The sequence below is a fragment of the Jaculus jaculus genome, chromosome 19, assembly GCF_020740685.1.
Source record: "Jaculus jaculus isolate mJacJac1 chromosome 19, mJacJac1.mat.Y.cur, whole genome shotgun sequence".
Classification (NCBI taxonomy): domain Eukaryota; kingdom Metazoa; phylum Chordata; class Mammalia; order Rodentia; family Dipodidae; genus Jaculus; species Jaculus jaculus.
In genome coordinates, this window is record NC_059120.1 from 15,340,950 (window position 1) to 15,485,128 (window position 144,179).

The 144,179-nt window shown below is 41.7% G+C and overlaps 2 protein-coding genes across 4 annotated transcripts; both read left to right on the forward strand.

Moving 5' to 3' along the window:
• Window positions 1–21,762: 21,762 nt before the first annotated feature.
• Window positions 21,763–43,457, forward strand: LOC101608091 (calcium-activated chloride channel regulator 1-like). Its single transcript, XM_012947767.2, has 14 exons — window positions 21,763–21,921; window positions 24,325–24,465; window positions 25,137–25,284; window positions 25,892–26,000; window positions 28,332–28,509; window positions 31,776–32,003; window positions 32,890–33,114; window positions 35,493–35,670; window positions 37,558–37,658; window positions 38,010–38,237; window positions 39,321–39,591; window positions 40,101–40,271; window positions 40,789–41,028; window positions 43,111–43,457. Exons 1-14 carry the CDS (start codon window positions 21,763–21,765, stop codon window positions 43,455–43,457), a joined length of 2,724 nt encoding a protein of 907 aa, XP_012803221.1.
• Window positions 43,458–53,663: 10,206 nt separating this feature from the next.
• On the forward strand, window positions 53,664–94,587 carry Sh3glb1 (SH3 domain containing GRB2 like, endophilin B1). Of its 3 annotated transcripts, none has more exons than XM_045138146.1 (11): window positions 53,664–53,810; window positions 67,055–67,196; window positions 69,937–70,065; window positions 71,721–71,854; window positions 73,145–73,237; window positions 77,196–77,282; window positions 78,766–78,789; window positions 83,812–83,901; window positions 84,311–84,411; window positions 89,259–89,487; window positions 90,171–94,587. In XM_045138146.1, exons 1-11 carry the CDS (start codon window positions 53,739–53,741, stop codon window positions 90,276–90,278), a joined length of 1,209 nt encoding a protein of 402 aa, XP_044994081.1. In that variant the 5' UTR covers window positions 53,664–53,738; the 3' UTR covers window positions 90,279–94,587. The 3 variants fall into 3 exon arrangements, with proteins under 3 accessions (XP_044994081.1, XP_044994082.1, XP_044994083.1); XM_045138147.1 differs by having other exon boundaries at window positions 77,196–77,234; XM_045138148.1 differs by lacking the exons at window positions 77,196–77,282; window positions 78,766–78,789.
• Window positions 94,588–144,179: the final 49,592 nt, after the last annotated feature.

Consider the following 144,179-nt stretch of genomic DNA (forward strand, 5'->3'; position numbering starts at 1 on the left):
GAATTCTATTTAGAGAAAAACAAAACAATACAAAATATGTTAAAGATTTGTTACAATCCTCTTCTCAGAGCCCACAGTATAGGGATCGCACACTTACGGATGTGTAAGACCAATAAAGGAAAGAAAATAGGTTGAGAATAACAGGTTCACGGGAGGGAACATATTCACAACCAACTCATGAGTCAGTATGCAAGAATATGGTTTGCTTCAGACAGTGACAAGTGCTGGTAGCTGTGTGAGGAAAGAGGAATGCTTACACACTGCTGGGGGAGTGTACACTGGTACAGTGGTGTTAATTACCACAGTGGTAATTAATATGAAGTTTCCTTTAAAAAAAATCTAAAAGTATGGGCTGGAGACATGGCTTAGCGGTTATGCACTTGCCTATGAAGCCTAAGGGCCCCGGTTCAAGGCTCGATTCCCCAGGACCCATGTTAGCCAGATGATCAAGGGGATGCATGCATCTGGAGTTTGTTTGCAGTGGCTTGAAGCCCTGGCGTGCCCATTCTCTCTCTCTTTCTCTCTGCCTCTTTCTCTCTGTGTCACTCTCAAATAAATAAAGAAAAAAAAATTTTTTAAAAATCTAAAAGTAGCCGGGCATGGTGACGCACACCTTTGATCCCAACACTAGGGAGGCAGAGGTAGGACAATTGCTGTGAGTTTGAGGCCACCTTGAGACTACATAGTGAATTCCAGATCAGCCTGGGCTAGAGTGAGACCCTACCTCGAAAAAAAAGAAAAAAATTCTAAATGTAGGAGCTGTAGAGATGGTTCAGTGGCCAAGGCGTTTGCCTACAAAGCCTAACAACACAAGTTTGATTCCCCAGTACCCACATAAAACCAGATACATAGTGACACATGCATGAAGTTTGTTTCCAATAGCTGGAGGCCCTGGTGTGTCCATTCTATCTCCCTGTCTCTCTTCTATCTCTCTCTCTCTGCTTGCAAATAAATAAATAATCTAGCCGGGCGTGGTGGCGCACGACTTTAATCCCAGCACTCGGGAGGCAGAGGTAGGAGGATCGCCATGAGTTCAAGGCCACCCTGAGACTACAGAGTTAATTCCAGGTCAGCCTGGACCAGAGTGAGACCCTACCTCGAAAAACCAAAAAATAAAAATAAAATAAAAAAATAAAAAATCTAAAAGTAGAACTATGCTATGAGCCAGCTCTGCCACTGCTGGGTATATACCCAAAGGACTCTGTGTCCTGTCGGGGAGACACTTGCACATCAATGTTTACTGTTGCTCTTCCAAAGCTAAAAGCTAGAATGAGGGTCACATGTGCTGAGCCCAGGGGTCCCTCTCAGCCCCGCTCAGCCTATGCTAGCCTCTTGACCCCCCCGTCACCATTGTCCTCCGGTTAGCATCATTGACAAAAGCGTCCTGTGCTTCAAACTGGAAGTGATAAAAGATCAGAGGAGAAGGAAATAGGAGACTCCTAATTTCCAGAAGGTTTGACTTATCAGGCATTTCAATAAAAACGAGCTTCAGCTAGGGTATTTGGGGATGGTGCTATCGAGACATGTTAGTTCTTCCAATCTTAATGACTAGTGATATACATACCAATATGGAGAACATTTGGGAAGTGTTACACATTTGGCCTTTAATCAAGGAGGGAACTGAGGCAGGAGAGAAAGACAAGGAAAACTGAGGACATAATAAGTAAAATGAGGCCTCTTACTCTGGAGACTGGTGGAAACCTCTGGCCAGCTGAGCATCAGGGGCTACAGCACACTCAACAACTGCGTAAGGCCTGCATCCCTTCCCAGAGGTCTTCTGGTAATCTCACTGGAAACCCCATGTGCAACCCTAGTGGCTCCTGGCTTTAGTTTACTTTATCAGACTGTAATGCCATCCAAAGTATCTTAGGAACCATCCTAGGATCCCACTTAACAAAAAATAAGAAAAGAGAACTAGGTGTGGTGGCGCACACCTTTAATCCCAACACTCCAGAGGCAGAGAGGTAGGAGGATCACCATGAGTTCAAGGCCAGCTTGAGACCACATAGTGAATTCCAGGTCAGCCTGGGCTAGAGTGAGCCCCTACCTCAAACCAAAAAGAGAAAGAGATAAAAGGAAAAAGGGGGGGAGGGTTCTTGGAAACCTTTGAGAGCCACCAAAATGGTATATATGGCTAATGCTAAGCCAATTATAACTCTTCTTTAAGCCAATACTCACATTTGAGTATATCTTATTTGCTGTGACTCTCCAGCCAGGTAGTAGAAATCTAAGAAGCTTTAATAAACTCCTGAATCTATTAGGGAACATCTATTCAAACTACCACATTATACTCCTGGCCCCACAAGAGATTCAAAACCATCTCACTTTATAAATTGTACCTGGTTCAATTTCAAAGGTCCCAATAGTCCTTACCAACTTAAGATGCTCTAAGAGCCTTTCTTCCTTTTAACCCTTATGCTTAAAATTTCTATTAATGATACCTTTAATGGGGCTGAAGAAATTGCTAAGTGGTTAGAGGCACTTGCTTGTAAAACCTGATGGCCCAGGTTCAAGTCCCCAGAACCCAAGTAAAGCCTCATGTACAAAGTGGTGCATGCATCTGGAGTTCATTTGCAGTGGCTGGAGGCCCTGGTGTACCCACACTCTCTGTCTCTATCTCTCTCTGTTTCTGTCTCTCTCATAAAAAAATAGATAGATGATAGACAGGTATGGATGGATGGATAGATAGATAGATAGATAGATAGATAGATAGATAGATAGATAGGCAGACAGACAGACAGATAGAAAATGTCCTTAATAAAACCCCAACTTTACTTTATTCTATCTAGTCCTGAAAATATTTTCTTTGTGGAAGCCACAAATCCTAGACTGCTGAGGATGATAGTGTGGAGCTATGTCCTCACCAGTGACAAAATGAAGGTCTGAAATTGTGCTGGCCACAGAGACACCTTTCTCATATATTCTAGGCAAGTCTCTGACTACTACAGCTCCAGTCTGTCAGTTCAGATTATTCCAGTCTGACACCAAAGACTTTAACACTTAAAATTTTATTAATTTTTGTTACAATATTAACTATTTCTGTAATACCACTAATAAACTATTTCTATAATACTTCCTGTTTTGCAAACTAAACTTATCTCAACATGAATTACTTTCTATTTCTACGATATGCTTAGCCATCAAGACTGCTGGAACATGTTCACATAATCTCCACTGACTCTCCATTTTTGCTATACTAAAACCACTTACATTAAGGTAATTAATAAATGTGTTGATATATAGCCAGCTCTGTGTCATTGTGTTCTGCAGTCACTGCAGTCTCCCAGTGTGGGAGAAATGTCCACAAGGTCACAGGCACTCATAGCTTCCAGCTAGCTGCCTTTCTTCTTAGACTGGGAACAAGTTCCTTGCTGAACTTAGTAAGTCACACTTGCCTGCTTCCATTGTTGTACTGAACTTTCTAATGCAATTTGTATAAGTTGGCACTACATCCCCAGAAACAATATGATTTGGTGTTATGTGGCATTAATACTTTATTAGCTTGAATCTTTCTTTTCTTTTCTGTTTATTTTTTGTTTGTTTTTTCAAGGAAGTGTCTCACTCTAGCCCAGGCTGACCTGCAACGCACTCTGCAATCTCAAACTCATAGCAATCCTCGACCTCAGCCTCCTGAGTGCTTCAGTGCTGGGATCAAAGGCATATACCACCACACCCAACCTAGTTTGAAATGTAAAAAAATATATATATTTATTTATATATTTATTTATTTGCACAGAAAGAGAGAGAATGGGCATACCAGAGCCTCCTGCCACTGCAAATGAACTCCAGATGCAGGTGACACTGTGTGTATCTGGCTTTACATGGGTATAGTGGAATCAAATCCAGGGCATTAGGCTTTACAAGTGAGTTGGTTTAACTGTTAAGTCACCTCTCTAGCTCCCTAGCTTGACCTTTTGACCACAAGTTGATACATGGGTTTATAAGTATGGTATAGAGAGCTGTTTGAGTGCTTTTTGTTTTGATTTCATGGGAATTTGTTTTGGTGGGTTTTGAAGTCATTTTTGGTGAGAAAATGACATACTTTTAAAAAAACTGAGTTCACCTCATTCATAACTTTTAAATTTCTATCTCAGTTTTAAGGAAGGCATGTCACTACCCTGTCACTCAAACCAGAGACCAGGAGTCCATCCCTCGATGCTCTTATTTTCGTATGCTTTACCATGCATGTCGCATCTCCTTAAGAGGATCCCTGTGTCCCCTTAGGGTTACTACTTCATTCTCCGTTCATCATCTGTCACTAGAAAATATGTTCTCTGCTTGGTCCCTCTGCATACAGCCTATCCTCCCAAGCTAATTCCTCATTGGCCGCAATGCACAGTGGCTCACACATGACCTTGTAGATGCAACTAACTGCCTCAGCATGCCTCCATAGCAGAGATAATAATGCCTGTTTCGTTCTCAACTGTTTGTCAGGCACCAAGCACGGTGAGCACCCACATTATCAAATAAATGACTACTAGCTTCATCACCACTGGGCCACGCCTCTGCTAGATCATCTTCTACTATGCCATTCCCTCTGACACTGCTGCTGAATTCAAAGATGGAATTTTGCCTAAAGTCCACACTATTTCATACCTCTGCACCTTTGTTAGAAGAAACATCATTCTCCTCTTTCTTCCAGGATCCGAATCCTCTTCCCTTTCCCTCGTCTGGCTTCTGACCCCGTCTCCTTACTACTGTTTCACACATACCCACACAAAATGGGACACCCCTTGGTGTGCCTTCTCTCCATGCAGAATTCTAACCCCAAACACAATGATTTGTTCACTGTCTGAAAGGAGACTCCTTCAACTACTGCGTGAGTTCTCTGGAGGTCTGCGCTCCAAGGAGGGAGACCAAACCAGAGGAAGGGAAGGCAGAAAGCTGGACATGGAAAAAGAATTATAAGTGGAAGCTTCCATGAGTTTTCATTCTCCATGAATGCTGCTTCTCCATTATCCCACTCCCCTGTTCACATCCTATAGTCACCTAAGAAATTTATGCTCATCCTGAAGTCATCGAATAGCTGTCACCTTTCCTCAGAAGGTTCTCCTACCTCCTCCAACCTCCAGCCCCCATGGAGGTAAACACTTCTACCCTCATCTAATTCTCACCGTGAGGGTTCTGTATTATAAGGGCTATTTGCTTTTATTTACTTCCGTCCAGTTGGTGAGATTCTTCAAGGTAGGACATAATCTCTTATCTGTCATTAAAGCCGCAGTACCTATCACCATGCTCAATAAATATTTGTTCATTCTTCTCTCAAGTATCAGTTACAATGAACCATTCCCAGACAGAACTGACAAAACAATGACAGAGGAACCAACAACAACCTCATAGTCATAATAAAAGCTACAGGGAGGAAGTATTTTTTCTCTTGACCAAAATGTGGAATCACCCTATCTAAATGAGGAAAAATGACTGAACTATATCTTCATTGTTATTGTAATAACAAACTTTGGTTTAAACATTTCTGCTTAATTGCCCAACTAGACTTTACCTGGCATTTAGGTTGGCTCAAATATTTCATGAGTCTTCTTCCCCATAATATATTCCTTCATACCTATTTTTCCAATGACCCTTCTTACAGCTGCCTAAACAATGTCAAATCACATGATGACAAGAAGGCCAGACTGGCAATTCCATACTTGAGAAGTTGGTAGACCCTGCATGACCGCAGCATCAAGCCCCTCAAGGGCATGGAACCCGCTCTTCCATCTGCTTGTCCTTAATGATGCTTCCCCACCCTCAGGTCTCCTTCAGTCTCTTGAGAGAGGCCTGACACTTCTGCCTTAAACAACTCAATCATGTTTTCATTATAAAATTATCTATAAGAAATTGATTGAACACTAGCTGATCTTTTAGAATGTTTATAGTCTTTTCAACTAAATGTAAGTAAATTAGAAGAGTGATCAGTCTTGCTCAGTTCTTGAAGAATTATACCTAACTATAGGAAATTATCAATAAACAATCCCTGTGTACGAGGCATGGTGGTGCACGCTTTTAATCCCAGCACTCGGGGGACAGAGGGAGGAGGATCGCCACATGTTCGAGGCCACCCTGAGACTACATAGTTAATTCCAGGTCAGCCTGAGCTAGAGTGAGACCCTACCTCAAAAAACCAAAAATAAATAAATAAATAACCCCTGAATGAATGAGGAGATGAGAACTAACTGGATATTTTCATCTGTGGGGGCACAGAATCAGGTCAAGAAGGTTACTTAAAATTTTATGTTGCCAGGCATGGTGACGCACACCTTTTAATCCCAGCACTCAGGAGGCAGAGGTAAAAGGATCAGTCATGAGTTTGAGGCCACCCTGAGACTACATAGTTAATTCCAGGTCAGCCTGGACCAGAGTGAGACCCTACCTCAAAACAACAACAAAACAAAATTTATGTTATATATTATTTTATTTACTTATTGTTTTAGTCTTTTCTCTGGGGCTTACTACATGCAAATCTTGGCTTCAGATATGTATAAGACAAATTTTCCTTCCAAGCACACTCATGCAATCAAGACCCATATTAAGAAGAAAATAGCATTCCGGAAACTCTCTTTCTGGTATCATCTCCAAAAAAATTGCCCATCATCTTTATATCTAATAATATAGATTGTTTTACCTATTTATGTGCATTACTTAAGTATAATCATCTGGTGCATTTGCTTTTGTGACTGACTCCTTTCGTGTGTGTGTGTGTGTGTGTGTGTGTGTGTGTGTGTGTGTGTGTATGTGTGTGAAGCAGCATGGTCCATTCTCATTGCACTATATTAGAAAGGTTTTAAAATTAATACATCATTAACACTGAAACTGAAAATCATCTTTATCCTCATATATATGCATATACTAAATTTATTTAGAGGAAATTTAGATTCAGTTTTCACTCTAAAATAATGTTCTCAATAATGAACATTTTAATAGCAAACTTTTGTTCATATCTTTGGCTAGTTAGACTTTTTGAAAGTGAATTTTCAATGGCAAAAAGAACATTTCTTCAAAATTTTAAATTCACAAGCCAGGCATAATGGTGCATGCCTTTAATCCCAGAATTTGGGAGGCTGAAGTAGGAGGATGATCATGAGTTTGAGGCCAGACTGGGTTACACAGTGAATTCTAGGTTAGCCTAAGCTAGAGCAGCAATACCTTGCTTTAAAATAAAACCACAAACTATTTTTAAATATTTTATTTATTTATTTGTAAGCAGAAAGACAGACAGACAGAAAGAATGGGCATTCCAGGGCCTCAAACCACTGCAAATGAACTCCAGATTCATGCACCATTTTGTGCATCTGGCTTTAATGTGGGTATTTGGGAATCCAACGTGGGTCATTAGGCTTTATAGGCAAGCACTTTAATGGCTCAGCCATCACTCTAGCCTCCATATGTGTATGTGTGTGTGTGTGTGTGTGTGTATTGTTTAAATTAAGGAATGGAGAATGGCTTAGTGGTTCAGGTGCTTGCCTATAAAGCCAAAGGACCCAGGTTCGATTCCTCAGGACCCACGTAAGCCAGAGGCACAAGGGGGCACATGTATCTGGTGTTTGTTTGCAATAACTGAAGGCCCTGGCACATCCATTCTCTCTCTCTTTCTCTCTCTCTCTCTCTCACTCTCTCTCTCTCCCCACCTATTCCTCTCTCTATCAAATAAAGAAAAGAAATAAAATAACTTAAATTAAGATTGGCACTTTTTCCCCAAGAAAATGTTGGCAACTCATTTTATTATTAAATGTATATAACAATACTTTCTTCTCCAAATTCTCATTACATAAAATTGTCACCTGATAATTTTAAATGTGAAGATTTGTCGTTTTCAGCTTAGGTTCTTTATGTATGATCTTATTATTTTCCATATGTTTATTACTGTCTATATTTTACGAATGACCTTTATATTTGGTTAGCATTTCAAGAGGAATACTCTTCTTTCTCTTGTCTGTTCAGGTTTTCTATGACTGGCTCCATTTTGGCAATTTGTACTTGCCTAGAGAATTATCTGTTTTATTGAGATTTTTGATGAATGTGTATATGAGTTTTAATTTACATTTGCCTAATGATTTATTTCCATTTTAAAATAGATGAACATCACTTAAAATTTTTGCTCTGAGTCTGACATTAATTCCAGGGTTTACATATCTAGAATCCATTTTGTGATTGAAATTTACTTCTCGCCTTATTTAATTGGGAAGATTAAATGTTGATCAGAGAACAACCTGGCTGCACAAATGTCACTTTGGTTGCCCTGTGGACTCACTACTCTGGAGGACCAGGAAGAATTTGCGTTAACATCTTCCAAACCTGTGCGCGTCACGGAGGAGGAAGACCTCTGGCAGAGAGCTGTGAAAGGGAACCTTCTAACAGAAGGTTAAGTAAACAAGAAGCGAGCCATCAGCCCAGGAGGCTAGGAGGTGAACTGATTGAAAAACCATCAGGAATCAGGAAATTGAAAAGCAATGAGGAATCAGGAAATGAAAAGGTGTGGGATTCCAAAGAGTTAACCTATTAAACTACTCATGTAAAGCTAGGCAAGAAGAAACATATTACAAATGGGACTGTTGCTATGAAAATCGATCTTTAAAGGTCCAGCTTTATTTAGAGTCATGTTGGATATAGAAACAAACTTCTATATTGTAAATGAAAAAAAATTAAATATATTATCATTGCAATTTTTCTCCATTAAGAAAAGGTGATAATATGAGGGCTTTTATTTATTTATTTATTTATTTATTTATTTATTTTTGGTTTTTGGAGGTAGGGTTTCACTCTAGTCCTGGCTGAACTGGAATTCACTCTGTAGTCTCAGGGTGGCCCCGAACTGCGATCCTCCTACCTCTGCCTCCTGAGTGCTGGGATTAAAGGCATATGCCACCATCCCCAGTGATAATATAAATTTTAACGAGGATATGCTTACTAGAATTGAGGCTTCATAACTACTTATGGATGTGTCTTAAGAAAAAAATGAGACAAACATAATCCCTGCCCTCAGAATTTACAACCTTGAATTAAGGGGAAAATATTAATCAATTACTTGTAACTGAACTGTAATAGCAGGTATTAGGTATCTGGCTTTCAACTTTGCACTAAAAATATCAAAGTTTTATATACTTGTTTTAATTTGACTTTAGACCTTAACTGATTAGCCTATTTCAACATGTTCAAAGGTACCTCTGTGAATGACTGACCACAACTCAACCCTACTTGGTTTGTTTTCTATTGTTCCTATGTAGTTGTTTTTTTTTTTTTTCCTTCTGGTTTTCAAAAATAAATGAGTCTACCAAAAATGGTTTTGCTATAGCAAGACTAAAACTTCTAGACATTCATTCTGACCAATGTGTGGTTCCTTATTGTAATTTCAGTAAATATTAGAACTCTTGGCAACAAAAATTCATTGAAAGGGAAAGGTTAACACTCATATCATCAGGTTGCAATCAGAAAACAACTCACAGGTTCATACAGACATAAAGCATCCCTTGCAAGGATCTTTGGAACACTATTTCCAGATTCAGCTGTTGGCATAAAATTCCCTGTTCCTGATCTTGGGCTCTCCTCCTACTACTGTATCTGGCTTCTATCAGTAAAGTCATTTCTTCAGTTTTAATTCAACATGACAAATATTGACTGAGTACCTGTGATACACATGTCCCTCAGAAACGCAATGTTTAACGTTTCTTGCACAGCACTGAAGGTCCTTCCCTTTCGCATTAGTCTGTGAGAGCAGCGTTGACAAGTTTACCAGTATACTCTTCCTGGTGGGGGGCGGGGGGCTGTCTCTGGCTGGGCAGCTTCAATGACTGAAGAAGGAGAATGAGCACTCTTGTCTATGTCTGATGTCGGGGAGTGCAAAGAAGATAATGGCAGAGTAGTGGGGTATGCTCTTCCTGACAAAGGGAAGCCTATAAAAGATCTTAATAGAGGAAGAACCCCAGATGCCAACCACATCAACACTCTGGGCCAAGGACATTGCGTTGAACAGATGAGAAAGACCCAGGGTGAGCATAGCCAAATCCCAGGAAATGCACAGCAGGATAATGCTTTTTGGATTTTGTTTGTTCGTTTACTTGTTTTTGTTTTTTCGAGGGAGGGTCTCACTCTAGTCCAGGCAGACCTGGAATTCACTATGTAGTCTCTGGGTGGCCTTGAACTCACGGTGACCCTCCTACCTCTGACTCCCAAGTGCTGGGATTAAAGGCATGCACCATCACACCAGGCTGGACCTTTTATTTTTTTTTTAAAAAAGTGATAACATTTAATGCAATCCCCATCAAAATTCCAAAGGCATTCTTCATGGAAATAGAAAAAAACAATCCAAAAATTCATTTGGAATCACAAAAAAACCTTGAATATCTAAAATAATACTGAGCAACAAAAATAAGGCTGGTGGTATCACCATACCTGATTTTAACCTATACTACACAGCCATAGTAACAAAAACAGTGTGGTACTGGCACAAAAGCAGACATGTAGATCAATGGAACAGAATAGAGGACCCAGATGTAAGTCCAGGTAGCTATAGCCACCTGATATTCAATAAAAATGCCAAAAATACTCATTGGAGAAAAGACAGCCTCTTCAGCAAATGGTGTTGGGAAAACTGGATATGTATCTGTAAAACGACTACATAGTGAATTCCAGGTCAGCCTGGGCTAGAGCGAGACCCTATCTCAAAAAAACAAAAATAAATAAATAAATAAATAAAATAAGAAACTGAGATTCCTGCTCAGCCATGGTACCCTAAGTCCCTAAGTCCAACATTTCTAATACAACAATAAACTCGGCATGTTAAAGGAACTGAAACCAAGTGTGTAAGAAAGAATGAAACCATATAAAATAGCAGAGCTCAGCAACAGTGAAATCATACATAACTTAATGAATTTCAATACTAGCTAAATGGTAATACTACTTGGAAGGCTTATTTCTTTCAATTATAGTAATAATAGATTTGGTTATTCAAAATAACTTCTATTTAACAGCCTTCTAGAGACTAGGAATGTGAGACATCAAGAAAAATAAAAGTCATTCAGATTGAAAGGAAGTAAGATTGTCCTTACTTGTAGATGATATGGTTACCCTTGTAAATAAATCCAACTGATTCTACAAAACCACTATGAGTTTAGAACATTTTTAGTGCTCAAAAGTAATCTATAAAAACATCAGTCTTATTTCTACATATAAGCAAAAAACAATTGGAAATTAAATTTGTGAACACTATTTACAATAACATAAAACAGTGCCTAGGTATAACCTGACATCAATTGTGTAAAACATGGAGAGAAATTAAAGAGACCCTAACTAAATGAAGAAGAAATATGCCATGTTTATGGTTCAGAAGACTTGGCAATGTGGAGCTGGTTGTCTTCACAAAGTTGATCTGTGAATTTGACAAGAATTCTAGCAGGTCTGTTGGTAGGGAGCAATAAAATAAATAAATAAAATAATTTGTACGCAAATTCTGATTAGAGAAAGAACGAAAGAGAAGAAGGAAGGGGAAGCGAGGGAAAGAAAGAGGGAGGGAAGAAGGAAGGGAGAAGTAATTTGAAGGTTCACTTCAGGTGTTGGAAGCCAGAACCTCAAGGTAAGCCCAGCAGCCCCGGAGACAGCAGGTCAGAAGTGCTAGTACAAAGGAAGCCTGCGCTGAAAGCCTGAACTCGAGGGGCGCCTCCCGTGATCGCGATTCCTCCGTGGGTCAGGCTGGCACTGGCCAAGAGTCCACTGCGGCACTGGTCAGATGCTTGCCTGCGGCAGCCAGGCCCTATGTGGGGAGGGGGCTACTGCCTGACACTGAGACAATGACAGGCCTGTCCCTCGGTCTGCATGTGGAACCCATGAGTTTTTTATAATCTTTGTATTGAGAACTTCCATAATTATAGACAATAAACCGTAATTCTCTCCTCCCCCACTTTCGCCTTCGCAACTCCACTCTCCATCATATCCCCTCCCCCTCGCAATTACTCTCTCTTTTATTTTGATGTCATCACCTTTTCCTCCTGCTATGAGGGTCTGGCGTAGGTGGTGCCAGGCACTGTGAGGTCATGGATATCCAGGCCATTTTGTGTCTGGAGGAGCAGCACCAATCTTTAACATGGGAACAGAGAAGACTAATGTTCTTTCTAATGTAGATTCTAACTAATGTAGATTCAGCTACAATCATGGCAGATTCCTATGTTAGAAAACCCAGAAAGAAGCTTCTCCAATTATTTATCTTATTTATTTATTTATTTATTTATTTATTTATTTATTTATTTATTTGAGAGCGACAGACACAGAGAGAAAGACAGATAGAGGGAGAGAGAGAGAATGGGCGCCAGGGCTTCCAGCCTCTGCAAACGAACTCCAGACGTGTGCGCCCCCTTGTGCATCTGGCTAACGTGGGACCTGGGGAACCGAGCCTTGAACCAGGGTCCTTAGGCTTCACAGGCAAGCACTTAACTGCTAAGCCATCTCTCCAGCCCTTATTTATCTTTTTAAACGCTTCTTCACTCAAGATTTTAGTATTGGTTTCACTTTATTTAATTATTTATTAATTAGGGCTGGAGTACTCTTAAAGTGGTCAAATATGGACTGGAGAGATGGCTTAGCAGTTAAGCGCTTGCCTGTGAAGCCTAAGGACCCCCGGTTCGAGGCTCGGTTCCCCAAGTCCCACATTCCAGATGCACAAGGGAGCCCACGCATCTGGAGTTCGTTTGCAGAGGCTGGAAGCCCTGGCGCCCATTCTCTCTCTCTCCCTCTATCTGTCTTTCTCTCTGTGTCTGTCGCTCTCAAATAAATAAATAAATAAATAAATAAGTTTATTTAAAAATTTTATTTAATTTATTTAAATTTATTTAATTATTTAATTACTTCAAGTCTTTTAGGTGACAGGGAGAAGGTCCTTGGAAGTCTCAACAATGATTTTAGACTTTGTCATAAGGCAACTGGTAACAGCACAACAGAAACTCATTTTCAAAAGATCACTGTTTTAAAAGCTGTGGGGGTTTGATTCAGGGGTCCTCCATAGACTTAGGTGTTCTGAATGCTCGGTTCCCAGCTGATACAGATTTGGGAATTAACGTCTACTGAAGGGAGTGTATTGTTGAGGCCAGGCTTATGGGTGTATAGCCAGTTTCCCCATGCCAGCGTTTGGCACACTCTCCTGCTGCTATGGTCCACCTTATGTTGGACAGGGGGTGATGTCCATCTTCTGCTCATGCCATCATTTTCCCTGCCATCATGGAGTTTCCCCTCGAGGCTATAGGCCAAAATAAACCCCTTTTTCCCACAAACTGCTCTTGTTCAGGTGATTTCTACCAGCAACATGAACTTGACTGCAACATATGCATATAGAAAAGAGAAAGATCAACTGGCCAGGTGGGCTTCCCAGGGAAGGAACATTTGACTTAAGCTTTAAAGAAGGAGAGATTTCATATCAGGCAGCACAATTTGGTACAAGGAACATATTTCAAAAATATACAAATTGAGGCTGGAGAGATGGCGTAGCAGTTAAGGCATTTGCCTGCAAAGCCGAAGGACTCAGGTTCGACTCCCCAGGATCCATGTAAGCCAGATGCCCAAGGGGGAGCACGCATCTGGAGTTGGTTTGCAGTAGCTGGAGGTCTCGGCATGCCTATTCTTTCTCTTTCTCTTTCTCTCTCTTTTTACCTGCCTACTTCTATGTCTCTCTTTCAAATTAATAAATAAAAATTTTAAAATATACATATTCTAAACCATTCTAATAAAGATTGATCTCTTCTCTACCTATCTTCATACTCAAAACATGCTATCTGAGCCATATATAGTATAGGGAAATTTACTTTCATATTGGTATGTTTTTACACTTAACAGTCTAAGTATACCTACATGTTCATGGGCACTTGCCAAGCCACACAGCTCTAAATCAAAGTCCACAAGCCTATGACTAAGAGAGTTACATAAATCTAGCCAGATAATAATAAATAACAGTCAACTTCCAGGTTTATACTAGTTTTGTTTTTCTTTAGTTATTTCAAAAATCGTTGTATGACTGATACGAATAATTAGATGTGGGTATAACACATCTAATTGAAAATTGAAAAATTTCCAACTTCTCTATGAATTCTAAAAGTGCAAATTTGTCTTTGAGACGATCTTTACAGGGCCTTATATAGCACTCAACTTTTTTACTCCGTAAATTTGCTTATTAAATGGTTTTTATACCAAAGTTAACTGTTCTTATTGCTGTTGTGCTATTTTTATATTTTTAGACAGAGTCTTAATATGTAGCCCAAGCTAGCTCCAAGCTCGTAACGCTTCTGCCTTGGCTTCTCAGCTGCCTCATGTGCCTCTTGTCTGGTTCTAACTTTTCAGTTTACACGTGACTGATCACAAGCACTTCTCAGACGATGTTCCTTCCACATCTATACTGGAGTTCTCTCCCAGAACACCATCTACCACATGTCACCTCTGCTTGAGCATTTTCCTATAGGGTAAATTCAAGCTTCTCCCTTTGACACTGAAGTCCTTGCCTTCCTGCATCCATCCAGTTTACCTCTACTCCTTCCCTGTGTTAGTTTCTGTTGTATACAATTCAGTACCCTTCTTTCGGGTCTTAACTGTAATATCTTCCTAACTCTTCTCCAAGTCCAATTTATTTCTCTCTCTTCTTTGAACACCACTGAAACATACTGTACACATGCATGTATGTTAGAACTTAGAATTGTCAATACAAATAAATAGTTTTGAAAAAAAAATGTGAATACCAGAGATGGAAAAAAAAAAAACTCTTCTAGAGAGACACGGACAAGAAAGTCTGTAGCCAGGCATGGTGGCACATGCCTTTAATCCCAGCACTTGGGAGGCAGAGGTAGGTGGATCGCTGTGAGTTCGAGGCCACCCTGAGACTACATAGTGAGTTCCAGGTCAGCCTGGACTAGAGTGAGACCCTACCTCAAAAAAACAAAAAGAAAGAGAGGGAGGGAGGGAGGGGAGGGGAGGGGAGGGGAGGGGAGGGAAGGGAAGGGAAAGGAGGGAAGGGAAGGAAAGGAGAAAGGAAAGGAAAGGAGAAAGGAAGGAGAAGGGGTAAGAGAGAATGGAAGCAAGAAAGGAATAGCCTTGTGAGAAAAATTGGACAAGGCCTTTTTTTGCATATCTGTAATCTCAGCACTCATTGGACAAGACCTCATTATGCATATCTGTAATTTCAGCACTCATTGGACAAGACCTCATTATGAGTATCTGTAATCTCAGCACTCATTGGACAAGACCTCATTATGCATATCTGTAATCTGGGCACCCAGGACACTGAGGCAGAGGGAAGGTTAGCTTGGACTACATAGCAAGGCCCAGACTTAAAATAAAAAGCAAAAATCAAAACATGGACAAATGTCCAGAATAGACATTTCTCCAAAGAAGACATAGAAATAGTCAAAAGGTGTAAGAAGAAATAAAAAGTAAAGTTTACAAGGAGCATAGGATACCATCAAGTGAGCCGATATGCACATTATGAGCGCTCTGCAAGAAGCAAAGAGAAAGGGCGGGAAGCTTTTTTAAAAAGTGAAGGTTGTGGTGTCATAAACTGGTAAGAAATTGCTGAAGAGATGGAAGCTAGAGGATCGGGAGTTTTAAAAACCACAACTATCAGTAGGTTTTTCAGCAAACCTTGTGTACCATGAGGCAGTAGGATGATAAATTTGAAGTACTTAAAGAAATCTTGTTAATCATACATTATAGTAAAGTTGTCCTTCAGAAGTGAAGTAGAAAAAGTTTCCCAAGCAAAGAAAGGCTAAGGAAGTTGATCACCACTGGACTTGACTTTACAAAAAAAAAAAAAAAAAAAATTATAGGTAGCTCTTTTGAATTGAAATGAAAGAAAGCTAGCAACAGCAAACACTGAAATATAAAACTTGTCACTTAATGTTAGTATTCAGTCAAATTCAGAATACGCTAATATTGCAATTGTGATGTGTAAATAATTTTAAACTCTAACATAAAAGTTAAGACACAAGCCAGGGCATAGTATGACTCACACCTATTATCCCAGCACTTGGGAGGCTGAGGTAGAAGGTTCACTGAGTTTGAGGCCAGCCTGGGTTACAGAGTAAATTCCAAGTTACCCTGCCTCCAGAAGAAGAAGAAGGAAGAGGAGGAGGAAGAGAAGGGGGAGAGTGAAGACACAAAAGTACTAAAAATTACTACAGCAATAACTATTTCTTAATATATTCACAGTGTAAATGTAAGTTGTGGTGTCAGTAACAAAATTTGGGGGAGAGAAGAAATGGAAGTGTTTGAGTCTATATGAGATTGAAACAGTTGAAATTGTTTTTACCTTAAAACTAATTTTTAATGTAATTCGTACAATAATTACAAAGGAAAATTTGGGCTAGAGAGATGGGTCAACAGTTTAAGGCACTTGCCTATGAAGCCTAACGACCTGGGTTCACTTTCCCAGTTACTGTGTAAAGCTGGATGCACAATGTGGCACAGTTCATTTGCAACAGCTAGAGGCCCTGGCGCACATGTTCATATTCTCTCTCTCTCTCTCCTTGCAAATAAATAAATTTTTAAAAAATTAAGGAAAATTCAGGCTTAGCAGTTAAGGCCTATGCCTGTGAAGCCTAAGGACCCACCCATGTTCGACTCCCCAGGTCCCACATAAGCCAGATGCACCATGTGACCCAAAGTGCACAACGTGGCCCATATGTCTGGAATTCGATTGCAGTGACTGGAAGCCCCAGTGCACCAATTTTCTCTCTCTCACTCTCTGTCATAAAAAAAGAAAGAAAAAAAGAAAAATTTCACTGCTGTATAAAAAATATTGTCAAATCACAAAGGAGGATAGCAAGAGAGGAAAAGAAACAGAGGAACTATGATCCAGCCATGAAACAACAACATGGAAATAATAAGCCCTTGCCTAAGAATAATTATTTTAAATGGATGGATAAGAAACCAAGATCCAACTGCATGCTGCCTGCAAATCTCAATTTGCTCTCAGGGCACACATCAACTGAAAGTTGATTAATAGAACAAGGAGTTCCACAGAAATGATAACTAAAGGAAAGCAAGGATGGACATAATATATCAGATAAGATGGATTTCAAATCAAAAACTGATAAAAGAGACAAAAGATGGTTGCTAAATATTTTTAAAGTTCCATTAATTTAAAAATATAGCAATTACAAATATATGTATATCCAACATCACAGCACCAAAATAGATAAAGCAAATATTGATATAATTGTAAATATATGAATATAATTGAAGGGAGCAATAAATAGCAAAGCAAAACAGGTGACTTCAGTATGCCCCCACTCAACAATACATAGATATCACGACAGAAGAACAATAAGGAAAATTGGATTTGATCAGGAATTTATTTTTTATATTTTTATTTTTGTTTAAGAGTGTGTGTGTGTGTGTGTGTGTGTGTGTGTGTGTGTGATGTCTATGGGCACACCAGGGCCTCTTGCCACTGGAAACAAATACCACATGCTTGTGCCACCTTTTGTCTCTGGCTTACATGTGTGACTTGTGGACTGAACCTGGACCAGCAGGCTTTGCAAGCTAAACTTTTAACCACTTGGCTATTTTCCCAGCCCCCATGTTTGTTTGTTTTTGAGACAGGGTCTGACCTGAAAGTCACTATGTTAACTGGATGGTCCTCAAATTTATGATCCTCCTGCCTCAGCCTCCCAAGTGATGAAATTACAAGCACGTACCACCTGCCCAGCTAGATCAACATTTTAGACCAAATGGACTCAACAGACCATCCAACAACAAGGAAATACTTTTTTTTGAAGTGCTCAGGGAGTATTCTTCAATACAGATCATATGTTGGGCTACAAAGGAAGTATAAACTAAGTTTTAAAGATTGAAATTGGGGCTGGAGAGATGCCTTACTGGTTTAGATGCTTGCCTGCAAAGCCTAAGAACTCATGTTCAAATCTCCAGGTCCCACATAGCCAGACACACAGTGATGCAAGCGCACAATGTCGCACATGTGCACGAGGGGACACGTGTGTCTGGAGTTTGTTCACAGCAGATGAGGGAACTGTCATGTCCATTCTCCCTCCCTCTCTCTCTCTCTCTCAAAAATAAATAATAAAAAGATTGAAATTATATTTAGTATGCTTTCTGACCAAAACACTTTGAAACCAGAAAATCTATAACTGGAGAACTAGAAAGTTCTCAGGTACATGAAGGTCAAATGTTCGTTATTGAGGAACAAGCATCATAGAAGAAATCAAATGACTTTGTATTGTATAACTTTACTGAATTCATTTCCTAGCTCCAATAGGTTTTTGGTGCATTTGGGTGGCAGTTCCACATACAGGACCATGTCATCCATGCACATCAACAATAGGATTTCCAACGTGGACACCCTTTCCAAAGGGGCATGCCCGTCCCTTGTCTGATCCCTCAACCCAGGACTTCTACAACTACACTGAATAAAAGTGGTGAATGCCAGCATCCTTATCTGTTTCCAGATCTTAGAGAAGAATCTTTTAACTCTTCCTTACTCAGCTACTCGCTACTGGCTTATTATGTTGAGGTAATGAAAATATTGTTAAATTTCTCTTTAATGCCAATTTATTGCATATTGCATCTAAAGCTTATAATGCTGTAAGGAGTGCTCAGGGTCCAGAAAAGTCCTTGAATCGCAAACCCTAGGTTTGTTTCTAATTTTAATCAAAAAATTGAATTAAAAAAGACTGAAAAGGGTGATTATTAAATTAGTATATTTATTGAGGACTTACAGAGCCAAGGAAAGGTACCCACATGGCCAGAGATCCCACGTGGTAAAGGCCAGGGGACCCTCCCCGTGGCTCAACCTGGTCAGGGACCAGTTCCAGCTGAAGGAAAAACTCACCGACAGCTGGAAACTCCCTAGGTCAGAGAGTCTATCCTCCCCTTGCAAAGGTATTGTAGCAGACAGCTTCGGGTTCACTGAGATGAACTTTCAGACCAGGCACAGTTATGGAGGAAGGGATTTATTGAAGCTTACAGATCCAGGGAATGTCCCATAATGGCAGAAGAAGCTGGCCTGCCTTCACAGGTCCAGACACAGAGAGAGAAGCACAAGCCTAAAAGCCACACAGCACAGCACACTTCAGGAACTCCAGCTAGGCACACTTTGCATAGCTTTAGATTGAAATCTCAAACCCACCACCACATCTTGAGATCCGCCCAGTGACACCGCCTCCAGCTAGGTGGCTGCAGATGCAAACTACAAACTAATAAAACAATGAATATATTGGGGGCCATCTATTCAAACTACCACAGTTATTTATAACCTTACAGTGGTAGGCTGTCTTCTGTCTCAGGTGAGCTGGAGAGACAGCTGGTCGGTTAGGCTAGGGGCTGCCTCAGGAAGAAGTTGACACCAAGTTCTGGGGGTGAACTTCATCAACCACAATGTTTAAATCCTTTGAAAGACCTCTCTCCCAGGAGGGGACCTGGTTGTTTATGGAAAAACAGGTCTAGGGAACAAGGTAAGAGATAAGAAATCAGATCATCTTTGACTTCTAGCAAATACAGACTTTCCTGCCTTTTTCTTGTACCCTACCCCCAATCCTAATGTAAGTTTTATAAAATTTTAAAACCAGAAATATACTGATGTTTTGCATTTGGTACTATGGAAATAAAACTTAATAAGATTTTATTTTATTTATTTATTTTTTTATTTTTTTGGTTTTTTTTGAGGTAGGGTCTCACTCTAGCCCAGGCTGACCTGGAATTCACTATGTAGTCTCAGGGTGGCCTCGAACTCACGGCGATCCTCCTACCTCTGCCTCCCAAGTGTTGGGATTAAAGGCGTGCGCCACCACACCCGGCAATAAGATTTTATTTTTTGAAACAAAGTCTCATGGAGCCTAGGCTGGCCTTGAACCCAATAATGCCCTTGAATTTCACATCCTCTTGCTTGTGCCAACTGGGCCATATTCATAGCATTTGGTAGTTTTAAAGGGGGACAAATAATTTACAATAAATCAAGAATTGGGGCTGGGGAGGTAAAACAGATAAAGGCACTTTCTTGAAAAGCCTGCCAACCCAGATTTGATTTCCCAGTAAAGCCAAATGTACAACGTGATATATGCATCTGGAGTTCATTTGCAGCAGCAAAAGGCCCTGACATGCCCATACATGCATGTTCACTCACACGCATACAACACACATACACACACACTCCTCTGTCTTTGTCTCTGTCTCTCTCTCTCTCTCTCTCTTTCTTTGTATATCTTTCTCTTTCTCAAATAAATAAAAATCTTTTTTAAAAAGAATTGATTAAAATAATTAATTGTAACATATCTACTGTAATACCTTGCACACAGCAGGAATTCACAAACATCTATTAAGTGTGTATTTGGGTAGTTAATTTATTCATTGATTAAAGATGCAGCTCCTAAAGTCAGTAACAGTCTCATGTTGGGGATATTGAAGTTTTGCATGAAATGTTTTCCACTGGTTAACTCATTTAGTGCCTCCACCTTCCATAGCAACTAGGACATCACAGAAAAGACTAAGCTTGGGCTCTGGGTTCAGATCAGTTGGTAGCATACTTACCTAGCCTGGAGGAAGCCCTGATTTTTATTCCCCACACCACGTAAAGCTGGGCTGCTGGTGGTGTTTGCCTGCATTCCAGCACCAAGGAAGCAGAGAGAGGGAAATAAGAGACTCGAGATTATCCTTGGCCCCATACTGAGTCTCAGGCTAGCCTGGCTACATGAAACCTTGTTTCCAGAAAGAAATAAAAAGGAAAAAGAGGAGAAAACAAAGCAGAAAGGAAGGAGGGTGGGAGGAGAAAAGAAAAGAAAGAACCAAGTTTACAAAAGAGCTGCACACTGTAACAAAGAACATGTATTATGTGACCAAATCAAGAGTCAAAGTCAGGCTGGGGAGATGGCTTAGTGGTTAAGGCATTTGCCTGCGAAGTCTAAGGACCCAAGTTCAATTCTCTAGTACTACCCATGTAAGCCAGACGCACAAGGTGGCACATCCGGTGTTTGTTTGCAGTGACTAGATGCCCCGGTGTACCCTTCTCTCTCCCTCTCTCAAGTAAATAAAATATTTTAAAAATAAAGAGTCAAAGTAAGATTCATCTCATTCCACAGCCAGCTCACAATGCTACTGTAAGACTGTTTCAAGCTACAAAACATTTGTGTTCAATCAAAAAGAAATCTTAGCTAACATATTAACTTCTCAAGTTACAAAAGGATTGAGAGCATTGATGCCATTTGCAAACTGAACAAACAAGTAGCTATCACCAAAGGTAATATAAAAAAGAAAAACTTTCCGTTTGATTCACAGCTGTTGTGAGCCCTTGTCATTCCCATCTAAAGGAACAATAGCAACTTGTAATTTTCGGCCACTCCCACGTCAGTCCTTTTGGGTTTTGTTTTAATACAAGCCTTTTCATTTGTACTTTCCTGGTACATTTTTGCTCAGCTCCTCACCTCTCCCTGTAAACATATCTGAGGACTGTCCACTCTACTGCTATTGGCTGATAGCCTTGGTGATGGTGATGGTAACTCATCACCTCTATGGGAAGGAAGACACAATCAAAACAACAGCTCAACTCAATGAATAATTACTGCCTTAGCTGTCTTCAAACATGACAAATGTATTTACCATAATCCCCATTGCCATTTAATTAAGCCTTTAGAATGCATATAAAGGAAGCTCACCAAAAAAAATATTACCATTCCACTATATCAAATTTATGCAAATATTTTGGCCTTGATTCAAATTCTTGAACTAAGCAAGCACATAAATAGCCTCTCTAGATTGCCATAATGTTCACTGTATGCAGCATGTGCAACAATGATGCTCAGTCTGAAGGTTACTTTATTCTTAACCTTGTACCTCTTGCAGGGGGTGAAAAGCTCAATGATCAATTTGAACAACAATGGATATGATGGCATGGTCATTGCAATTAACCCCAGTGTGTCAGAAGATGAAAGACTCATCCAAAAAATAAAGGTAAGAAATTTTATTTCCTGCATATGTTTTTTCAATATTTTCACCTAGACACCTACACACACTCACAGTTAGAACTCCCCAATGCTGCTTTAATGTATATACCTAGTGTTTATCTAAACTGTCAAGATTAATATCTGCTTAGTTTTATATATGTATTATGCACTAATACTAGGGTCCAAAATCTCAATGAATTATTAACTAGCAAAGGTAGCAAAAACCCTTGAACAATGTGGAAATATTCTTTAAAATATTTTTTTGTCCATTTTTTATTTATTTATTTGAGAGCGACAGACACAGAGAAAGACAGATAGAGGGAGAGAGAGAGAATGGGCGCGCCAGGGCTTCCAGCCTCTGCAAACGAACTCCAGACGCGTGTGCCCCCTTGTGCATCTGGCTAATGTGGGACCTGGGGAACCGAGCCTCGAACCGGGGTCCATAGGCTTCATAGGTGAGCGCTTAACCACTAAGCTATCTCTCCAACCCAAAATATTCTTATATTTAATTTATTTTTTTAATTTGTTTTGTTTATTTTTATTTATTTATTTGAGAGTGACAGACAGAGAGAGAAAGAGGCAGAGAGAGACAGAGAGAAAGAGAATGGGTGTGCCAGGGCCTGCAGCCACTGTAAATGAACTCCAGATGTGTGCACCACCATATGCACCTGGCTTATGTGGGTCCTGGGGATTTGAGCCTCGAACCCAGATCCTTAGACTTCATAGGCAAGTGCTTAACCTCTAGCCATCTCTCCAGCCCCTTATATTTAATTTAGTAAAGTTATTTCAATTGTTTGGACCTTTTCATATATATAATCTATTTTGATCTTATTCCTCAATTACCCTCTCAAGGTCAATATCAAATCTATATTTAAGTCCCAGAAGTTAATTATCTTACATTTTTTCCAGTTGCTCATACTTGCTCTACTCTGGAAAACTTAAAAATCTAATATCTCTTATCTTAAATAAAACATACTTTTGAAGTTGATTTGTGTTTTTAGTTGGATTGATATTAGTATAATATGACATTTTATAAAGAACACTTTAATAAATACTATGTTCTCTCATCCTCCCAATATCCCTGTGAGGTCGTCAAAAGCAAAGACTTTTCCTCATATAAAACTGAGTTTTAGGGACTGGAGAGAGGGATTAGCAGTTAAAGTGCCTGCTTATGAAGCCTAAGAACCCAGGTTCAATTCCCCAGTGCCCATATAAGTCAGACACACAAGGGGACACACGCATCTGGAGTTTGTTTGCAGTGGCTGGAGGCCCTGGCATGGTCATTCTCTCTTGCACACGTGTGTTCTCTCTCCCTTTCTCTATCTCTCTCTCTCTCAAATGAATAAATAAAAGAAAAAAATGATTTTTAGTGTCAATGGCAACCTGAAACCAGTCAGTCCTATGTATTTTTTAACTGCTTTCTTTTTTAATTTTATTTGTTTGCTAGGAGAGAGAGACTGAGTAAGAGAGAGAGCAGGAGAGAGAATGGGCACACCAGGGCTTCTAACTCTGCTGCAAACAAACTCCAGATGCATGAGCCACTTAGTGCATCTGGCTTACATGGGCACTGAGAAATAGATCCTGGGTCCTTCGGCTTTGCAGGAGAGTACCTTAACCACTAAGCCATCTCTCCAGTCCCCAATTAAAAAAAAAACTGATTTCCTTTTTGTTTGTTTATTTTTGTTTGTGCTTTTGTTTTTCGACGTAGGGTCTCACCCTAGTCCAGGCTAACATGGAATTCACTTTGTATTCTCAGAGTGGCCCCAAACTCACAGTGATCCTCCTACCTCTGCTTCCCAAGCACTTCCCAAGTGATTAAAGGTGTGCGCCACCACGCCCGGCTTTTCTGATTTTCTTTCTTTCTTTACGTCTCTTTCTTTCTTTATTTCTTTCTTTCTTTCTTCCTCCCTTTCTTTCTTTTTCTATAAATTTGCAAGCAGAGGGAGCATTTTTTTATTATTCCACTTAGTAAAATCTTGCTTTTTTCATGACCACACTCCATATAAAAGGCAATAACTCAAACTAAATCTAGCAAAGACAAATCTAATAAACAACAAATATCATAACCTACCAAACTGGCATTCCCAACGTGTATAAACAACCCAATTATAAGAAAGCGGACGCGGCCACTTGCTCAGAGGCCCAGTCTCACGCGCTGGCATGTCTCACCCGGCGCCGTCACGCCTGTCTCCAGCCTGTACTGCTGACTGCAGGACGGTCAGAAGCGGGCTTGACTCGGTGGAAACGTGCTCACGGGCCAGAGACGTGGAAAACTCTCCCTCTTCCAATTAGTCTGTGCAAAAGCTGTTAGGGGACAAGGAGCTTTGGTTTACTTCTTGTCCTTTGTATACAGACTTTTATGCCGTTTAACTGTGAAACTGTTACCACAAGGTACTTTTCATTTCATCAGGAAATGATAACTGAAGCTTCCACTTACCTGTTTGAGGCCACCAAACGAACAGTTTATTTCAGGAAGGTCAGCATTTTAATCCCAATGACCTGGAAGTCAAAACCTGAGTACTCACTTCCAAAACAAGAATCCTATGACCAAGTAGGTATTTTATCCAGCTCCTAAGTGTTCCCTATGCCTTTTGTTTGTTTGTTTTGTTTTATTAATTCGTTTTGTACTCAGTGAATACAGTCAAGTTGGTACCATTGTTAGACTCATCCATGTCCTACCCCCTCCCCCTGGCCCCTCCTTGTTGAGGTATATGGGTCATGCATTGTGGAGTTAGTCCACAGTTATGGGTAGGATAAATGTCTCTGCATATCATGACCCAACGTGTGGCTCTGACATTCTTTGTGCCCCCTCTTCCGCAAAATTTCCCTGAGCCATGTTGGGTTCATTTTTGGTCTGCTCCAGTGATGAGGTGTTGGGAGCCTCTGGGTCTCTGAAAATCTGATTTGGTAGGAATTGATTTTTCTCTGTGTTGGTCTCCTTCCCCCTTGTGCTGGTATCCGGTTCATCAGGAAAACAGCACCCTTGCTTGTTTCGCCAATTGTTCTTAGTTTCAGCAGGGGCCCCTTTGAGGTATGATGGGGTGGCTCTCTCCTTAGGATCTATGTCTATCTGAATTTAAAAAGTACACTTGTAGCTTCGGGTAGTTAGTAATTTAACTTGTAATATAACTTTTCTTAATGTGCATGAAAAGTCCTTGTTTTAAAAACCCTTGTGTTTATTACTCCAGCATTTGACTGTGTGGTTGCTCTCCTGCTTTTTAGGCAGACGTCATAGTTGCTGAGCCTTATGTGAAGTATGGAGATGACCCCTATACACTGCAATATGGACAATGTGGAGAGAAAGGACAGTACATACATTTCACTCCAAACTTCCTACTGAGTAATAACTTACCTATCTATGGACCCCGAGGTACAGATACATATTTTATACTTCTTATTTCCGATAGGAAGAAAGCACAACCCTGATATTAATGTCATTTTAGACTTTTAAGAAAAGTAAGCATTAAGTCATACCTGTGTTTGGAAGTACACGAGTTACGGTCAACCACTGCTTTGTATATAGAAGCTTAATAGAAACATGAGTCGCTCATTGGCAATAGACCATTTCAACCTTTTGGTCTAATGAAAAGTGTCCATGTCTAGAGTTCCTCAACTCGGGCAGGGAGATGGGAAGAGATGTAAAATAGAAGGCTACTGTAGGGCTGGAGAGATAGATTAGCGGTTAAGTGCTTGCCTGTGAAGCCTAAGGACCCCGGTTGGAAGCTCGATTCCCCAGGACCCAAGTCAGCCAGATGCACAAGGGGGCACACATGTCTGGAGTTCGTTTGTAGAGGCTGGAAGCCCTGATGCTCCCATTCTCTCTCTCTCTCTCTTTCTTTCTCCTTCTCTCTCTCTCTCTCTCTCTCTGTCACTCTCAAATAAATAAACAAAAATGAACAAAAAAATTTTTTTAAAAAAGAAGGCTGCTGTGTTCAGATGCTGTAACTAACTTCCCAGGTGGCAATGTTCTCTCATAGGCAGAGTGTTTGCTCATGAGTGGGCCCATCTCCGGTGGGGGGTGTTTGATGAGTATAACTTGGACCAGCCCTTCTACATGTCCTCAAAGAACACCATAGAAGCAACAAGGTATGACTGTATGAAATACACCTGTTTCCAAAACCTCCAGTTATGACTCTTAAGATTTCTGTAGTAGGAAAACAATGGCTGTTTTGAGGGGCTGGAAGTTTATATAGTTAATTACAATACTCAAACTTCACTATTATATATGTATTTAATTAATTCTGGTAATCCCACCTGGGAATAAAAAATAATCATGAATTTGGAATCATTTTCATATTGTAGGATTTCTACTAGCATAGTTTAATAGCAGAAGAAAAATGAAATAACTAAACCCTGAGACATCAGAGAATTAGAATTCAGTTCTATTCACTTTTAAGATTTAATTTTATTTATTATGCTTTTATACCTTTGCTTTCATATATATGCATATATACATATATATATTTATATTCTGTATAGGAGATAAAATATATATCCTTTTTTCCCTTTTTACCCTTTCTTGTTACCACCTCCCATATGAACACGTTTTTGTTCACTTAGTTCATAACTTTTCAAGATGAAAACAATTGAGTTGTAACATGGTAAATATATTTTACTATTGAATTGAAGAAATGTTTCTCATAAGGGTGAGTAAATGGAATTTTTAAAACTATCCAGTCCTGATTCAGAAGTTAATAACCATCAATAAATTTTTAAGAGTAGATTGGAGTTATTTTGGATACATTACAAGAGTTTACATGTGGTTTTATTTAGCAAAAAAAAAAAAAAGATGCAGATATGTATAAAATATAAACACACTTAAAAGAAACATTTAACTGAAAGAAAAGACATTTCTGCAATGGACCTAGATAGGTGCTGTTTATAAAATGATAAATGCTTAAGTCTTTAAATTTATAATGTCACTTAGAATATTTAAAAGCATTTGAAATATTTACAAAGCACTTCCAATATTTAGAGTATTGAGCACAATGGACCCTTGTTATAAGAAAATAAGTCTGAAAGGAAAATGCATTAGATGGGAGAGGGTGCTAGAAAAGTGCCCATCCCTGTGCCCTGTATGATACGACCTGCTCTGCAGAGCTGCTTGGAGCCTCGTACAGACTGAGCTGTTCTCAGCCCAAAACTCTCATCCCAACCTCCCTCTTCTCACAAAACTGTGCTTTGCTCAAGCACTGCCTGCTCATCCTTCAAATATTTCTTCTTCAAGTGGCCTTCTTTCCCTGCCAGTTGTATCTAGACGCCTGGGGAGAGAGCCCACAGCAACGTGCCAGGCTTCCTCCTCACTTCTATTGCCCAGCAATAACTGATAGCATGATTTCCCCCCCCCACACACACACAAGACTTTAAGATCCTTGAAGACTATGATTTGTTTTTCAATCTCCTGGCATGAGTCAGGAATATAGTCAAAGCTAAAGAAAGAATTATTGAACAACAAATATGCGATAAATTAATGAAAAAATGGATGAATTTCCTTATAATCTGTAATTAAAAGATCTATTAGTAAAAACTTTATTTGAAACAATATTCATTGATCTCCTATTGTATACAAGCCACTTTGGTCATGTGTAAGTTCAACTTTGGGGCTAATTCTACAATTAACTCTCTTGGAAGACGTTATTTACCATTTCCTTTATCCTTGCAAAACAAATCTTTGCAATAAACTAATGGTATGAAAGTTCCGAGTGAGAGGTTCTATATATAAACAGGTACTCCTCAGATTTCCTCACCCATATCTGTCCTCGCTCCCATTCCCTGCCAAAGACTTGACAATTGTCTTAACCAGAAGATCACATGGTTTGAGTGTACAAACATTTCCACGTATGGTTCATTGTTATTTCTTCCTTTGGTCTAGTTTACTGACTCTCAAAATATAAACTGCAACAAATTTAAAACCAGTTATATCACACATGGAAACTAAAAAAGATTTTAAGAGGATTTTAAGCCTAACTTTGACTCTTCCCTACTTACTAAAAAACAATTTCCTTGAAATTCTTAGCTCATTTAATCTTTACAATATCCCTATGCATTAGGATTTCCCATCCTTATCTCAAAATCACAAAAGCAATAGATTCATTGATTATATTAGTAAGTGATGAATGTTCAGTGAGTTGAGAACCCTGTTTTTATTAAAATCAATAGTAACTAGGGGTAGAACATTGTGCCTACCTACTCTTGCCAAAAAGTTTGATATATGACCAAGAGCAGTTGTCACTTAGGAAAGATTCTAGAATGTCAGTCTTTATTCTTGTCTTGATAATACTCAACCACAGTGCTGGAAAAAAAGTGGATTTGGGGCTGAAGTTGTAGCTCTGTGGTCGGTTGCTAGCCTGGCATGCACAATCCCATTGATCCAATACCCACCACCATACAAGAAGTAATATAATTTCTTTATCACAGATGTTCCACGAATATTACTGGCAGAAATGTGGTCAATGAATGCCAAGGAGGCAGCTGTATAACACGGTCATGCAGACATGATTCCAAAACAGGACTTTTTGAAGCCAAGTGTACATTTATCCCAGACAAATCCCAGATTGCCAAAGACTCCATAATGTTCATGCAAAGTTTTGATTCTGTAAGTACTTCATTTTTTAAAAAATTATATTTATTTATTTGCAACTAATAAAAATAGACAAAAGAAAGAGAAAGAGAGAGAATGGGCATGCCCAGGCCTCCAGACTCTGCAAACAAACTCCAGATGCATGTGTCACTGTGCATTTGGCTTTACATGGGGGCTGGACACTCGAACTCAGGTCATTAGGCTTTGCAGGCAAGCACCTTAACCCCTGAGTCTCCTCTCCAGCCCCTATGATTCTAACAAGTACTTTCAATTTCTTGTTTTATGAGGGAATTCCTGGGAAAATTCGGTCAGGGAAGCTGGATTTTTCTCCTATATTGTGTGTATCAACAGAAAGGAAAGATTCATACAACGAACGAGAGGTCATTTCTGCAGCCCGTGTGGGGATGTTCTGTAAATGACCCACCCTGTCTTGCTAGACTGGTGCTTCTGGCCTGTAGCAGGCTCCCCTGCTCAGCCTAGTCACAATAAGTTCTAACAGTACACTTCCCCTCATTTATGGCACTGAACTTATCTCCAGGGCAATAATGGTGCTTTTAGGTGCGTGTGTGTGTGTGTGTGTGTGTGTGTGTGTGCGTGTGTGTGCGTGTACATGCACAGGTGGAAGCCAGAGGCTGACTGTAGGTGTTTTTCTTTCCTTAATCATTCTCTATTTGGTCTACTGTGGCAAGGTCTCTCACTTGAACCCAGAGCACAACCATCAACCATTAAGCTAGTTTAGCTAATTCCCTTGTGACCTGGGGACCCCCTCACCCCAAGCAGTAGGATTACAGGTTGGTTGCCATACCTGCCTGGCATTTATGTGGGTGCTGAGAATACAAACTCAGGGCCTCCCTCATACACGCACAGCAAGAACTACTGAGCCATATCCCCAGCGCATTTTTACGTAAGGTACAATGGAGTGTAATTATTTGCATGATAGTTGTTGAAGATTTTAATGCTATCAAACGATTTTCAGGCAGACAGCAGTAAAGAACTAGAAGAAAAGATTTCTTTTCTCCGATTTTTAGTTGATATGTGGGTGAGGGAATACAGTGATGAAAGTTTCTGGCATATTCTAGAAACAGAGAGAAGCACTGTGGTAGACACAAAGGATATGTAATGAGCGTGAGGCAGGAGATGAGACAGGAGCCTCCAAAGCCAAGGTGCTTGGGTTTAATCCCCTCCACTTCAGACTAGTGATGAGGCGTCTGCTCAGTGCTTTCAGGAAGGTAATGAAAGGTGAGGCTGGAAGATTCCAGGAGATGAGAGCGCGCAGAGTTGGAGCAGGAGACCCGCTAAAAAGGTGCAGCAAGGGCACCTGGGAAACTTGACCAAAAAATAAATAAAAAGACAATGACAGTAGCAGGGGAGAGAGGGACACGTTTTGTTGGGCATTTCATAAGAGCTAGACATGCTTATGAAGCCTTGCTTGCAAACTGTATTCTGGAAAATGTAAACAGAGTCATGTCAGACTCTGAGATACAATGAGCTTAGGTCTGGAGACTTTATGTTGGGAAGGCATTAGAATGATAAACTATCGCCATTAAAAAGTAATAAGCTCGAGGAATGTTGTGGAAAAGCGGGGAGAATCTAAGAGCCACAGGGTGGGAGGGGATATCCAGAGGCATTACCTACCCCCGCCCCAGCAATAACTGACTGCTGCTCTCCCAGCTCATACCCCACAACTCCATGGTGAATAACTGCAATCCCACCAAGGGGGCCTCTCAGTGGAGTGGGGGCAGGGAGGAGAGGAATGAAGGTACCAACCCTTGATATATCCATACAAAGGTTCCACTTAAAAAGTAAATGTAAGGGCCGGACGTGGTGGCACGTGCCTTTAATCCCAGCACTCAGGAGGCAGAGGTAGGAGGATCACCCTGAGTTCGAGGCCACCCTGAGAATATATAGTGAATTCCAGGTCATCCTAGGCTAGAGCAAAACCCTACCTGGAAAAAAAACAAAAAAAAAAGTAAATTTAATTTAAAAATTTTATCACAGAAAAAAATTCTTATAACTTGAAGCTTACTGTTTCATGAATGCTGCAGTAATTTATAAGAACACTTCCAATTTACTAACTTTTCAAAGTCTGGAGGATTTTAACAGATTCTATACTAATGAGACACCCACTGGCAGAATTATTAGCTATTATTCACATTCAGCATTCATATTTTTATTGATTTCTTATTTGTGTCAGAATTCATCAGAACTTGAGCAGAGCATGGCAGCTTATGCCTATATTCCCAGAAGTCAGGAGGCTGCGGTAGGTGTATCACTGTGAATTCAAAACTAGCTGGGGCTACAGAGTAAGATCCAGGTCAACCTGTCTAGAGTGAGATAATGCCAATAAAAAAAAAAGGAAACAAGGCCAGGCGTGGTGGCGCACGCCTTTAATCCCAGCACTTGGGAGGCAGAGGTAGGAAGATTGCCATGAGTTCAAGGCCACCCTGAGATGACATAGTGAATTCCAGGTCAGCTTGAACTAGAGTGAGACCCTACCTCGAAAAACCAAAAAAAAAAAAAAGAAAAGGAAAGAAGAAAAGGAAAAGATGGAAGGAAGGAAGGAGGGAGGGAGGGAGGAAAGGAGAAAGGAAATTTAAAAGGGGGAACTAGAGAGATTTCTTAGTGGTTAAGGTTTTTGCCTGTGAAGCCTAAGGACCTCGTTGTTTCCCCAGGACCCATATAAGGCAGATGCCCATGGGGATGCACGCATCTGGAGTTCATTTGCAGTGGCTAGAGGCCCTGGTGTGCCCATTCTCTCTCTCTGTATCTCTAATAAATAAATAAAAATAAGATATTTTTTTAAAGAAAATTCATTAAAATGAGTAACAATCCAGACTGCTAGATTATCTGTCCTCAAGCTTTTGGTTCAACAATGAAGATGTGGAACACAGGTAATTAAAGAGAGGACATTCTCTACGCCACTTGTGGGAAACAGATAGAAATTACCACACTCTCTCTTTTCCTTAAACTTAATCTAAGATCTGAGCTTCCCAAAAGTCCAGAAGGGACAGTAAACAGCCAAGTCAAGTAGCTAAGCTGTCTGCCACCATCCCTCACTGGCAATATGTGCCTGCACATCAAGAACCTCCAGAGATCATTAGCCACCTGTACTGGTAGATCCCCCTTGCTTCCTCGCTAAGCATGTAGAATGAATATTTGATTATGAGGTGGCTTTTAATGGTCAGGAAATGAAGCCTGTGGAGGATGTACGTGCAGCTAACTGTATGTCCACAAAGGAAGGCAACGCCTCACTGGTTACTATGGTGTTGTGACTCCTTCAGGTGACTGAATTCTGCACAAAGGAAACACACAACACGGAAGCTCCAAACCTGCAAAACAAAATGTGCAACCACAGAAGCACGTGGGACGTGATCGTGGAGTCTGCGGATTTTCAGGGTGCCTCTCCCATGGCAGGGGCCAAAGCGCCGCCCCCTCCGACGTTTTCACTGCTCAGGTCCCGGCCACGAGTAGTCTGCCTGGTACTAGATAAATCTGGAAGCATGGGCTCAGTAAGACAGTTTTTTTTTCTCTCTCTCTCTCTTAAATTAAGTATTTTGTAGAAATATAATTTAATCTTACTTACGTTCAGTTCTAATAAACTTTAGCACAGTTATTTTGCATTAATAACTACTGGAAGAAAATGTGCTCAAAGGAAAACAATGCTTATGTTGAGGTTATAAGATGATGGATAATTTTTATTCCTTAATGTTTAGTTCTAACTAACTACAAAAAGTACATAATTGAACAACAAAAGTAAGAAAGTCAGGTGTAGTCATACGTGCTTGTAGTCTCTACTCTTGGGAGGCTGAGGCAGGAAGATCACTTGTGCCCATGAGTTCGAGGCCAGCCTAGGCAACATAGCAAAATCTCATTTCAAAAAAGTAAGAAAAATAAAAATTATCCATAATTCTACAATTGAGCATGTCATTTTATTTCATTCTTTTATTCTTCTTAATGTGCTTATTTTTATTTTCAGAAGTGTAATGATTTTTACATAATATACTTTAAATTTTATCTTATAAAAATGACATTTTACAATAATTGTGTCCTATGTACATACCATAATTCAGTCAATCCTCTATTGCTGAACATTTTTCAACTTGTTATTAAAAATACATTTTAAAACTATTTCTGCCAGAGAAATGCCTGTATATATAACTGTTAAATAAAAAGTTTACAACATAAAGACTGATTTTTGAAGACCTTTTTAAACATTTTATTAACAATATCCATACCTATACATAATGAAGATTTTCTTTTCGTTAAAATGAAGGACCAAAATCTTAAAGTACATCAACCAATTATCATCATGACCTATGACCTGTGAATGTCTTTCAGTAACCTGTCAAGGTTTAGGAACTCCAAAATTGTTCTCTCTCTCTCTCTTGCTTACAGGATCAACGTCTCATTCGAATGAACCAAGCAGCAGAACTGTACTTAATTCAAATCATTGAAATGGGATCTTTGGTTGGGATGGTCACATTTGATAGTACCGCTACCATCAAAGCTAATCTAGTAAGAATAATTGATGACAGTGCCTACCTAAAGATCACTGCAAATCTGCCTCAACAAGCTGATGGTGGGACTTCAATTTGCAGCGGACTCAAAACAGGATTCCAGGTTGTTTTTTAAAAATTAGTATCACTGGCCAACTACTTTTGCTTTTAACTTTTGTCATTTTCTTTTGAACAGGGGTCATGAGTTCATGGGTTCCTCATTTAATAATATTCTGACCTAATCCGGATAAATCATGAATAGGAAAACAAAAACCAGCAGCCTCTGCTACTGATATTTACAGCTAGCACATCTCCGTGTCTTGCTGTTCCACTGATACAATGCCGAGGTGCTAAGTGGTATTGGGGAGGGAGCAGGTTAGTAAGGTAAGCAAACAGGCATCGTGGTCTTCATGAAGAGCTCCTCTCTGTATGTCCAAGTAGAAAATACTGCCATTGCAGGAACTGTGAAGACGTCACTGGTGAAGAAAGACCTGGTTCATTCAAACGGAATTGACATTCAAACACCATAGAGAGAGAGTTCGTGCCTTGAGCAATGTAGGACCAAATACGAGAGACAGAGCTGCAATTCCTCAAACAGCACATGACCAACACAATGAACATAGGGGAAAGTTCAACACTGCAAACTCAAAAGTGAGAGGCGCCTGTTGAGTACTGCATCCAAATGCCTATTAATACATCTTGATATTCATGTGAATTTCTTCCAGCCTAAGTTAGCCTCAATGTAAAGCTATTTGCTGTCATGTCTAAGCCATAAAAACAGGAAAAGAACTCCTTTCACTGATCCTCTCCTTCCTCATGTAAAGTAGTCACTGCCGTAGGCCACTGATTAGCACCGTCACTTAACTTTTCTTTGTGGGCCTGTTTGTCATAAAGTCCTGGCTGTATTACTTATTGACCTCACGATCCTAGATAACATGGAAATTAGTAGTGCCTGTTCTTAGTATATATGTCTACTCCCTTCTAAACTGTTACAGGTATTGAATATTAAGAACATGTTCAAATGATTGTATGTATTGGTTCCTATGTATTTTTAATGCAACAACACTATATATACATCCTGTGTTTTGACCACAAAGCCTACAAGAGTACATCAAACCACAGTTATAAATATCCTTTAATTACTTACATAATGAAACTACATTGATACGTAAGCATTTTACTTACAAAATCCCAACTATAATATTCGCTGATAATATACTACATGTCTATGATAAAAGTTTTATGCATGTGGTCTTCCATCCTTTCTACTACTCTGTGAGTTGGTAATACTTTTAAGCCCATACTGCACTAAAGAAAACTGAATTTTCAAATAAATAAGTCTTTCTCGGGTTCACAGAGTCAGTAATGCCAGAACTAGGAAACAAACCTGGACTTTCTAATTGTAGAGTCTGTAAATTTGAAACTCAATCATTACATGAAGCTCATGTTGACCTCAAGTAAAAAAGAGACTGAGACTAACAGCTGGCAAAGCTTCTTTACTACTGAGGTATCTAATGCCAAAGCTCTAGGCTAAAAGAAGATGAAAAGTTATAGTAATTAATGAATTTAGAAATTTCCTTCTTCATGGAGGTCAAAGAGGTTTTTTTTTTTCTGAAAAACACTAAGATTCTATACAATGGCCACATAAAGTGCATTAAAATAGCATAAACCACCGCATTTGATCTTGCTTTGATCCTAACTTTGTAAGTAATATTCAGGATTCAGACTTCCAGAGCTGCGTGGGTCACTTGCGTCTACTCCAGGTGTCCCTCATGGTAACAGCAGCTACTATTCACTTACTATGTGCCAGGTTGTACCTTAAGTACCTCAGTCTTCCACTCATGAGTGATGGAGTAAGTATACTTGAGAACATCTGAAGTATTAAGACTCTGGTTTTGAAACCATATAGATCACACTTCTTTTTTTTTTTTTATCAGGTTTAATCCTTCCAGGAATCTTTTTTTGTTTTGTTTTGTTTTATTTATTATATATTTATTTTTATTTTTTCTCAATTTTTATTAACATTTTCCACGATTATAAAAAATATCCCATGGTAATACCCTCCCTCTCCCCATTTTCCCCTTTGAAATTCCATTCTCCATCATATCCCCTGCCCATCTCAATCAGTCTTTTATTTTGATGTCATGATCTTTTCCTCCTCTTATGATGGTCTTGTGTAGGTAGTGTCAGGCACTATGAGGTCATGGATGTCCAGGCCTTTGTATGTCTGGGGGGAGCACGTTGTAAGGAGTCCTACCCTTCCTTTGGCTCTTACATTCTTTCCGCCACCTCTTCCTCATTAGACCCTAAGCCGTGGAAGGTGGATCACACTTATTTTCTTATGCTAACTCTGTCTGAAATTACTATACAAAAATTGGTTTTTGCTTACTCTGAGACATAAATCTATTGACTCTTCAAAGACTAAAAAACAGGTTTATTCTTCATTTTCGTTTATTCAGAAATGATATGCTTGTAATTAATGATGTGGCTTTTCACTACCAGGCAATTACTTCCAGTAACCAGAGTACGTCTGGTTCTGAAATCGTATTACTAACAGATGGGGAAGATAGTGGTATAAGGTCATGCTTTGAGATGGTTAAACAAAGTGGTGCCGTCATTCACACCATTGCTCTGGGACCTGATGCTGCCCAAGACCTGGAAGTCTTGTCAAACATGACAGGTAAAGCTTTGGGAGATAGTTTTATATAGAAAATGAACTTCTAGCCATTCCCATTCCAAATGCTCTTTCTCCGTGAACTGTAAAACTATTCAACAATTCCCTAGCTTAAAAGTAATCGTTGCCAGGCATGGTGGCACATGTCTTTAATCCCAGCACTCAAGAAGCAGAGGTAGGAGGATCGTCCTGAGATTGAGGCCACCCTGAGAAGACATAGTGAATTCCAGGTCAGCCTGGGCTAGAGTTAGACCCTACCTTGAAAACCACCAAAAAAAATAAATAAATAAAAAATGTTTAGCTTGCTGAGCATGCACTTCTTTAGTCCCAGCATTTAGTAGGCAAAGTTGAGACCACCCTGAGACTACATAGTGAATTCCAGGTCAGCCTGGGCTAAAGTGAAACCCTACCTTGAACCTCCCCACCCCAAAAGTAGTTGTTAACACTTCCTAACTTCCTAGTTCTTTAAGTTGAGTCCTCCATCCCTCACTACTTCTTTATATGCCTGCATCTTTTTTTTTTAATTTTTTTTAATTTATTTTATTTTATTTTATTTTTTTTATTTGAGAGTGACAGACACAGAGAGGGAGAGAGAGAGAATGGGCGCGCCAGGGCTTCCAGCCTCTGCAAACGAACTCCAGACGCGTGCGCCCCCTTGTGCATCTGGCTAACGTGGGACCTGGGAAACCGAGCCTCGAACCAGGGTCCTTAGGCTTCACAGGCAAGCGCTTAACCGCTAAGCCATCTCTCCAGCCCATATGCCTGCATCTTAAATCATCCAGTAGCTGCTATCACCATTCGTTTCTCACCTAGATCCTGACAATACCACTAATGAGAAATCTCTTTATGGCTAGTCGAGTGCAAGTCAAAAATTATTGCTCAGTTTCAAAAAACCATTCTGTCCCACAGAAAAGATTTACACATCCTTACTTTCAGAAGAGGAGATGGAAATCTAGAATCCACAGATCATTTGTCTAAGGCCATAGTTAGAGTTGTGATAATCATAATCCCACCAAATCTCACTGAATTCTGAGTTTGAAATATTACTATCAAGTCCTACTAATGATCCTAATCCTGCTTACCACCCATCTGGGCTGTTTTTTTTTTTAAATTATTTATTTATTTGAGAGTGACAGACACAGAGAGAAAGACAGATAGAGGGAGAGAGAGAGAATGGGTGTGCCAGGGCTTCCAGCCTCTGCAAACGAACTCCAGACGCGTGCGCCCCCTTGTGCATCTGGCTAACGTGGGACCTGGGGAACCGAGCCTCGAACCGGGGTCCTTAGGCTTCACAGGCAAGCGCTTAACCGCTAAGCCATCTCTCCAGCCCCCATCTGGGCTGTTTGATAATCTCCCAGCTAACCTTTCTGCTTTTCCTCATTCCGTAAATGTGCACAGTATGGTGTAGTTGTGGCAGCCGCTTGGACACTGTGGTCTAGTGTTTCCTAATTCTTCCCATCCAAGTAATCTCCTTCTTTCTTAACTCCTACATTATTGATTTCCTGCAACTGACCAATTTTTACTTCATTCTAAATTGTCATTCTCAATTGTCTTTGGTGTGTTTTAATCCAACTAGATTCTGTTTCATTAGAACTACCTACATTTTCATTTTTATAACATTCTTTAGTGTTTAATCAACTGCACTAATGTAGCATGCACTTACATGTGATGATTAATATAAAAACAATCACTTGCTCTATTCTTTAAGTTTTATTCCTCTGCTTAGTTTGAGCAAGATCTACTTGGTGTAGAAGTGTATGTGGAAAACAAATACACCCAGGGGCCTAGAAAGACATCGTATGTACATCTTAAAAACAAAAGTTAGATATACTTTAAAACATACAAATTAACAGTACAACAACTAGGATTTTCCCATTTAAAACCCTATTTTAGGAGGACATCGTTTCTCTGTTATTAAAGACATAAATGGCCTTACTGATGCTTTTAGCAGGATTTCATCTAGAAGTGGCAACATCTCTCAGCAGGCTCTTCAGGTTGGTAAAAATTCTTTGCTTTCTCACAGTCCCCATAAAATACTGTTATCCTAATTATTAACTGTTTCTAAGAAATAACTCTTTTCCCTAAAGAGTGCCAGGTATGCAGAAGTAAAACATCATTACTGAATCGTCTTTTCCATGATTCTTACGGCTGTCTACCTCTTCTCTTCAAATCTATTTCTTATAATTATATATGATTTTATTAGGAAAAATCTTTAATTTTCAGTTACTTTAATGGAGATCTTTAAAGTAAATCTGAAATTACTTAGAATTAACTAACTTTTGAGGTGTCATTACTCATGCTAGCAAATGAGTTTTAAATGTTTGTTTCCATTTATGTAACAATAGTTGGAGAGTAAAGCCTTGAATATCTCAGGGAAGGAATGGATAAATGGGACAGTGCCTGTGGACAGTACCATTGGCAATGACACTTTCTTTGTTGTTACCTGGACAACACCACCAAGCCCAGAAATTATTCTTCAAGATCCAAAAGGAAAAATTTATAAAACTTCAGATTTCAAAGTAGATCAGCTAAACATTCAGTCAGCTCGACTTCGAATACCAGGCATTGCAGAGGTATGTCTGTTCTTTTATTTCTATTTTGTTTTATTAGTCAATTTGTATATTAAAAACTAAAAACATCTCAGGGTCAGGGTGATGGCTCAATCAGTGAAGTGCTCACCACATTAAGTATGGAAACCTGAGTTTAGATTCCTGCCACCCACATAAAACGCCAGATGTGGCAGTGCACATCTGGAATCCCAGCACCCAGGATGTGGAGACAGGCAGGTCCCCAGGGCAAGCTACCTAGCCAGACTGGCTGAAATGGTGAGAGACCTTGTCTCAAGAAGTAAGGAGAAGAGTGATTGAGAAAGACACCCAATGTCAACCTCTGACTGCCACACATATGCACACACACATGCACCCACACACATATGAACTAACGTACACACATGCACAAAGACAAAAAAAAAAACATATCTCATACATTTTCAATATTAAAACAGTGACAGGCTGGGCGTGGTGGCGTACTCCTTTAATCCCACCACTCGGGAGGCAGAGGTAGGAGGATTGCCAAGAGTTTGAGGCCACCCTGAGACTATTACAAAATGAGTTCCAGGTCAGCTTGGGCTATAGCAAAACCCTACCTCGAAAGGAAAAAAAAAAAAACAGTGACAGATCATTTGTCATAATAAAAAAATAAGTTAGATAGAATGCATGAGTACCTATATTCATACTATTTGCTAGTCTATAAAATCAGATTTAAAAAATTATTATTTGGGCTGAAAGTAGCTCAGTAGTGACCGTTTGTCTAGCGTATATGAGGCTCGGAGCTCTATCCTCAGCATCACAAAAAATTATCATTCTGTTTACACTTTTTGAGTAACTCTTTAGACAGCTGCTCATGTATTCCAGGCTGGCCCCATAATTGCTGTCGCTGAGGATGGACTTGAACTTCTCGTCCTCCCGCCTCGCCCTCTGCGCGCTGAGATCACAGACATGCACCACCACACCCAGCCTAGAAGGTGCAGGGACTGAACCCCAAGGCTTCACGCATGCACGTTAGCACTGAGTTACAGCCAGTCCTCCAAGCCATTTTACACCCCAGACAAAAAGTAGGACAAAGCCCTTAAAGGGATTTTCTTTTTTTTCTTTCAGACAGGTACTTGGACTTACAGCATTGAAAACAAAGGTCTCAAACCTCAGTTGCTAACACTGACAGTGACCACTCGAGCAAGAAGTCCTTCCACCCTCCCTGTGATCACAACTGCACACATGAGTCAAAGTGCAGCACATTACCCCAGCAAAATGATTGTTTATGCACGAGTCAGCCAAGGGTTTTTGCCTGTCCTGGGAGTCAATGTAACAGCCATTATAGAAACCGAAGACGGTCATCAAGTCACCTTGGAGCTCTGGGACAACGGCGTAGGTAATGATGATCTGCACTGATTTCCTTTGAACTGGAAAGGACTGCAAGTCTTAGAAGTCATCATTTCTCTGAATATTTGTGAACCGTATTTTAAAGTGAATGAAATTTAGCTGCAATGCTTTTTAAACTGTTCATACAATCCTCCTGACAAACCACAGACATAAGCAGAGTTACTTTCTTTGAAGTTTATGAGAGATTTTACTTCCCCATAGACCAAGATGTTTCTCCATCTTCATAGTTGGTATTTCACATACACCTGTCCAGCTAATTATTGTTCCTTACTTTGATGCTTTCTATATGAACTAATAATAACTAATATTAACTGGATGTCTTCCATGGCTTATTCAAAAATCACAAAGTCATGTGCTCGACCAAGCTTTGAAGCAAAACCATGTGATTCTCAGGTTCCTGTAGTTTATTGTTTGACGCTGATATCACCAGAGCTTACCAACAAGCACAACTGTTATCTTTACCTCCTGGATAACTATTCCTTTCATTTCAATGTCAAGGTGCTGACACAGTCAAACACGACGGCATCTACTCAAGATATTTCACAGATTACCATGGGAATGGTAGATACAGCTTAAAAGTGCATGCCCAGGCAAGAAAAAGCTCAGCTAAACTAAGTGTAAGGCAACAACCAAACAAGTCGCTTTATATACCTGGCTATGTTGAAAATGGTAAGTAGCATTCAAATAAAAATGTACCACTTGTCTAGGTAAATTGAATATAGCAAACATTGAAATTGTAATGTATTACAAAAAGTACAATTATATAATTATATAATATACATGTTACAAAATTATATTCATGTTAGTGAATATAGCATACACTGTGTTTCTCAATGTTGTATTAACATCTCTCTTGATTCATTTCATTTATTAAAAAAAAAAAAATTAGTGGACACGTCCAATACTGGATATAGCACTAGATGCTAGCTGCAAAGCTGAAATCCCAGTCTCTATCCTCAAAGAATTTCCAGTCAAGCATTAGATGAGGTTGAAGATGGTCTTAACCTATCACTATGTCTCCTTATAAATTTCAAAATGATGTTAAAAGGTTTTCTTTCACTAAAAGCTGTAACCGTTTGATGTCTACTGCCAATCAACATTAACCCTGTATATTTGCAAGATCAACTTACAACATGAATAATAGTCATGTAAGATGAAAAATCACAAAACGTCTGACTTTTGGTAGGTGTAATTACGCTGAATCCACCCAGACCTGAAGCTCCCCAGGAAGAGGGGGAAGTGCAGCTGGAAGACTTCAGCCGCACCGCTTCCGGCGGGTCGTTCACCGTGTCTGGAGCGCCCCCTAATGTCCGTCCCGCTCATGACTTCCCACCCAGTAAAATCACAGACCTTGAGGCTGGGTTTAAAGGAGACTATATTCAACTAACGTGGACTGCCCCTGGCAGTGTCCTGGACAAAGGGAGAGGTACGTTTGATTTTTGATACTAAGTTTTAAATTGAGTTTTAATTGCGATATTAATTGCGATATTAATTGCGATAGTAAGTTTTTTAAATGGTCTAAAAGAAATTCTATAGGCTTTCAGTTGCTAAAACTTGTTCAAAGCCTCATTTATAAATAGAATTTATGGAAAGCTTACTACTGGCCATTTCCCGTTTGTTTTCAGATTTGAAAACTGAGACGCCAAGATATATGAATTTGCCTACTATTTCTATATTTAGTGACCTAAAATTACAACAGCTGTATCAGATCCTTTTGTACCAAACTGTCTCCTACAATTGGAACAGTCTTGAAAATATGTTGAAAAGACTGGATAATAGTGTTCTAGTACATTGTTTTGTCCACCCAGAGGGAAATTTTTATAGATATTTCTGTACTTGTACAATTTTATTCATTATTGTTGAGTTTTCAAACACTATCAGGTTTCCAGAAATGTCTATATTTTATTTCCCATTAAGTGCAGAAAACACAAGTAAACAGATAGCCTGAGCTAGAGGGGTAGAGAGAGGCAGCTAGCTGATCCACCTACATAGAAAACAAAAGTTTTTATGGAGAACAGTGCAATGGATTGATAGGGTGCTATCAATAGAGAACCCAAGTGTTAGCCAAAAGGCTTTAAGTGAGTGGAGGCGGGGGGAATCACAAAATCAAGGTTATTTCTCCACATATTTAAAACATTTTAAATTATCTGAAAACATACAAAATAGTTTTCACACCAAAAAAAGGATACTGATGTTACATTATCACATTTCAGAACATGGCAGATATTTCCATATCAATGACTCTGACAGATTTCTATAATCAGTGTGGATAAACATTCATGGAGACATCCCTCTTTTTATTTATTTTCCTTCCTTTTCTTCCTTGATAATAGTTTAATAGAGGGAATTTCAGACATTCATTAATTGAGTATTTATTAAACTGTGATAAGCATTTTACACATTATCATTTACAACTTTACCACTACGATAGACATTCAAAAAGTTTGTCAAGTATCAGATATAAGGACTAAATCCCTGTTTTACAGATTTACAACCTGAACAGTAGTAGAGTGGAGAATTATGCTCGCCAAGGCCTGCCTCCTTCGTGAGCACGTTAGCTCGCTCACAATCCAGCTCTGGCCTCCTTTTGCTCTGTTTCCTTCTTTGTCTTCTTTCTTATTCCCTCCCCCCCCACACAATGACTCCTTCTTTCAACTTAATATGAAATAATACAGATGTAAGAGACTGAATGTCTTTGTTCCTTGTTCTACATTAAAAATCACATTCATTTCCTTATGCATTGCTTTTTAAAAAGAAGTCTTGGGCTGGAGAGAAGGCTTAGCTGTAAAGACACTTGCCTGCAAAGTCTAACAACCTGTGCTCGACTCCCCAGTGCCCATGTAAAGCCAGATGCACAAAGCAGTGCATGTGTCTGGAGTTTGTTTGCAGCAGCTGGGAGTCCCTGGCATGTCCATTCATTCTCATTCATATTCTCTCTCTCTCTCTCTCTCTCTCTCTCTCTCTCTCTCTCTCTTTCTCTCTTTCTCTCTCTCCTTGCAAATAAATAAAATAAGATTTTTAAAAAAAGAAATCTAGGGCTGGAGAGATTGCTTAGTGGTTAAGGTTCTTGTCTGCAAAGCCAAAGGACCCAGGTTCAATTCCCCAGGACCCACGTAAGCCAGATACACAAGTGACGTGTGCATGTGGAGTTTGTTTACAGTGGCTGGAGGCTTTGGTGTGCCCATCCTCTCCCCCCTTCTCTCTCTCTCTCTCTTACAAATAAATAAATAATTTTTCTAAAAAAAAAATCTAGATTCTGAGTCTAAGAGTACTAATATGATATTGGATTAAATTTTTATTTAATTAGATAACTTGACATTTTAAAAAACTGTTCATATATTCATCCTTAAAATAAGCAAGATAGGATTACTGGGAAAAATTATGCCTGAGATTTCCACACATAAATTATAGTTTACATTTCTGGTAAACTTTTAAACATAGGGCTGTATAATGGTAGCACAGCCTCTTGGTGATTTGGAAATACCTGAAGTACCCATTTGTTTTCCAGCTGATAGCTACGTTATCAGAATAAGTAAGAATTTCCTGGCTCTCCAAAAAGATTTTCACAATGCTTCAGTAGTGAACACATCTAGTCTGATACCTAAAGAGTCTGGATCAAAAGAAAATTTTGAATTCAAACCAGAAATTTTCAAAACAGAAAATGGCACAAACGTCTACATCATAATTCAAGCCATCAATGAGGCCAATCTCACTTCAGAGGTCTCCAACATTGCACAGGCGACCAAGTTCATTCCTCCACCTCCACAAGAACCCAGCATTCCTGATCTGTGCACCCATGTCTCTGCAGTCAGTTTGACAATTTTGGGAGTACTTGTGGTTTTAGCCATATTTTAAACCAGAAATTGTATTAGAAACAAAATCCAATCTCATTTATACTTGGTAAACACTTCTTTAGAATTAATTTACTATAATGTCTGCTATATAGCTCTTTGCAATATAAAAGTGAGTGTTTATAGTAATATCTTTCCTAGTTGAGTTCATTAATAACAAGTTGCTATATAAGTAAAAATGATTATTTTCTCGATCCATTCTTCGATGATTTCACCTAATATGAAAACAAGCCATGCATTTATGAGTTTCTTAAGAAACATTTCAGAATATGCTACAATTTCAATTGGTATATCAACTGAATCAAAATTTATATACACCATTTAAGAGTATTGGTGCACATAAAATACCAAATAATTTTATAGTGGAATTATTCATAATTCATAACTGAATATGAATGAATGATATGTTTGTACACACTGATATCTGAAAGGACTGTAGAAGTAATTTTAAATGAAAAGCGGTAAAAAATTTTAAGAAAGTCAAATTTTTATCATTAGTTATATTATCAGAGTTTCAGATGTGGCATGAAATGACAAGCAGGAATGCTTTATCATATAATTGTGGCATATCTTAATAAAGTTCTATTTCTATTCTGAGACCATATCATTTGGACCTAAGAATATTATAAAAATGTTGCAATAGAGCAGGAATTTATTTCAATGCTGTATCCTTTACATAGCTTGATATGTAGTAGATATTCAATAAATATTTATTAAATAAACTAATGAAAAAGTTTATGTTTTACACATTTATTTGAACATATCAAAATATACAAAAAATACAATTTGGCCAATATTCCTTATTCAAAGTGAAACTTTTGGGGCTGGAGAGATGACACAGTGGTTAAAGATTTTTGTTGCAAAGCTTAATGGCTTGGGCTTGATTCCGCAGAACCCACGTAAAGCCAGATGCATATAATGGTGCATGCATCTGGAATTTGTTTGCAGCAGGAAGACCTGGTGCATACATATTCTCTCTCTATCTCTCTTCCTCACCTCTCTGTCTCTCTCTCCCTCCCTCCTTCTCTCTCTTTGCAAATAAGTATATTTTTAAAAAGAAAATGAAGCTTTTGAAAGATATTATATATATTAAACATTATATGTATTAACTTCAGTGCCAAAACTCCGATCACTTAAGAGGTGACACATGGGCTGGGGAGGTGGCTCAGTCAGGTGAGTGCTTGTCACACAGCCGAACCTGAGTTTAGATACGGCAGTGGGGAATATATGCCTGTCATCCCAGCACACAGAGGCAGGGACAGGAGGGTCCCTGGGGCTTTCTGACAGAGACGTGGAGAAGTTAAGCAGAGATGTAGAATCCCTAAGATAAAATCAAAATGAATTTCTAGAAACAAAGTCATTATCATGGAAATAAAGAATGCCTTTAATAGAGCCATTGGTAGATTGGACATATCAGTAAGAATCAGTAAGCTTAAAGATGTGTCAAAAAAAAACAGAAGACTGGGGCTGGAGAGATGGCTTAGTGGTTAAGCACGTGCCTGTGAAGCCTAAGGACCCCAGTTCAAGGCTCGATTCCCCAGGACACACGTCAGCCAGATGCACAAGGGGGCGCATGCATCTGGAGTTCATTTGCAGTGGCTGGAGGGCCTGGCGCGCCTATTCTCTCTCTCTCTCTCTCTCTTCCTCTCCCTGTCGCTCTCCAATAAATAAACAAAAAAAATTTTTGATAAGAATAAAAATTAAAAAAACAGAAGATTAATCTGAAAGAAAAAGGGAATCAAGAGAAGTGGATTTGGGAGGAGTGGGGGGAAATTATCATGGTTTAATATTTATACGAATGGAAGATGTCAATAAAATGCTTTTAAAGCCAGGCGTGTTGGTGCACACCTTTAATCCCAGCACTCAGGAGGCAGAGGTAGGAGGACTGCCGTGAGTTCAAGGCCACCCTGATACTCCATAGTGAATTCCAGGTCAGCCTGGGCTAGAGTGAGTTCCTACCTCAGAAAAAAAAAATGCTTTTAAAAATTGGCATAGTGAATAAATAAAACAAAAAAATTTAAAAAAATGGGCTGGAGAGATGGCTTAGTGGTTAAGCACTTGCCTGTGAAGCCTAAGGACCCTGGTTCGAGGCTCGGTTCCCCAGGTCCCACGTTAGCCAGATGCACAAGGGGGCGCACGCATCTGGAGTTCGTTTGCAGAGGCTGGAAGCCCTGGCGCGCCCATTCTCTCTCTCTCCCTCTACCTGTCTTTCTCTCTGTGTCTGTCGCTCTCAAATAAATTAAAAAAAAAAAATTAAAAAATTGGCATAGTGTAGCAAGATGTACAGAAAAATCAATATACTAAAAATATATGTTTATTTATGTGTGTGTGTGTGTGTGTGTGTGTGTGTGTGTGTGTGTGTAGGTAGGTACATACATGCCACACCATGCATGTGGAGGTCAAAGGACAACTTTTGGTTCAGTTTTCACCCATCCACCTCATTGACGCAGGGTTCCTTGGCTCTGGATTCTCACTCCGCTGTTCTTTACTGGGCTCTCGCTGAGTTTCAGGAAGTACTCCTGCTTCCTGCTTTTTTTTTTTGGGGGGGGAGGCATTGAGGCAGGGTCTCCCTCTAGCTCAGGCTGACCTGGAATTCACCTGTAGTCTCAGGGTGGCCTCAAACTCATGGCGATCCTCCTACCTCTGCCTCCCAAGTGCTGGGATTAAAGGTGTGTGCAGCTTCCTGCTTTTAAGGTGAGGTCTGGGGAACAAACTCATACTTCAGCTTGAGAAGTGAGCCATCTCTCCAGGTCAAATTATTAGGTTGTTTAATTTTTGCTTACAATAGCATTAAATAATTTTTTAAGACATAATAGGTCAAAAGAGAGACAAAGGATAGAGACATGCAGTTAAGCAGTTAAGTTAGCAATTAAGGCAGTTGCTTGCAAAACCAAAGGACCCAAGTTCAGTTCTCCAAGACCCATGTGGGCCAGATGTACAAGGTGTTGCACACACCTGGCGTTTGCAGCAGCTGAAAATCCCAGCATTCAGGAGCAGAGGTTGGAGAGTCACAGTTAGTTTGAGGCCAGTCTGGACTACAGAGTAAGTTCCAGGTCAGCCTGGGCTAGAGTGAGGCTCTATCTCAAAAAAAAAAAACAACAAAAACACACAATGCTAGATAAAATTTGGAGGCGGGGGTGGCAGAATTACTTGCCCTTACAAAAATGAAAAGGAAATATTCAGGTGGGAAAAATAAAAAAGAAAATGGATACCAGACCCTTGAGCAAACAATATTAGACTGAAATAGAGGAAGGGTTGAATGAAGAAAATGTTTGGTTAAACTCATGTGGTAATGAATGGGCAAAGAATGTGTGATGTGTGTATGTACTCAAAGGAATACCAGCCAGGCTTTAAGTAGAAATGCTCTTATTTGCAACAACACAGGTGAAACTAGAGGCCATTGTATTAAATTAAATAAGCGGGCTGGAGAGATGGCTTAGCGGTTAAGCGCTTGCCTGTGACGCCTAAGGACCCCGGTTCGAGGCTCGGTTCCCCAGGTCCCACGTTAGCCAGATGCACAAGGGGGCGCACGCGTCTAGAGTTCGTTTGCAGAGGCTGGAAGCCCTGGCGCGCCCATTCTCACTCTCTCCCTCTATCTGTCTTTCTCTCTGTGTCTGTCGCTCTCAAATAAATAAATAAATAAATTTTTTAAAAAAATTAAATAAGCCAGAAATAGAAACAGATGCCACACAAGCTCGCTCATATATGCTGTCACTTATAGAAGGAAGCTAAGTAGAACTTCTAGAAGCAAAAAGAGTTGAACTCACAGTAACAAAATGTGCTCACAATGGAAGACTATTAGTCAAAGGGTATAAACTTTCAGTTAAATAGAACTGAGTCTGCAATTTTTAATCACATGGTGATAAAAGTTAATAACTATCTATGTATTATGTTCCTGAAAATAGTCAAGAAAGTAGATTTTTAGCTGTTTCACAACAGCATGTGAGACAATACATGTTAATAGCTCAACTTAGTCATTTCTATATAAACATATTTCACATTCTATATAATAAGTATATATATAATTTTGCCAATTTTTATTGAATTAATGTTTATTTAAGAGAGTGTGCAAGTGAATGGGCATGCCAGGGCCTCCTCAGAATAACTAACATTCCATCTTTGCCATTTCTTCATGTTTGCGGTCCTCGGGCTCCTGTATTCCAGTTATTCGTAAGATATACACTAGGCTACTGTGCCTGACAGCTGTCCTGCCATGCCATAGAACACGGGAAGTCAGCGTTTCTGTGTCTTGGCACCATTATCCCACCTCATATCTGCCTCCCCAGCCTCTAAGCATCACTATTCTATACCCAGGTGGCATTGTGTTTGACAGGTAAAGACAAGCATGTCCCATTATCCAGCCACCTGATGTGTAGGTGTGGACCGATCGCAGAGAAGTCCTGCTCACATGCTCTGAAGAGGACTGGACCACCTTCACTGAGGTGTTCTGCTAAATACCACAGATGGGAGAACTGATCACCTCAGCAGTGAGGAGGCCTGAACGCGGTGAAATGTTTCAGCACAGGTAAGAAGCGAAACTGTAATGTGGAGTAAAGAACAAAGATCAGGGCTGAAGGAGCAGCTTAGCAGTTAAGGTGCTTGCCCGCAAACCAAAGGACCCAGGTTCCATTCCCCAGGACCCACATTAGCCAAATGCACAAGATGGCGCATCTGGAGGTTGTTTGCAGTGGCTGGAGGCCCTGGTGCTCCCATTCTCCCTCTCCCTCTCTCTCTCAAATAAATGAATACAACTTTTTAAAAGAGAAAAAAAAAATCAGAGCTGGCTTAGTGGTTAAGACACTTGCCTGCAAAGCCTAAGGACCCAGGCTCAATTCTCCAGGTCCCACGTAAGCCAGATGCACAAGGTGGCACATGCATCTGGAGTTCATTTGCAGTGGCTAGAGGCCCTGATGTGCCCATTCTCTCTCTCTTCCCCCTCTTTCTCTCCCTCTTTCAAATAAATAAATAAATAAATTTTAAAAAATAAATCTAGATTCTGGATCTAAGAATACTAATATGATATTGGATTAAATTTTTATTTAATTAGATAACTTGACATTTAAAAAAAAACTGTTCATATATTCATCCTTAAAATAAGCAACCGGGCGTGGTGGCACATGCCTTTAATCCCAGCACTCAGGAGACAGAGGTAGGAGGATCGCCATGAGTTCAAGGCCACCCTGAGACTACATAGTGAATTCCAGGTCAGCCTGGACCAGAGTGAGACCCTATCTCAGAAAAAAAAAAAGCAATAAACCAATGAAAAAAGGTTTTACTTTTTAATTTAAAAAGCATTTACTTATTTATTTGCAAAGAGAGAAAGAATTGAATGAAATTTATGTAATCAGGCTTTGTGCCGCTGCAAACAAACTCCATATGCATGTGCCACTCTGTGCATCTGGCTTTAAGTGGGTACTAAGGAATCAAACCCAGACCATCAGGTTTTGCATGCAAGCTCCTTTAACAGCTGAGCCATCTCTCCAGCCCCTAATTTTGTCAATTTCTAAGTGTAATTAATTTTTTTAAATATAGTTACTAGAGATAAGACCTTGGGTCTTTGGTACAAGGAGGAATCAATGAGTGCCTCCACCCCCACTTCATAGTGCACACACATACACACACACGAGAGAGAGAGAGAGAGAGAGAGAGAGAGAGAGAGAGGAGGGGAAGAAGGAGAGGGAGAGGGAGACTTAGAAATCCATGAAATGCTATAATCTCAATGAAAGGGTAGACTAGATGAAGCCCACCATCTGGCCCAGAGAGACAATAAGGAACAAAACAGGCTCTTAGTGTGTTTGGTGGGAAAAAAGGGTCTCCCTCAAGAATTTATAACCATGGTTGGTATTACCACTGGTTTGAACTTCAATTTTATAAGAGCTGAATGATCTTGGAACTTTTCAGACAAGAAAAAGATTGCATATCCAAAAGTTGTTCACTCAGCAGTGATGTCCTTTCAAGTCTTTGACAAAATTTTAAAAATCACTGAAAATGGGTTCTTTGAAAGAAAAGACACAAGTGGAATCAATCCACAAAGAATAAATGTCAGTAGACACACCAAACTGCCAGATTCCTAACTGCAAAAAACTATAGAATAACACCATTTGTGTAGCTTAAAACAGTAGTATTGCTTATAGACACACAGAAGTTCAGGGAAAGTAGAAACATATGAGATAACTTATTTGTGCCAATGAAAGAACAGTGATTGACTTGGGGGAAGAAAGGGAAAGAGACAATTTGTCAAGAAGTCTTAAGAGATTATCCAGATTGGAGGGCGACTGAGCAACATGACACTCGGGCACAACATGTGACCTTGGCTCAGGCGCTCTGGGATGAAGACACTATTGGAACAAGTGGCTTGAACCTGGATGGGATTTCCAGGCAAAGGGCCTGCAGAACTTTTTGTACTATTCTTGCTTTTTTTTTTTTTTTTTTGCTTGTTGTTAAGTTTGAAATTGAGTCCAATTTTTTTTAAGAACAGGAGAATTCAAGAAACATTTCAAAGGGTAAACTGAAGCTTAACTCAATTAGAGGCAGGAAATACAGGGAAATAGTCAAAAGGGATTCAGGTTTCTGATTTAAGTGATTGTATGCACATGATTCAATTCCCCAGCACAGGCATCTCGAAAGAGGAGAAACTTAACAGGAGAAGCAAGTAACAGACTCACCAGTGAAAACACTGAAGCTGATATCTGAAATCTTAGTTGGGGGGCAGATGTTGTCACAAAAGCTTAGAATCACATGTCTTAATTTGTACTACAGCATTCATTTTAATTATTTATTTGAGAGTCTACTACATTTCCAGGAATGAACCACATAAACATCTTTTTTTTTTTTTTTTCTTTTTTTCGAGGTAAGGTCTCACTCTAGCCCAGGCTGACCTGGAATTCACTATGGAGTCTCAGGGTGGCCTCGAACTCACGGCGATCCTCCTACCTCTGCCTCCCGAGTCACATATACATCTTAATGAAAGAATATGACAGCTGGAAAGATGGCTCAGTGGTTAAAGTGCTTGCTGGCAAAGCCTAACAACCTAGGTTCAATTCCCCAGTACCCACATAAAGCCAGATGTACAAAGTGGCGCATTCATCTGGAGTTTGTGTGCAGCAGCTAGAGGCCTGCTGTACCCATCCTCATTCCCATTCTCCCTCCCTCTCTCCTTGCAGATAAATAAATTAAATTAAATAATATGAAATGGTCACTGCCCTTGATGGACTCACATCTTCTAAGAAACATACTTGTCTGCACAGCAGAGACGGGTGCCACAAACTCTGGGGTAGGAGAGGGTGGGCTCCGCCTCAACTTTAGACACCCATGAAAATCGCCTGAGAGTTTCCAAACAGCCCGGTGCCCAGCCCGCACCCTGCAGAGGGGATCTAGACATTGCTGTTGCTTACAGTGCACAGCCACGGGAAAAGAAGCAGTCGTCCTATTCAGAGAGAACACGGACATTCCTTTTCCTTTGACCTATTTATAGACAATGAAAAGAAATAAGGGAACTCCACATAAAGAGCTCATTATAAATAGCCTGGTTGTTTACATATTCTCCGAAATAAAAAACAATGCCAAAGGCTAGGAATAAGGGCATATGAGAATAACAAGGTTTGTAGCTAAGAAGGCTCAAAAGTTCAGTTTGGGGTTTTATTTTGTTTTGTTTTTATTCTTTCTCCTTTTCAAGTCTAAGGAAAGTCTACATGCTTGAAGAAGAGGATCTAATGATTCTTCTAATGGATGTGTGGCATGACCGTTTTGTAAATGGACACAGTGATGGCAAATATACCTATTTCAAATACAGATTTTAAAAAACGCTAAGTGACTTGCCACATAAAAGATCCAAAATAGGGCTAGAGAGATGACTAAATGGTTAAAGATGCTTGCTTACAAAGTCTGATGTCCTGCGTTCAATTTCCAGATGCAAGAAGTGGCACCTGCATCTGGAGTTCGTGCGCAGTGCGGGTGTGTGTGCTCTGTCACACTTTCTCTCTTCCTTACAAATAAATAAATAAAATGTATTTTTTAAAAAGACCCAAAATAGTCAATGAATGGAAAATGGGATCTCTAGTTATATCAAGAAAAAAATCTTTAAGATATGGAGTAATTCAGAGCTGGTAGATTTAATGATGTTATTTATTTAAAAAGAGGTGGCTGTTTCGGTCACTACAATAAAGAACACAAATATGTTATCCATGCCTTATCTTGATGATTTTTTTTTTTTTTTTTGGCAGTACTGGGGATTGAACCTTATGCATACTAGGCAAGCACTCTACCACTGAGCCACATCCCCAGCCCCTGCCTTACAATTGTCAACACCACCATTTCTTCTGTGGCTGCTGCTTCAGTAAAACTGCGAGGCCTAAGAGCGAGCTCATTACATTGTTTTCTGGGCCTGCCCATTTCCAGCTGCACAGTATCAAAAAGGCATAAACATCCCCAAAATACAGCATTTTCTTATTCTTGACATACCAACTTGTGCCCTTCCATGCTTGTACCCGTTTTATCTTCATTCAAGCAAGGTTTTGTTTGGGTAAACCTGCTTAAAATGTTACAACATGGAGCTAGGGAATGGTGCAATGATTAAAGGAGTTTGCTTGCAAACTCTGCCAGCCCAAGTTCAATTCCCCAGCCACCTATATAAAGCCAAATAGGCATTTGTAAGTTGCAACAAACCCTGGTGTCCCCCTTCACATATGCACTCAAAAATAACATTTTTCAAAACACGTTACTTGAGATGGCAGGATCTTGAACAAATTTCACTCCTTCCTATGTATTATTAAAAATATTCATACTGACAATAAATAAGTAAATAAATAAATATTCGCACTGAATTTTTAAGGGCTACCCTTTCTCTCTGACCATCTAATACCTGTTTGTCTCCATAGCCCATTCCTCAGGGCACTGTCACTGCGCCTTAAAGAATAAGCATCTACAGTTGCCTGGTCTGCTGGGAATGCAGAAGGGGCACTATTTACTCGCTGCTGTGACACAATACCTGACAAAAAGCGATTTAAGTGTTTGTTTTGGCTCCCCAGAAGCGTGAACAAAACATCCTCGCTGAGGTTTGTCTCCTAGGTCATTCCAAGTCACCTCGAGTTGACCACCAAGATTAACCATCACAGGGGCAAAGTGTGACCTCTACAGCACCTGCCCAGCGTCTGCATAGATACATAGTGCTAAAAGGACGTATAAGAGTGCAGCATGCGGGCTGGGGCTGTTAAGGCGCTTGCCTGCAAAGCCAAAGGACCCAGGTTCAATTCCCCAGGACCCACATAAGCCAGATGCACAAGGTGGCGCATGTATCTGGAGTGCATTTGCAGTGGCTGGAGGCCCTGGTGCGCCCATTTGCACTCTCTAAAAATTTTTTTTATTATTATTTTTAAAGAGGATGATCAATTCAATCCTGTTCTGCAAACTTTCCCTGACTGCTCATCCTCCACAGAGGCACCAGCCCCGTGGCCTAGGCTGCAAGCCTCCAAGGGTCGCTGTTCCTGCTATAACCTCCACAGAGGCTCCGCCCACTGCGTACACTCCCCGAGTCCTCCAGGGGTCGCTGTTCCCGCCGTCTCCCCACAAGGGCTCCACCCACTGCCTAGACTCCCCAGGCCTCCAGGGGTCGCTGTTTCCGCGATAGCTCCGCAGAGGCTCCGCCCACTGCTCTGACTCGGCGAGCCTCCAGGGGTCGCTGTTCCCGCGAGAGCTCCGCAGAGGCTCCGCCCACTGCTCAGACTCCCCAGGCCTCCAGGGGTCGCTGTTCCCGCGAGAGCTCCGCAGAGGCCCCGCCCACTGCTCAGACTCGCCGAGCCTCCAGGGGTCGCTGTTCCCGCGAGAGCTCCTCAGAGGCCCCGCCCACTGCTCAGACTCGCCGAGCCTCCAGGGGTCGCTGTTCCCGCGCTGAGCCCCGCCCCCGAGGCTGGCGTTGGCTTTCCTTGGTCGCCGTGCGGGCTGCACCCGGGCCGGGCTGGCGCGCCTGGGATCCGCCCCTCGCCCTCCGCGGCCCCTCCGTTGACGTCGGCGACGTCTCTCCGGGCGCGCCTGGGCCCAGCGGTGTCGGCGGGCCTGGCCGTGCGCGCGGCCTTCGGCGTCCGCCCCGGCTCGCCACGCCCTCATCCTCCTCCGGTCCGCGGAAACGACAGCTGCGGCGGCGGCCCGGCGCCGCCTCCCTCCGCCCCTCCCTCCCTGCCTTCGTCCGCCCGTCCGTCCGTCCTTCCCTGCGCCGACCGCGTCTGCCCGCCCCGCCCGGCCCGCGTCCCGAGCTCGCTGCGCCGGCGGCCCTGCCCGGCTGCCGCCCGGGATGAACATCATGGACTTCAACGTGAAGAAGCTGGCGGCCGACGCGGGCACCTTCCTCAGCCGCGCTGTGCAGGTACGGCGGGCGCGGGCGGGCCCGGGACCCCGCGGCCGGGCGACGGGCGGCGGCCTGGCTCCCCGCGGGTCCCCCGGAGCCGCCCCCGACCATCCATGCGCCTCCCCCCGCCCCCGGCACCCCCAGCCCTCTCCCCGGGAGTCTGCCGCCTGCCCTGGAGAAGGCCGTTTCCTTTTCCGGGCCCCCAGGCTCCCTGAAAGTCGGGGCTGTCCACCAACCCACCCCCCCACCCACCCCAGCCCGGGGCTTGGCAGCCGCGGAGGAAACGGAGATCGACTGGGCGCGGACCGCGGGGAGACCTGGGGCTGGGGGCGCGGGTGCGGGGCTCCGCCTCTCCCACCTTCAGAGCGAGACCCGAGGGCGAGGTGACTCGTGCTGTCGTGACCGCGGGGTCGCGTCGGCCGCGGCCCCGGGCGCTCCGCGAGGGAGCAAGTGTGTCCGCGGCGGGGCGCTGGGACAGCCTTGAGCGCTCGTCACCCACGTTGTGCGAACTCGAACTCGAATCCACCAACAGATGTAAATCTCACAGCTTGAGTTACAAAACAAGTCTGGCGTGCTCAGGTTGACGACCCACAGCAGCGCCAGCATTCTCTTCTGTGAAAACCAAAATAATTGCTGTGATTTTTGTTGTTGTTGTTGTTGTTTTGGGGTCCCAGAATTGGTCCGTGGATTACACATCTGTTGTGGTTGCCTTGCTTCTTGCCTTGCTCCCTCCTTTACCCCCCAGTTTTATTGGCCCACTTGATAGGACACTGCATTTGCTTGGCAAAAGAATGGGAGAGCTGCAAGCAAGGTAATAACTGCCTATGTTACGAACAATGGCGTGTCAAACACTTCGCTATACATTCTAGGGCGTATTGTCTCCAGTCTTGTCACTTTGCCAGAGAGATGTTACCAACCTCCTTTCTATAGAAGGATGTAGCCTTCTTGTGCCTAAATAACTGGCCTAACTTGAATGGCCAGTAAATAACCAGTTGCTGTCTGACCTGCTCCCATACTACAGGATCTTCTCTTTCTGAGTTAGCATTGCATGGTTAGGATATACAGAATAGCATGATGATTAACTTAAAAAAGTCTTAAGGATCATCTAATGCAATCAGAACGCTGTATTTTCAATAGCAAATAGCACCTAAGACATGAGAAATTCATTGAGCCTTTGATTTTTCTAGTTCCCAAATCTGCACGATATTAACAAGCTAGCTGCGCTTTTCTTCTCCCCCCCCCCAAAAAAAAAAATCGTTTGCATGAGTAACTGAGGGTATGAAGTGAATTTTTCTTTTAGACTTAGCATCAACTGCAGTGGAGGACCAGGGCCTGTGGTACTTGTATTAGTGCTGATTGCCTATTCTATATGCTCACTGGAGAACTGATACGATATAATGCCACCCTTTTAAATGAATGCTTCAGACACATAACCCACACTGCTTACACTGTACACACTGAACTAAAATATAATTTTGGATGGACTCAATTTTTAAGAAGCAAATCTAGCAAAGCTCTTAAAAGTTTTACTTCCCAAATGAATTTTAATTATTGTTTCAGACTCTTTGTTACTTTTATTTTTATTTATTTGTTTATTTGAGAGAGAATGGGCGCACCAGGGCCTCTAGCCACTGCAAATGAACTCCAGGTGCAAGCACCACCTTGTGCACCTGGCTTACGTGGCTACTAGGGAATAGAACCTGGGTCCTTTGGCTTCACGGGCAAATGCTTTAGCCGCTAAGCCACCTCTTCAGCCCTCAAATTCTTTAGGAAAAGATTTTTAACTTGTATCCTCATAGGTGAAATGAGAAATTTTTTCTTCAAGCGTACACATTCACGTGTTACATGCCATGTTTGACGGTCACTGTTACGAACATCCTTGATAACAGCAGTGAATACAGTCAACCGAGGGTCTCCCCTCTCGCAGCTTTTATGCTAACAGAAGACAAACTGCTAATGACAGCCGGCTGGGAGTCGCGAGTGTTGTCTGCATAGAGTAGTTGGGCCATTCTTTCTGCTAGGGTGGAGTTCAGAGATCCATTAGTAAAGCAACAGATCCCATTTCTGAAGTTTTTCTTGTTTGAGTTTTCTTTTTGTTTTGGAGGAAAAGCATTTGAGACAAAAGAAACAAGTTCAAAGACTCTTGGGCTTCAGGCATAAGGGAAACGAGAAGCTGTGGCCATAGCACAGGCTAGGTGGTTGTGGCAGCTGACGGCGGTGGCCGGGAAGGCTCAGATCTGTCCAGTATGGCTGTCAGGTTGGTTCTCCAGTAGGCAGGAAAGATGCATGAAGAATCTCTCTCCAGTTTTGGCTTCAACCATGTATTAAGACAAAATAAGGGAGAAATCGTCTCCTTTAATGTGTTCTTTTATATAGTAAGTCTGTAACTGTTGGAGACATATACTGAAACATTTATGGTAAAACTTTTTAGTTTGAGATTAGCCTTATAATTTTGCAAAGTTGAAATAGTATTAGCAGAATGTTGATAGGTATTGAAGCTGAATTATAGATATGGGCATGTAAAATTTTCATTACACTGTTTTTCACTTCACTGTTGTATTTTTTATATGTTTGACATTTTCCATGGTGTTTTTTTTTTTTTTTTAATTTTTTTTCTGGTTTTTCGAGGTAGGGTCTTACTCTAGAGCCCAGGCTGACCTGGAATTCACTATGTCGTCGCAGGGTAGCCTTGAATTAACGGCGATCCTCCTACATCTGCCTGCCGAGTGCTGGGCTTAAAGGCGTGTGCCTCCACGCCTGGCTCCATGGTGTTTTTTAAATAAAATATATTAGGGGAAGAAGTATTTACAAATATGAACAATTCAGAATACTGTGTGGTAATTTTCAAGAAACTCTGCTTTTTATTTCAGTATTTAGCCATTTGCTAAGTTAGTACTCTGAAATGAGGTGGCATTAGTATAATGCCAAAGTACCAAATTTCATGCTAAGAATAGTTGAAGAGCTATGCCAGTAACTGTTTACAAGCAATAAGGAGAGGGGGGCTGAGCTTGCAAACTTCGAAAGAATTTTCATTCAAGTCAAATTGTACTTTAAAAAATAGCCCATTCTCTGGCCAACTACCATACATGTTTTCATTTACTATAAAAATTTTTTGTTAAAAATTAAAATTCTTAAGGGCTAAGGAGCTCAATGATTAAAGTTGCTTGCTTGCAAAACCCATTTCTGTTCCCCAGCCACTGAAGTAAAACCACATTCTTGGCAGGGGTTTGCAGGGGCAAGAGACCCTGGCATATGTGTGTACATACATGCAAATAACTAAATAATTTAAGAAAAAAATTAAACTTACTCTAAAAATAAAGCCAACTCAAAACTATTAAAGTATGTAAATGGATCTTATCACCATGCCACAGTCCCTTCTAAAATTTGTAAGCCTTGATACTTTAAAAAAAAAAAGAAGATGTTAGTGTAGAAATGTATACATGAATGTGAATATTCTTAACTAGTCCATTTGAGTTCTTCTAGCTTTTAAACTACTTCAAAACAATGAAATGCAAAAGTATCAGGTAATTTGTCACAGCTAAATTATTTTACTATTTATGGGTCTTAGAGCTAATGTTGAAACCAAAAGGTTTGAGCATTAAGTACTCGGTTGATGTGTGTGTGTGTGTGTGTGTGTGTGTGTGTGTGTGTGTAAAAACTTATAGCTCTCACTGATATAAACTGCATTGTGATCATTTTTGTTGTTGTTTTTGTTTTGTTTTGAGGCATCATATCACTGTAGCTCAGCCTAACCTGTAATTCTCAATGTAGTCCATGGTGGCATCAAACTCATAGAAATCCTCCCAAGTGCTGGGATTATAGGCGTGAGCCACTGTGCCTGGCTTTATAATTTTTTTTAGTATTTTATCTATTTACTTATTGGAGATGAGGGGAGAAAGAGGAAGATAAGAGAGATAATGTGGCCAGGTGTGGTGGCGCACACCTTTAATCCCAGCACTTGGGAGGCAGAGGTAGGAGGATCACTGTGAGTTTGAGGCCAGCCTGAGACTACATAGTGAATTCCAGGTCAGCCTGACCTAGAGTGAGACCCTACCTCAGAAAAACCAAAAAAGAGAGAGAGAGAGAAAGAGAGAATGGGCATTACAGAGCCTTCAGCCACTGCAAATGAACTCCAGACACATGGGCCACCTTGTGCATCTGGCTTACGTGGGTACTGAAAGCGTCAAACTTGGGTCCTTAGGCTTTGCAGGCAAGCATCTTAACCAATAAGCAGTCTGTCCAGCCCTTCATATATTTTTAATTGCCAAAACACGTTGTCGAACTTTGAGCTTTTGTTCACACGAAGTATTTTGAATGCCTGCCATCCCTTTGCCTATTCTTCCATTCCTTCCAGACAACAGCTTCAAGTCCATCTCCATATGAAAGGCTTCTCAGACCACAGGGCATACAGAATGTGAAACCCTGTGTCATTTTTTCAGCACTGTATGAACATGTGACTTTTTTTTCTAATAAACTATTATGTAACGTTCCTTGGAACAATAAATTTTATTTCAGCCAAGCAAGTTAGTCTTGCATGTATGAGATTTATTCTTTGAAGGGCAACAAGAATAACTTAAATAATTTTATCTCTATTATTGTTTTTCTAACAATATATTTGCTGATCTTGTAGTTGACTGATATCAATCTAAAATACTAAATTGTTTAATACAAACCAGTTATTTGCCATTAAAAATTACCAAAATTAATAAGACTAAGTTATGCTCATTGGTCTCATCATTTAGTACCAACGTTTGTGAATTACTATTCTCTAATTCATTTGATAATTTTTTAAATGGATAAGTAACAGTTTTGTTTTATTTATGCTTATGTAAAGGAAAACCTTGCTTATCATTTTTAAAAGCATATAAAACTTTTACAAAAATTATCTAAAGGGGTTCCTTTTAAATTTCTAGATTTCTTCTGAACTGAGTCTTAAAGCTATACTAAGAGTTTTGTGAACATCATGTATTTTAAGAGAAAAATTTGTATAGTTTTGAGGTTGGCCTTGATATTCAGTTTATATTAGCAAGCACAGCGTGGGTCTCAACTACAAATGTAAAGGTAGCTGTGGTCCTTGTTGACCCTGTCTGCATTTCCAGCTTGGCCAAACAACTCCCTCCTCCTCCTCCTCTTCTCCCTCTCTTCTAAATAAGATTTATTTTCTTTATAGAATTTAAACTATGATAAACTCTAGTAAACAAAACATGATACATTTAAAATCCACATATTTTCCAGTAAAAACTACTCGTATACTCATGCTTAAAGTTGTGTTCACATCTTTTGGTGCTATTAGTGTTAATATTACTGTATAGATGTTTCTGGCCTGATGCTAAAACTTAAGCTGGGAGGCTGGAGAGATGGCTTAGCAGTTAAGGTACTTGCCTGCAAAGCCAAAGGACCTTGGTTCGATTCCCCAGTACCCATGTAAGCCAGATGCACAAGGTGGTGCATGCATCTAGAGTTCGTTTGCAGTGACTGGAAGCCCTGGTGCACCCATTCTCTCTCTCTTTTTCTCTCACTCTGCCCCTTTCCCTCTCTCAGATAAATAAATAAAAATAAAATATTTAGAAAACTTATGCTGATATATTGCATAAATTTGTTAGAAAATGTACAAAATTGTTTCCATTCATCGTGTTTGTCTGTGTGCATGCTTGTGAATGCGGTGCATGTGCATCTGGAGGCTGGAGGACAACCTTGGTTGTCATTCCCTGGGCGCCATCCACCTTTGCGTTATGGTCTCTTACTAGCCTAGAGCTCACAAAGTAGACTAGACTGGCAGAGTTCCATGGGTATGTCTGCACACCCAGCTTTTCATCGTATTTCTTAAAAGGATGTTGAAGGTAATAAAGCCACGCTTGTAATTCTAAACTCTGACTAGACCATACCCAATCAATATACTCTTAATTGTTGGGCTGTTATATTTAGAATATAGACATCTAAGTCAATTACTTAAGGCTACTTTAAAGACAAATTTCCTGATAGATCTTCAACGTGATTAACGTATTTGAAGCAAAGCTCCAGCACAGTGAATAATAGTAACCATGACTAAATGGGCCGAAAACAAAAGAATGAATGACCAGTGACCTCAGTCAAGTAACAGAACTGTAAATAATTCCTCAATGTTTACAACAGTGGTTTTTAGTCTTGGCCTCATTTTAATTTACCTGAAGAGTTTTTAAGGATGCCCACATAAAGCCGCATGGTAACATGCTCCTGAAATCCCAGTGTTTGGGAGGCAAGGCAGGAGGATTAAGAGTTCAGGTCATCCTCAGTTCAATAGCAAACGTGAGGCCAGCCTGGACTACATGAGAGACTGGCTCAAAGGAGAAAAAAACCCTACAACTGACTGTGTATAGGCTGCACCCTAGTCCAGTGGAACTAGAATCTGAACTCTTAGATCAGTTCTTCATGTTTTCCAAATTCCCCCTAGAAATGCAAAGAGCAGCAAAATTGAGAAGCAGTGGAGACTATTCAGCTTGTTACACGGTTACCGCTGTGAAGTTTACATAACTTAGATAGAGTATTGCCCTTACCTAGTCAAAACAAGGAAATAGGTGGTTATAATTGATACTAAATAAATTATCTTTGATCACACAGCTTTTTACAAAGTCATCCTTTTCCTTTCTTGTAAAAGAGGGAATAAAATCCAGGTACCCTTTTTTAAACTGCAGGCTGAGCACCTATCTTGTGGTGAAAGAGGGGTTGCAGTGCCTGTCATAATGCAGCCAACTCGAAAACACCGCTGCCGCAAAGGGCCGCTTGCAGAGAGCGGGGACGCCGGGCTTCCCGTCCTCGTGCCATCTGGCTGTGCCACAGGTGACAGGCAGTCGTGCGTCCACTTCCGTTGTGACAACACCGTCTCTGGACGATTTCTTTAATATGCATTCTAACTTATCAAAGGGCTTTCATAAAAGCTCTTTTAAAACTTTATTTATTTGCAACTAGAGAGGGATAGAGAAAAGAAACAAAAATTGCCAATAGCTTTCTTAGATGTAGCAAAATAAATTATATCTCAAAACTTGTCCAGTACTGTATTTAGTTTCTATACACATTTTATTTTTTTATTTTTACCTTTTGGTGTTGCAAGGTAGGGTCTCCCTCTAGCCCAGGCTGACCTGGAATTCACTGTGTAGTCTCAGGGTCCTTGAACTCATGGCAATCTTCCTACTGCTGCCTCTTAAGTACTGGGATTAAAGGCGTGTGCCACCATACCCAGCAGTTTCTATACATTTTAAAACAATATTTCTGTTTTATCTACTTGCAAGGAAAGAGAGAAGATACTAGGTGCACCAGGGCCTCTAGCCGCTGCAAATGGACCCCAGATGCAATACACCCCTCTGGGCATCTGGCTTTACATGGGTACTGGGGAATTGAACCCTGGTCATTAGGCTTTTCAGGCAAGTGCCTTAACTGCTGAGCCATCTCCACACCATTCCTAAAAGTTCTTAATTTTTAAACTGTACTGTACTTTTATTCAAGTACATGCTTAAAGTCAGCTAGTTTCTGATTAATACCCACTTTCACATGACTACTGTGGTAGTTTGATTCAGGTGTCCCCATAAACTTAGGTGTTTTTGATGCTAGGTTCCCCAGCTATTGGCAAATGGAAATTAAAGCCTCCTGGAGGCAGTGTATTGTTGGGGGTAGGCTTATCCCCATGCCAGTGTTTGGCACATTCTCCTATTGCTGTGCTCCACCTTATGTTGACCAGGGAGTGATGTCCACCCTCTGCTCATGCCATTGTTTTCCCTGCCATCGTTTGAGCTTCCCTCTTGTGTTTTTCCCACAAGTTGCTCTTGGTTGGGTGATTTCTACCAGCAGTGTGAGCTTGACTGCAACAACTTACAGAGTCAGGAATGATTTTGGCCTTAACAATGTTAAAAACTGAAAATTGCTATGGGTTAATTTTTAAACTTTTAGTAACCAAGAGGGGACTTGTAAAAAAGAAATAATGAGTGTTTTATCTTTCTAGAAAGGGGCCATTGTTATAATTTTATGTTTATTGTAAGGCAGCATAATTATCCCATCTAGTAAATCAATCCTTGAGGACAAGTACCGTGTGACAAGATGATCATTGTGCAGTAAAAGAAAATATGTACACTCTGTAAATATTTGGGGTTAGTAATTTAAATCTCCATTATTAGTTGAAATAAATAGTAATCTTGGTAATAAATGCATTATTTTTTCTTTTTAAAATATTTTACTTTTGTTTGAGAGAGAGCAAAAGAGGCAGAGAGAGAGAGAGAGAGAGAATCGGCGCACCAGGGCCTCCAGCTGCTGCAAGTGAACTCCACATGCATGTACCACTGTGCCTCTGCTTATGTGGATCCTGGGGAATAGGACCTGGCCCCTTTGGCTTTGCAGGCAGGCACGTTAACTTCTAAACCATCTCTCCAGCTCAAGTAAATGCATTCTTAAATGGAGCAGGATGTTCATTCACTCTCATCATCAACTCAGATGCTTAGCTATAAGATTCCTTTCAATTACCTGATAAAAAATGGGTAGCTTAGTATGTGAAATTTTTTAATGCCTACTAAGCCTGAATATTGCTAAGAAATTCAGGAAAAAAAAAGATGGTTGTATATATTTGAATTCCAGCATTCTGAAGGCTTTGGAGGCCAGCCTGGCTGTAGCCAACTGTCTAAAAGACAAACTAGTGAGGTAGAGAGGGAAGAAAGGAAGGAAAGTAAGCATCCAATAGAATGTATTACTACTATGTAAGTACATTTCTCATGCTGTAAGTGGTCATCTTTGTTTTATTATATTCGTACTTTTTTTTTTTTTTTTTTGAGGTAGGGTCTCACTGTAGCCCAGGCTGACCTGGAATTCACTCTGTAGTCTCAGACTGGCTTCGAACTCACAGCAATGCTACTACCTCTGCCTCCCGAATATTTGGGTTAAAAGTCATGTGCCACCATGCCTGGCTTCCTTACTATCTTTTTATACACACAATGTATTCAGTGATTGTAAGGTAATATGACAAAAAGAAAAAAAGTTGTATACGTGTATGTTCATATGTATATGGATGTACATGTGTGTGTGGCAACCAGGGGCTGACATCAGTCTCTCTCCCATTATTTTTGAAGCAGAGTGTCTCATTGAACGGGAGCCACTGGCTGGGCTGGGCTAGCTGCAGGCCTCCTGTGCCCGCTTCCGCAGTGCTGAGGCTACTGGCACTGCCTCCACAGGCCCAGCTGTCCCGCGGGCGCTGGGGTCCTCGTGCTTGGGCAGCACACCAGTAGACATCTCCCTAATTCCCAACATTTGAAATAATTAAGCAAGCAGGTCTTTTAGCCTCAAAAATGAAGTGTTTTATTTTCTAAGTAATTAACTTTCTGATTGTTCTCTGAAATACTGGAAGAAAATGTGTTCTAAATCCTGACTTGTATGTATCAGATAACTTCTATTTCTTGAATCACTATGTTAAACGTGTTTTAGTAATTTCTGATCTGTATCTTTACCTCTAGTGTGTTTCTAAGATATGTCAGACAAAGTTTGACAATTTTTCCCACTGAAAAAGAAGGCCTGTGTGTTCATACTTCTTAGATAATATTCTCCACTAGTTCTACTTTACAACAGAAACCATGCCTTCTGGTTATTAGACTAGTATCTGCACAAAGACCAACCTATTGAAAGCTGAGTTTTTAATTATTGGTGTTGGGCTGAAGGGATGGCTTAGTGGTTAAGGCATTTGCCTGCAAAGCCAAAGGACCCAGGTTTGATTCTCCAAGACCCATGTAAGCCAGGTACACAAGGTGGCACATGTGTCGAGTTCGTTTGCAATGGCTAGAGGCCCTGGTGCACCCTTTCTCTCTCTTCCCCTTTCTCTCTGTCAAATAAACAAATAAAAATAAAATACATTAAAATTATTGGTGTTGATTTGTCTATTAATGTATTCTTTGAAAACTTCTTCTTAGTTACAGATTTCTACAAAAAATAATATTTAGACATGGCTTAGCGATTAAGACACTTGCCTGCAAAGCCTAAATACCCAGGTTTGATTCCCTAGTACCCATGTAAGCCAGATGCACAAGGTGACGCATGTGTTTGGAGTTTGTGTGCAGTTGCTGGAGAACCCAGCATGCCCATTCTTGCATGCACGCTCGTTGTCTCTTGCTCTTTCTCTCTCATTTGAAAATAGTAGTAATGGGGCTGGAGAGATGGCGTAACTGTTAAGGCATTTGCCTGAGAAGCCAGAGGACCCAGGTTTTTGATTCCCCAGAGTCCACATAAGCCAGATGCACAAGGTGGTGCATGCATCTGGAGTCATCTGCAGGGGCCGAAGGCTCTGTTGTGCTTGCTCGCTTGCTCGCTCGCTCTCAAATAACATAAAAGTAAAATTAATTTAAATAATAATAGTAATGATATTTAATATGCATAATGGTAATACCAACAAAATTATAATACTACTATAACTGGAAAATAAGTTATCAGAAAAATATATAATGTAGTTTCAGAAGACCGTATTTTCCCCTTAAATATTTATATAGCTCATTTGAGTCACAATTCAGTTATTTGCTCAGAGATACTTTTTTTTACTACCCCTGTCATAAATTCCTCAAATCCCACTTCCTCTTCCAGACCCAAGTCATTCATCCCTTCCCAGTGAAGCCTTTTGATTCTCCTACTTCCCTCTCTTCCTGAATAATTCATAGTTTGTCTGTACTGAGATGCATTATGTCATTTAGAAATAATAGAATTACCTGTTGGTCTTCTCGCTAGCATCTGTATATCCTAATTATTACTTGGATTTTTTATTTCTTCCTATTAATAATAGATTCTTATGATCAGAAACTTGCTACGTTTTGTTTCCTACTGAACCTCAGGTACCTGCACTAGTAGAACCTAGCACATACTTAGGGTCTAAATAAATAAATGGTGAAAGAATGAATGGAATAAAGGAAGGTTGACATACTTGCTTATTAAGGGGAAATTTATGTACGTGTTCCTAGTTCTTAAGAAACTAAGTGATCATTTTCCTTACATTATCCTTTAAAGGTGATATTCATGTGATTATGTTTCTTTTCTCTTTTTCTTTTTCTTTTTCTTTTTCTTTTTTTTTTTTTTGAGGTAAGGTCTCACTCTAGCTCGGCTGAGCTGGATTTCACTATGTAGCCTCAGGGTGGCCTCAAACTAATGGTGATCCTCCTACTTCTGCCTCCCGAGTGCTGGGGTTAAAGGTGTGTGCCCGGCCTATATTTCCTTTCTTTTTAAAATACTTTTGTTGACTTAAGAGAGACAGAGATAAAGTCAGGCAGAAAGAGTGAATATGGCTGTACCAGGGCCCACTGCCACTGCAAATAAAGCCCAGACACACACACGCTACTTTGTGCACATAGCTTTACATGGGTACTGGTGAATTGAACTCCAGACCAACGGGCTTTACAAGCAAGTGCCTTTAATCATTGAGCCATCTCCCCAGCCCTATATTTCCTTTCTAACTTGCTATCTGGGGAAGATATTCTGGTAGACTCCCAACATTTAAAACCCTCTTGTAGGCCTCTCTCACAGGCCTATAACTTAGACTCTTTAGGAATCTACAGAATACAAACCAGGCTCTGCCCTGAGAATGAGATCGCATGTTTTATCCAGCTGCCCTTGGGATCAGGGTTTCCCCAAATCTAGTTAAGCAAGCTTTTGGGGCTCGGGGCAATAGCTTTGAAAATGTTGTTCTCGATTCTACACATTGGGTCAGTCTCTGAAAGACATAAGACTTTTTAAAGGCAATTATTAAGGCTGGTATTTCAAAACCCTGAACAGCACTTCCAGTGGGTGATATAACAAGAAATCTAAAAAGAAAATTCTAGTACTGATAATCAGTTCAAAAGATTAGGCCAGGGCTAGAGAGATGGCTTAGTGGTTAAGCACATGCCTGTGAAGCCTAAGGACCCCAGTTTGAGGCTCAATTCCCCAGGACCCACATTAGCCAGATGCACAAGGGGGCACATGTATCTGGAGTTCGTTTGCAGTGGCTGGAAGCCCTGGCGCGCCCATTGTCTCCCTCTCTCTCTCCCTCTCCCTCCCTCCCTCCCTCCCTCCCTCCCTCCCTCTCTTTCTCTCTCTCTCTGCCTCTTTCTCTGTCTGTTGCTGTCAAATAAATAAATAAACAAAAAAAAATTTTTTTTAAAGATTAGGCCAGCTGGGTGTGGTGATGCACACATTTCATCCTAGCACTCTCTACCTCAAAAACCTCAAAAAAAAAAAAAAAAAGCAGGCAAGAAGAATGCTCAAACAAAGCTAAAACTGAATATAGAGCAACAGAAAAGATGTTAAATAGAGAAAAAGATCAAGGTAAACAGTTTTGTTGGCTAAAAATGAGTCACGATTGACCATAGAATTAGTGCTGGTAACGTGCCTGTGTTGAAACCAAGAACAGCCACAGGTCTGGAGGAAAATTACAGACGTGAAGAAGCTGAGTCATCACCTCAGTGTTTGGAAAGTGCATCGAAGGCTCTGTAGAGCAGAAGTCTGTTTTCTCTTTGCTACATAGTGCTTCCTTCCTTCAAGTACAAGCACACTCAGTATAGCATGTTAACCAAACTATATGATCTTTAAAAACTACCGCAATAGTGTAAATAATCCATATATCAAAGAGAGCCTTGAACCAAGTGGTTGGAACATACCCTGATGAAACAACTTAAAGTGGTACTTTCCCAGAACATCCCTTAAGTGTCTAACTTGACTGAGAGTAAAGTGTCAGTAGTATATAAATCGTAATAACATGTTAAAATACTATTATAAATTTGAAATGATAATTACCAGCTTCTGAAACAGGGAGATAATACATGTACATAGTATTAATCCTTTAAACAAAGTATGTATAGTCTGAGGCAGGAGGATCAGAGCCATAGCAAGACCGTATCTCAAAAAGAAAACAATGAAAAACTTGCTGAAGTCACATAATGAAATCAAGATCTGAATTTAGATCCAACAAACTCAGACCTCTGTTAGAAATATTTATGTACTTTATATACTAAGTAGTATGGTATGTTTTGTACAAGATTCCCAACATGTATTTTAGCAAAACTAAGGACATAAGATAACTGTAAGATAAAGTCATCTTAAGTGCTTTAGTAAGAATATTGAGAAATTACCATGGGACAAAATAGCTTGCATAAGCAATGGCTTGCATACAGACCTGGAACATAATTAATAGATGTTCAGAATTGTTTAAGTTTGAGTTGGCATTTTATTTGTTAATATAATTTCATAACATATTTAATGTAGGTGCTTTTTTGTTTGTTTGTTTTAAATAATCACAGTTCACAGAAGAAAAGCTTGGCCAAGCAGAGAAGACAGAATTGGATGCTCACTTGGAGAACCTCCTTAGCAAAGCTGAATGTACCAAAGTATGGACAGAAAAAATAATGAAACAGACGGAAGTATTACTGCAGCCAAATCCAAGTAAGAAACTTATCTATATTCTTCCTTCACTATTGTTAGTGAGTTCTTTTCATGTTGAAAGCCGAATTTTTGTGGTTTTTCAGGGTCTTTGACAATTTTTTGTGTGGGTGATTTGAGTGAAGAAGTAATGATAAACAATTCTCTAATAAATAACATTCTTTATGGGATTGTAATTTTTTAAGTTGTACATTTTCACATTATTTTACTCAATTTTCAGACAACTGAAGTTTTTCATATCACTCAAGACAGTGGCCTTGCAAAGAAAGTGCAGTGAATCAAGCCTTAAAACCACAGCTGAAGGACAGACAACAGTGCATACTTTTCTTTTTTCCCCCTGGTGCTGTTTGTGACCATATTGAAAATGCCACATTTATTTTTAGATATTAACTTAAAACTTCAAGCATTATAAAAAAATAGTAATTCTGTGCCATTTTTATTGAATTATAAGAGCATTTTTAAATAAGCCTGTAAATCATGAATGAGAGTGGTAGCAGACAGCTTCAGGTCGCTGGGATGAACTTCCAGACCAGCCACAGCTGCGGAGGGAGGGATTTATCAAAGGTAGGGTGGAAGTTCAAAAAGGGCAGAAGAAGCCAGCCCGCTTTCCCAGGCCCAAGCAGAGAGACAGAAGAGCCAGAGGCCACCTCTAGTATCTCAAGCTAGCCCACATCAGAACTCCAGGCAGAACTCAGGCAGTCTGCATATCTTTAGACTGGAATTCCGAATCCACCACACCTCAGGGCTGGATCCTAAGATCTGCCCAGTGACACATCCTCCAGCCAAGTGGCTACAAATCTAAATAGCATACTTTAATAAAATCTTGAATATATGGGGGGGGTGCATATAAATCTAAACTACCACAGAGGGCGATACCATGTGATATTTCGTACTCATTTAAGGTCATTTAAGTTTTTATATGATTGCCCTTGTTTTAAAAAAAGACATTTTCTTCTTGTTCCTTACTCTCTCCAGAAGTAAGTACCACATATGAAATATACAGGACTCCACAGATGAAGAATAGTTTGTTCTACAGTGTATTTTTCTGAGTGGTAGATAAGCTCATAATTTATTGATAAATAGGGAAATAACAATAAACTTGCCCCCCCCCCCCGCCTTCCTACAATGTAAATTAAGTTACTGTGGTTATAAATACATGAATATTAAGTGGTCAGACTCAACCCTTCAGTTTTTGCCCTGAAAGCCCTACCAATTTTTATTTATCTATTTACTTATTTAATGTAGGGTCTCATTCTAACTCAGGCTGACCTACAACTCACTGTTTATTCCCAAACTGGCCTGGAACTCACAGTAATCCTCCTACCTCTGTCTCCCAAGTACTGAAAGTATAGGCATGTGTCACCACACCTAGCTCATCTTTGAATTTTGACCATATATGTACAAAGCAGTAAAAGCTAAGAATCATAGTCAGAAGGTGAAATTCTGAAATTTTATTAGCATTTCCTACATGGTTATGGTTTTGTTTTCTGGTTGTTTTTTTTGAGACAGGGTCAATTCATACTGACCTGGAACTCACTCTGTAGCCCAAAGGCTTGCCTCAGACTCTAAGCAGTCCTCCTATCTCAGCCTCCTGAGTGCTGAGATTAAGGGCATATGCCATCACACCTGGCCATAACTGGTTGTTTTGAAATGACTTGTTTTGGTTTTCAGTAATTAAAGCCTTTTTAAGTCTGCTTAAACACTGTTGTACATCAGGATCTACCAAAAAGCAAGTATTGTTTCAACATTCTATAACATATATTTTATATGTTGCATAGCCCTTTTAAGTATTGTAATTAATCCTTTAGCCAACTTTGGAAGCATTTCTTTTGTTTGGCCTATTTTTTAATTTTTCACTGTACTATGTAAAGCTGTGCTTAGAAGGAGCCTGTTTGACTTAGCTAATTTTCAGGTTTGTTTTTTTTTTTATTCCTAATCATTAGTTTGAAAACCCCAGCCAATCTTTATTTATCCCTGAAACAACTTACTGTAAGGCATCAATATAAATATGAATTTCTTTAGTCTTAACTATTACCCAACGTATGTCTTTGTCTTTTACTGTTTATCCTTTCCATTTATATTAATGTTCAGTTACTGTTTTTGTCTTTTGGCTTGTATTTTATAATTATTTTTAATGGCAAAAACTTGTAAGTGAATGTATGTTTGAGATACCATCTATGTAACACCTGTGTGCTTTCAACATAGCTAGATCCTATGCTTCATGTTGCTGCTGATCAGCCTATAGACTATCCCACGCCAGGATTGTTCTAGTCCTTAAGCCTCTGTGTCTATATTTAGACTCTGCACGACAGAATTAAACACATGTGCATACTAAGAGGTGTCAGATGTGACTCTTGGTTCTTTTGAATTCTTTATATCTATATTTTCCTCTCTGAAAATGCTTGATTTTGAAATTACAAACACACACTCAAGAGCTTAAAATAAATAAAATATTCAACATGTACATTATTTATATGTTATAAACATATGCTTAGGATGCTAATTTTAGATTTTTGAAAAGGTAAGCTGATAGGAAACCAAAATCTTTTAAATATCTTGGCTCTTTTGAAATCACTGGAGAATGATTTAAAATTCTGTTTAATTAGGTTTTGAGAAAGATTCCACTATGTGGTCCAGGCTGCTTTCAACTCTGAATCCTTCAGCCTTTGCCTCCTAAGTACTGAGATTACATGCTGAATTTCTGTTCTTTTGAAATCATAGGTATTTTTATCTTTTCTCCTAGATGCCAGAATAGAAGAATTTGTTTATGAAAAACTGGATAGAAAAGCACCAAGTCGTATAAACAACCCAGAACTTTTGGGACAATATATGATTGATGCAGGAACTGAGTTTGGCCCAGGAACAGCTTACGGTAAGTGAAAGTGAAAAGAGTTCATGAATATTTTTGTGTCTGGCACAGCAGTTAAAGGCACTTGCTTGCAAAGCCTGCTGCCCTGGGTTTGTTTCACAGTACCAACATAAAGCCAGATGCACAAAGTGGTGCATTTGTCTGCATTTCATTTGCAGTGGCAATAGGCCCTGGCATATTCTCATTCATTCATTCATTCTCTCTCTCTCTCTCTCTCTCTCTCTCTCTCTCTCTCAAATAGATTTAAAAAAAAAATTTTTTTAAGTACTTTACAGGGCTAGAGATGACTTAGCAGTTAAGGTGCTTGCCTGTGAAGCCTAAGGACTCAGGTTTGATTCCCCAGAGCCCATGTAGGCCAGATGCACATGGTGGTATGTGCATATGTAGTTCATTTGCAGTGGCTGGAGGCCCTGGATACCTGTTTTCTCCCTCCCTCCCTCCCTTCTTCCCTCCTTTTCTCTCTCTTCCTCCCTCCCCCCCTCAATAAAAAAAAAAAATACTTAACACATAGTAAATATTTGACCAAATATGAGTACTTCTGTTTAAATTTTGCAATGTTAATATGCAAAATAATGTTAGTAGTGGTTATCTCTGGATATTTAGATTACATTTCTATTTCATGTTTTCTGTTACTGTTTAGAATTAAACTGTGTTGCTGTACTGACTTTATGAAAATATACCTGTTAAGCTCAAGACTATGTTTCTATTCTCATTAATCTAATTTTCTCCTAACATGAGATATTTCAAATTTCTGTGGCTAATAATTCTTTTTATGTCAGAAGGAAATTATATAAATATGACATAATGCCATTAATCTATTGGATAGCTCTTCATATGTGTAATCATATATTTGCAGAGCATTCTTCAAAATCTAATTTTGTGAGACATCTGAAAATGGTTAAGTTTGAAGTTCTTAGAAGTAGAAATGGGGTGGTACCCTGAGGCTGGCACACCCTTCCTCGTGTTCTCCTTTCTGTCTCCGTTTTGCTACTGTGCTTGTCCCGTTTCGCTGTCAGGAGATACGTGGTGAAAGCATGGCTTTTTCTTATATAAAGATACTTGACATCAAGTGTGTAGATACCAGAGCAAGACAAATTGTGACTTGGTCACCTTGTTAAAATGATTGACCTTTAGATTGAGCTATATATCTCCAACCAAGTTTTTCTAAATATTACCAGATAATTTGAGCTACAACCAAAAACACTTTTTGGCATATCTTTCTTCTTTAATCCATGGTAGAAATGCAACTATGATGTGATAGACAGTTTCTGTTTGTCTTCTGCATTTAGATATTTACCTTAAATTTACTCCTAAATAAGTCCACCTCTCAGGATTTTACTATGCTAAATAAGTTGAAACTAACTTTTTAGAAGATGGTGAATTATCTTCGTTTGACTTTTAATTTTCTGACATTACTGGACACTAGTTTTTAATATTTTCATTTTTACTTATTTATTAGAGAAAAGGAGAGAGAAGAGATGCTCCAGGGCCTCCAGCCACTGCAAATGAACTCCTGACGCACGCACCACCTTGTACATCTGGCTTACATGGGTCCTGGGGAATCAAACCAAAGTCCTTAGGCTTTATACACCTTACCACTAAGCCATCTCTAGCCCCAGCACTAGTTTTTAAAAAACACATTTTGTTTTCCTTGGCAGGTAATGCTCTTATTAAATGTGGAGAAACACAAAAACGTATTGGAACAGCTGACAGAGAGCTAATTCAAACATCTGCCTTAAATTTTCTCACTCCTTTAAGAAACTTTATAGAAGGAGATTACAAAACAATTGCAGTAAGTTGGAAAATGTTATTTTTCTTACTCAAATAATTTAGACTTATGCTTATAGTTTCTAATGTAATGTTTGCCCTCCCACTGACTATAAGTGTAGCAGCTTAGAAAACCTAAATATTGTGAGAAGTTCACTGGAACACAAACTAAATTGAAGGACTGTTACAACATCAGCTACATTTTGTAGTCCTGCAGTATTGTTGATAGGCCTGTGCACTCTTTCTTATCAACATAAAATGTAAAGAAGAGTTCCAAATAATTATAAAAATATGATGTAAAAATAATACCATCATATATTTACATATCTAAACTGGAACTAGAAACCTACTTATTGGAAGGTATGTTTCTGCTATTATACATTATCTCTCTATTCCTAGAAATGATTCATTTTTATAATGCTATCTTTTATTGATAAAGCATAAAAATAAACATTATATTATTTTCTTTCTAAACCTAATCTATTACACTATATTTTTAGCTTATTTTTTCACTGACAGAATGATGATCTTGACAGACTTTTTTAGCCAAGATGTTTGCAAGGCTACTCTACTATGTACTTTTTACATATTTATGTTTTATTACATATATAAAACCTTAACTTTGTTTTTAGATTTCATACTACAAAAGTAGCACAGTGGTTTGAAGTTACTGTGAGAAACTCTGCACTGCCATTTATTTGTTCTTCTGAAATTCTGTCTTGGAGTAGTTGATCCTGTGACATAATTAAGAAAAGCCTGCCCAGTACTTCGCAACAAGCAAGTTCTGAGTAATCTGAGTTGATCAACCTGGCCACCACTGACACTGCAGTCCACATACTGGATAGTGGAAGCTGGCCTGCATTGTAGGAAGCTAGTAGTATCTCTGGTTTCTTACACAGTAAAGGGATAACATGCCCTTGTTGTGACAATCAAAGATACTGCTAAATGTTTGGAAGCTTAGGTGGAGGGAAGTCAAATTGGAAAAATAACAAAACCTAATATTCCTTGGTTTCTGTGTAATCTTTTCCAATTTCCTAGCATTTGGGAGGCAGAGGCAGGATTGCCACATGTTCATAGCCAGCTTGGACTAGAGTGTGCACCAGGTCAGCGTGGGCTCTAGAATAAAAAGAAACTTTATAAAAGAGAATAAAAGACAATTTAGAGCCAGTTTTAATTATAGATTTTTAGAAGTAGCAGGATTATAGATTTTTAGTGGAAACATACATCTTTAATGGAAAATAATTCTTTAAATGTTTATGCTCTGACTTGATTTTAACAACTTTAGCCTTTATTTTTTCCATTTTGATATTTATAGAAAGAAAGGAAACTATTACAAAATAAGAGACTGGATTTGGATGCTGCAAAAACCAGGCTAAAAAAGGCAAAAGCTGCAGAAACTAGAAGTTCAGTAAGTACTATATTTTTTTCAATATAGGAAAAAATTTTAGAAATCAACTTTAAAAATTATAAAAGTATTTTACCAATAAGATACAAACTATCCTTAAGAATATAACATGACCTTAGAGTGCTATTTTTATTTGTAATCAAATTTATCAAAATTTAGTATATCCAAGTCAGTAAAAAGTAGTCATACCTACAGGCATTATTCACCAATACAGATGTTGCTGAGAAACAAAACTTATAATACCTCCAAAAGCTATAGAATGGCAAATAAGTGTTCTAAAAAGAGATTTATTAGATTGGGAAATAGAAGAAACATTTTAATGAAGATGAGAATAAATCAAGTTTGGAAATAGTTGGGTGTGGCTTACAAGTAAGCAAGTAAGTGTATTCTGTCCATGTCTGAGATAAACTGAATATAAAGGCATCATCACCAAGAATAGTTAAAAAATAATGCAACCAGGCATGGTGGTGCACGCCTTTAATCCCAGCCCTCAGGAGGCAGAGGTAGGAGGATCGCCATGAGTTTGAGGCCACTCTGAAACTACATAGTGAATTCCAGGTCAGCCTGGACTACAGTGAAACCCTACCTCAAATAACAATAATAATAATAATAATAATAATAATTCAGAGAATTAATCTAATAGTTAGATTGTCTGTAGTTTCATTCCAAAGTTTAAGCACTGAATCAGATTTGAACTGGGACACTTACAAAACAAGTGCAATATAAACAAATAAAAGTTTGTTACTGGAAACTAAGATTCTGAATTTGAAAAAAGGTTTATTTTAAGAGTCATGATGTTCCCACTCTCCTTACTATCTCCCATTATTATCAAGAACCATTGCCTTAATGAGCATTGTATTAAATGCTAATAGAAGTCTCAGAGTTCTCTTTGAAGGGAATAAAGACTGAGAATTGAATTGGCTTATGGTGTAGTGAAATGTAAACCTGTGATGAAGTGCTAGCCAGTGAGGGCTGACGATCGATAGTGCCCCAAACCCTTCATGAGCGCAGCGCCTTCCTCTCCATGGAATTCCTCTTTGGGAAGTTTTATATTAGCTGTTGCTAGGGGAAAATTCTCTCTGATGAGATAGTAATTGCAAATTTACTTTCATTTTCATTTCACAGTTTATCATGACATCATCACAACCGTGTTACTTCCTTAAAACAGGCTGTGTGTGAAATTTAGAAGTTAAAAACATGAATTGATTTTTAAGTGTACAATCAGGAAGAAAACAAGGATCATTTGGGGGGAAATGAACTAGAATCTTTTTTGGTGATTGTGAAATAAGCATAGTATGTCAAGTTTCAGTACAAAAGTTTATTTAATGAGCATTATAATAGTCTGCTTTTTTACTAGTAAAATTCCAGAAACCCATGGATTTTAACAGTTTCCAAAGTACTTTGATTATGCTAAACTACTTACCACTGCTATTAAAATGCATAGAAACTGGGCTGGAGAGATTGCTCAGTGGTCAAAGGCATTTGCTTGCAAAGCCTGACATCCTAGGTTCAATTCCCCAGTACCCATGTTTGCAGTGGCAGGAGGCCCTGGTACACCCATTCTCTTCTCTCTTCTCTCCTCTCCTCCCCTCCCCTTCCCTTCCCTCTCTTCTCTTCTCCTCTCTGTCCTTGAAAATAAGTAATAGAAAATGTTGATTGAAAATATATAGAAACTAAATACAGTACTAAACAAAATTTGATAAATATATTGGCAATTTTTCTGTGCTGTATGTCCATGGAAGTTTAAATTAAAGTAGATGATGATACAGGTGTCACACAACTATTCTACAGTTACATAAAAAAAACTTATTTGTACACAAATAGTAAAAATACTAGACTTGACAAAAATTCATACTTCAGGCTTTTAGTTTTATTCTCTTCCAAACATAATCATCTTATTTTTCCTCAAACATTGCCACGAGTCTGCATCACATTGATAGGAAAGCTGTCTTAGTTATTATTACATAAAGCCTTCAGGCATACTGTAGTTGGTGATCCATTTGTTTTGCCCTGTATTTCTCTTCCATTTATTTGAAAAATACAGAATCATAAAAACTACTAAATATTTAGGGTCTTTTTGTTCATTTTTATTTATTTATTTGAAAGTGACAGAGAGGGAGAGAAAAAGACAGATAGAGAGGGAATGGGCGCGCCAGGGCTTCCCGCCACTGCAAACGAACTCCAGACGCTGCACCCCCTTTTGCATCTGGCTAACATGGGTCCTGGGGAAACAAGCCTAGAACCGTGGTCCTTAAGCTTCACAGGCAAACACTTAACCACTAAGCCATCTCTCCAGCCCTTTTTTCATTTTTTGATACAATTTTTGGTTCCTAGTTGGCAACTGAAGACCTTCAGTTTCAGTGCTTTATAAATGTGCATTATTTTGTGAGTAGTTATTCCTACTCCTAGTAATGTTTCAGACAGGTGTTTATCACCACATTTTTAAAAGTAGAAAATTCCTTTCCTTTGACCTCTTTAAATTCTGTATTTAGTGACTGCAAATTTTGCACAAGGTGCTCTACTGAGGAATTCATACATAAACAATGCAAAATCTCTGATACCGTTTGTCCTTAATGTAGTAGACTAAACATTTTAATGATTTAACCCTGACAATAAAAATCTGCTTGCATCCATTTTTGCTACTTTGCTAATTGCTGTTTGCTATTTAGCATATTGAGGACAACATCAAAGACTTTTCTCAAAGCGGGCATGGTGGCTCACGCCTTTAATTCCAGCTCTCAGGAGGCAGAGGTAGGAATTCAAGGCCACCCTGAGACTACATAGGGAATTCCAGGTCAGCCTGGGCTAGAGTGAAACCCTACCTCAAAGAAAAAAACAAAAATCAAAAAGATTTTTCTGAAAATACACCAGTTTAGCAAAAAGAAAATTCCTACTTTATTTCACAATGAATAAAAATAGTTTGTTGATATGGTAAAACGTGTTCTGGGTAAATTGCTCAGTTAGTCATTGAGTGCTTAACCTAGCATGTATGAGGCCCTAGGTCCTATCTCCATCACTATAGAAAGTGAGTAGTTTAGCCACGCACATGCGCCTTTCATCCCAGCACTCGGGAGATGGGGGGAGGAGGATCAGGACATCATCAGCTACACAGTGAGGTACACGAGACTCTGTCTCAAAGATAGAGAAGCAAGGGCAAAAATCTTAACTAATGCATATGAATTGTAAGGCATATACATTTAGTGACCTAATCCTAACCTTAACCTAAAAGACACTTTTTTTTAAAAAAAGATAGTTTTAGTAATGAGAAAGAAAAGGCTGATTTCAAAGCTTTACACTATTTAGAGGTTTAGGCCTATTACTTTGAGGCATCCAAATTAGAGGGAAATCAGTCCTTCAGATAATTTATACAGCACATATTACTCCTCTTCTGCACACTTCAAGCATTCCCCAGCAATCTAAATCTTTAACCTGGAATGTAAGGTTAGACCACCATTATATAACCATAAGTTTTTACATTTACATGTTTGAATTTAGAGTTTATTATAAATACAAGGACCACATGCTTTTTCAAAAGTCTTCAGGGTATAGCTGCATCTGGACAGAATCGATTGACAGATAAAATGATTTAAGGAATCAGAATTCATAAGCTAGAAATAATCTTTGAATAAGAAACTTAGGTGTAAAGAGGTCTTTCATAGATGAAAACTTAATGATTTTAGTTAATTGGCAACTTGTAAATTAATATTTTTCCCTGAACAAGTATAACTTAAAATTAAGTATCAACTGTATTTTTTGTTTTGGAAAATACGGATTTTTAGAAAAATTGAGTATGTACCTATATATAAAATACATAGACCAACAAATATAGTTGTTATTTTTAAATAGAAAAAAATCCTTTCTTTTGATATCTGTTTAGTGTATGCTTTATTGTGCACAAGTATCTTGTTTCACTGTGTTCACTGGCATAATGTGTTCTTTGTCTCTCACCTGTGCTCTTAAGCAACTAAACTCTGCTCGCCTTGAAGGAGATAACATTATGGTAAATTTCTCTCACATGCTCAACTTCCTGCATGTAAAATGGCTGAAGGTTTGTTGGCCTACTGTGTTTTCTACATCTTGAATAAAGTGTCTTCTCTTGCTATTAGCTGCAGATAAAATCTAAAATAAGTGAAGTTACATATTCATTATGTCTCAGAAAAAATGCTATCCTGAAGTGATACTGAAACTTAAAGAAAAGGCCGTGTGTGCCCTAAATACCAAATACAGATTTCAGATTCATAGATATATAATGCTTTTATATTCAATGAAAAATACTAATTTAAGCTAGCATTGCATGTTTTCAGTTTGGGCATTGAAAATGAACAAGATTTTTGTTCCCGTAGAGAAAGGCACAAGTGTCTAAATTGACTTTCTCAGTAACTAAAGTGTTTGCCCTACTTTTGCCCGGACTCAACCAAAATATTTTCTTCTGCCATGCTTGCCTAAGACAGGCTCCAGAGGCCAGGCTCATTCCATTTCCAGTGCTGACTCGCTTAGAACAGCTCAGAATGATAGTCTGGAGTCAGACAGAAAATGAAGCCTGTTCATAGTAACTAGTGTGTATACCGTGCTCAATTTGAGGAGCTTTTTGAGATATTAGAAGTTTATTTTAATGAAAATGAGTTGTGAACATGGGTATTTCATACACGACAGCAAATACAATTGTATAGTCCTTGTGCTGTGCTCCTAGACGCAGCTACCGCTAGAGCAGCACGAGGCCTGTGCTCGCAATCCTCCTAACACCGCAGTGCGGACACTGCAGCAGGGACGGCTGCTTGTGTTCAACTAGCATTGAGTTAAAAGCAGTAAAAATAATCTCTTTTGGTTTTTAACTATAATTATTGGAGCTCTGACTAAATTAGGCGTCTTCTTAGATAGCAAGAGAATGCATTTATTTCCATTGTCCTATCTACAAGTAAATGAAAACTGTGAGAATATTCCAGTTGATGTTAATTTAGTATATAAATCATAGGTTGTCTTGTTTTAAGTAAAAATAACAAATAATTAACACAACTTTGCTTGATTTAATAAACATTTATTTTACTGCTGCTTATCATCCACTTACAGTAAGATATTGCTACTTGTCTGGGAACCTTAAATGCACTATATTTCAAGTTTATTGTGCTTCCCTAAAAGGATGTATCAGCAGCATTGAGTGGTTAATTTATGCTTCCTTTGTTTTTATTTCCTAAAATTCTAAAATTTATATTTGAAAGAAAAATTAGAAACCACATATTTCAAAACTTCTCATTTTACAGATGAGAAGGACTTAGAATGTGGCCAGGTTCTAGTCCCACTTTGGGAAAGCTGTCATTCTTACTTAAGTATTAGTACTAATGCACATGAGGACACGCTTTCCCAATATGGTAAGCTGTACCACTGTGTTTAATTTGTTTATATGAGTCTGGAAAAAGGAAAATATGCCATTTAAATTAAAATACTTATATTTTTCTGTACTAAGTTGTAGAAAATGTTAAATTCCAACTTTCTTTCATGCTATATATTTTTCTCTAATTTTTAATGCTGGCTAGATTTGGGCAGAGGAAGTGACAAAAGTAAGTAAATTATTGAACTATGGAATTATGAAATTATTATTTCATAGAATTATGAAATTAGTAAACACTTACTGATTCTCAACCTTAGAGCCTTTTAAAATCTGAAAATTCAGGAAATGCTCGGCTCTGTTTGGCTAGTAGCAGTTCTGCACAGCAGTGTAACAGTGCTGCCGAGAAGTTTGTACACACTGGTGAAGCCTGGGTAACTGCTCCAATTTCAAAAACTTACATGATATGGTACCTTGCTAGTGGCAGGTGAAATGCTTGATGCATTTTGTTCAGTGACTTCTAACATTGTGCACTTCATACCAGGGCCTGTGTCTTCTTCAGAGAGTCGGGTATGTCTTAGCTCACCTAGATGAGTTTTAAGTTGTAACTAAAGCTTGTTCTAGTAAGAACTAAAGCTAATTTTTCTGTCATTTTAGTAGAAAATATATGTAAAATATGTATTTTACTACTGCATAAAACATAGGGTAGCAAATACTCATGTTTTTAACAATTACAGCCATAATTACAAACATCCATTGCTGTACAGTGTGACAGTGGCTCTGTTTTGCTTGCTCCCTCCATGTTGGACTGTTGCTTCTAAAAGCTGTCTTTGTGACTGTTGTAGCTGTCTTGCCTCTGTTAGCATTTTTCAGCTTCTCTGGGCTGTGGAATCAAGTCATGAAGCAAAAAATTTAAATAATAAAATTATGGGTTTGTGTGGGTTTGTTTCAAGTGTTGTTTTAAGTCGTGAGAGCATTTTTCAGTTACACCCCCTGCTCAGGCCTGCCAGCGTCTCTCCTCCCCATGAGCACATGTTGGGGACTGAGGGCCGCGCTCACAGGGCTCCAGTGCTATCACCGCTTTACAGACTTTAGCTTTTGATCTCCTGACTCACTGGCCTGCTGATTAGGTAGTGTTTCCTGCATCGGTTACTGATTTATCGATTGTGTGACATCACTGTACTGTGTGAAATTCTTGACTCACACTCTCATGCCCCTGTGTGGAATCTTTTCATTAACTTGGCTTGTTCCACCCTGGCATCGGATTTCTTCCTGCACCGCAAGTGAGCTTAAAGGGTGGAGCAGCATGGAGAGAGTCCGGTAGAACCAGAATGTCAGGGCTCCCCTTCTGCCTGCATTTTGCACCCTCTGTACACAGTTGCGAAGTAATTAGTATTGTAACTGGGAAACGTTTATAAAACAAATGTCTATAAAGAATATTTGGAAAAACAAGGAACTGTGTCAAAATGGATTTGAACTCTTTTTCTGTACTTCTGCATTGTCATGGTTAAAAAATATGTAGAATTCAAAACTTCATGTTCCTGAAGACCTAAGCTCATAAAAGTGTAGGTAGCACCAACCAAGATTGATATAGCAGATGCCTTAAAAGTATGACCAACATTTATAAGGGGAAAAATTATTTTTTCATACTCAATCCTGATACCACTGACTCATGACAGTTTTCCAAGTTACGTCTTAAAAGAACTCTTTCTTATGTAACACCTGTTATATACTATCACAGTCCAGATCTGGCAGTCTAGTACAGTAAGTGTGTGTGTGTATACATGCACATGCATGTTTCTGTGTACGAAGTGCTCGAATAAGGTCACAGACATCCTGGGTATCAGTGCTCATCCTCCACTGAGTTTGGAACAGTCTTTTTCATTGTTCACCAGTTTAGCTAGCCTGCGCGCTCTCTGCCTTCTTGTTGTAGGTGTGTTGGGATTATATCCTCTTACCACAGTGTCCAGCTTTTATATGGTTCTAAGGATTCAAACTCAGGTTCTCATGCTTTCCACAATTTCTTTATCCACTAAGCCATTTCCCCAGTCCCTACAGTGTTTCTTAGGAGGTCTTTTCTATAGAACTCTATACCATAATTGTAAGAGTAAATCAGGGAATGGCAAGAAGATATTCTCAAAATATCACCCATAAATTCATAGTCTATGAACCTTTCTCATCTGTCTTCTTATGTATCATTCTCTTCTTACACAAGCAGATTATACTAATTCTAACTTAATTTCCTTAGCCCCTCAGAATAATTATTATGCTCAATTACATTTGTCATGAGTGTAGAGAATTTGGGACATTCAGCTGTGTCTATAGTGGTCCCAAACATATACTGAAACTTGTTCAAGAAAAGAATTTCATTCCAATTATTTATCATTTTGTTTTTGAACTTTGGAAGGATTTTGTTATAGAAATTATGGATAGAATTTAAGAAAAGGAAGGAGGGCTGGAGAGATAGCTCAGCAGTTAAGGTGCTTTACCTAAAGACTTGGGTTTAGTTCCCCAGTACACACATAAAGTCAGACGCACAAAGTGGCACACGTATCTGGAATTCATTTGCAGTGGCTGGAGTCCCTGGCGTGCCCATTTACCCTCTTTCTCTCACTTTCTTTGTGTGTGTCCTCTCTGTTTCTCTCAATCTCTCTCTCTCTTTCTCCCTCCCTCCCCCACCCCGAATAAATAATAAATATTTTGGAAAAGGAAGGAAAACAAAGCTCTTGCTTGGGGAGGCAAAAGGGGATCTGGAAAATGGAAAAGTCCACCTGGAGACCCAGATTTGGGGGTCTTTTAGAATTCAAGATAATGAAAGAATATAGAGTCTTGCCCAAGAGGAGGCAGGAGTTTGGTTTCCTGAAAGGAAGAAAGCCCTGGTTTATCTTTTCTAAATCTAAAGTCTAGATATCCTAATACAGAAGAATTGACTTGCTGAACTTTGTAACATGGTGCCTTTCCTCACTTAAATGAATATTACCAGGCGTGGTGGCCCATACCTTTAATACCAGCACTTAGGAGGCTGTTAGGAGAGTCATTATGAGTTCAAGGGTATGCTGGAATACATAGTGCATTCCAGGTCAGGCTGGGCTACAGTGAGACCCCTGCCTCAAAATAAAACAAAAATGCTAAATTTAGCTGGGTGTGGTGGTGCTCACCTTTAATCCCAGCACTCTGGAGGCAGAGGTACGAGGATCACTGTAAGTTCAAGGCCACCCTGAGACTACATAGTGAATTCCAGGTCAGCCTGGGCTAGCGCAAGACCTTGCCTCAAAAAGCTAAAAAAAAGCTAAGTCTTACTCAAACCTAGAAGATTTCCTGAGTGAGATAATGTAATAGTATCTTTATTCAGTGTTCATAGTGTTAGTCTCAAGCTTCTTGCTCACTTCAGTCTGTTACCTACCACATAACGTCTTTATATCTTTCACAAAGTCCTATGTGGAAGTAGCCCAGTTTGCCTTAGAATTTGACTTATTTTGGTTAGCTATTGCTTTTTCTTCTGACTAGAACCATTTTGTATTTATTCAAGGCAAACAGTAAGTAGTCCAGCTGCAACTTGAAATACTTGAGGTTCTTTTATGCCTTTTTGGAAAGAATGCTGATTATTTTCTTCTGGGGCTGTTTTCTGGTCTGTACTGCCTTCTGCAAAAGCTGACTTTAGCCCTGCTAAAATACTCTTTTTACTCAATTTTAATTCTCTATTGTGTCATTCAACCTTACTTGTTTAAATCCAGTCTAATGGTCAGTCGTCTGTTGCCATGAGATACTACAGCCACTGATGAGTCACTTTGTCAGCTGCAAGCTGCTAGTCAACCGTTGCCAGCACAGTGAGAAGGATGCGGAGAAGAGTTGGAAAGGCAAAGTTCCAACGCTGTTTTATACTTACTACCTCTTGGAAATAATATAATTCATCCTAGAGACATATTAAAAAGTTTAATGTGTGGCTGAGAAGATGGCTAAGCCATTAAAAGAGCTTGCTTGCAAAGCCTGCTAGCCCAGGTACCCATGTTGGCAAACCCATTCACATGCTTTCTATTACCTTCCCTCCCTCTTTCCACCCTCCTTCCCTCTCAAATAATAATTTTTTTTAAAAACTATTTTAAAAAATTTAATGTTCGGCTAGGGAGATGGTTTAGTCAGTAAAAAGTTTGCCATGCAATGCTGAGAACCCATCCCCCATGTAAAAGTTAGGCATGGTGGTTTATACCTGTGATCTTAGCACAGAGAAGACAGAGACAGGAAGATTCCCCGGGGCTTGGTGAGTTCATCTAAAAATAACAGGTTAGAGAAGACACCCTCCTGCATTACCTTCTGGCCTCCACCAAATACATAGATGTTCCCAATGCTAGGGAATAACCTCACTACTTTCAATGAGCTATGAATTTTTATTTTCTCCTTGCTGTTATCAACCACATCTAAAGTTTTGAGATTTTTGGATTTTTAGATTTTGTTGAGTCTTCAGTGAGTTATTTTGTCCCAGAATTAAACCTATCAGAAGCCAATTATGCTACATATATCTCTTTCCTCCAGCTTCAGTGCCTTCACCTGGTAGCTTGAAGTCAGCCATGGCAGGGCGAGTTTTATCCTGCGGGTGACGTGCCAGAGCACTTCGCTTTCCTGTGGGGCGGGCTTGGCAGTGCCGGTGCTGCGCTGACCGCGGGCCACTGGAGCTTGTAGAGAAACTTCCTAACCTTTTCTTCACAAAGGACACGCGTGTTTAAGGCATTATAGGGCAAAGAATTCCTAGAAGAATTTAAGAGCTGGTCTTAACAACACATATTTATTTGGTAACTAAACACAAGAGGTAGAAAAATCCTTTGGTTTCACCCTAAAGTCTTAAACTTGAAATGACTGCTGTTAACTTCAAAGTTGAAAACCAATAATAATTGAAAGGCTTTGGCAGTAGTATTATTTTATACTTACAAATCTGTGGTGCTCTTAAAATGACATAAATAAAATATTAAACTTAGCAAAGTAAACACTAGAAAATGTACACACATACTCTTGACAGTCCATTGTAGGTCTTGAGGCTCTTATGAGTGTTGGCATTAATAAATTGAGTCGAGTGTTAGTAAGGAATTGGTTCTGTCAAGGTTGATTTCTACGCCTAGAAATCAAGGACCAGTTTAGGTACAAAGAAGAATCAGGCAATTGTCAGATGATAATTTAGGCTTTGTTGGGGGGATTTTTTTTTTTCTATGTACATAAAATGATCTACTTCTACTGAAACTCTAAAACCATGTCCTAATTTAAGTCTGAACAGGAATTAAGAATAACTCAGAGTGAATTTGACCGTCAAGCAGAGATCACCAGACTTCTGCTGGAAGGAATCAGCAGCACACACGTGAGTGGGAATTGACTGGAAATGGTTTGGAGCAAAAGATGTGGGTAACAGCACTTAGAGGACTGCCAGAATCATGAGTGAGGTTGAGGGCACTCTCTTCTGTGACATAAGCATGACTCTCCCCCCCCAAAAAATCCTATTTAATGAATAAGAGATGAATTTGTTTTCAGTTATTTATCAGGGAAGATAAAATTTCTTATATCTCATGGCTTTCCTTGTCTTATCAAATTTCCTTGTTGGCTTTTATTGGCTAAGCAAAGTTTATTGTTACACCGTACACCAATATCAGTCTGAATCATCCTTCTAATAAGATACCAGATATATGATTCTTCCTCACAACAGTGTACTTTGTTTCCTTAGCCTGTGCCACTTACAAACTACTGAGAACTGACTGTGACTTGCTTTGCAGGCCCATCATCTCCGCTGTCTCACTGACTTTGTAGAAGCCCAGACGACTTACTATGCACAGTGTTACCAGTACACGCTAGACCTCCAGAGACAACTGGGAAGGTAGCAGTTTCCTTTCATATGTGACGTCCTCATAGAGTAAGATTACTGAGGGAAGGGAGTGAAGCAGCCAGAAGACAACGCGATATGGGAGAAGGCAGGGAGGAAGGAATGAATAAGACCAAGCATAATGACCCATGCACATGAAAACACCACAGTGAAACCCGTTACTTTGTATACTAATCTAAACAATGAATAATAAAGCCAGGTATGGTGACACACACCTTTAATCCCAGCACTCAGAAGGCAGAGGTAGGAGGATCACCATGAATTCAAGACCACCCTGAGACTACATAATGAAATCCAGGTCACCCTGAGCTAAAGTGAGACCCTACCTCAAAAAACCAAAAAAAAAAAAAAAGTTGTAGAAGGGCTGGATAGATGGCTTAGCAGTCAAGGTGCATGCCTATGAAGCCTAAGGACCCAGGTTCAATTCTCCAGATTCCATGTAAGCCAGATGCACATGGTGGTTGGTGCGTGTTTCTAGAGTTCACTTGCAGTGCCTAGAGGCCATGGCATGCCCATTCTCTGTCTCTCTCTTGTAAATAAATAAATAAATAACAATAGATAAAAGACTATTTTTAAAAAGTTTTAGAATACTCTGTAATATCTCAAACCCATTGACATAATTATGTTGAGTATAATAATGATACTTTAAAGTAAAAGGATAGTATAGGAAAGCACATAGTTGAGTCATTTAGTTATCAATATTTATAGAATCTCTGCCCTGGGCCCAAAACTGCTGTATATTCAGGAGTTAGCAAATGAAATAGACAAAAAATTTTGCCTTTGTGGAGCTCACATGGTAAGGTGATACTGAAAATAATATACTGAGCAAATATGGTCTCTTCTCTTTCATTTAAGGTCTGGGAAGTAATACAAGCCACAGACAGGACATACATGACACGTGTAAAGCTAGAAGAGCAACATGTCTTGAGGGCATCTAGCTGTGGCCTAGCGGCGCGAGCCAAGTTTCTCAGATGAGGCTATGTTAGTACTTCTAGTCTAGAGCAAAAAAGAGGGCAGAGATGAACATTCCAAACAAACCAGGAGCATGTATATTAAAAAGCTAGAAGAAACAGTATGGCCTGTTTAGGGAATATTCATCTGTGATTACAGCATAGTGTTGAAGTTCAGAATTTAATGTAAGGCTAGAGGAGTTGTACTGTGAAAAGATACAGTAAAAAGGGATTCATATAACCCTTAAGGTAGGAGTGATACGTGACATTTGAAGGAAACAAATCAAAATAAGTTATTTCAAGGAATAAGGCTTAAAACTATCAATTAATAAATATTCTAGAATTAGGTACATCTACACAGCCAATTTTAGATCTTCAAAATTAATTGTAGCCTATTATTTTTATTCTAGTAGCATTTGCCAGATAGATTTGTGGTTCCTTGTGTTTGGTGGCAAGTCTGAGAAGCATGAGTACTTGCTTCCCGTGGTGCTGGCGCTCTGGGAGCGCAGTCTACTTCCAGACACGCCCAACTCGACACTCACCCTCCAAACGATCTGCTTAAGCACCAGTCTTAGGAAAACCACTGTTGTCCTAGAGAAGTCGAGCTTGTTTCTATACCCTTAAGGTACAGAAAGGAGTAGGGAATATTTTAGCCCTTTAATTTATTGCAATACAGCTTTTTATAAAGAAAGAATCAGGTGTGATGGCACATCATGTAATTCTAATACTTAGGAAATGTGTACAGGAAGATTGCAAGGGGGAGGCTAGCCCGGCCTACATAGTGATGCCATCTATGAAAGGTGTGGGGGTTCAAATAAAGTGCAGACTCAACAAAGAGCAAATGATCTAGATCACACCAATACAAAACCAACAACCACTTCTAAAGAGTAGAACAGGGTCATACTGATGATTAGCATTCTTAGCAGTAATAGTAGCTGAGGGTTTGCAGAGGTATCTCAATGTTTAAAGGTGCTTGCTTGCAAAGACTCATGAGCCAGTTTTGGTTCCCCAGTGCCCATGTAAAACCAGATGTACAAAGTGGTGCATACATCTGGGTTCATTTGCAGTGGCATAAGCCTCTGTCTCATATCCAGTCATGTTGCAAATTTAAAAAATAATATTTTTTTTTAAAGCTGAGTGCTAGAGAGATGGCTTAGTGGTTAAGGCGCTTGCCTGTGAAGCCTTGAGGACCCATGTTTGAATCTCCAGATTCCACATAAGCCAGACGCACAAAGGTGAGGCAAGCACAAGGTCGCACATGTCCTCTAAGTGGCACAAGCATCTGGAGTTCAATTGCAATGGCTGAGGCCCTGGTGTGCCAATTCTCTCTCCCTCTCTCTATAAAATAAAAATAGCCAAATAGGGCTGGAGAGAGAGATGGCTTAGCGATTAAGGCATTTGCCTGCAAAGTCAAAGGACCTGGGTTCAATTCCCCAGGACCCACATTAGCCAGATGAACAAAGGGGTGCATGCGTGTGGAGTTTGTTTGCAGTGCCTGTTCTCTCTCTCCCTGTCCCTGCCTGTTTCTCTCAAATAAATAAAAACTAAAAAATAACCTAAATAACAGGCTGGAGAGATGGCTTAGCACTTAAGGCACCTGCCTGCAAAGCCTTGATTCCCCAGAACCCATGTAAACCAGATGGACAAAGTGACACATGTATCTAAAGTTAGTTTACATAGGCTAGAGGCCCTGTCCTGCCCATTCTCTCTCACATAAATAAATAAACAAACAAACAAATAAAAGTTTTTTAGAAAAAGAACTGAACACCAACATCATTGTAACTTGTGCCCAGGCACTCTTCTAGACACACATGTATATTACTGATTTTGTAATCCTACCAGCTGAGGAATACTGATACTGTCTGTATTATACAGATAAGAAAAAAAGGGGCTGGAGAGATGGCTTAGTTGTTAAGATGCTTGCCTGTGAAGCCTAAGGTTTGTTTCCCCAGAACCCACATAAGCCAGATGCACAAGGTGGCACATAGATCTGCAGTTCATTTGCAATGGTTGGAGGCCCTGGCACACCTATTCTGTCCCCTTCCTTCCCTCCCTCCTCCCCACTCCCTCTTAACCCTCCCAGCCCCCCCCCCCCAAGAAATAAAATATTTTAAAAAGAAAACAAGTATAGTTACAAGTACAGTGGAGTTTTAACTGCAGTAGCTAATTGTACAGTAATTTTTATAGTTCGTTTTTAATGTATCAGTGTAAGTTAGCAGACATGAAAATGGTACTCTCTTCAGCCATTAGTCCCTTTATACCTTAAAAAGCCAAGAATTTCTAAGAGTTTTGGCCTGAGAAAACAGGAGAGGAGAGTTTTTGATAATTGAAATGGGAATTGACACAAGCCACAGGTTTTAGGGATGTGAAAAATACACCAGGAATATCAAAAGCGCAGTGTAGACAAGTTTGAAATGTCTGCTAAACATTTAAACAAGGGTGTTCAAATTAGTATATGTAAATCTAGACTTTGTGATAGGAATGTTGAGTTACAAAGGAAAGTGAATCATCAGCATATCACAGATATCACAGGCGAGTCTTCTCAAGGAGTTCTGGTATAAAAAGGAGCAGGGAAAAAAAAATGAAGTAGCTGCCAGAGAAGAAATTGGGGTGTAGCAGTTTTCTTGGTTTTGTAAGAGGAGAAATAATACCATGTTTGTAGGCTGACGGGGATGAGAAAACAGATGGAGAAAGTACAATATGGAAGAGAAAAGGAAGATATGCTAAGAGGGAGCTCTATAAATAACGACAGTTCTATGCACATGTTGTAGAGAAATTAGCCTCAGAAGTCTAGACAGCTTGCCTGGAATAAGAGGAAAGGTGGCCATTTTCCCAGTTATTCTTACTCCTTTCAGTTAAAAGGAAGTAATTGCTGAAATTTTGAGAAAAATATACAGGGCTATGAAGTAGCCAGCAGGAGAGCAGTGTGAATGTCCTAGGCAGAGGTGCAGTGCGATTTCTTGGTAGCACTGTGGACCCACCTATGGCTCCTAGTCATGAGTGAAATGTAAAACAAAGCAACATGGGTTTTAGTTTTCTTTTATCACAGCAGGTTCAGGGATTCAGAATATAGATAAATTGGTTTTACCAAATGAGTGTCATGAAGTGAAGGTCATTAAGTGATGAAATTATAATTAACTGTGGACATGAAGAAAGTATAGGAACATCAATTCTGGCAGGATTGTTGAAATCGGAGTACTAGAAAAAAATAATGATCAGAGAATGGGATGCCAAAAATTAAGATTACTGAAAGAGTTGCAGTTACTGAAATGAGTAAGGTCTAGAGGTGACTTAAGAGAATGAGTAGCAACTAGGACCAGATATAGAATCATCAGAGGAGTTCAAAGACCTAAGAGGCTAAAGTGTTGGAAGAATTGTCTATGTAGATACTAAATCACCAAGAGTTAATGTGGTCTCATGCAGTTTAGCCAGGAATTAATTTTTTTTAAGAAATGAAAGAAATGAGGCGTTTGCAGCAAAAAAGTATTGTTGAATGATAACACAATCTAGTTTCATATTATATCATTGAATGATGTGAAATCCTAAGATTGGACAAATTAATGAATCTAAATGTGGGAATGTGGAACAGGATTCCTACACCATTCATCTGTAGGTTTAACTACATTAATAGTACAGTATGCAGTTACTCTGGAGTTCGGGAATAAAGTTAAAGATTCAGGGTTTTTGTTTCCAGGTATGATTTCTATGTGACTAGACAGGCACAAGAGAGAAGAAATGGAATACATAAAGCATAATTTGGTATAGAAATATTAAATTATTAATACCTGTAAATCTTTCCTAATGTGGGAATTAGTAAACAGTGCCGCCAAGTGGTGATATTAGGGAACCGTAATCACTTGGAAATAAATAATTGTATTTTCTTTTCAACAGTTTTCCATCCAATTATCTTTCTAACAACAATCAGACTTCTGGGACACCTGTGTCCTCCACTTTATCAAATGTGATTGGTCCTTCTGTCATGGCTTCAACAAGTAGCCTGGTAGTCACCCCTCCTTCCACTGTCAGTGACCTTAAAGAATCAAGTGGCAGCAGAAAGGCCAGGGTTCTCTATGATTATGATGCTGCAAATAGCACGGAACTGTCCCTTCTGGCAGATGAGGTGAGTGAAGTTACGTCACAGCTAGACATGCCTTCTAATACTACAATGAAATGCAAATCCGTTGTTACTTGTTTGGGAATAGTTTATCAAGAATAAATGTTTTGTGGATTTAAGTTGTTAATATTTACATTTTATAAACTTTCATTCTTTTTTTTACTTTTTTGAGGTAGAGTCTCACTCTAGCTCAGGCTGACCTGGACTTCACTATGGAGTCTCAGGGTGGCCTTGAACTCATGGTGATCCTCCTGCCTCTGCTTCCCGAGTGCTGGGATTAAAGGCATGCAGCACCACGCCTGGCTACCTTTTATTCTTTAACAGCAGAATATCACAAAAAATTTAACCTAGTTGACATATCAAATAAAATAAAAATTTGATATGTAAAACTGCTTCCAATTAAATACCTTTCAGTAAAACTGATGTTTAAAATTCTTGAACAGTGAATAGTTTAAAAAGCTCAAATACAAATGTGCTTTTCTTGTGCTGTGATTTTGGTTTTTCAAGGTAGGGTCTCACTCTAGCCAAGGCTGACCTGGAATTCACTATGTAGTTTCAGGGTGGCCTCAAACTCATGGCGATCCACCTAACTCTGCCTCCCAAGTGCTGGCATTAACAGTGCCGCCACACCCGGCTTGCTGTGTGATTTTTGTTTAATGCATTAATAACTTTCAGTATTTTATTTATAGGTAATCACTGTGTTCAGTGTCGTTGGAATGGACTCAGACTGGCTAATGGGCGAGAGAGGAAGTCAGAAGGGCAAGGTGCCGATTACCTACTTAGAACTGCTCAACTAAGTAGGGAGACTATGACAGATGAGCCATCGTGACAGCGTATTTATATACAATTAACTCTAAATAAAGCAGGTTTAAGTATCTTCTATGTTAATGTCTTATAAGACTGGGGGAAAAAAATACCAGCCATCAGAAACTGGCCTTTATGCCAGTAAAAGTTGCATGGTTAATATTTCATTACAGAATTTATGGTAGCAATTTCATGACAAGAATGTTTTCTTACACAATTCTCTTTCTACTGAGGTTTCACTAACAAGTAGCTTTTACTTTTGAGCCCCAACTTAAGACAAAAGAATTGTTTTCTACTGAATTTTTCATTAACCTAAGCCTTTTTCTTTTATGTAAAATAAATTTATTATGAATTCATATCAGTGACTCATTTATTAGGTATAATAGCCAAAGAAAAAAGTAAAAATTTACTTTCAACTTTTGATTCAAGAAAGAGCTGTAGGATGTGTCTCTCCTGTGAGGAGCGCGGTGTTGTAATGCTTCCACGCAGAGAGATGCAGCTGTGCCATTCTCAGTGCTGTGCAGTTGGCACGAGGGACTCAAGACGGCCTCAGTGTTTTTCTTCTTGGTGTTTGTTTGGTTTGGATTTGGGTAGTTTGTTTTTTAAACATTACTATATGATTTCTTAAAAACTTAAAAACTATCCCTTGAAAAGCATCACATTACCTACTGATGTGTAGTTAAGTGTCTAGGATGTCTAGGACAAATCCACTTCACTAAGCATAATGGTTTTAAATTTATTCAGTTGGCAAAATTAAACGCATGATCTCATTGCATCGATAAAGAACATAGTACACTATAGTAAAGAGGATTGGTTATTAAACAGCAGATTTGTATAAAAATATGGATTAGTGCCCCTGTGTTCATTATAGAATAAATCACTTGCAAACAGGCTTGTTTACTCTGGCTTACTAATGGAACTTTGAAAATGTATTAGCGTAGGTTACCTTGGTCAGGCTCCCAGGTTGTAAAGCACATTCTACACATTTGGAGCCCAAGGACTGCTGCTGTGTGAGCCGTTGCTGTGGATCAACAGCAGTTGCTGAAAGGCATCAATCTAGAAACTTTTTGCTGGACATCAGTTCGCATTTATTTATTCATTCATCCATTTGTTGAGGACGAAGTAGCTACATTGAGCAACTTAAGTATGCTGCTATTAACAAGATGCTCAGCGACCTTGTCCCGGAGAGCTTAAAGACCAGTGCAGTATGCAAAACCAGCAGCAGAGTTAATATTATGAAGGAATAGGAGGTGTGTGTTTAGGAATCACCTGACTGTGAGCACTGAGGAGTTGCAGGTAGAAAGAAAAAGATGTCCTGGGCCTGAGTCAAGAGAGCCTGTCATTCAGGATGGCTTACGCTTGAAGTGCACAATTAGTTAATTTATTCCGGGACTCTTGAGCTGAGCTATCAAAATGATAAATTTTTGAATTTTAAAGTGGACTGTTTGAAAAGCATTTAAAAATCCTTTTGTGTTAAGAGCTCTGAAGAGATTCATAAACATTTTAGAAGTTTGGCTCACAGTCCAAACTTGTAACAACCTATGCCATCAGACATTCTTTTGCAACTTCATAGATGTACAAGACTGAATTATCATATTAAAGAACCCCAAAAACTACTCAAAATGACTAGTTTTCTAAGAACCAACTGAATAATGCTTCTGTGTCTCTCAGAAAGGAAGCCTGACGTACTGCCAATATGTATGTGCACAGTTAGGCTTTGAAAGACTACAGAAATTTAGGTCAACTTAAGCAGCAACTTAGGGGGGGTGTCATGGCACACACTATTAATCCCAGCACTCGGGAGGCAGAGGTAGAAGGATAGCCATGAGTTCGAAGTCAGCCTGGGCTAGAGTGAGACCCTACCTCAAAAAATCAAAAAAAAAAAAAAAAAAACAGCAACGTAGGCTTATGGGAAGAAAAGTAGTAGAGGAGGAAGTCCAGGCAGTGGAGTGAACTGGCCCAGCTTTGTGTCCAGCCTTCCTCGCTCACGAGCTGCGTTCCGTGGACTCAGTGCAGATGGGTAGCTGCCTTTTCTCATCAGTGAACAGGATGTTTATGAATTACTGCCACCTTATAGTTGAGAGGTTATGCAGCAAATGTTTATGTTAAATGATTTTTAGGCAAAGGCTTGGCACATAGGTTAAGTCCAACATAATACTCAATCTTGTTCTCATGTTGATTTCTTTTTTGTTTTAATGGGGTTTTGGTTTGCTGGGTTTTTTTATTTGTTTGGGCTTAAACTTGTAGATTTAGTTTTTACTCAGGTAAACACCCTAGAGATTTAGGCATTGAAAAAAATTTTGAGACTACAATTCAGAGTTATTTAAATAAGTCCTGTGTCCCTGAGCTTAATTCAAATGTGCAGCAATGGGTGGAGGATGGATATGTTAAATACTAAACATGGAGATATTTATACACTGTTTACAAACTGAAAAAATTGATTGGATTTTATCTACTTTGTCCTTAAAGTAGTCTAACTATAAGGTAATAGTGTTAAAACATTTTTATGGTGCTATTCTAAAAAAAGTTCATGTTCAGGAGATGAGGTTCCCAATCCAAGAATATACCTCACCCTATGCAACAAGGAGCGTAACCCTGGGTGGGCTAAGGCCCATCTGCTAGTCTGCTTCCCCTTCACAGAACTAAGGAGCAAAAGGAAACTAACGAGTGGTGGGAGAACTAGGGGCACTGTTGCCAGGAGACGATGGTGGAGCGGGACGAGCACAGCAAGCCACTTGCTGCCCAGTGAGGCTGAGCTAGGTTCCTGAAAACCCTCCCTCTCTCCCAGACACCTAGTGTGTTCAAGTGTCCCTAATTGCACTTTAAGCCTGAGCGAAGAGCTCCTTCTCTAGATGAGAATTGGTGGGGATGGAGTCCCCACCACCCCTGTCCTTTCCCCCACATTATCCTAAGTAGAGTGTCAGAGTGTAAGTCCCCAAGCCAGCAGAATCAGTTGCCTGGAAACCTGTTTAAAATCCTAACTGCTGTGTTCAAATAGTTTGCCTTTATTTGTATTTATCTTCAAAGGCCTGTGAAACTAGTAGTGTTAGTCTTCTGTGGGATAGCTTTTAAAATATTTTAAGACAGCCAGGCGTGGTAACGCATGCCTTTAATCCCAGCACTTGGGAGGCAGAGGTAAGAGGATCACCATGAGTCCAAGGCCACCCTGAAACTACATAGTGAATTCCAGGTCAGCCTGGGCTAGAGTGAGACCTTACCTCAAAGAAATAGATTTTAAGACAAAAATCTCCTCTCACTACATCCTAACTTTAATTGTAACTTATATAGTTATTTTATTATTTATTTGTTTCATATATATCTGTCATTCTAGAATGTCAACTTCCTGACATAAAACTATGGTTCTGCTGATCATAAATTAGCAAGGCTTTGTGCTAAGAGTTAGTAATTGTAAGTACTTGATAAATATTTGTTGGCTAAAAGAAAAAAATACAAATGCCTAAGACTTCCCAAGACCTACTGAGCCAGACACCAGACCTGGAGCCCCACGGTCTTGTCACAAGCCATTCAAATGATCCTGTACAGTCAGGATTCAGAGCCACCACAGAACTAACAGTTCATCTTTCACCATCAGGCCTACTATTGTTGGACATCACTTGAAAATCTCTCTCTCCCTTCTGTAGCCCTCACCAAAATTACTTTCACAGGTAGAGGAACTTAGTCATCTAACTTGCAAGCTGGTGTTAAGGTATAAGGATATGTCTAGCATCTATTAGGAAAATATTCTTGAGATGATAGGACCTGGATGCTATGGAAGGCTTTTAAGAAGATAGATCTATCTGTGTGAGGAAAATTAATCACTAACCACATTTCCTTGCTGTGCCTTGAACATCCAAACACCCTGACAAACACTAAAGCAGTATTAGGCTAACGTGTACATCCCTGTGCCTCAGGCTGCTAAGCTGTAGACTTTTTAAGAATTGTTCATGCTTTTTTAATAAAACAAATCATAACCATGTTGGCAAAAAAAAAAATATATATATATATACACTTTTAAGAGAATTGACTGTAATTCTCCCATTCAGGGAGAAGCACTGTTATGTAGATACATGGCCTTCCAGACTCTGCTGTGCATTTGTAGATTTTTCAAATGGGATCAAATTGTACATACTGTTCTGTGCATTTTTCAACAGTACCTAGACTTTCTTGCTGTGTCATATGTGTTTCTACTTTTTAATATTTGCATGATACTTCATATGTGCCACATTTTATTAAGATGCAGTTGAATTTTTAGGTTTCTAATTTTTCACTAATAAACTGCTTTGAAGAACGTTGTGCTGCTAACTTTTGTGTTCCTAATTATTTCCTTAAGTTCCTAGTTTCTAAAACCTTATGTGACTTCTAACCACCTTGCCCTAGACAGCAGCAACTGACACTTTATGATCAGCAGTATGTGAAGAAATACTCTAGATTGAGGACAGGTGTTTTGAAAGGCTTCCAGCTGGATGCTTTTACAATTTTTTTTTAATTTATTTATTTGAGAGCAACAGACACAGAGAGAAAGACAGATAGAGGGAGAGAGAGAGAATGGGCGCGCCAGGGCTTCCAGCCTCTGCAAACGAACTCCAGACGCGTGCGCCCCCTTGTGCATCTGGCTAACGTGGGACCTGGGGAACCGAGCCTAGAACCGGGGTCCTTAAGCTTCACAGGCGAGTGCTTAACCGCTAAGCCGTCTCTCCAGCCCTGATTTTACAATTTTTGGCTTGAAAAATAAAGGGCAAAAATAGAGATGCTAAAGATTTAGGTAACTAAAATTACCCATTTTGGGCAGTTTCAGACGCAAGGGAAAAAGACTAGCATGGCTGGCACTCTCCCTTCCCCTTCTAAAAAGAGTGTCATCACCACTCTAACCCATTGCTGCAAAAGCACCGTGGTGGCGGAACATCCCACCGGATACTTGAACACTTGACTGGAAGTGAGGCTGACTAAGTACAGTGGGATGTAGGAGGAAGACGCAGAGGTGGACAGCAGCAACTGCTGGAACGCTGGTGTGGAGATGCTGCCTTCACCTTGATGAAACCTCAAAACCAAGTCTGCAACAAGCCCTTTCCTCCCACAAGCTGCCGTTGACCGGGTGTTTCATCCATCAAAGAGAATGCAACTAACTGCTCCCTCACTTTGTGCTTATTGGTAGTCCCAGTATAGAGAAAACTTCGGTCCCTGGGTGAGGGCAGCTCAGCTTTGGCTCTTGATATGCTCAGCATCCTGTTCCGGGTGCTTCTCCTTACGTGAATGGTCGGTTTGGAGGTTGAGCACGCTGCTTTACTTCCTGCAAGTGTGTCAGGCTTGGCTTGTTGGTCTGAGCGGACTCCTCCACTGTGTCACATGTTCAGCTGTCTCATCCTTTGTCATCTGCATGCTAAGTGGTATTTTCCTATCTGAGACTTTAGAAAAAAGAGAGAAGGAGATATGTCCAGATGGTAAAAAGGAAGAGTGGGAAAGAGCTGGATAGGAGAAAGCAAGAAAGTTTAGCTCATTTTACATGGAAACAACACTGCAAATATCTGAATCCTAACAGCTGAGGTCACTGAGCCTAAGTTGGAGGAACAGATTCAACCAGCAAAAGTCTATAACACAAAATTACTGTTTGCAAAGTAGAAGTTAGTAGAGAGCACTGTGAGGCACGTCTGCTCAGCAGTTATTTCAGGAAAGGTAAATTTTCCAGGGTCACGCTGCAGTAAACACAGACAAAACTCCAGACATCAACCCATTTTAACATTCAGATGAGTCCCAGTGTAGCAGTTATCTTAATGTTGCTAGGGAAAATACATCCGAACAGAAGCAGCCTACGGGAGGAAAGTTTATTCAAGGCTTACAGTTTCCCAGTAAAGTTCTATCATGGTGAAGAAGGCATGACAACTAACTCACGTCTTCACACTTCAGCAGCAGTGAGAAAAAGCAGCAAGATCTAACATTATCAACATCAAGGTCCACCTCCCAGCAACACACCTCCCCAGACAAGGTCCACCTCCCAGCAACACACCTCCCCAGACAAGGTCCACCTCCCAGCAACACACCTCCCCAGACAAGGTCCACCTCCCAGCAACACACCTCCCCAGACAAGGTCCACCTCCCAGCCACACACCTCCCCAGGCAAGGTCCACCTCCCAGCCACACACCTCCCCAGACAAGGTCCACCTCCCAGCCACACACCTCCCCAGACAAGGTCCACCTCCCAGCCACACACCTCCCCAGGCAAGGTCCACCTCCCAGCCACACACCTCCCCAGACAAGGTCCACCTCCCAGCCACACACCTCCCCAGACAAGGTCCACCTCCCAGCCACACACCTCCCCAGGCAAGGTCCACCTCCCAGCAACACACCTCCCAGACAAGGTCCACCTCCCAGCAACACACCTCCCAGACAAGGTCCACCTGCCAGCCACACACCTCCCCAGACAAGGTCCACCTCCCAGCCACACACCTCCCCAGGCAAGGTGCACCTCCCAGCCACACACCTCCCCAGACAAGGTCCACCTCCCAGCAACACACCTCCCAGACAAGGTCCACCTCCCAGCCACACACCTCCCCAGACAAGGTCCACCTCCCAGCAACACACCTCCCCAGACAAGGTCCACCTCCCAGCCACACACCTCCCCAGGCAAGGTCCACCTCCCAGCAACACACCTCCCCAGGCAAGGTCCACCTCCCAGCCACACACCTCCCCAGACAAGGTCCACCTCCCAGCCACACACCTCCCCAGGCAAGGTCCACCTCCCAGCAACACACCTCCCCAGGCAAGGTCTACTTCCCAAAGGCTCCACCAGCTGGGGCCCAAGTAGGAGGCTTAAATCACAAACGCACACACCACCACTCCCAGTAAATTTAAATATATGATTTTGCTTATGCTGCAAAGTACTCAGCCAAGTAGAAGGAATTGGAGACTTAATGGAGCTTATAAGGGAGGAATAGTACACAGACTTCAGGTTTGTGAGGATAGGATGAATGACTAGACAGGCATAGAAGGTGGCTGTGTCGACAGCAACACGTTGTGGGGATTAATTTCCAAACAGGCATAGCTTATGGGAGGAAGGGGTTTATTTCAAGCTTTAGCTACCTTTAACCCCTTAATAACCATTTATTGCCCACCTCTGTGTCTGACCTGATATCCTGATGACTATCAGGTGATCAGAAGTGATCCTTTTTGGAATGTAAGAACAGACCCCCACCTTTCACCAACCCAAGACCTAAGAATGTCATGGTGTGGGGGGTGGGGCTGGAGACTTGGCTTAGCAGTTGAAGCACTTGCCTGCAAAGCCTAAGGACCCAGGTTCGATTCCCCAGAACCCACATAAGCCAGATGCACATGTGGCACACGTGTCTGGAACTCATTTGCAGGGGCTAGAAGGCCCTAGTGTGCCTATTATTCTCGCTCACTTGCTAATAAAGAAAAATTAAAAAAGAATGTCATCTGATAGCGTCTTGAAGCCTATGGTAGAGACTTCCCTGCTTTGCTATAACCCACCTACTGACGCTTCAGCCAATGTATTTGGAAAGCGTTTTAGTATATTACTATCTTTTCCTCTTTAACTATAAAAACTTGATGAAACTTGACACATTGGAACATACAGTTGGGGTAACCTAAATCTGTGTTCCCAAGCCGTGGTCATTCATATTTGGCTCCAGAATAGACTACCACTTATTTCTCTTTAAAATTAGAGCTGTGTCTTTTGCATTAACAAATGTTTACAGCTGTTATTCTGGCTAGACAAAATGTCTTAATACTAAAGCCACTTAGCACAGAAATTAAGACTACACACTCTGGAATCAACAGAAGCAAATTGTCAAATCCCAGCTGTGTGTTAACCTCAATTCCTGTTTTTTCATCTATAAAATACAAATTGAAATGCTTACCTCCTAGGTTTGTAGAAAACTAGTTCCTAAAACACAATTCCCCAACCAGCAGCATCAGTAACGCTTAGATGTTTATTAGAAATGTAAATTTCCAGGCCCCTAATGAATCAGAAAGTCTAGGAATGGGGCACAGCCATTTCTGTTTAAACAAGCCCTCGGGTGGTGCAAGGTATGTAGAGAAGTTAGTGAGCCACCATTGTGTGGAAAGAAGCAATTTATGTAAGGGCTTAACCCAGCAACTGGCATGTTGTAAATATTTACTAATTTCTGGATGTCAGCACTATTAGGATTTCTAAGATTAAAAAAAAAAAGGACTACACACTGTTCAAGGAAATTTCCATGTTTTTCATAAATATTTTGACAGCCAAAGGTTAAGATTCAGGATGACCATATAAAGTACAAATCCAGTATTTTAAACATGTAGTCAGTGTTTTCCTCTGGCCTCCACACATACACACATGTGCATACACCACACATCACGTACCATGTGCTTACTCTACAGACACACGCACACACACTTCAAAAGAACTACTTTCTTTTTTTAAAAAATATTTTTATTCATTTTTTTTTTATTTATTTGAGAGCGACAGACACAGAGAGAAAGACAGATAGAGGGAGCGAGAGAATGGGCACGCCAGGGCTTCCAGCCTCTGCAAACTAACTCCAGACGTGTGCGCCCCCTTGTACATCTGGCTAACGTGGGACCTGGCGAACCGAGCCTTGAACCGGGGTTCTTAGGCTTCACAGGCAAGCGCTTAACCGCTAAGCCATCTCTCCAGCCCCAAAAGAACTACTTTCTAAAGCCAGATGTGGTGATATAACTTCATTCATCACTCAGAAGGCAGAGGTAGGAGGAGCACCGTGAGTTCAAGGCCAGCCTGAGACTACATAGTGATTTCCAGGTCAGCCTGGGCTGGAGTGAGACCCTTCCTCAAAAGCTCTCCACCCCCAAAAAAAGAAAAGAGAAAGAGCATCATGCACTCATAGACGGTCCAACTTGATTTCATGTACCTTCTTGACAAATGCCTCAAGGAAAATTCATTTCATACTATAATCCTGTGAAACCAAATGAATTTACCTGCAACACAGGGTGTTTGATTATACACATCTGCATGTTTCAGGAGACCAAAATAACTGTACTTTTAGAACAGTTCATCATAATCCATTCTTATTGAGAGTATTAGACAGCAAGTCCAGTAGAAATTAAATTTGTGGCTATGTACCCTCAGGCAAATTATTCACTTAACCTCCTAGGCCCTTAGATTTCTCATCTGTAAAATGAAAATATCGAGCCATTATTAGACCAAAAATCTCTAAGGTCCTTCTAATTCTTATAAGTATGCTTGAAAAAGAAGCCAACATTGTTCAAGTTTCAATAGCAACTAAGCTAAACACCAAATTATTAACTTGAACAACATATACAGTTCTACTGGCAGGTATTTGCATGTTTTGTTGTCTGTTTGTTTTTTTGGTTTTTCGAGGCAGGGTCTTGCTCCAGGCTGATCTGGAATTCACTCTGTAGTCCCAGAGTGGCCTTGAACTCACAGTGATCCTCCTACCTCTGCCTCCCAAGTGCTGGGATTATAGGCGTGGGCCACCATGTCAGGCTTCGAATGGGGTATTTTCTTTATATTTTATTTTTTATATTTTATTATAATATGTTTGAGAGGATAGAGAGATAGAAAGAGGCAGATAGAGAGAATGGGCACACCAGGGACTCCAGACACATGCATCACCTTGTGCTTCTGGCTTACATGGGTCCTGGGGAATTGAACCTTGGTTCTGTGGCTTTTGCAGGCAAGTGTGCCTTAGCCACTAAGCTATATCTCCAGCCCATTGTTTATATTTTAGACTACAGAACTTCTCAGAATTCTCTGAAAAGGCTGAGTAACACCTTGTCAGAAATTCGTCTGGAAATCCCTGTCTATCTGACTTTATCAAGCCCTCACCTCAGAGAAAAAGGATACATTTGATGTTAGGACCTTCTGGAGGGTTCTAACGAACACATATGAATCATGCATTATGGGCTTCCATGTTCCCTTGGAAAATACTGCTCACATCAACTGATGTGCCTACCATTGCTAATGTTTATTGATCTTTGTCCATAAACAGACCATCTTCAACATACAGCAAGCCAATATATTTGCCCATGTAACAGATGAAATAACAGAGAGCTATTCTGCCAGAAAGTGGCAGAGCCAAATCTTATTGCTTGCCTTCCTAGCTCCAGAGCACAAGCTTTTAATCAGTGTGTTATATATGCCCCAAAATATGGTTCGTGGTCCTTCAGTTCCTGGACTTCCAGGTTGGTAACACTCATGAGTCAAGAAGAGTGATGCTGGCCAAATGAAGTAGCTCCAAACGAAAACTGCCTACAAAGTTTGTCAAAGCTGACAGGGCATCTGTCACCCCACTTTTTGGGGTTGTTTTTTTTTTTTTTTTTTCGAGGTAGGGTTTTGCTCTAGTCCAGGCTAACCTGGAATTCACTGTGTAGTCTCAGGGTGGCCTCAAGCTCACAGCTGTGATCCTCCTACCTCTGCCTCTCAGGTGCTGGAATTAAAGGTGTGCACCACCACACCCAGCATAGTCACCCCATTTTTTATCACCTCTAATGAAGCAGAGAAATCGGTGTAGGCTGAAGTCAGGATTCTTAAAGTACAGTTCCCAGAACCAGAAGGAGGGTATTATGGCATCAGCAGAATCTGGGAAGTTCTTCTTAGGTACATGTCGGAATCCTACTTATTTTTTTATTTCATTTATTTATTTGTGGAGAGGGAGAGAGAGAATGGGCACATCAGGGCCTTTTGCCACTGCCAATGAACTCCAAAAGCATATGGCACTTTGTGCATCTAGCTTTATGTGGAAACTAGAAAATCAAACCCAGCTCACCAGGCTTTGCAAGCTAGCACCTTGAACCTCTGAGCCATCTTGTTAGCCCTGGACTCTTAGATTCTCTTTACAAAACATCTACGTATCTACTTGAGAGAGGGAAAGGAGAGACAGAATTGGCACACCAAAACCTCCTCCTACCACTGCAAATAAGCTCCAGACACATGTGCCACTTCATTCATCTGGTGTTACATGGATGTCGGGAGGGCTAAAAAGATGGCTTAGCGGTTAGGGCACTTGTCTGCAAAGCCTGAGGACCCAGGTTTGATTCCCCAGGACCCACATAAGCCAGATGTACAAGGTGGTACATGTGTGTGGAGTTTGTTTGCAGTGGCTACAGGCCCTGGTATACCCATTCTCTCTATATATATCAAATAAATAAATAACTTTTAATAAAAATTTAAAAAGGGACTGGAGAGATGGCTTAGCAGTTAAGGCACTTGCCTGAGAAGCTGAAGGACCCCAGTTTGATTCTCTTAAGTCCCATGTAAGCCAGATGCACATGGTGGCGCATGCATCTGTAGTTCATGTGCAGTGGCTAGAGGCCCTGGCATGCCCATTCCCACTTTCTCTCTCCCTCTCTCTGTCTCTAATAAATAAATAAATAAATAACAGTAAAATCTTAAAAATAAATAAATGAAACCAAAAAAGAATACCTGGGTACTGGGGAATTGAACCCAGTCCATCAGGCTTTGCAGGTAAACACCTGAATCCTGAGCCCTGGACTCTTAGTTTCTTATTAGGAACTTATTTGCCCTCTTTGGCGGGATAAGAGCATGTTACTTAAAAACAGAAAACTAGGTGCCATGCCATGGTCCCTGGTGGAGAGTTTTACACACATACCCCACTTTAATTCTTGCAGCAACGCAGTGGTGCAGACCATTGTCTTCACTACACTGAAGCTTAAAGAGCTGGACTCTTCAAGGCTCGTGAGCTTCTAGACACGTTTCCAGAGCTGCCTCTCCCTTCCCTTTCTCTTCCCTTGATGCTCAGACCCCGCCCCATTGTTCTATCTGACGACTAGCAGACGCTGGGAGCCAGGGCTCCGGGATGTCCTTCCTGCCCATTTCCATGTCCTTGAACTGCCTGCACCTCTCCCACTCTGGCTAACATTAAGCTTAATTCCTACAAACGTAAGCTCTCCTACTCCCAGACAGCTACCCTAAGAGGGCCATCGAGCCTCGGGGACCCATGGGAGCTGGGAGACAAGAATGCCCCCACGAGCAAAATCAGGAAGAATGACAGACAGCATGTGCTGCAGACAGCCTCATGTTGCTGGGATGAACTTCCAAACCAGGCAGTTTAGAACAGGGCTGGGTCTATGTCAAGCTCACAGGTCCAGAGGAACATCCCATAGACAGCAGAAGCAGCTGCTCCCTTTCACAGACCCAAGCAGAGAGAAAAGCTGCAGCAAGCAAAACGTCAGCACCAGCACACACCCCAAAGCGCAGCGAGCAGGGTGCCCGGGGCATCCCCCAGAGCTCATGCCTCTCTGAACACCTTTGGGCTGGACCCCAGGATCAGCCCCGGTAACACCTCCTCCAGCCAGGCAGCTGAAGGCCCAAGTTACAAGCTTTCACACAACGCTGGCGTCTACAGGTGACAGACAGACAGACAGACAGACATCCACACTTCCACAGTGTGGGAGGATGGCTTAACAAGATTCGGGATCGTGACCCCTTTATCACCACCACAGCACCAGGGTGCAGGACTTGCTGAACTCCAAGCCGCCTTCTGCTCATGACTTTCCAAGTTGGAAGGATTGCTGGTATTTCCCTGAGTTAGAGAGCATCGATCCACCAGTAATGCGGCACTATAACGTCATTTTTTAAGTTCCCTTACTATGGTTAAGGGAACGGATAGTCATACTGACCCAGAAATGTGTAAAGCTCTTAAGAGCCTTGTGTCTACATTAGAAACCACCCACGCTGTGGCTGAGAGAGCTCCTTCCATTTGTGGTCACAGTAATGGTCAGATTGGCTGGGCAGGACTTCCTTTGCCTGTCAACCCTACCCCTCGCCCAGGTTCCTCTTTCCCAAAACCCTCACCAGCAGAAGGTGTGCAACTTTAGAAAAATAAATAAATAATAACAGCCACAGTGATTTAGAGCCTGCATACCAGGCGCTGCGCTAAAAGTGGTTTACATTCATGTCCCGTTCACGAGCTGTGGGGTAGGCATTTCCAATCTGTGTTCTACAAGAGGAGAATGAAGGCCTTGAGATCCCACAGCCTGGCCAAGCAGAGCCTGGCCCTCGACCAGGACTCCCTCATTCCAAAAGCTTTGCCGTCAGTTGCTACAGAGGGCTCTCCAGTGACCTATCACGTCATCTAGCCTGGACAGGGTACAGAATGGACAGGAGCAGAGGTACCCTTTCTGCAGCAGCCTATGGGAAAAAAATAAATAAATAAACGTAAGTACCATTGATGATTGCTGGGAAGTTTGTACTCCTTCAGGAAATGGGCTCTTTCTCCTCTTGTTCCTTACCTTGAACCTGTTCCTTTGGGTGCTTGCAACAGGTAAAAGGGACCCTTGCTAGCCTTATCTTAGGACAGAGATGAGCACCTCCCCTTGTCCCTCTAATGCCCAGATCACCCCAGTAACAGTAACATAAAGAGGAACAGAACCCAGGCAGTTGGTATCCCAAGCCAGTGTGATGGACGCTTGGGCTGTGGGCCCTCTGCAGGACTTCAGTCTCTCGGAAAATTGAGACAAGGAGATGAGGCCAGGCAGCAGTGTCGTCAGCCCCCATGATATCCCTGGGGTGGATATCCATTAAGCAAGCGGGGCAGGCTGGATGGCGCTCCGGTGAATCCCTTCTCAAAGGTGGGGAAGGGTGTGCTAGGGTCATCCACAGGACATTCTGTGTCTCTGGAAGAGGAAGTGGCCAGTACAATGGAGTGGGCTCCTCCTGAGAGATGACAGCTCCTTCTACTGGAGAACAAGCAGGTTGTTACTTTATCCAGTTTCTCTGGCTGTTCTGAGGCATGACCTTGGGCAAGTTAATTGTCATTAAACAGGACCCTAACAATCTCCAACATCAGACCGCATGTAGAGCTGGCATGAAGTAGTCTGCCTGAAGTACTTGGATCCCTGTCTGGTACCTCACTGTGGTGGTGACCATTTTCATCGTGACATCATTTGAGCTGTGGGGTAGGCACTTCCAATCTGTGTTCTACAAGAAGAGAATGAAGGCCTTGTGATCCCACAGCCTTTTATTTTTTCTCAGAATCATTTGATTTTGAGAAAAGCCAAAACTAACTTGGAAAGCTCTTCTCAACTGACATCACGATGGCAAGGTTGTGGGGAAGGTTTTGCCCTTGCCCTTTGCAGTAGAACCTACCCTGGCCTCCACTAAGGAAGGCCACAACTCCAGTCTCCTGCCCAGCAACCCTTCCAACAGCACCCCCAGCAAGAGGCCTAATAAATGGTCACAAGTCTCCTCTCTCCTTTCTGCATCCTATACGCCCAGAGCTTAGGACTAAGAAACTGAGAAATGGAGGAAAGTAGTTATGTGGGGGGTGGGGGAGAGAAGGAAAGAAAAAATGCTACCAACCCAAGCAGGCCCTAAGTGATCAGACCTGAGAATAGGCTATAATCTAGTGTGAAATGGTCTCTAATGGCAACGGGTATGGGGGAAGGACAAAAACAGCAGAGTGAAAACAGATGTCCTTTGAAATTTCTCATCAAAAATCTAATGAAGCCGGGCTGGTGGCGCACGCCTTTAATCCCAGTACTCGGGAGGCAGAGGTGGGAGGATTGCCATGAGTTCGAGGCCAGCCTGAGACTCCATAGTGAATTCCAGGTCAGCCTGGGCTAGAGGGAGACCCTACCTCAAAAAACCAAAACCAAAAAACAAAATCTAATGAACCATAATGAAGCAGGGATGTTTTACAATCCAAACTGCAATTCTTCTTTTCTCTCTTTTTTTTTTTTTTTAAACTTAAGAGACAGAGAGAGAAAGAGGCAGAGAATGGGTATGCCAAGGCCTTCAGCCACTGCAAACAAATTCAACTTGTGCGCCCCCTTGTGCACATGTGGGACATTGTGTGCTTGCATCACTGAGCATCTGCCTTACGTGGGACCTGGAGATTTGAACATGAGTTCTTAGGCTTTGCAGACAAGCGCCTCAACCACTAAGCCATCTCTCTAGCCCCAAACTGTGCGGTTCTTTGAAATGCCTAGCTCACTCTCTACTCCTGCCCCACTGCCAAGCATTCCTATCTTTGCCATCACTAATGTTCTTCTTTGACTGGCATTAAAAATACACACACACACACACACACACACACACACACACACAGCCAAGGTGGATGGATCCTAAACTTAACATTGGGTTTCACTATCTCCTGATATACAGTAGCTGAATAAGCCTTTGGAAGACACCACAGAGAAATTATGCATAAATCAATAACAATGTCCGTTTTGCATCTAAACCATGAATACTGGAGAGCTAATTTTCATGAAATCCCCATAAGTGATTTCTACGATCCTGTTCCAGTTCAGTGATCTTCAACGTTTTAATTAGTCTAGATTGTTTTATTTTAATTTATCTTCCTGGGATGATTTTTATTTATTTATTTGCCAGCTCCCTGCATTTTGATTTCCACATTGTAGCTGAGCACAGTCACCACAGACAGCTGTGTGCTAGGGAACGGGGGGGGGGGGGTGACATGAAGAATCAAACAAGGCGTAGCAAGGGCAGATGTGCATGGCTGGAAGGGCAGGCAACGGGGCACACCCCACCTGGAAATGTGAGGAGAGGGTCTAGTTGGTCTCAGTGACAAGCTATAATGAAAATAGCATAACAGATGTAGAAAATTGCCCCAAAACTGGACTTTGTTCTCACCTCCACTGGGAGAGTGTTTCTCTCTCCCCATTGACAGCAGGTGTGTCCATGTGTGGTGGTTTGATTCAGGTGTCCCCCATAAACTTAGGTGTTCTGAATGCTAGGTTCCCAGCTGATGGAGATTTGGGAATTAATGCCTCCTGGAGGGAGTGTATCGTTGGGGGCGGGCTTATGGGCTTTATAGCCAGTTTCCCCATGCCAGTGTTTGGCACACCCTCCTGTTGCTGTGGTCCACCTTTTGTTGGCCAGGGGGTGAGGTCCACCCTCTACTCATGCCATCATTTCCCCCTGCCATCATGGAGCTTCCCCTTGAGCCTGTAAGCCAAAATAAATCTCTTTTTCCCAGAAGCTACTCTTGGTTGGGTGATTTCTACCAGCAATGCGAACCGGACTACAACACCATGTGAGTTTACTTTTACAAAAGTGAGCTAAGCACAAGGTCGCACATGCCCACTAGGTGGCACAAGCATCTGGAACTGGATTATAGTGGCTGAGGCCCTGGCATGCCAATTCTTAATCTCTCTCTCTCTCTCAAATAAAAAATGTATATTGTTGCAAAAAGAAAAAGAAGATAAATTCGACTTATTGCTCTGGAGACCCAGCACAGTCCCAGCACTGGCTCATGATGAGGACCTCATAGCAGAGAGCATCGTGTGGTAAGAGGGAGCAAGAAAACAGGGCGGGGAGAAGTAGGCTTGATCTTTTATAATGACCTGCCCTCATGGAAATTAATCTACTCCCATGATACCTGGTCCACTCTGTAGGACCAGCATTATAGGACCTCCCACAGGGCAGTCAAAACACAATCACTTCCACTCAGTCCCAGCTCCTAAAAGCCAAACCACCTTTCAGTGCAATTATGGTGGGGACCAAGATTTCCAAACAAGAACCATATCCAAGCCGTAGCAGAGGCTTGCAATGTGTTGGCACAGTTAGACTAACCCTTTAGGCACCGTGAGTCTGCTCTCACTATACCAGCTCAGACATCATGAGAAACATGCGGAATGACCTGGACGTGCCTACAGCTTGGAGCAAGCTGCCCAAACACCTTCACCAAGTACGTTACACCTAGCAAGCTCTTTCTGGCTTCAAGGCCTCCATAAGCACCGCTTCCTTGTCCTAAAATCTGCTTCCTGGCATCCTTCCCAATGCTAAGTGTGGCGTTTTGAATTTGGTATCACCCTTGAATTTATGTGTGAAGAAAGCTTTGTGCCCCAGCTGATGGCTAGGAGGTGGAGCCTCGCTCGGGGAGGTGTGTTGCTGGTGGTGAACCTTGATGGTTGATTAGCTCTAATTTGCAGTGTCCAATGGCCCACTCGCTTGCTGCTGTTGTCTATCTGATGTTGTCAAGGAAGTGATGTCCAGCTACTGCCCATGCCACACGTTCTCCTGTCATCACGAAACTTCCCCTTGAGGGTGTAAGCCAAAAATCAATACTTTCATCCCATCAGCTTCTTTTGGTCGGGTCCCAGCAATGTGAAGGTAAATACACTAGTGTGTTCTTGTGCTTTCATTCCAAGCCCACGCCCTGCCTTCTTGTGTTGGGCCCTGAAAGGCCCAGGCATGAGGTCTAGTGGAACTTCCTGAGCCTAGCTAAAATTTGGTGACCTGTCTCTGGCCAGCTATGACTCAGCAAGATGCCTAATGGCTTCTGGCCTGCTACTTCCGTGTGTTGATTGTAATTACCATTTTAATAGTTAAAGTTTACTATTGGCCCTTACCTCTGCCCCCATCCTAAAATCCCCACCTTCGTCCCCAACCTGATATAGGCAACTGCTTAGAGTAATAAAGCGAGTTGTTTCTGCATGGAAAAGACTCCTGACTCAGTGTGGTTTTTCTCCGGTGGCCAGGAGAGAGGTTTCTGAGTTGTCCGATGCTCATCATCCCCTCAACCCCTAGGGAGGAACCAGCAGGCCTGGTCCTTCCCTCGGCACTACCTGAGCGGGAAGGAGCCCCGCATTCTTGGAGCCCCCTACGTTGTCTCTTTTCTCATGAAAACTGTGCCTGCCCCCATGTTAATGTTTTTCTGTACATGCCCGTTTCGTTTTCATCACTGGATCATAATTTACTTACACGCCTCATGTCTGTCTCTCCCATCACAATCTACTCCTTGACAACAAGGAGCATACCATGGACTGCATTTAGTTCCAGCACAGTCCCCAGTGTGCAGCAGACATTCGGTAAGCACTGTGGAATGAAATGCCAAGTGCTGTATGAGGGATGAGGCTGTAAGTACAAGGATAGCATAAAGCCCTTCTCTCAGGGAGCCTTGAATCCATGAATCAAAACTGTCAGCCACTACCCAGTAGCAGACTGAGGATGCATAATGACTGTGCCTATACTTAGGACAAGCCTGAGATAATAGGATAACCTCTCTGATTACTTGTTGCTGCACAGTAAATTATGCCAAAATCTAGGCTTAAAAGAGCAATTTCTTTATTAGCTTTCAGGGTTTTTGTTGATCAGGAACTTGGGAAGAGCTGGGCAGGACACCTCTGGCCCAGGATTCGTCACGAGGCTGGAGTCAGTGGTGAATAGGGATGTTTGGGGGCCGTATTTATGAAGTCTTGGGGCCTCTGTTGCCCACGTTTAGGATAGGTCACGTGACAGAAGTGTGCCTCAGTAACTAGCTTGATCACAAAAGAAGCCCTAGACTCACCTGCGCTTCCTCACAGGTGTGACGTGGGTCCTTGCTGGCTGGCACCACCTTTCTCCCAGTCACGGGAGCAGCTGTGACGGAGTCTCACCTCAGGTGTTCCCTGCCTTGTTCTTCCTTCTCAGGACTTTCTCTAGAACATTCGCAGTCCACTCGGTCTGCACACAGGCTCAGCCTGGAAAATGAAGCCTTCAGGAACAACTCTTAAGGGAGAATGTGGGGCTGGGGAGATAGCTAAGCAGATAAAGGCACTTGCTTGCAAGCCTGCCAGCCCAGGTACAGTTCCCCAGCCATCCATGCTGAAGGCAGGTGTGCATTTAGTTGACACGGCAAGAAACCCTGGTATGCGCACACACACAGACACACACACACCTGTACAAATAAATAATAACTTTTTTTTTTTTTTTTTTTTTTTGGTTTTCCAAGGTAAGGTCTCACTCTAGCTCAGTCTGATGTGGAATTCCCTATGTAGTCTCAGGGTGGCCCCGAACTCATGGCGATCCTCCTACTTCTGCCTCCCAAGTGCTGGGATTAAAGGCGTGTGCCACCATGCCTGGCAATAATAACTTTTGTTAAAGGAGAATGGCAGCCACTGGACAGAGCCCTCACCACCTGGTTCTATGGGTGGACTACTCTGGAAGCCATCCTGATTTCCGTGGTACCCAAGAGGGTTGCCCCTATAGCCCAAGGTGGTGACCCCCCCCCTCATTAATGCATGCATGATTAACTTCTTCCTTCTCTGTTCTTTCTCCCTGTTCCTTCATACCTGCTTCGGGGACCACCTCATAATGACATTCCTCTCTAAGTCCGTGACGTGGACTCTGCTTTTAGAGGAACCCAAACTAAGAGACTAACCCACTGGCATCAAAACTCTGAACATGGGCTGGAGAGATGGCTTAGCAGCTAAGCACTTGCCTGTGAAGCCTAAGGACCCCGGTTCGAGGCTCGATTCCCAAGACCCACATTAGCCAGATGCACAAGGGGGCACACGTGTCTGGAGTTCTTTTGCAGTGGCTGGAGAGCCCTAGCGCACCCATTCTCTCTCTCTATCTGCCTCTTTCTCTGTCACTCTCAAATAAATAAATAAAAATCTTTAAAAAAAACTGAACATTTATTAGTTAATGCAGAGGTTGATTGCTGGGGGTGGAAGTGAACTGAGATCAGATAAATCATGTCTAGCTGAATGGCTCACCAGAACCGGGGCTTGGTCACTTTCATCCACGCACTTCGTCTTCTATATCAAAGCTTCTAAAACTGAGAAACTATCTTTAAATAAGCGATATCTTACAGTGATATTGGGCAGCATTTCTTCCTTTCTTAAAGATTTATATTAGGGGCTGGAGAGATGGCTTAGCGGTTAAGCACTTGCCTATGAAGCCTAAGGACCCCGGTTCAAGGCTCAATTCTCCAGGACCCATGTAAGCCAGATGCACAAGGGGGTGCATGCATCGGGAGTTCATTTGCAGTGGCTGGAGGCCCTGGCGCACCCATTCTCTCTCTCTGTCTGTCATTCTCAAATAAATAAAAATATTAAAAAAAAAGAAAAAGACAAAACAAACAAAAGTCAAGGGGAAGTTAAATTTATAAAAAAAAAGATTTATGTTAGGTCCATTTTAAATTTGTTTGTTTATTTTTACTTATTTATTTATTTGAGAGCGACAGACAGAGAAAAAGGCAGAGAGAGAATGGGTGCGCCAGGGCCTCCAGCAACTGCAAACAAACTCCAGACGCATGCGCCCCCTTGTGCATCTGGCTAACATGGGTCCTGGGGAAAGCAAGACTCGAACCAGGGTCCTTAGGCTTCACAGGCAAGCACTTAGCCACTAAGCCATCTTTCCAGCCAAGGTCCATTCTATAAACATAGTCATTTTAGAGCCCTCAGGGTTGCTGGTTTTCACTCTGTTTCTTCCTATATTATGAATCAAGGTGTGGTGGTCTGCATATGAAAGTCCCCACAGCCTCACGTGGTTGTGACTAAGCCTCACACTCAATCCCCAGCTGGTGGAGCCTTTGGGAGGTGGAGCCTTAATGGAGCAGTTGTCACTGGGGGTGAGCTTTGAGGTTTACTAGCCCATCCCCACTAGGATTTCGGAGCTCACTGACTCTTGCCGCTACTTCTGACTGCTATGGCAAGATGTGATGCCCAGCCGTCTGCTCTGCCATGCTCTTACTGCCATGATGAAATGACCCTCCAGATGTAAGCCAGAACAAACCCTTTCCTTCTGTAAGCTTCTTCTGGTAGGGTTTTTGTCCCAGCAATAAGGAGGTAACTCATACTTGGGGAAAGAAAATGAATTGTCAAAATGCAAAGACGATATGTGGAGCAGACCTAGTGAAGCGACCCCTATTTCCTGAATGCCTAATGAATATGACTGCCTGCCAGGTAAGAGGAAAAGAGACAGAAAGGCTCCAAAGGCCTCCCAGGTAGGTACTGAGACCCCAGGCTCCTAAAAGCAGAAACATGCTGATCATGTGTCCATAGCACCCGAGCTCCAGGCTCAGGCCAGTCTGGCCAGGGTTGGTCCATAGGAAAAAAGTGAATGATGGGCTGGAGAGATGGCTTAGTGGTTAAACGCTTGCCTGTGAAGCTTAAGGACCCCAGTTCGAGGCTTGATTTCCCCAGGACCCACATTAGCCAGATGCACAAGGGGGTGCACATGTCTGGAGTTCGTTTGCAGTGGCTAGAAGGCCTGATGCGCCCATTCTCTCTCTCTCTCTCTCTCTCTGTCTGTGTGTGTGTGTGTGTGTGTGTGTGTGTGTGTGTCACTCTCAAATAAATAAATAAAAATAAACAAACAAGAAAGTGAATGAGCTGCCAACTTGGTCTGTCCCACATGTCATCGAGGCACACACAGGAGGTGGGACAGGCAGGGTAAAGGCAGGGGCAGGCTGGGGGAGCTGAGCATCTTTGGAATTTCAGGAGATTGGAGATATGCCAGTTCAACTAAAGGGCGTGAACGAGTCCTGCAGCCCAGCCTTTCACACTTCAGGAGAGGCTCTCCATTGATTTTATACACACTGCAGGCAGCAGACCCACCAGCAACAGATAACCTGGATCCGCTTCCTCACCTCCTCCTTCCCTCACTTCCAGTGCCTGACAGGAGCTCCAGAGGACTCAGGGCTTCCCGCTCTCCTCACAGGCCTCTCACTCCTAACACGCTCTGTAGCCTGCTCTTTATTTTGCTTCTCTCCATCCAAACTTAATGTCAGCTGGACGTGGTGGTGCACACCTTTAATCCCAGCACTTGGGAGGCAGAGGTAGGAAGATCACCATGAGTTCGAGGCCACCCTGAGACTATAATAGTGAATTCCAGGTCAGCCTGGACTAGAGTAAAACCCTACCCCAAAAAACAAGCAAACAAACAAATAAAAACCTTAATCTCCTCAGTTCCCATCTCTTTGGGCTCAGCCCACTCTCCAACTAACCAGACAGATGCATGTGGCATTTAGGATGAGAAGGAGTTACCCAGTTAAGGACCATTTCTTTCCATGCCTAAAACCCACGGTGATAAACATATGCTAAGCATTCCACAGCAAACTCTCAAGGGCACTGCAGGATGTCTTGAAACTTTCAAGGGAAACACAGAGGCGTCTATCGGATTGTCTACAAATTACTGCCATGAAGCTATTTGGACATACCTACGTAATAAACACAACTGTTAGATACTTACTTCTTCTCCCTTAGAGGAGTCATGAGAAAAACTACTGAGATGTTAAGTGTATTGAAAGCAGAAAGCTAGAAACTTCTGTTTCAAGCCAGAGTGGTGAGCAAGGGTGACGAGCAAAGAAAGGCTCTGAGACACAGGCCAAGGTCACACCACACAGGTGAGTCAACCCTTCCTATGGGTAAAGATCCCAACTTTGTCTCCCAATTCCCTCCCTAGCCTGGCCAGGGCCCTGTCCACAGAAAGAGGCGCTGTGCTCACAGCATTATGGGGTCCCATGGTCAGAACTGATCTGTAACTTACATGTAAATGGCATGCAGACAGTTACAAAGCAATACTTCAAGGAAACAACTCGTCTTTTTTCCCTCCCTCCCTTCTTCCTGGACTTCTCAGCTTTCTCATAACAGAAAGTAGCCATGTCTAGTCCCTCAAGCTCATACTCTCTCAGATTATGTTAGTTTCCCCTTCTATTAGATAAATCCCATCCCTTCTTCAGTACCTAGAAGCAGAATATATATGTAAAACACCTATCCGGGCATGCATATGTACGTTAAATTTATACTGATATATACTTATCCTTATACACATATGCATATATATTACATTTATCCTAATATATATTTGTGTGTATGTGTGTGTTACATTTATTCTGAAACACGTGTTTATGTGTGTGTGTGTGTGTGTGTGTGTGTGTGTGTGTGTGGGTGTTGCATCGATCCTGAACCCGAATCCTATATCAGAATGTAAGCTCCATGAAGGCCTAAAATTCATGTATACACTATGGGATAGCCAGTGCCTATAAGGGTAGAGTAGCCACTCCACAGATACATTGAACAAAGAAACAGCTACACATAGTTCCGTGGAAGAGCTAAGCGCACATCTGGATTCTGTATGGGATGCAAAAGCCAGGAAGGTAGGGACTCACGCGTGCACTACTGTGTAACCAGTACCTAGAAAAGAGGACACCTCGCGTACAGTAGGCCCTCAAATACACTGCACAAAGGCACTAGAGCTCAGTAAAACTAAGCACTAACCCCCAGCGTTACCCTGACTCCTAGGCATCAGGAATGGCACTGGCTAGCCTTGGAAGGACCGAGGAGATAGTCAACTTGATGTCTGCAGCCTTTGAGCCAGATGAGGAGCCCTGACTGGGAAAAGCTGAGTTCGTGAGCAAATGAATGGAAGGAAGATGCTATATTCCTCTCGGTACTTGAGTTGACCACCCTGCACTCACAGCTGATGTACCTATTAGATGTGCCGGGGTAGGAAGTGGTTAAGAGTGGAACACTCACTCTTCCTGACTGGTGTGCACTTTGGGATGGATGCTGAGCCATGCCTGGAAGGTGACTTGGGGGACCCCATAGTTAATGACTGTGTAAGCAGATCCAGCCTTTCAAAGGCTTCACAAAAGGGCACCCACACGAATGAGGCTACAGTCTAAGTACTGTCTGGTACTGATAAGGCTGGCTGGGAACACCCTGTCCTAACCCTTCCCCAAATCAAAAGCTCTTTGAGAGGCAGCCAAGCATTTGAGACCAGCCAAGCAATGCTAAGTGCATTATCTTGTCTAAGCAAAGCATGAGAAGTAAATTAAGATCCTTGCTGACCTCACTGACTTCACGTTAAAAAAAAAAAAAAAAAAGGCGTTACCTAATGCATGGCCACCGCCTTACAGAAACTCACCTCCCTTCCCTTAAAATTGGAGTTAGCCTAAAGAAATGTGGGCCCCTCCTGCTGTCTCATTCTATGAAGACCCTTCCGTTTCAGCTTTCTCTGGTCATCTCTAAACCAGTCACTAGAAAGGAGGGAAGGATTTACCATAACTAGCTTAGACCTGTAGGATCTGCCCTGCCTCTTGCAGCTGAGAGCATGGATCCCTAGATCTAGAAAGGGAGAGTAAATAACTGAAAAGAAAATCAGGAGACTCTAAGCTAAAAAGCAAGGATGGACGCTGGGCCTGTAACCAGTAGTGTCAGCCATAAAGAATTCCATAGGTAGCACCAAATACTATTATTTTTGGATTTCCCTCTCAGTCTCTGCCAGCTGCAATAGCCAAAGGGTAGAAGAAAGGAAGAAAGGAAGGAAGGAAGGGAGGAAGGGAGGGAGGGAGGGAGGGAGAGAAGGGAAAGGAAAGGAAAGAGGGAGAGAGGAAGGAAGGAAGGAAGAGACATTGTCAGGAACAGAAGGAGGGAGGGAAGGAAGAAGGGAGGGAGGGAAAAAAGACGAGTTGTTTCCTTGAAGTATTGCTTTGTAACTGTCTGCATGCCATTTACATGTAAGTTACAGATCAGATCTTATGCACCTGGCAACGTAGTGGAATCCCTGACAAGTAGTTAGCTCTGAACCAGACAAAAAATGGAAAGCTATGGGCAGATCACAGGAGCTGGCCAGAGGAGAAGGCATTTGCCTTCGTACTTAGGCTAACTCCATGGTGGAGGTGGGGTTGGGGCTGAGCTTTGAAAGAACAGGCTATGGGAGGACTGGAAGCTTTCGCATCGAGAGAGTGGAGGAAGATGCACAAGGAAATAAAAAAGCATGGGGGTGTTCTGTATAGAAGGTGGTCAGTGTATCCGTGCCCTCTAGCTGCTATAACAAATGACCCTAAACTTGGTGGCTTAAGGAATGAAAGTTTCCTGTCTTAAAATCTTGCTGATCAGAAATCTGACACTGAAAGGGAAACCTGACATGATGGGCTGGGAGCTGGCTCAGTGCGTAATGGTGCTCACCATGCAAGCATGAGGGTCTAAGACGGCCTGATGCGCCCTGAGTCTGCAATTGTGTAAATAGCTGGGTGTACCCACGTGCCTGTAACCCCAGCCCTTTGGGGGGAACAGACTGGCAAATTACTGGGGCTCACTGGTTGACCATCTGACAGCTCGGGGTTCACAAGCAGGTGAGCTATCAACAGAGGTGGCCACCTGGCCTTCTCCTCTGGCCTCTCTGTACGTGCACACACAAGGCGCATACGTCTGTCCACACATGTGCATATACTCCATATGCTCATACCACCCCACACATACATACCACACACACGTGCAAAAAGAGCAGTCTGAGAAATCTGACATGGTTCTCACCAGGATCAAACCGAAGCACGAGCAGGGTGTGCCCCTCTCGGGAAGTTCTGAGGACCTATGTCCTTGGCTTCCCTGGGCGTCCGTGATTGCCTGCCTCCTTGGCTTTGCTTCACTCTCTCCTCTCATCTTCAAAACTAGAAAAGTGGGTTGGATCCTTGTATTTTATTTATATTTTATTTTATTTGGGGATTTTTCAAGGTAGGGTCTCACTCTAGCCCAGGCTGACCTGGAATTTATGGAGTCTTAGGCTGGCCTTGAGCTCACAGTGATCCTCCTACCTCTGCTCCCAAGTGCTGGGATTAAAGGCGTGCGCCACCACACCCAGCTCATGAATCCTTTTTATTTATTTATTTATTTATTGGGGGGGGGGCAAAAAGAGAAAGAGGGTGAGAGAGAGAGAGAGAGAGAGAGAGAGAGAGAAAATGGGAGCACAAGAGCCTTCAGCCACTGCAAACAAACTCCAGACACATGAACCACTTTGTGCATCTGGCTTACATGGGTCCTGGAGAGTTAGTTGAACCTTAGTCCTTTGGCTTTCCAGGCAAGTACTTTAACCACTAAGCCATCTCTCCAACCCGTGAATCCTTTTTATGTTGCCATTTCTGACTCCATATTAAAGTTCTCAAACGGATAGGTTGGGCCTAGAACAATCCAATATAATCTTCCCATCTTAAATCTTTAACCAAAGCTGCAACTTTGCAGTGGAGAGAAAACGTGCAGGGTAGATTAGGTCTGGACATCTTTGGATGCTGCTTAATACAGAAAGAAAAGCAGCTGGGCCACACTGCCCTAGCTGAGGGAACAAGAATATTTTTTAAAAAGTAAATTACTATATTTGTGACACTTTGACACTCTAGGTCTTGTGTTAGTGAACAATGGAATTTTCTAGACTCTCAATTCATGTGCTCATCATCCCATAGATCTTACTCACTAGCATAAGACTTCCTCAGAAACCAAATGTGACCTGTCTAAAAAAGAAGTATCCCTTCCATCAGCCAGTACCCTCTATCAGTGACACTAGATGACATTTTACCATGTCAATGAGTAATCTCTAGTTGCTTAAGACAATAAAAGTTTATTCTTGCTCGTGTTCACATTCACAACAGGTTGACCAAGAAGCCCTGTTCCAAATCTACTCACTCCAGGTCTCAGGCTGACAGAGGAACAATATTTGATTTATTTTTTGGCGGGTTGATGGGTTTCAAGGTAGCCCAGGCTGACCTGGAAGTGACTCTTTAGTCCTAGGCTGGCCTCAAACTCACAGCAATCCTCCTATCCCTGCCTGAGTGCTGGGATTAAAGGTGGGCACCACCATGCCCAACAGAACCATATTTTAAACCTTGCCAGGTGCCATAGTAAAGAAATGAGCGATGAGGGATGTGCCACAGCAGCCATCACATGCTCAGCATAGAAGAGGCACATGTCAGTTCTATCCACAAGTCACTGGTCTGAATTCTCCACATGGCCCCCCACACACAAAAGATCCGGGCAGCAGAAGCCGAGCAAGTCCCCACTGGCAGACAGCCAGAAATAGGTGAGCAGAAGTAGTGACCGTGGCAACCCCATGGTGTTCATATGACTCTCATCAGTATTCCTCCAACGTCTTGTTTTCCAAACCCTAGAGATCATTGCTTTCCTGGTTATACCAGTGTCTCTAATAAATGGAATTTAAATTTAAGAAAATAAGTTTATTTTCTCCTACTTTTTAGTTAAGTTATAATTGGCACAGCATGCACAGCCTTTGGAAAACTCTGAAAAATATTTTTGTGGGCTGTAGAGAAAGCTCAGTGGCTAAGTGAGTGGACCATGAGGAAGCTTAGCAAAGCCTTTTGCAATCTCATGATGAACATGGATTTAAACAGCGTTGATCTCCTTCACCTTCTCTGTATAGAGCACGTCACTGGTCCTCTGAGTTCTCCACGATGCCCACTTTTCTATCGCAGGATGTTTCACCACTTGCCTGCAGTGCCTACCAACCTGAGTTTGATTCCTCAGTATCCACATAAAGCCAGAGGCACTAAGTGGTGCATTCATCTGGAATTCGTTTGCAGAGGCCCTGGTGTACCAATTCTCTCTCTCTTCTCTTCTCCTCTCTCCCCCTCTCTCTCCTTACAAATAAACTTAAAAAAAAATATTTAGGGAGTGTATTGGCTACTGTTCTCATTGTTGTGAGCAAGTACCTGACTTATGGAAGGCATTATTTCATTTATTTTTTTATGTTTGTATTTTTAGAGAGAGAGGGAGAGAGAGAGAATTGACGCACCAGGGAGTCAGCCAATTGCAGTCGAACTCCAGACACTTGTGCCACCTAGTGGGCATGTGCAGCCTTCTTGTGCTTGCCTCACTTTAAAAAAAAAAATCATATGTATATTATATTATATTTGCATACATTATAACAGGTTATACTCTTTTACCCTCTCATTCCTGCTCCCATTACTCTGGGGGCCTCCTCAGTAGGGTTAGGGTATTCACTGTGCAGTCATGGAGGCTTCAGTCAATCCCTGTGGGATAGTGGGGAACCAGACCTCAGGGTATTCCTTCCCACTCTGAGGCTCTTAAAATTGTTCCACCCCCTCTTCCACAATATCTCCTGAACCATGGCAGGCCTTTTGGCAGTATGACTTACTGTTGACTTCTCTGTAGCCTCTGGATTTCTGCTGTGTTGGGTTTTTACCAAATTCATTACCTTATCACCATCACTCTGGAGCTGGTTGTCAGGCGATCAGTAGTTGCAATATTCATGCCACCACCGCCTCTGAGGTTTCTCCTGGGCCCAGGCAGATGTGGTGGAAAAGGTCTGTCTAGTAATGGGCAGTCAGCTATCTTCTTCTCTTATTGATGGATCTTGGTTCTTCTCTAGTTTCTCTGCCATCTGTAAAATAAAACAGATTCCCTGGAGATCTTTTGACTTTCGTGTATCAATTATTAAGTCCAGCTCCCTCTTGCTTCACAGTGGCCCTGACATCATCTCTTACTTCCCACAGCCCTATCACTACTGATCATAGATGTGCCACCGTTCTTTCTGAAACTTTCCTCACCATGACCCTCAATTACAAAAGCAATTTGTGTTTAGACCAGGTACAAACACACACCTATATGAGCACATACATAACACACACACACACAACACAATAGTGAACTAAGGTTAATCTTATTCCGTGTTTCACCCTGTTTTCATGAGCTGATTTCATGAACCACTAGTGGATGTGGAGCACCCTAGGGACACCCACCCTTCGATTCGGGCTAGCTTGATGGCTGAAGTCCCAGATACCTGGACGATGTGCTCATGCTCATTTTCTAGGTCATCCCTTTTCGTTTTCCTCTTTGATTTCTCTACTTCATTCTTTGATTCATTAATCTAAAGGTTATTAAGTTCTTGTCACTCGAGGGAAGACGTGCTAGGGACTGCAGCTGTGAAGACGAATGAGGCATAGTCCATGTCTTTGAAGGGTTTACAGACCAAAAGAGGAGACCAACTTGTAAACAAATAATTACCATGACAAGGGAAACATCCTGCGATAGAAAAGTGGGAATTGTGGAGAACTCAGAGGACCAGTGACGTGCTCTATACAGAGAAGGTGAAGGAGATCAACGCTGTTTGAATCCATGTTCGTCATGAGATTGCAAAAGGCTTTGCTAAGCTTCCTCATGGTCCACTCACCTATCCAGGCTGCCCTGCCTTGACTTCCCAGCAAATGGAGTATTAACTCTTGTCAGGCTTAGACGGGTGCCAAGTTACTGTCCTCAACATTCCATGGGTTCTTGCCCTTAGATGGCACAGGTCATCATGTCATCCCTCCACTGGATACATGAGGTACAACCTTGAGATTCGGTGTGTGCTATTAACTTTGAATAAGTGACCAGGTCACCTTCTCCTGCCTTTTCACTCTGACCCAGTCTTACCACCTGTAACACCAAACTCACTCCTACCAATTCAAGAACACCAGGTTGTTATGGCCTAGCCTAGTACCTAAAATTTTGATTTTCTGACATAGTCTCTTAATTTTTTTTTTTTGAAAAATAAGCTCTATGCATCCTATAGATTTTTAAAATATGTACTTATTTGACAGACAAAGAATGAATGGTCATACAGGGGCCTCCCACCTCTGCAAACAAACTCCATGTGTATGCATCACTTTGCACATCTGGCTTCGCATGGGGACTGAGGAATCAAAGCCAGGCCATGAGGCTGTGCATGCCAGTGCCTTTAACCACTGAACCAGCTCTCCGGTCCACCCTATAGGATTTTAAGCTCAGCTCTAAACATGTTGGTTATAAGTCTAATTTCCAACATATCCTATTGGCTCCTATGAGTTCTGAATATTTTTTTTCAGAACCTCAGAGCTGTATACTTAAATCATTGAATTAACATAGGATATCCGCAGAGGACTTGGCAAACCCAGTTCTCATTGTGAAACCAATCATCCAAGCCAGATTTATTTTCTGTCAGAAAGAGTCTGGTTTCATTTTTCAGTTGAAATCAGCATATTGATGCCACGACAATGATCTCACTTCTCAATTATAATTCAAAGACGGGTGGATGGGTGGACAGATAAGCCCTCAGCCTTGCCAAACGTTTATCAAGATGACAAAAGGAACAGACAGTCCCCTTCAGTATTTCCTGCTGGCACCTCACCTCAGCAGTAAGACATCCCACAGTCACCCTTTGCCTGGCTCCCTGGGGCAACCCACAGAAACTCTAAGGATGGGCAAGAGATGTGCTCTTTGTTAAAGAGGAGGCATGCTGGGGCTGGAGAGATGGCTCAGCCATCAAAGGCACTGGCTTGCAAACTCTGATGGCCAGGTTCATTTCCCCAGTACCCATGTAAAGCCAGACGCACAAAGTGGTACATGTGTCTGGAGTTTGTTTGCAGTAGCAAGAAGCCCTAGAGTGCCCATTCTCTCTCTTTTTCCCTCTCTTTCTCTCCTTGAAAATGATTGATAAAATGTTTAAGGAAGAGGCCTGTTAAGCAGTGCACTGAAGTCAGCTGAGTTTAGTCAAAAAGAGGAAGGATTAGCTAATCACACTCTTGGCAGCTCAGTCTTAGCAAAGGGTACAGTGGGAATTTAAGATCTAGAAATTAATTCCCTTAAAAATTGAGCCGTGTGTGGTGGCACATGCCTTTAATCCCAGCACTAGGGAGGTAGAGGTAGGAGGATCGCAGTGAGTTTGACGTCACCCTGAGAATACAGGGTGAGTTCCAGGTCAGCCTGGACTAAAATGAAACCCTACCTCAAAAAAAAAAAAAAAAAAAATTAACTAAGGGCTGGGCTAGAGACATTGCTTAGTGGTTAAGGCGCTTGCCTGAGCAGCCTAAGGACCCATGTTTGCCCCTCCAGATCCCACATAAGCCAGATGCACAAAGGTGAGGCAAGCGCAAGATCGCACATGCCCACTAGGTGGCACAAGCATCTGGAGTTCAATTGCTGTGGCTGAGACCCTGGCTCTCTCCTCTCTCTCTCTCTCTCTCTCTCTCTCTCTAAAATAAATAAAATAAAATAACTAAAGGCTTCATGGACAGTCGTTTGTTCCTCTGTGCAGTGGTTTGAATGTATGCCCCCCACCCCAAGACTGAGATGTTTTATTAAAACGAAGTATGCCCTTTTAGCCCCTAGCAGGCAGAGTCCTGCCGCAGAGAGAGGATGTCACTTGGTGGTGGGGGCTGGTCTGAATTTCAGCCTAAAGGTGTGCACAGAGGTTGTGAGCTCTGGAGGTGCTGGCTTGTGCTGCTGGCTGTTTGGTGGCATCTCTCCGCCTGGATTTAAGAATGGGAGCCAGCTCCTTCTGCCACTGATGGAGCGTTCCCTGGATCTGTAAGCTTGAAATAAACCCCTTCCTCCCAAAACTGTGTTTGGAAGTTCATCCCAGCAATGTGGAGCTGACCACAACACCCTGCAAGCGGCTGGAATTCCATCTGGGTTGAAGACCCCACTCCCAGGCCCACAGGATCCAAAATCTGACTCCAAGTGTGGATTTGGGAATACCGGAGCCTCTGAGTTTGGCAGCTCGCTGATGCACTTGCAGTCAGTCTTGAAGTTTCCCTCAAAGTCATATACATAACTTCTCCCAGTTTTGTGTTTGTTAATTACAGTTTATTTTCACTTTATCTCCTTAATGAAGTTCTAAACTTTTTGAATGGAGAGTCTGAAAACATATTTTGGCTTCTCCCTACTTTTCCTCTGAAAAGAACATTCGCTGGGTTGGTGAGGTGGCTCAGTGGGAAAAGTGCTAGCCACGTCAGCATGAGGACTTCAGTTCAAATCCCCAGGCCCCACATAAAATTCTGGGAGTGGTCGCACATACTTATAATCACAGTGCTTGAGAGGTGGAGACAGGAAATCCCTGAGGTTTACTGACTAACTTGTCTAGCTAAATTAGCAAGGCTAGATTTAGCAAGAGACTCTCCCTTCAAAGAATAAGATGGAAAAACAAAAAATAAATAAAAATAAAAAATAAGATGGAGGGGTTGGAGCGATGGTTCAGCAGTTAAGGCACTTGCCTCCAAAGCCTTAGGACCCAGGTTCAAATCCCTAGTACCCATGTAAAGCCAGATGCATGTGTCTGGAATTTGTTTGCAGTTGCTAGAGGCCCTGACACTCCCATTCTCTCTCTCCCCCACCCCCATTTCTCTCTTTCAAATAAATAAATCAAAATCAAAATAGTTAAAGAAAATTCTTACTTCCTACAAAATTTCCCAGTTGCTTCTTCTATATGTGATATCAGGACACATTCCTAACAACATAAAATTCTAAATAAATCTATCATGATAACAAGAGAGTAACATTCCACAAAGCAAATTCAACCTGTTGCATCACATATGATGGATGACATATGGTAAGTTATTCTTCAACCATGTTCTCTTTTTTCCGGGGTCTGACAGATGCAGCTTAGGACACAGTTTTGTAGACCGTCCAGGGCAGGCTGGTCCACTAACATGGTGACGTAGCAACCGTTGTTGTGGGCTTTGGTGCCCTGTGAGCAGTTCCCATGGGAGTTGTTATTCTTCCAACCTCAGGCTCCCAGTTTCCATGCCTTGAAGGGAGAAAGGCTGGAGAAATCTTTTTTATTATTATTATTATTTTTTTTTTTTTTGAGGTAGGGTCTCACTCTAGCCCAGGCTGACCTGGAACTCACTATGTAGTCTCAGGGTGGCCTTGAACTCATGGCAATCCTCCTACCTTCCCGAGTGCTGGGATTAAAGGCATGTGCCACCACGCCCAGCTAGGAGAAATCTTATTTTATAGACCTCTGTGGTGGCTCACACTCACAATCTCAGCTCTCAGGAAGCAGAGGCAGGACGACTGGCCACAAGCTTGAGGCCAGCCTGGGCTACGTAGTGCGTTCCAAGCTAGTTTGGATTACAATGTGAGACTCTGTCTCACAAAACAAAAAGGACAAAATAAGCTAATTAAAGGAATGAAATCAAAACACCGTTGGCAATCCCTTGACACATGTATGGCTACTAAAAGTCTTTTTGACTTTTTTTACAATATATATAGTATATTTTCATCATCATCCCCTCCTCTTAGCTTCTCTTCGCCCCTTCCATACCCCTCTTCTGCTGAGAGCTTTCTTCTTCTTCCCAAAGAGTCCACCTCTATGCTCATGTCTTTTGTGTTTATTCAGTGTGAGGGTGACCCACTGGGTTGAATGAGGGTTGCCTGCACGGAAGAGGTGGGGGTTATTTATTAGAACACATGAACCCTACCAGTAGGTAAAAGCAATGTCTTCCTCCACCTCCCGGCCACTACGTACTGCCTATAACTCCTCAGGGAGTGATGGGCGCACATGCCCTCCTTTATCATCCATGTTGGAACAGCACTGGGCCAGGATTGGGTGGGTCTTAGGCGGTCACTGTGAGGTCATGAATTCAACAGCCATGTCAAAACAAATTATTTCTATTTCCTACCCAAATACAATTTTTTTAACTTTTGAAGTTTTTATTTATTTGTTATTTATTTGAGAAAGAGGCAGATAAAGAGAAAATGGGCATGCCAGGGCCTCCAGTCTCTGCTATTCACAAACTCCAGACACATGTGTCACCTTGTGCATCTGGCTTATGTGGGTCCTGGGGAATCAAACCTGGATCCTGTGGCTTTGCAGGCAAGTGTCTTAACCACGAAGCCATCTATCCAGCCATATTTTTATTTTAAAAAATATTTTGTTATTTATTTATTTTAGAGAGAGAGAAAGACAGAGCCACTGCTTCTGGCCACTACAAACTCCAGACGCATGCACCCCTTGTGTATCTAGCTTTATGTGGATCCTGGGGAATTGAACCTGGGTCCTTTGGCTTTGCAGGCAAATGTCTTAACTGCTAAGCCATCTCTCCAGGCCCCAAATGCATTTTTTAAGTGTGATCATAGTGTGAAGAGTAGAATATGAGTCCTTATGACTGTATCATATGTAAAACGAGAGCCGCACCTAAGGCAGAAGGGGATGTTCACACCCAGAAGGTCTCAACCAGCAGATGGCCGAGAACTTGGGCTTTTCTTCTGGCTGTGTTTTATTGAGTTAGTTAGTTGTTTAGTTATTTATTTATTTTTGGCTTGTTTGATGTATCAACATCTCAGGGTAAATACGACCTGACTCAACTCAACATGAGTGCGCCTTTTAGCACAGGTCTCAGCCTTCCCCCAAATTCATGATCTAGAAGCAAACATGGGATTTTCCCCATTTTTTTTAGAAAATAAATGTGTTCCCCAGGAGAAAAAATTAAAATACTTTCTTTTTAAATATTTATTATTGTTTATTTATTTGAGAGAGAAATGCAGACAGAGAGAGTGAGTATGGGCGTACCTGGGCCTCTTGCCACTGCATACGAACATCAGACGTATGGTCCACTTTGTGCATCTGTCTTTACATGGATACTGAGGAATCAAACCCAGGCCGTTAGGTTTTGCAAGCAATCACCTTCAACCCCTGAGCAATCTCTCCAACCTTAATATTTTTAAAAAAATTTTTTGTAGGGCTGGAGAGATGGCTTAGCAGTTAAGCGCTTGCCTGTGAAGCCTAAGGACCCCGGTTCGAGGCTCGGTTCCCCAGGTCCCACGTTAGCCAGATGCACAAGGGGGCGCACGCGTCTGGAGTTCGTTTGCAGAGGCTGGAAGCCCTGGCGCGCCCATTCTCTCTCTCTCCCTCTATCTGTCTTTCTCTCTGTGTCTGTCGCTCTCAAATAAATAAAAAAAATTAAAAAAAAATTTTTGTTGTTGTTTATTTATTTGAGGGAGAGAGAGAGAGAGAGAGAGAGAGAGAGAGAATGGGCGCGCCAGGGCCTCCAGCCACTGCAAATGAGCTCCAGACACCTGCGCCCCCTTGTGCATCTGGCTAACGTGGGACCTGGGGAACCGAGCCTCGAACCGGGGTCCTTAGGCTTCACAGGCAAGCACTTATCCACTAAGCCATCTCTCTTAGCCCCAACCTTAATATTTTTATCTATTTGAGGGAGAGTATGGGCATTCCAGGGCTTCTTGCCACCACAAACAAACTTTAGATATATGTGCCACTTTGTGTGTCTGTCTTTATGTGGGTACTGGGGAATTGAGCTCCGAGCAGACAGGATTTGCAAGCAAGCACCTTTAACCACTGAGCCATCTCCCCAGCCCTGAAACATGTTCTTAACCAGCACAGCGGACTGAGAGGAAGCCAGATACAAATGTTGGGTAAGGAGACAAGTGTGTTTCTCTTTTTTTTTTTTTTTTTAAGACAAGTGAAATTCCCTTCCACTATCATCTTTTCCCACCCTCTGCACCTGACCCATCACCTCACCCCTTCCATCCCCATTAAAAATCAACAAGAACTTTGGTATGATTAATGACTAAAGAATGAGAACAGGTGTAAACCCAGCATCCATTTTAGGTTTGGATCAGATTGATTCTTTATCGTCCCATCTTCTCTAAGTCCAGCTAGCCTCCCTTGTGGGCTGCCCCCTCCCCTTGTCCTTTCCGAAGCAGGCTGATGACAGTTTCCAGCCAGCCTTTGACTGAGCAAGGACTTGTCTCCCAGGGATGCCTAGCTAGAGATCCAGACCCAGCTTCCTGCTGTCAGAGATGGACGCTTAGAGACTCCTGCAGAAGCGGCAGCTGCTGCCCCTCCCCTGGCCAGTCACATTCGGTTGCACATTCCTGGGCAGTATTTCAGAAGCTTACTCATCCTTCCCCTTGCTTCCCCCCCCCCCCACCACCGTGCTCCTGCCCCCAAACAAGACATTAGGAAGGAAACATGAGACTCTGTATTTTAGCCTAATTGAACAATAGCCCTTATTTCATCTTGAGGAAGATAAACGGGCTGTCCAACTTCACTTCTCACTTTATCTGTAATGAGGTTTCGCTCTCGACTGTTTACCAAAGTATTAAAAAGCACTTTGCAGTGCCTGCTGGTATATTCCATCACAGAGAGTCAATAGAACAGATGAAGACATATGAGAAAGTCGGAGAGATAAGGTGCCTTTCATGAAAGTTCAAATTCTAAACCCATTAGAAAAAATACTGCCTCCCTCTACGAACTCAGAGGGAAAAGCAAGCCTTGTCTTTTTGGCAAGTAAAGTGGGCTTTTTTGGTTTTTTTTTTTTTTTTGTAAGACAGGACAATACCTGACAGGTTTTCCCAGGCTCAGACCAAGGTGGGTAACTAATTGCAGTCATTAAATAGGAAGAAACTGCCAGAATTGTGAGGCCTTAATAGGCCATTAGAATCTCTGCAGTAGATGCCCTCCTGCGGGCTGGGGCTCTGCCTCCAGCTGCTCCTGGAGAGGGGCTACAAGAAGGAATATGGGGAGCAGACCTTGCTCCAGGGATTTGACACGGGCTGTGTGATCTTACATGAGCCACTCACGTTCACTGCAGCCCAATTTCTTCCCTTACAAAGTGGGAAACAAATATTTTACACATCTAAGTGGTACCATTTGGGGAATGCACAAGCATCTGCTTGATGTACTGAATTTTTACATAATGATTAAGCATGGATTATTTTCACACAGTATAACCAGCACCTTTGCTAAATAGCCTTGATCTTGGGCTCAGGACGTAACTAAAAGCTGGGCATCTCTGTTTTCATGTTGCCTGTCTCCAGCCTCCGCATAGGCATGGTAATCACCCCAGCAGTGTGGCCTCCAGCCCCGCCCCGCCCTGCAAGGATGGAGGCTCGGATAAGAGACCCATCTTTGTCTACTGGGGAGACCAACCTCATCAGAGTGCCAACAAGAAGCGACTGCTGAGTGCTCAGTGCTAAATGAGCCGACTCTATAACCCTCGCCAAGGCTCCGGGAACACTGTGAGAGAGAGGCTGGAAAGAATTTAAGGGCCAAAGGAAGGGGAGGAAAACTTTGGACTGCCATCTTATGAAGAAGTGGCCTTGACATTCATGACCTCACCGTGGTTGTTGTTATCTGAATAAGATTGGCACAATATTGGGCCCATCAATACTGTGTCATGAATGATGAGGGAAAGAAGGATAAAAAAAAAAAAAAAGCAAAAATAAAAAATGAAAAGGCATTAAAAACTAAATTTAATTTTAGTTTATTTATTTGAGAGAGAGACAGAAAGACAGAGCGTGGGAGGGAGAGGGAGAGAATGGGTGCACCAGGGCCTCCAGCCACTGCAAATGAACTCCAGATGCCACCTGGTTCCTTTGGCTTTGCAGGGGCCTTAACTGCTAAGCCATTCCTCCAGCCCCGATTTTATTTTTATTTTTTTATTATTTATTTGCAAGCAAAGAGAAAGAGAGAGAGAGAAGAATGGGTATGCCAGGGCCTCCCACCACTACACCCAGATTGAGATGCATGTGCCACCCTGTGTATCTGGCTTTACGAGGGTACTGGGGAAATGAACCGAGCCACTGGAACTTGCAAACAAGAGCCGTTAAATGCTGAGTGACCTCTCCAGCCCTAAAAATAAATTTATTTATTTATTTATTTATTTATTTATTTATTTGAGAGCAACAGACACAGAGAGAAAGACAGATAGAGGGAGAGGGAGAGAATGGGCGCGCCAGGGCTTCCAGCCTCTGCAAACGAACTCCAGATGCGTGCGCCCCCTTGTGCATCTGGCTAACGTGGGACCTGGGGAACCGAGCCTCGAACCGGGGGTCCTTAGGCTTCACAGGCAAGCACTTAACCGCTAAGCCATCTCTCCAGCCCAAAATAAATTTTTAAATAGATATCAAAGTAGAAAAAGGACTAGTTGGAAAGAAGGGTTTCAGTGGAAGCCAAATGGGGGGTGGGGACAAGGAAGGTAACAAAAGGCAATTATGGGGCTGGAGACATAGTTTAGCAGTTAAGACCTACAAAGTCTAAGGATCCAGGTTCAAGGCTGCAGAACCTACATAAGCCAGATGTACAAGGTGGAGCGTGCATCTGGAGTTCGTCTACAGTGGCTAGAGGCCCTGGCATCCCATTCTCTCTCCCTCTCTCTCTCACTCATGCTCTCTCTCTCATTCTAAAATCAATAAATAAAACTAAAATGTTTTTTTAAAATAAATAAAAAGGGGGGTCATGATCAAAATACATTATATTACATATAAAAATTATCAATTTTTTTTTTTTTGCTTTTTGAGGTAGGGTCTCACTCTAGCCCAGGCTGACCTGGAATTCACTATGTAGTCTCAGGGTGGCCTCGAACTCATCGTGATCCTCCTACCTCTGCCTCCCGAGTGCTGGGATTAAAGGTGCATGCTACCACCCCCAGCCTCATTAATTTTTTTTAAATAATGGGAGATGTCATTGTCCTAAGTATGTAGTCACTTTGGATTTCAGAAAGAGCAAAGCCGCCTGGTGCGACAGACCGACAGACCACCTCCCGAGAAGGCCAAATGAATCCTAGTGCCAGGGGCCGTTCCCTGCAGCCTGAGGAAGCCACTCGAGAACCACCTGTCTCCGCAATGAGGACTCCAGGCATCATGCAGAACCTGGACTGAGACAACTGAGATCGCGCCTTAACCAACAGCTCAGTGACTCTTGCCCCTCGCCCCAGCTCTTCCTCTATTTATTTTATTTTATTTTATTGGTTTTTCGAGGTAGGGTCTCACTCTAGCCCAGGCTGACCTGGAATTCATATGTAGTCTCAGGGTGGCCTCGAACTCACGGCAATCCTCCTACCTCTGCCTCCCGAGTGCTGGGATTAAAGGAGTGCGCCACCACGTCTGGTTTATTTTTTATTTTTTATAATTAACAACTTCCATGATTTTAAACAATATCCCATGGTAATTCCCTCCCTCCTCCCACTTTCCCCTTTGAACCTCCATTCTCCATCATATCCCCTCCCCCTCTCACTCAGTCTTTTATTTTGCTGTCATCATTTTTTCCTCCTATTATGATGGTCTTCTGTAGGTAGTGTCAGGCACTGCGAGGTCATGAATATCCAGTCCATTTTGTGTCTGGAGGAACACGTTGTAAAGAGTCCTACCCTTCCTTTCTTTCTTTCTTCCTTTCTTTCCGCCACCTCTTCCACAATGAACCCTGAACCTTGGAAGGTGTGATAGAGATATTGCAGTGCTGAGCACTCCTCTGTCACTTCTTCTCAGCACCGTGATGCCTTTTGAGTTATCCCAAGGTCACTGCCATCTGAAAAGGGAAAGTTCTCTAACGAAAAAGTGAGATTAGCATTAATATATGGGTATGAACATTAAGAGAAGTGTTTACTGGGCAGTTTGATGAGCATAATATTTATTATTTATTTATTTATTTATTATTTATTATTTAGCCAGACAGCAGCAGACGTTTCACTCCTATGGCTCATGACTACCCCTGTTGTAGGTTTTCAGTCAGGGATGTATTCCCTCCCATGGAGCGGGCCTCCAGTCAAAGTAGAGGGCAGTTGGTTTCCACCATGACAGATGTGCCACTATTGTACCCGTTGGCTCATTTGGCCTGGCTGGCAAAATACAAGGCTTGCAGTGTCCACTGTTGAGTATCTTCACTGGTGATTTCTCTCTCTCATTGAACTGCGTGCAGCAAGGCTTTTTCCAGCTTTCTGTCAGCTGGTCTACATGGAGGAGGTTATCAGCTCAGTACCAGCAGGATTTCTCAGTGGCCTTGCAGCCCAAGTATGTGGAGTCTTCAGCAATAGTGTTGTGGTGGTTTGATTCAGGTGTCTCCCATAAACTTAGGTGTTCTGAATGCTAGGTTCCCAGCTGATGGAGATTTGGGAATTAATGCCTCCTGGAGGGAGTGTATTGTTGGGGGCGGGCTTATGGGTTTTATAGCCAGTTTCCCCATGCGAGTGTTTTGCACACCCTCCTGTTGCTGTAGTCCACCTTATGTTGGCCAGGGGGTGATGTCCACCCTCTGCTCATGCCATCGTTTTCCCCTGCCATCGTGGAGCTTCCCCTCGAGCCTATAAGCCAAAATAAATCTCTTTTTCCCAGAAGCTGCTCTTGGTTGGGTGATTTCTAACAGCAATGTAAATCGGGCTGCAACAAGTGTCTTACCATCTCTTCCTGGTGGGAAACCAAGGGCCTTGACAATGGCCTGTAATGTTTTGGGGGCATTAGGGACCTCCCTGGCTAACAACTCACTGGAAGTTATCCCATCCCTGGTGCTGGAAATTTTCTAATAACAATCTATGGCTCCTGAGTATCCCATTGTCCAAAAAAGTGAGTTTCCATATGATTTATTTATATCCTCTGAGATTTTGATTAGCCCTCCTTCCATCTTCCCTTTATTCAATATCTTCCCCTGACCTCACTTAGGCCTTTTCATCACCATTAATGTGGTCTTTTACTTACAAATATATAATACCATCCTATTAAATCCCCCTCCCTTCCTTTCTATTCCCTTTATATCTCCTTTCTTTTTATTGGCCTCTGCGACTGAGTTTTCTTCCTACTTACACAGAAGTCCAGTTGTTTGTAGCTAGGATCCACATATGAGAGCGAACATGTGACGCTTGGCTTTCTGGGCCTGGGTTACCTCACTTAGTATAAGCTCATCGCAGCACCCCATAGTCAGACCTGGAGTCACGGGTCCTTTCATCTGTTCTTCCCCGTGTGGCCACAAGGATAAGCGTCCTGTCTCTGCTGCTCCTCATGCCTTGTTGCTTCAGTTGGTGTTTGAAGACAGGCTGAGACTAAACCATCGGGGTTGTTAACCTGAAGCTTTTGCCCTAAAAGTCAGGTTGTGCTATTCAAAGATTCCATCAACTATCTGAAGGTGTATTGTTGCCCATACGTGAGGTGGAAAGGAAGGCAAGCTTCATAAACAGGAAGTGGAAGGAAGACCCTGCTAGAAGGGGTCGGATCTCTGCTCTTCAGCCAAGGCCTCGCCGAGCTCCATAAATATGAAGTGAAAGGGAGATCCTTCTAGAAGGGGAAGTCTGATCTCTACTCTCCAGCCAGGGCCTTGCCGAGTATTTCTTCCTGCAATCGCCCTCAAGTATCTTCTGCAGTGGTCTTCCCTGATATTTCCACAAACCGTCCAGTCCGTAACAGATCAAGGCCATTACCACCTTACACAGTCAGCTGCTTCTTTTTTTCTTTTTAGCCTCTCCTACTAAACTGTTAGCTTTTAAAATAAGGAACTATTTTTTTCTGGGTGCCCTGTCCATAGCATAGTTCCTATGTGGTTGGTATCCAACATTTATGTTTAAGCAAATGAATGGAGTGAATAAAGACCAAATACAGACCATAAGCTAGAAAAAATAGTTGGGCTATGATGAGAAGAGTTCTAGATTAGGATCCACAAATCCAAGCGACAATTGTCTAACCTATTATTCTGTAAAAGGCTGACTTCTACCGGGCGTGGTGGCACATGCCTTTAACCCCAACACTCGGGAGGTAGAGGTAGAATTCCCATGCGTTCGAGGCCACCCTGAGACTCCATAGTGAATTCCAGGTCAGCTTGGGCTAGAGTGAGACCCTACCTGGAAAAAAAAAACCAAGTCTGACTTCTATAGCAAGCCTTAGGGTACACATCTGAAAAGGTCAATACCCAAACAAAACAGAATCATTGCTGAAATTAAATGAGATAACTGGTAAAATGCTTCTAAGTAAATTTTCATTCTTTTACCCAGGACCCTTTTCCTCCCAAATAGTTGGAACATAGTACTAGCAGTCAGAGAAAAGACCTAAGATGTAGCCACAGATCTGAAGTCTAGCCAAGAGGTTGCGAGCCACAGGAGATGAGCTCTCAAGGAAAAGCAGAGAAAGAGGCTATTGCTGGCACTCACGGCAATACACAGAACTATGGGGACAGGGCTACTGAGACCATGAGCTGAAGAAAGGGGATGCTGTGCTATGGATGCGATTCCAGAGCGCAGAGGTTAAATCTATGGAACGGATTGTCAAGGTCCCGGGAGATACAGGCTAAACCCATTCGTATTTTCACTTCTAGGCCTTGACCATTGATCATTATTTAAAGCTTCTGCCATATAAAACATCTCAATGTATTTTCTTTTTTTTTTAATTTTTATTTATTTATTTGAGAGTGACAGACACAGAGAGAAAGAGGCAGAGAGAGAGAGAGAATGGGCACGCCAGGGCCTCTGGTAACGCCGGTCCTGGGGAATCGAGCCTTGAACCGGGGTCCTTAGGCTTCACAGGCAAGCGCTTAACTGCTAAGCCATCTCTCCAGCCCTTGATGTATTTTCAATAGTACCAAAAATTGAAGACACATTGTGTAGGGATAAGAAGGATACTTGTAAATATATCCTTCAGTGTGGTCTTTTTCAGACTCAAAAACGTTAACTTCTTTTGTTCTAGACATCTGTTCCATGCATTTGGGGGCTGCACTCAGATTTGTACACACCACATTATGCTCCTGGTTCATACTAAATCTGTCATGTAGACTAAAACATCACTATTTATTTTCAATGTAAACTAAGTCATAAGTTGTTTAACAACCTGCAATCTTAATTATTTTAAAGCTAAGCTAAGGTTCAATTTAGGCTTGACTGTCAAACTAACTGATCTGTCAAAATTCTTTTGTTGATTCAGAAATTCAATCTTTGAATGAGTACTCCCAGAATTTTGTCACCTAAAAAACGTGATTGCTGGGGCTGGGGAGATAGCTCAGCGGTTAAAGTCACCTGCTTGCAAAGCCTAGCAGTCCAGGGTTTGATTCCCCAGGACCCACATAAAGCCAGATTCACAAAGTGGTGCATGTGTCTGAAGTTGGTTTGCAACTGCAAGAGGCCCTGGCCTGCTTATTCTCTCCCTCTCTCTCTCCCTCTCTCTCTCCCTCTCTCTCTCCCTCTCTCTCTCCCTCTCTCTCTCCCTCTCTCTCTCTCCCTCTCCCTCTCTCTACCTCTCTCTCTCTCCCTCCCTCTTTCTCTCTCTCCCTCTCTCTCTCTCCCTCCCTGTCTCTCTCTCTCTTTCTCTCTCTCTCTCTCTCTCTCTCTCTTTCGTGCGCATGCACGCTCCCTCTGCTTGCAAATTAATTCTTTAATTAAATAAATAAAAAGAAACTTCTCTGGCCAAGGCCAATAGCAGCAATAGCCTGAGTACAAATACAGGTGTGTTTGGGAGGTAATTTTATAGGCACATTAAATTCATTCAACAAAATAACAACATGGCTTCCCCACTAGGGCCTATGACCTCCCCAGTCAAGGGTTTTTTTTTTTTTGTTTTGTTTTGTTTTTGTTTGTCTTACAGTAACAAACTTAGGCACTTCCTTAAATCCAACCAGAAGGCAGGTGGTACACCCAAAACAGTTATGTCGCTGCTGCACTAATGGACGCAACTTGTCCCGCACGCCGTGTGGCATGCAGGGTCCATAGGAGAGCAGACTGTCGGTGACAATTCTCCCCCGGCAGCCGCATCGCGCCTTCCAGCTCTGTGAATCCGCTAGCTTCAGCCTCACATGTCTCCAACTAAATCATACAGCGTCTTCAACAACAGGGTTTTCTCAGGTAGCTCTGGCTGGGGCCTACCAGCAGAGATGGGAGCTTTCATGGTTCGTGGGAGCTCTCAGGCCTCCCTGGCTAACAACCCGTAGTGTGACAACCCAACCCAGACGCTGGGATTTTATTCAATAACCATGTATCTTCTACGTGCCTCCTTCCACCTGTACAAGGCTTGTTTTGCATTTAAGCTCCTTGACTGATGTTTTCACACTTGCAGGCATAGACAGCTGTGGAATATTCTCCATCGCCCTGTTAGGTGTCATTTGGGTCTTACCCAACCATAAAACTCCCAAGACGTCACAGCTGTTGCTGGCCCCTGCGCTCTGTGATGACTCCTTTCCCATCCTGGTTCCTTTAGGTATGCTTATGTGTATTTCAGATGCCTTTCTATAAGACTGGAAGTCTATAAGACTCAGAGACTAGCATTATATCATCTGTGTAATGAAACTTCTTTTTTATTAGTTATGTATATAGTGTGTATGCAACCGGGATGGTACCATCATTAGCCTTCCCTCTGTCACCCCCCCCCATGAGGATTGTGGGAGATGCATTGTGGGGGTGGCCATCTGTTATAGGGGAGAGGCAATGTCTCTGTTAGAGATCTAACAATCTTTCTGCACCCTCTTCCGTGAATTTCCCTGAGCCATGAAGGGTTCATTTTAGGTCTACTTCAGTGATAAGGTCTTGGGAGCCTCTGTGTCTCTGCATCTCTGGTTTGGTAGGAGTTGAGTGTTCTCTGTGTCTGTCTACTTCACCCTTGTGCTGGTACCAGGTTCACTGAGAAAGCAGCACTCTTGCTCATTTCCCCATTAACTCTATGGCTTCAGCTGGTGCCCTGGTGGGTTACAATGGGCTGATTCTCTCCTCAGGTGCTGCATCCATCTGCAAAAGAGAAGCAAATTCTCCAATGGAGAGTGAGGTCAGTACAAGATACATGGATATCCATTGTTATTTTAGAGAGAATTTAATAGGTATAGGCCCTCTTGTAGCCCATGATTGGTGGGAACTTGATATTGGAGAGCAGGCTCATTTTTGGATATGATTCTGACTTGTTTCCCAGCTCCAGCTATGGAGCTGTAACACTGAGTGGATCCATGAGCCAAATCAAGAGCAGTTTGTAACCCACCATGGCTGTGTGCCACTATTGCACTTGTGTGAGCCTCGCATCAGGTTAATTGCTACTGAGTAGCCGAGTTGCTTAGACAGATATTGGTCATTTTCCCCCAGTCACTCATGTAACACCTTCTCACATTAGACAAATGTCTGGGGATTGACTCTCTTCCAGTTTCCAGCCAGGTCGCTCCATGTTCTGTCCCAACAGCATATGGTGTCTTCAGACGTAGGGTCTTACCACTAACCTTTGGTGGGTCATTAAGTAGTCTGACAGAATTCTGTCTTCTTTTGGGAAATCTTCTAAGTCTCTCTGATCAACAGCTCATTGTGGATGCTACCCACATGCTGGTACTGGGAGTTACAGGTCAGTGCCAAAAGGAAGAAAAATATAGGTAATATAAAGGAGAAAGAGAGAGAAACAAAAGAAGATTGAGGATAGTGTTTATCATACCCTCTCCAGGCCACTGTAAATCAGGTATTCTCTCTAAGCACCTGATGAAGGTTCAACTTTTTAGTATGTCTTTTAGGATGTAGGACTTTATGGTGCCATTTCCATTTGGGTCCAGTTTTTTGGTCACACACACACACACTCTTACCCTCCCCTCCCCCCCACCATACCTATTGTCCAGTCCTCAAGATGTTTATTAGGTGTGTCAGCATCATGGTCAGATCCAGGTTAGGAGCCACAGATGGGTGAGACCATGCACCGATTATCTTTCTGTGATTGGGTGAGTTTGCTGAGAATGATTTGTTCCAAGTTTAACCATTTTTCTTCAAATTTCATTGTGTCATTTTTTTCTTACTGCTGTATTGAATTCTATCACGTATATATACCACATCTTAGTTATCCATTCGTCTAATGATGGACATCTGAGTTGATTCCAGCTCTTAGCTCTCATGAATTGAGCAGCTATAAACATGGTTGAGCAAATATCTCTGAGCTGAGGATTGGAACTTTTAGGGTAAATGCCCAGTAAGGGTATAACTGGGTCTATTGATACCTCTATAGTCATCTTTTTTAGGAGTTTCCATATTGCTTTCCATAGTGATTGTATCATCTTACATTCCCACCAACAGTGAGTGAGGGTTCCTATTTCTCCCCAACCTCACCAGCATTTGTTGTCATTAGATTTTTTAATGTTTGCTATCCTTACTGTGGTAAGGTGAAATCTCATAGTGGTTTTCATTTGCATTTCCCTGATGCTTAGGGATGTTGAACATTTTCTTAAGTGTGTGTTTGCCATTTGTGTTTCTTCCTCTGAGAACTCCCTGTGCAGTTCTCTGCCCTATTTTGTGAGTGGGTTCTTTGACTTTTTATTGTTTAGGTTTTTGAGTTCTTTGTAGATTCCAGAAATTAGGCCTCTGTCCGATGTGTATCTGGCAAAATTTTTCTCCCATTCTGTGGGTAATCTATTGCCTCTGTTTTTTGGATGTTTGTCTATGAAAAAGCTTTTTGGCTTCCTGAGGTCCCAATGGTTGAGTGATTGTTTAATTTCCTGAGCTACTGGGGCTTTGTTCAGGAAGTCTTTTTCCACTCCTATATCATGGACAGTTCCTCCTATTTTTTTCTTCCAGTAGTAGCAGGGTTTCTGCTCTCATACTGAGGTCTTTGATCCATTTGGACTTGATTTTTGTGCATGGTGAAATGTGTGGATCGAATTTCATGTGATGAAACTTTTAAAAAATTAGTTATTTGAGAGAGAGTGAGACAGGGTGTGGGCATGCCAGGGTCTCTTGCTGCCGCAAACTCCAGATACATGTGCCACATTCTCCATCTGGTTTTACGTGGGTACTGAGGAACTGAACCCCGGCTGGCAGGCATTGTAAGCAAGTGGCTTTAACCACTGAACACTTCCCCATACCTATGCAATGAAACTTTTCTATGAAGGCTGGGTAGGATATTTGAATGCCCATCACTGACCATTTTGAGCAATTGCTGAGTGACTTAAGATTCAGCAGCTGAGGCAATATTGGGGCTGGGCAAAATTAGCAAGGTCCAACTCTACCTGAAAAGATCCCATTGCTTATATCAGTTGTTCCCTCAAAAGAGCAATGTTGAGGTTGGAGAGATGGCTTAGTGGTTAAGCGCTTGCCTGTGAAGCCTAAGGACCTGGGTTCGAGGCTCAATTCCCCAGGACCCATGTAAACCAGATGCACAAGGTGTGCATGTATTTGGAGTTCTTTTGCAGTAGCTAGAGGCCCTGGTGCACCCATTCTCTCCCTCTCTCTCTCTCTCTCTCTCTCTCTCTCTCTCTCTCTCTTTCTCTCTCTCTCTCTATCTATCTATCTCTCCCAAATAAATAAATAAAAATAAACAAATATTTTAAACGAAAGAGCCATGTCGGATACAGCAGCATAAACAATGGACACTACCTTGTTGCGCTCTCTATACCTCATTAGTTATTCCCCATGAGGCGTTCCGCCTCTTCATCCTGGGCACTGCTGTGACACCCCACACACCCCCACACATCCCTGCCCACCCCCGCCGCCGCCTGCGTGCGCTCTCTCTAGCTCCCTGGCTCTGAGTCAGCGCTGCGATGGTCATGCTGCTGAAAGAGCCTGGGGCTAGGTGAACGGCCTCCACCCCCAAGGGAGAAATGTAGAAATGTCTCCCGCATACTTGGAGGCGATAATTGCTCACCCCTGGGACCAGCTTAATATTTTTTATCTCCACTCTAGCTCCAGCAGATACTCTTTGCCTCTGATGCTGAGGAGTGGTTGGCACAAGGAACCAAGGAGAGCTGGCCCCAGTATCCACCCGAGCACAATTCTGCAGTTCAGCAGGCAGCCTCAGCTGGTCCTGCGTGATTTTTACCCTGTGGGTTTAGTCTCTGGGGGTCTGTGAAGATGGCTCAGTAGTCAAAGGCACTTGCTGGCAAAGCCTGCTGGTTCAGGTTTCCCCAGCACTCAAGTAAAGCTAGACACAAAAAGTGGAGCATTGCATCTGGCATCTGTGATTTAAAAAAAAATTTTTTTTTTTTTTTTTTTTGGCTTTTCGAGCTAGGGTCTCACTCTAGTTCAGGCTGACCTGGAATTCATTATGTAGTCTCAGGATGGCCATGAACTCACAGTGGTGATCCTCCTACCTCTGCCTCCTGAGTGCTGGGATTAAAGGCGTGCGCCATCACGCCCTGCTCAAAAAAAAAAACAAAAAAAAAAACTTTTATTTATTTATTTGATGGAGTATGGGTGCACCAGGGCCTCCTTCCACTGCAAACAAACTCCATATGTATGTGCCACTTTGTGCATCTGGCTTTATGTGGGCACTGGGGAATCAAACCCACCATCAGGCTTTGCAAGCAAGCACCTTTAACTGCTGAGCCATTTCTCCAGCCTTGCATCTGGCATGTTTGCAGCAGCAAGAAACCTTAGAATACCCATACAGATACACACATACAAACAGGTAAATAATTTCTTCATGCTTAGACTGTGACCCTGATGTCTGCATTTGAATCTGTGCTTATACTAGCTGTGTCTTGATTTGCTTATGATAAAATTAAGATGATACAATCTCTATAGGTTTTAAGAACTAAATGAATGGATGTGTCACAATTTGTGTCCAATAAATATTAACCATGATTATAGGAAAGGCTTAGCAAAAGGAAATCAATCATAATTTATGCAAATGAGGAAAAAGTAGTGGTTGGTGAAAAGAATAGTTTCCTGAAATGGAATTTAATTTGAGGGATGATGGGTAAGACCTGTGGAGACTGTGTGTGTATGTGTGTGTGTGTGTGTGTGTGTGAGAGAGAGAGAGAGAGAGAGAGAGAGAGACAGAGAGAAGAAACATGTTCAGGAGAGCAAGGGCTGGCACAGGGTGAAGAAGAGAACAGGAGGGGCCTGGAGAGGTGGCTCAGCAGTTAAGGCATTTGCCTGCAAAGCCAAAAGACTCAGGTTCGATTCCCCAGGACCCACATAAACCAGAGGTACAAGGTAGTGCATGCATCTGGAGTTTGTTTGCAGTGGCTGGAGGCCCTGGTGTGCTGATTCTCTCTCTCTCTCAATAAAAAAATTAGAAAAAAATAATTTAAAAAAAAATTGAAAAGAAGAAGAGAACAGGAAAATCGAACAGCTGCAGGACGCATCAGGCTGTAAACGGAGCCCACAGTTGCCACATCTCATGGTTGGCACAATCCCCAGACCTTTTTAACAATTAAGTAACACATAATTTTTTAAATGCACCAAACTCCAGAGGGACTGCTGGGTTGAACTTTCTACACCCTGGATTCTTGGCGCTCCACTTCCTATGTGGGCCTCAGATTCCTTCCTTCTCTGTGAAAAAAAAACAAACAAAAAAAATCATAATGATAATTCTTACTCCAAATGCCATAAATTCACTCTAACAAAATGTGAAAGTTGCATGAACCTACCCAGGTTAAATTTGCAGCTTTGTTACTGTGTGATGGAGGGTAAGCTAAGCACTCTGAATTCAATTGCACTATTGGGGTGAAAAGAGTAACATCTCTGTAAGCCTGTAAGAAAACCACTTGGGAGATTAAGGCAAGAGGATCCCAAGTTTAAGGCCAGGCTGGGCAATTCAGCAAGATCTTACCCCAATCTGAAAAATTCAAAAAGGCTTTGGAATGTGGCTCAATGGTTAAAGTGCTTGTCTAACATGTATAAGGTCCTAAGTTCAAACAAAAAGAAAAGGTGATGGTGGGGGGGACAAGGGCTGGAAACACAGTTTAGCAGTTAAGGCACTTGCTGCAGAGTTTAACGACCCAAGTTCAATTCCCCAGTACCCATGTAAAGCCAGATGCACAAAGTGGCATATGCATCTGGAGTTCTTTTGTAGTGGCAGAAGGCCCCAGTGTGCCCACTCCCTTTCTCTCTCATTCTCTCTTCTCTATCTACTTACAAATAAATAAATAAATATTTGAAAAGACTAAGCCAGGTGTGGTGATGCACACCTTTAATCCTAGCATTCGGGAGGTAGAGGTAGGAGGATCGCCATCGGTTTGAGGCCACCCTGAGACTACATAGTGAATTCCAGGTCAGCCTGAGCTGGATAGTGAGACCCTACCTTAAAAAAAATTTTTTTTTACAAGAATATTTGTTTGTTTGTTTGTTTTTAAAAAGAACATACTGGGTGTTACCCTCTGTCACTTACCAGCCTGAACTTTTTCCTAGCAACAGAATCTCTTCCTGACTTTGGAACTTGCTGTTTGTGAGCCCCAGCAAGTGTCTGCGCTTGCTCCCTGCAGGCACGTGTGAAGATTCGAACTTGAGCACTTTCAAGCTCCCTCACACTCATACAGGAAACACTGAACTGCTGAGCCATCTCTCCAGCCCTCACTCTGGCTTTCTGAGTCATCTCAGCGGCTGATTTCTGTCTTGCCCACTTTAGGGCACAGACAGAATCTGGGCTCATAGAGATAAAAATCAGCAGCAGGTTGCATCTTCAGACAGCCTGTCGATGAGCACAAGGGATTATAAAGGCCTAAACGTGAAAACAGAAAACAGCTTTAAATTATTTGCACAAATCTATAAAGATGAATCCCCGTGAGAGTTCTGAAAGAGCCCGGAACCTCTGCCCAGGCTGACTGGTGAGGGCCTCCCTCCCTCGGACGAAGCCAGTTCATGAGGCCTGGGAGGTGGCCGTGTGCCCGAGTCCTGACAGCGAGGGCGAGAGCGGAGCAAGAAATCACGGGAAACTCAGAGTGGCGAAACACTCCAGGAAGTGAGCAAAGGAAACGCAAAACCAGGGGCTAGAGAGATGGCTCAGCAGTTAAAGGTGTTTGCTTGCAAAGCCTGGAGGCCCAGGTTCTATTCCCCAGTACCCATGTAAAGCCAGATACACAAGGTGGCACATGTGTATGGAGTTTATTTGCAGAGGCAGAGGGCCCTGGCATGCCCATATTCTCTCTCTCTCTCTCTCTCTCTTCTTTCTCTCTGCCTCTTTCTCTCTCTCTTTTTCTGAGGGGAGAAAGAGAGAGGGAGAGAGAGAGAAAGAAAGGGAGAGAAGGAGGGAAGAAGGAAGGAAAGAAGGAAGGAAGGGAAGAGGGAGAGAGGGAGAAAGAAAGAGAATGGCATATCCCACATACAAACTTGTGCTTTAGAAATGGCATCATGGCCGGGCATGGTGGTACTTGCCTTCAATCCAAGCACTTGGATAGAGGTGAGGGATCACTGTGAGGTCAGAGGCAGCCTTGGTTACAGAGGGACTTCCAGGTCAGCCTGGCTGTACGGTAAGACCTACCTTGGGAAACAAAATAAAGCAAAGGGAGGGAATCAATCAACAGAGTCATGAGCCCTAGGGAGGTGTAACGTCTGCTGGTAAATGTATATACTATGCTTACCAAGCTGCCCAGTAAGCACTTCTCTTAATGTTCGTACCCATATACTAATGCTACCCTCACTTTTTGTTGGGAAAGATTCTCTTTTCAAATGGCTGTAACCGTGGGATGACTCAGAAGGCATCACGGTGCTGAGAAGTGACAGAGGAGTGCTCAGCACTGAAACATCTCTATCACACCTTCCAAGGCTCAGGGTCCATTGTGAAAAAGGTGGCAGAAAAAAAATGTAATAGCCAAAGGAAGGGAATGACTCCTTACAACACGCAACATCAAAATAAAAGAGAGACTGACTGAGATGAGAAAGGGTATGATGGAGAGTGTAGTTTCAAAGGGGAAAGTGGGGGAGGGAGGGAATTACCAGGGATTATTGTCTATAATTGTGGAAGTTGTCAATTAAAAAAAATTAATTAAAAAAATAAAACAGGGCTGGAGAGATGGCTTAGTGGTTAAGCACTTGCCTATGAAACCTAAGGACTCTGGTTCTAGACTAGGCTCGATTCCCCAGGACCCACGTTAGCCAGATGCACAAGGGGGCGCACATGTCTGGAGTTCATTTGCAGTGGTTGGAGGCCCTGGTGCGCCCATTCTCTCTCTCTCTCTCTGTCTGTTGCTCTCAAATAAATAAATAAAACAAAGAAATGAAATCAAAATAAAGATCTTCCCAGATAAATAAAAGCCAAGAGGAGTTTACCACCACTAAGGCCTGCCTTGTAATGCTTGCTAAAGGAAGTCCTTCAAGTCATAATAATAGTAATAAAACTAGACAGCAACATGATCATATGAAATATATAAAATCGTAAGCTTTTTGTTCAAATGGGAACCAAAAAGAATAAGTAGCTATACTTTTATCAGACACCCTGAGACTACAGAGTGAATTCCTGGTCAGCCTGGGCTAGAACAAAACCCTACCTTGAAAAACAACAACAAAAAATCACCATACCAGCAGACCATAGTCTGAAACTGTGAGCCAAAATGAATCCTTCCTCCCTTAAATTGCTTTATTAGGCATTTATCACAGTAATGAAAGTTTGATTAACATAGAGAGCAAGACAGAGAGAAAAAGAAAAAGTTGGGGTTGAAGAGATGGCTTAGTGGTTAAGGCCCTTGCCCTGCAAAACCAAAGGACCCAGGTTTGATTCCCCAGGACTCATGTAAGCCAGATGCTCAAGACGGCCCAGGCATCTGGAATTCCTTTGCAGAGTCAGGAGGCCCTGGCACGCTTATGTTCTCCCTCTCCCCCACCCCTCTAATAAATAAATAAAAATAAAATATTTTTTTAAAAGGAGAAAAACAAAAAAAAAAGTGTTAAAAATTACATTGGGGCAGGGTGTTATGACACACGCCTTTAATCCCAGCACTCGGGAGGCAGAGGTAGGAGGATCGCCATGAGTTCGAGGCCACCCTGAGACTGCAGAGTGAATTCCAGGTCAGCCTGGGCTAGAGTGAAACCCTACTTCCAAAAAACAAAAACAAACAAACAAACAAAAAAACTGTTGGGGATACAGACTTATTGTTTTGTAGGATTAAAAAAAAAAATTCCAAAGAGCTACTGTACAACATAATATTGATGTTATTGTACTTAGGAGTGGCTGAGGTAGTAAATTGTTGCTGTTGATTTTCCATTTTTGCTTTCTTTTTGTTATGGTTTTTGACATGATCAGTGCCGCGGGAAGTCACTTGATAGCAGTCCCCCTGTGGCTGGGGCTCGTTGGCATGACCACAGGCGGCGGGCAGCGCGCTTTGCTCCCTTGCCTCTGTGCCTGGTACCTGCTCCGCGCAAGGACCAAGCCCAGCGCTGTGGTTGTGCCCACCTCAGCCCACAGACCTCAGCCTTGCCCACTGGGGCTCCGAGTCGTTCTTGGTAATGAGATAACAGCATGTTCCCAGAAGAACGCCCTCTGAGCTGTCTCTAGAGTTTGACCACTTCTCTATGGCGATAACTGATACGGTCAAACCCTCACTTACCTGGGCACTTTTTTTTTTTTTTTTTTACGAGAAGCCATCAGTGTTTTTTTAACCTACCTAAGTTTAGAATCAAACGTTTCATCAGGGTCGCAATAGGAGCTTCCAGTATTCCTTCAATCAGTGAACGGATGTGCAGAACCAAATAGGTGCTTGTCCCTGACCTAGGAGCTTTCAGGCTGGTAAGCAGGGCGTGTAATCAGAGACCAGTTCAGGGTGCACGGCAGGCCAGGAGCTAAGGACAGGGACACAGGAAGGCATGTACCCCAGTCAGGAAACGTCACTATGCATGTTTATTCTTGTGTGACCTCCCTCTAGGCCCTATCCAAGTGAGTGACAAGAGACTAAAATAAACAGGAGGTATGATAAAAAATAAAGTTCAGGCTGGGGAGTTGGCTGAGTGTTTAGAGGTACTTGCTTGCAAAGCCTGCAGGCCCTGGTTCAAATCCCCAGTTCACATGTAAAGCCAGATACACAGAGTGGTGTATACCTCTGGAGTTTGTGTGCAGGAAACCCTGGCACACTCATGCATTCTCTCTCTTTTTTTTTTTCAAATAAACAAATTACGTATTTTTTAAAAAACAGTTTAATCATGCAACTATCATGGAAAAAATGGTAGTTGAGCCCCCCGCCCCCACCCCAAGGCTGACAGAGCCATGTTTCTGGGCTTTACTTTCCTTCCATGCTTTTGCAGTAACAGTAATAGTGCTCCCCACATGCCTGGAGAGAGGTTACTCAAGATGCCACGACAAACACCCCAGCAAGCAGCAGTTCTAGCAATGTCAATGGCTATTGTTATTATTTGGATATAGATATTTTTTATTATCTAACTTATAACTCGTGTAAAATAGTTAAGCTCTGGATTTTTGTGGCGATACCTGGAGAATTTTTCTTGCTAAAATGTAGAGGTTTGAGCCAGATATGGTGGCTCATGCCTATCATCCCAGCACTTGGGAATCTGAGGAGGAGCACCGTGAGTTCAAAGCCAGCTTAGGCTACTGGGATAATGTGAAACCCTTCCTAAAAACAAAACAAAACAAAAAATCCCAAAAAGGGTCGGGCGTGGTGGCACATGCCTTTAATCCCAGCACTTGGGAGGCAGAGGTAGGAGGGTTGCCATGAGTTTGAGGCCACCCTGAGACTACATAGAGAATTCCAGGTCAGCCTGGGCTAGAGTGAGACCCTGCCTTGAAAAAAGCAAAACAGAAAAACAAGATGTCAAAATGCAGAGGCAGCTTTGCCTTACACTTGCCTCCTGACAGAACTTGAATAATTTGATTATAACTGGGGGCTGGAAATAAAACAAATCACCCCACATAAAAGCTTTCTTCTCCCTTGCACTATGCTTATAAAAATATCACTACTGGGCCAGGTGTGATGGCGCACGCATTTAATCCCACACTGAGGAGGCCAAGGTAGGAGGACTGCGGTGAATTCGAGGCCAGCCTGTGACTACATAGTGAATTCCAGGTCAGCCTGGGCCAGAACGAGACCTCGAAAGACCTATATATTATGTATCACTACCTTTCCTTTCTGCATTAGTCCAAATCATCTTGTGCTTCTGAGGTTGCCTTTATCTCATTGTGCCTGACGAAGTAGGCATGCAGCAGAACTTAAATTACCTTTAGCTAGGGAAATGTTTTGGTAATGAGATTTGACCAGGAAAGAATTTGCTAGGCAAGATGTA

Excerpts from the sequence above, each read along its gene's own strand:
- LOC101608091 (XM_012947767.2), top strand. The coding sequence starts at position 21,763 with ATGATGCTCAGTCTGAAGGTTACTTTATTCTTAACCTTGTACCTCTTG. Across the intron at positions 25,285-25,891 it reads ACCTATCTATGGACCCCGAG|GCAGAGTGTTTGCTCATGAG; the intron begins GTACAGATACAT and ends GTTCTCTCATAG. Across the intron at positions 28,510-31,775 it reads TCATGCAAAGTTTTGATTCT|GTGACTGAATTCTGCACAAA; the intron begins GTAAGTACTTCA and ends TGACTCCTTCAG.
- Sh3glb1 (XM_045138146.1), top strand. The coding sequence starts at position 53,739 with ATGAACATCATGGACTTCAACGTGAAGAAGCTGGCGGCCGACGCGGGC. Across the intron at positions 53,811-67,054 it reads TCCTCAGCCGCGCTGTGCAG|TTCACAGAAGAAAAGCTTGG; the intron begins GTACGGCGGGCG and ends AAATAATCACAG. Across the intron at positions 67,197-69,936 it reads ATTACTGCAGCCAAATCCAA|ATGCCAGAATAGAAGAATTT; the intron begins GTAAGAAACTTA and ends CTTTTCTCCTAG.